Source organism: Aulonocara stuartgranti (assembly GCF_965226115.1).
Source record: "Aulonocara stuartgranti genome assembly, chromosome: 20".
Lineage (NCBI taxonomy): Eukaryota > Metazoa > Chordata > Actinopteri > Cichliformes > Cichlidae > Aulonocara > Aulonocara stuartgranti.
Window position 1 is genome coordinate 17,539,759 of NC_138956.1, and position 111,224 is coordinate 17,650,982.

A 111,224-nucleotide genomic window follows, 5' to 3' on the forward strand; every position below is an offset into this window, starting at 1 on the left:
GAACAGGAGATATTCAAATACAGCTGCTGGTGAGTTCTACAAAAACAAAATACAGTTTATAAAAACACTTGCAGGTGAATCACCACTGATTTATCAGTGACATCCATTTACTCAAAAATTACTGATAAGTGGATAACTGGAATTTATAGTTTATAATTTCAATGTTGTACCGGATAAAATGGAACTAAATATGCCAGACGTGCTGTGATGCTTGTGTGATTTTTAACAGGACCCTACAAAACTTTACGCTACTTGTGCTACTTTACCAAAACGCTTGATCAGAATCAGAATCAGAATCAGAATCAGAATGGGTTTTATTGCCAAATGTTGAGCGGGTTTACAACATTAGGAAATTGCTGCGGTGCTTCAGTGCAAACATACTGTTATAAATACTGTTATAAATTAAGCTTAAATGGACATGAAAATAAAAATGAGAATAAGAATTAAAAGTGCTAAGTAGATAGATAGATATATACATGATATATACATGAGTGCAGGTGGTGATCAGTGCCAAACATGGAATGATGCAGTGAACACAGCGTAGGGTCATGTGTTAGTGGCGGGTACAGTCATATGGTTATTGTTCATGTGTTCAACAGCAGAGGGGAAGAAACTGTTCTTATGGCGAGAGGTTCTGGTGCGAATGGACCGGAGCCTCCTGCCTGAGGGGAGCAGGTCAAACAGACTGTGTCCAGGGTGAGAAGGGTCAGCTGAGATCCGAGCTGCACGCCCCAGTGTCCTGGAGGTGTACAGGTCCTGCAGAGATGGGAGTCTGCAGCCAATCACCTTCTCAGCAGAGCGCACAACACGCTGCAGTCTCTGTTTGTCCCTGATAGTGGCTCCAGCGTACCACACAGTGATGGAGGAGGTGAGGATGGACTCGATCATTGCAGTGTAGAATTGCATCATCGTCCGTGTTGGCAGGTTGAATTTCTTCAGCTGCCTCAGGAAGTACATCCTCTGCTGGGCTTTCTTAATGACGGAGGTGATGGTGGGCTCCCACTTCAGGTCCTGGGTGATGGTGGTACCCAGGAAGCGGAATGAGTCCACAGAGGTGATGGGGGTGTCAGTCAGGATGATGGGGGGGAGTGGGGCTGTGTGCTTCCTGAAGTCCACAATAATCTCCACTGTCTTCTGGGCATTCAGCACCAGGTTGTTGTGGCTGCACCAGGACACCAAACGTTCAACTTCCCTCCTGTAGGCAGACTCATTCCCGTCCGAGATGAGTCCAATAACGGTGGTGTCATCTGTAAACTTGATTAGCTTGACAGACTGGTGGGTGGAGGTGCAGCAGTTAGTATACAGGGAGAAGAGCAGGGGAGAAAGAACACAGCCCTGAGGGGAGCCGGTGCTGATGGTCCGGGAGTCCGAGACATTGTTTCCCAGCCTCACATGCTGCTTCCTGTCCGTCAGGAAGTCAGTGATCCACCGGCAGATGGGATCAGGCACATTCATCTGGGAAAGCTTGTCTCGGAGATGGTCTGGAAGGATGGTATTGAAGGCAGAGTTGAAGTCCACAAACAGGATCCTGGCGTAGGTTCCTGGGGAGTCCAGATGCTGCAGGATGAAGTGTAGGGCCATGTTGATGGCGTCATCTACAGACCTGTTGGCTCTGTATGCAAACTGCAGGGGGTCCAGGAGGGGGGCCGTGAGGGTATATTGATGGCCATATATTGATGGCTGAGTGTGCAGTTCCTGCTGTAAATCGATTCACTCCTAAGATTCAGAAATCTACGTGATAACCGGAAATGTGTGCACTCGTAAATCAATAGTTTCTAAATGCATGCTCAATCAAAATTTGATTCTGTTCATCTGGACGTACCTTTTTAAGTGGGAAAAACATCCATCCACAAAAGGTACATCCAGATGAACAGAATTATCTGTTTGGGGTTAAACCAATAGTGTCACTGCCCTCTGCTAAGACTGGAGATAATATAAGAAATAAAGAAAGTGACAGCTATTGTTTTAATCACCCCATTATGTCCATTTTGTAGCACATAAAAATGTTTAGGTAATATTTGTAGACAGACATGTTTTTCCTGTAACTGCATTTTTACTCCAATCTTTGTTGAAAATGTAATTTTTGTAATGCTGAGCAGATCATTTCTAGTATGTGGGAAATTTTTGTGACCCCGTTGAGCTAATGTGATTAAATTATAACATTATCTTGATTAAAGTATCATATAAGCGCAGTGCTTGTGTGCAGTGGTATTATATAGGGATATTATAAACTGTTATGTTTATATCAAGCTTTTATAGTAATAATAAGCAGAGTCTTTCTTAAAAATTCAGATCCTTAGAGATTATTTGAAAAGTAGATCAACAGCTATCACTAAATGAAACACTCTAAACCTGCATTGGAAAAATATCCCTTATTTCACCTGTGATCACACACTTTGTTTTTGTTTTTTGGTGCAGAGGAATGGCCAACAAAAGGAAAGACTTCACTGAGTGAAAAAGGATGAAGATACAAGATGCTGATGGTGCAGTGCAGCTGGTCTCAGGAGATGAAGAAAAAGCCTGATCACCTTCTCTACAAAAACAAGGTGAGTTTAATGTTGAGATTGATTTATTTTGTGCAGGTTTGTATGTTACTTTAATTATAAACTGCTTATATTGCAACTGTAAGCTGTTATGTGTATTCAACTCTACATGTATTTTAGGAAAATTAATAATGGTAATCCACAGCAGATCTAACCAAAACCAAAACTCTGTTCTTCCTTGCTGGCTTTCAATGGTAGCGTGTACAGATTCATTTTATTTTCAAGTCATTTCCCACTTTACTTTTCTCAATACTAAATTTTGTATTTTTATTCCTTTTATTTTAGCTTAAATGTAAAAAAACAACTCTAAAATGACATCCTGTACTTGTGTACAATTTAGCTTAGAGAATAACTTCACAGGGCAACTATTTAAACACAAGGCTGCTACACAGTGTATAGCTGTTCCACAGCTATAGTATATCATGGGCCGGTGTCTTGCAGGTTTTTGATATTATCAAATTGCATCAAGGACACATCCCAGAGGAACCCACCCGAGGGATTAATAAAGTTCTATCTAATCTAATCTAATCTAAAAATGTACTTTAAAATATGTCTGCAGTATTTAAATAAACCTATAGGCAGTAACTTCTTTCATACAGCACATTCTTGTTACATTTTAATCAAACTTTGGGGTGATTTCATCTCAATGCATCATATTGTGTTAAAACTTGTGAAACTTGATGTTGCGGAGGTGTGGTCCCGGGCGCGGCTGCAGGGGAGGAGTGGTGCAGTGAGCTCAACGGGGCGGTGCTGGAGACGCAGGTGAGAACAGCTGATGGCGTTTGGACTGATGACGGTTTCCTTCCCCTTTTTTAGTGAGACGGGAGAGGAGTGGAGAGGAAGCTGGGAATCAGCTGAGACCGGAGCTATCAGACTGTGGACTGTCATAACAAATGAAAACTAAAAATAAACGTGGCATCTGGCGACAAAGAACTGTACGTGTGTGTACGTGTGTGAAGTGCATTTCACACTTGATAAGAAGTTTGAATCTTAATTTGAATCTTAATTCCCAAACAAAAACCTTGGATCTGCAGAGCAACTTGTAACTATAGCTTAAAAAAACATATTTCCCTCTGCAGTACATGTCAGCTAATCAGGTTTTAAATCACAAAAGTCATTATTTTAATGTTGTAACTGGCTAAGCTGATGCAAAATTAAAAGTAAACAAAATTTAATGTTATTTAATCATCAAATTCTAAGTGCTCATGTACCTTGTTAGTGTTATTAAATTTCAGATTCTTGAATATATATACAATTGCTGTTATATAAATGCAGTGAAGTCATGGAGTTAACAGGGTATTAATTAGTTTGTTAGCTTTTTGTATTTCTCTGTTTGGTTTGAATTAGTACAAATATAACACTTTTAAATATCTTATCATCAGTAAATAGCATATTTTAATATGACATTGACTCTGATTTTAACTGTTAACTCACACCTTGTTCCCAGATAATACTTGTCCTTAGTTTAGTTCTGTATTATATGAGATGTAAGAACGCAGTCTAAAGAGAGCAAAACCTTTTATAATTGTTTGTGCCACAGGATCTTAGACAGACACAGTTTTCCATTCTTCTGAGCAACCACCTCAACCCGTCTGTCTCTAAAATGGATCAGGGAAGAAAACAATTATCTTTTGGAAACAATGCAGTTGAAAGAAGCGCCTTCCACTCCTGAAGATGCGGCAGTTGGCATTCTGGGGCAAACATCCAACCCTCTGCCTCTCCTTTCCCCACTGGGACCTGCCCCCCCCCAGCCAGCATCAGATCCTCAGACTGGAGAATCTGTTAGCCTCATTCCCCCAGAACCAGCTCCTCCTGTGACTCAGCAGCTGGTTCCACTCATGGTCTCAGCGCCAGCTCACCTCTACAGTCAGCCAGGGACAGATAGCCAGGGACAGCTGAGACACCCAGAGGTAGTGACAGGTCTCATTAGAGTTTTATTGATAAAGATGCTTAAAACTGTTGCATCCTTCAGTCCACATGAAAGAAAAAGTTTTATTTCAATTCAATTTTATTTATATAGCGCCAAATCACAACAAAAGTCGCCTCAAGGTGCTTCATAGATACAGAGAAAAACCCAACAATCATATGACCCCCTATGAGCAAGCACTTTGGCGACAGTGGGAAGAAAAAACTCCCTTTTAACAGCAAGAAACCTCCGGCAGAACCAGGCTCAGGGAGGGGCGGCCATCTGCTGTGACCGGTTGGGGTGAGAGAAGGAAGACAGGATAAAAGACATGCTGTGGAAGAGAGACAGAGGTTAATAACAGATATGATTCGATGCAGAGAGGTCTATTAATACATAGTGAGCGAGAAAGGTGACTGGAAAGGAAAAACTCAGTGCATCATGGGAATCCCCGGCAGCCTACATCTATTGCAGCATAACTAAGGGAGGATTCAGGGTCACCTGGTCCAGCCCTAACTATATGCTTTAGCAAAAAGGAAAGTTTTAAGCCTAATCTTAAAAGTAGAGATAGTGTCTGTCTCCCGAATCCATACTGGAAGTTGGTTCCACAGAAGAGGGGCCTGAAAACTGAAGGCTCTGCCTCCCAGCCTACATTTAAATACTCTAGGAACAACAAGTAGGCCTGCAGAGCGAGAGCGAAGTGCTCTAATAGGGTGATATGGTACTACAAGGTCATTAAGATAAGATGGGGCCTGATTATTTAAGACCTTGTCTGTGAGGAGCAGGATTTTGAATTCAATTCTGGATTTAACAGGAAGCCAATGAAGGGAAGCCAAAACAGGAGAAATATGCTCTCTCTTTCTAGTCCCTGTCAGGACTCTTGCTGCAGCATTTTGGATTATCTGAAGGCTTTTCAGCAAGTTTTTTGGACATCCTGATAATAATGAATTGCAGTAGTCCAGCCTGGAAGTTGACTCTAAAATGCTGAACAGTAGACTTAGTCACTGCCAGTGAAACATAATTCCAAAGAATAACGCAGGAGATCAAAGTCCAGCTATGTATGAATGTAGTTTTATGCACGTCTTCTCCTCCTACTGATCACTTCTTCCACTGAACACACCAGTGAACAGCTGCTGAACGTCTGTATCTTCATAAACTCTGTTATCTCGTATCCGTCTCTGCATCTGTGTAGGCATGGTGTTCCAGTCTGGGATTTTGTCCCTCCTGCTCCCCCATCCAACACCTCCACTCCAAAGTAAGTTTCTGTGGTGCTTTGTGTCAGTGATCTGCAGGTATCTGTCTGTCTTTGATCTGCAGATGTTTGTGCGAATTATTGTAATCAGCTTCCTTTAATGGTGCCTCCTTACATTCAGCTTCACAGCTTTACTCATGTTTTTAAACTAGTTTGCTCACAGCTGTACATAAAGCTAGCATGTGCTCTGACTCTGTGTTTTATTCCTGTAGAAAAAGGAAATGTGAAGCCCAACAGGATGAGAAACGGCTGTATATAAAGAAACCACCAAACGCCTTCATGCTTTACCTGAAGGAGCAGAGGCCAAAGGTGACGGCGGAACTGAACATAACTGGCAGTGCAGCCATAAATGCAGTTGTGGGAGAGAGGGTAAGTGTGTAACTCTGCATATATTTATGCATCTGTTAATGTTTTATGCTCATATTTGTGCATGTCAAATCAAATCAAATCAAATCACTTTTATTGTCACATCACATGTGCAGGTACATTGGTACAGCACATGTGAGTGAAATTCTTTTGTGCGAGCTTCACAAGCAACAGAGTTGTGCAAAATACAATAATGTAAACAAGCAAAATACAAGAATGGCTACATCTGAAACTAATAAATATATGTACAATATATAATAGTATATGCATTTCTGGATGTGTATACTAAATATTTTTCTACGTGTGTGTGTGTGTGTGTGTATACACATATTTTACAAATTAAATAGAGTCAATAGAGTTGAGACATGTGCAAAACAGTGGCATTACTGTACAGTATGGAGTGCATAATGTTAAAGTTCCAGTAGTGAAGCTGAGGTGTCTATGACGTGTTCAGCAGTCTGATGGCCTGGTGGAAGAAGCTGTCTCTCAGTCTGCTGGTACGGGACCGGATGCTGCAGAACCTCCTTCCTGATGGAAGTAGTCTGAACAGTTTATGGCTGGGGTGACTGGAGTCCTTGATGATCCTCCCCGCTTTCCTCAGGCACCGCTTCCTGTAGATGTCTTGGAGGGAGGGAAGCTCACCTCCAATTATCCGTTCAGAACACCGCACTACTCGCTGGAGAGCTTTGCAGTTGTAGGCGGTGCTGTTGCCATACCAGGTGGTGATGCATCCAGTGAGGATGCTCTCAATGGCACAGTGATAGAAGGTCCTGAGGATGCGGGGGCTCATGCCGAATCTTTTCAGTCTCCTGAGAAAGAAGACGCGCTGCTGCGCCTTCTTCACTGTTTTGTTTGTGTGTACTGACCACGTAAGATCCTCAGCCAGATGTACACCAAGGAACCGGAAGCTGCTCACTCTCTCCACAGCAGCGCCGTTGATGGTGATGGGGGTGTGTACTTCTCTGCACCTCCGGAAGTCCACTATCAACTCCTTTGTCTTTGCGACGTTGAGGGTGAGATGGTTGTCTTGACACCAGTGGGCCAGGGCGCTGACCTCCTCCCTGTAAGCCGTCTCATCACCATTGGTGATAAGACCCACCACTGTAGTGTCGTCCGCAAACTTCACAATGATGTTGGAGTTGTTAGTGGCTGTGCAGTCGTAGGTGTAGAGTGAGTACAGGAGAGGGCTCAGTACACACCCCTGTGGAGCACCAGTGTTCAGTGTGATGGGGGATGAGGTGATGCTGCCCAGTCTGACCACTTGGCGTCTGTCAGACAGGAAGCTAAGGATCCAGCTGCAGAGGGAGCTGCTCAGTCCTAGATCCTGCAGTTTCCTGTCCAGCTTCGAGGGAACGATGGTATTGAATGCTGAGCTGTAATCTACAAACAGCATTCTCACATACGTGTCTCTCTTCTCCAGGTGTGACAGGGCAGTATGTAGTGTCAGGGCTATGGCATCATCAGTGGACCTGTTGTGGCGGTATGCGAACTGTAGAGGGTCCAGTGAGTCGGGTAGTGCAGAGCAGATGAAGTCCCTGACCAGCTTCTCGAAGCATTTGCTTACGATGGGGGTCAGGGCTACAGGTCGCCGGTCGTTCAATGAGGAGATGGTGGAGGATTTGGGTACAGGGACGATGGTGGCCATTTTGAAGCAGGCTGGGACTACAGACAGAGAGAGGGAAAGGTTGAAGATGTGCGTGAACACTCCAGCCAGCTGAGCCGCGCATGACTTGAGGACGCGGCCGGGAATCCCGTCCGGACCAGTAGCTTTGCTTGCGTTCACCTTCCTGAAGTGTGTGCCAGCTGTTCTGTAGTTATGTGTAGTAACAGTGTAGCTGAGTATTTATCGATGCTGGCAGTGTGTTCTCATGATTGTCTGTCTTCAGTGGGGGTCTCTCTCAAAAGAACAACAAGCAAAATATTTTGATCAGGCTGAAACCGAGAGATGCCGTCACGCCACAGAGCATCCAGACTGGTCCACCAAAGAAAACTACATATGTCCAAAGTGCCAACATGCAGTCCATACATGTGCCCATCACTGCACTGAATTATGAAACAACCAGTGCACAGAGTTTGGATCAACTGATGAAAATTCTCATATTTTTTGTTTTTAGAGCAAAAAGAGGAAGAGAACGCAAAATCGCACCTCGAGCACAGGTGAGAGGAGATTTCTGGGAATTACAACTTTTTTGAAATGGAAAATGTGATGAAAAGAAGATGGAAATCTGTTAACAAAAGAAGACTTACTGTGTTTTTGTTTGTGTTTGTTTGTGCAGCATCTGAACCTAAACAGGAAGCTAAACAGGCCAAGAGACTTTGTGTGACGCCAGCTCAAACAGAGTCATCTTCTTCCTATTCAGTTGCGAAGGAGACGCCAGCTGTTTGAGCAGTCACAGAGACAGCCAGCTGTTACCAACCTGCCTCATCAGCAGTCAGCGTGTGTGCAGCTGCAGAACACACAGACAACAGTTGATGAAACTGTGTTGTCAAGTCCTCCCAGCTTCTCGTATGGATTTCTCCCCATCTGCATCACTGGTCTCCTCTGCTGCACCCGTTCAGCTCCAGAAAGAGGCCACTTTTGTCAGTAACACTGATGAAGCACTGCTGTCAGTGGTGGAACAGCTTGACCCCCTCCTCACTTCTGAGCAGTCTCAGCAGCCCTCCTCTCCACTCACTGGTCATCACCTAAATCAGACCAACCCTGTTTTTCCTGTATATACTTCTCTATCCACATCATTTGCTTCTTCTGCCACATTTTTTCAACACCAAAAAGAGCCTATTGGTTTCGCTGACATTCAGGAAGACATGTGGTCACCTCTTAACCACCTCCCTGCCACTGTGTGTGTGTGTGTGTGTGTGTGTGTGTGTGTGTGTGTGTGTGTGTGTGTGTGTGTGTGTGTGTACAGATAATCCTTGTTTTGGTGTGTAAATAAAGCCTGATCAAAAAGTCTGCTTTTGGATCAACTTCTCGTATGAACCGTCTGGGTTTGTAATGATATCACTCATATAAACCCTTTAAATGGAACCCATAAGGCTGCCATTCCCTGGTGGTATGTGGTCTCACACACTGAGGCAAGGAGAGACCTTTGGTACTTTATGCTAGGAAAATGGCCTCCAAAATCCAGTGGCAGTGTATCTGTTTATGTAAAGCTTTATACCTGGCTGTCAGCAAAGCAGACGAACAGTCTATCAGATAAATGCACATCCTGAATCTGGTTAATGAAGCAGCACATCACAGGACACAGGGACTTCACAGGGCTGCTGCAGTCCATTTGTAAAGGGGCACTGGAAAGAGAAAACACACCTACACTTGCCATTTATAGGCACACACCCCTTGTAAATTAAGCCCTCACAATTTTGATCATTGCCACCATAGCTGGAAGGAAACCTTTAGCTGAGCTGACCTCTCAAGAGGCAAGACAGAGAATGAACACTGAATCATAACAACAGCAGCTTTAACAGGGGATGGGAGCATGTCCCCACCTGCATGTTTATGCAAGAAACCACTATTGTAACACCGGTGCTGACCAGGACATGCTGGACCAGAACAGGACAAAAGTGCTCGAGAGGTATAAAAGCAGGTAGTAGCTCCAAATACATGATGTACATCTTGCACTGGGGCAGTGTTGCCAACTCCTCAGTAAGGAAAATCACTATAGGCTGTTCTAGAAGTCACTAGAAGTCGCTAAGTGACGCCATCGCCTAATTTGCATAATTGGTCATGCTTGTAAACTACGCTGTAGAAGAGAGAAATAATATCGTGGAAAAGACATAAAGTGAGTAAAAACACCCTAAATGCATTTAGAATATATTTAGAACTACAAGTTACATTTATTTTAATTCCAACCCTCCTCCGTTATCTAGGCTTGGGACCAGCAAAAGTGACCCGAAATAGGCACTCTGCCGGAGTTTTTTTTTTTTTTTTTGGGGGGGGGGGGGGGCTTTTTAAGTAGTTTTAAACCGCACAAGACTAAGGGTAAAAGAAGAACATTTTTAACCACAATTTTGTTAACAAACTACATTAGCAATCTAAATGGACCAAAAACAGACAGTAGAAATAAGCAGTGTCAATGTGAAAAAAAAGGATGCTAATTAATCTGGTCCTAATTCAGGCTGATTGTTTTGTTTTGTTTTTTTCAGACATCCCTCCACACACACAGGATGTGCTGGCTCACAGAAAGAGTGGGTCATCCTCATTTTCATCAAGATTCTCAGCACTTGACTTAAATGAGTAAGCAGCTGATGTGCCAAAAAGTTGCAAAACATTATCAGGCAGCTGGTGTTTTTTGTTTGCTTTTTACCACACTCATCTGGCTGAATACTCTCTCAACTTCAGCATTTGAGTGTGGCAAGGACAATACAGACACATCAGCCATGGCAAGTTCTTGAAATGGGTTGATATCAGCTGCATCCCTGTACTTCCAAATCTCACTCCAGAAGTCCATTGTGTTTTTTGTCTCATTCCTTTTACTAAGATGGATAGTACGCCATTGGTGGACAATCTTATCTATCGCTTCATGGGAGAAGCCAAGGAGGTTAGCAATTTTTTCTATTTCTCCAAGGCTCTTGTTGTGCTTTAGAGTTTCCTCCATATTGAAAACTGACATGTACTACAATGCTCCAATGTTTCCAGCAGTCTCACTCTCAACTAGTGAGGGATATGCCCATATGGAAAAGATATATATATAAATCTTATAAAGTTTGTATCTGTCTTGTGAAACTTGTATGAAAAGCATACAAGAGTGAAAACAGATATAAGATCCCTTGAAAAATTATATAAATGAAACTTGTATGTTTTGGATACTTACTATAACAATATATGAAAGTAATGAGAAAGTGGCCACTTTCATGAGTAAATCATATAAGCCTTATATGATTCACTATATGAAGTAAGCCAAATCTTATGCAAGTCTTTTATAAGTTTTTTCTATTTCTTTTCCATATATCCTACATATGGAGTTTGTACACACCGCTTTCTGACATTTTTTTCATCCTCAGGCGCAAGGTGCAACTCAGCTGCTTTCAACTCAAAAATGTAACCAAGGGATGGTTTGGATCTGATGTATCCCTCTATTGGCTCTTTGAGTACATCAACATTTGCCAGTGGATTCAGCACCCTGCTGCTCACAGACTTGATCAGGCTAACCAAGCTGTAAACCCAGAGAACTGCCCAGCCAGGCAATATAAACTTTACTCGTCATGATGAGACTTCTTCCCTGTCTCTGTCAGTCCCTGCATCCTTAATTGTCTCCAGTTGTCTCGAGTTCTCTCTGACTGTCTCCTTGGTGCATTTAAACCCCTGTTCCTCCCCGTCCTCGTCGTCTGTTGTCTTCATCTCCAAATCAGTCATCATAATTTTACAATCTCTGTGCAAGTCTGCAAATTTCTTTATTAAATCATAAGATTTAGATGGTCTAAAAGTTGCCCTACTGTTGAGCTAGTTATTAGGTATGCCTCATTGTCATCTGTTGTGATTTTATTTTGAAAGGATGCTTCCTGTTATGCTGCGGAGTATACGCAAGAGTTCAATAAACAAAGTCACTTTGGTGTGAATGTTCCGGTAAAAGCCGATGCCCCACGTGTGATTATTCCTCCGTCTAGATAATAAGTATCTTCAATATTCACGCAGATTCTGCTGGAAGACCCGTCTCTGCTAACAGGTTATGGGCCCAGGAAAATATTGAAGCTATGCCAGGGGAAAGTTTACCACCAGAAAAGTCGCAAAGTACAGCGTGTTCAGTGAGGACTAGCATGCTAAGTTAGCACCATGAGTAAGCGTGCCGGTGAACCAGTGGCCAATGGGCAAGGTTGGTTTTTGAAGAATTATGAACTGTGGGAGACAAAAATTTTGGGACATCTTAGATTACAAGGTCTAAAAGACACAATATTGAAAAGAGATGACAAAGATGAGGACGATGAAGATAAGAATGCCCAGGCCTATGCAGAGTTAATACAGTTCCTGGATTATAAGAGTTTGTCGCTCGTGATGAGAGAAGCTGCCGACGATGGACGTGAGGCACTGAAAATATTAAGAGACTATTATGCGGGAAAAGGTAAACCAAGAATTATCAGCCTTTATACTGAACTGACTTCTCTGAAGAAAGCAAGCAGTGAGGGCATCACAGAGTACATCATACACGCAGAGACATTTATTACAGCCCTGAGAAATGCTGGAGAGACACTTTGTGATGGTCTGCTTGTAGCAATGGTGTTAAAAGGTCAGAAGCATTTAAACCTTTTTGTGTTCATATAACGCAAAGTGAATCAGAAATCAAGTTTGCGGAATTTAAAACAAAACTCCGCAGTTATGAGGATACTGAGAAAATGCGCTTAGTGGAACAAGAGGATAACATCATGAAGGCGAGAGTGCAACCTAGCGCCGGACCTGCAGCAGCTGCTAGTGACCACAGGCGAGACATGTCAGACATAGTCTGTTTTAAGTGTGGCCAGCGGGGACACGAGGCCGGAGCATGCCGCTACAAACAGTGGTGCAGTCGCTGTAGAAGCAACACCCATCGAGAGTCAACTTGCAGGAGACGACAACGGAATGATGAAGCACGCACAGCCTCGGAGGAGGGCGGCAACGCAGAGAGCGACGGCACCTATGTCTTCCGGATGAGCGATGACTACGCTGAACCTAAACAGCGACAGGACATCAGGACCAAAGGCCTGATGGTGGATACTGGTGCAACATCACACATCCTGAATGATAAAACAGCGTTCAAGAAATTTAATGACGACTTCCAGCCGGGAACACACTGTGTGGAATTAGCTGATGGCACCAGGTAAGGAGTGGCTGAAGGCGGAGGAGATGCAGAGGTGTGCTTGATTGAAAGCAGAGGGAGACAGTGTAAAACAACACTGAAAGACGCTCTATACATTCCCTCATTTCCACAGAATATCTTCTCTGTGAGAGCAGCCACTGCGAATGGAGCTACTATCATCTTTAAGAAAGGAAGGAACGTGTTTTGGAGTTTTTACGTGTTTTGGAGTTTGTACATGCTTCGGGGTTTGTACGTGCTTTGTGTAACATGGTAGACTAATGTGCCTGTGTTAATTCAGCTCCATATTATTGTGTGAAGTTGCACTGGGTTGGGAGTGGTCACAAATCAGTCCAAATGTGTGGTAGTGGGCACATCTGCTATATTGAGATAATCCATCCCACCTCACAGGTGTGCCACATCAGGATGCTGATCTGACATCATGAGTAGTGCACAGGTGTACCTCAGACTGCCCACAACAAAAGGCCACCCTGGAATGTGCAGTTTTGTCTCACAGCAAAATGCCACAGATGCCACAAGCAATGAGGGAGCGTGCAATTGGCATGCTGACAGCAGGAATGTCAACCAGATCTGTCGCCTGTGCATTGAATGTTCATTTCTCAACCATAAGCCGTCTCCACAGGCGTTTCAGAGAATATGGCAGCACATCCAACCGGCCTCACAACCGCAGACCTCGTGTAACCACACCAGCCCAGGACCTCCACATCCAGCAGGTTCACCTCTAAGATCGTCTGAGACCAGCCACCCAGACAGCTGCTGGAACAATTGGTTTGCACAACCAAACAATTTCTGCACAAACTGTCAGAAACCGTCTCAGGGACGCTCAACTGCATGCCCGTCGTCCTCATCGGGGTCTTGACCTGACTCCAGCTCGTCGCTGTAACAGACTTGTGTGGGCAAATGCTCACATTCGATGGCGTCTGGCACGTTGGAGAGGTGTGCGCTTCACGGATGAATCATGGTTCACATTGTTCAGGGCAGATGGCAGCTGAGAATGTCCCAGTTCTTGCATGGCCAGCATACTCACCGGACATGTCACCCATTGAGCATGTTCGGGATGTGCTTGACCGGCGTATACGACAGCGTGCACCAGTTCCCACGAATATCCAACAACCTCGCACAGCCATTGAAGTGGAGTGGACCAACATTCCACAGGCCACAATTGACAATCTGATAGACTCCATGCGACGATGTGTTGCACTGCATGAGGCAAATGGTGGTCACACCAGATACTGACCGGTTCTGGGTCCCCAGACCCCCAATAGCGCAGAAAACTGCACATTCCAGGGTGGCCTTTTGTTGTGGGCAGTCTGAGGTACACCTGTGCACTACTCATGATGTCAGATCAGCATCCTGATGTGGCACACCTGTAAGGTGGGATGGATTATCTCAATATAGCAGATGTGCCCACTACCACACATTTGGACTGATTTGTGACCACTGTTGGGAGGGATGGTTATATTGTGTATCTGGAATGAATTTTAGGTCTCTACGTCCATCCCATGGGGAATGGGAGCAGTAACAAAGGTGTTGCGTTTATATTTTTGTTGAGTGTATATGCCACAGCCTAAAGGCAGCAGAGTTGCAGAGGCTGGAGTGACCACTGGCTATGTGCTTGCTGGGTGGTGGGTCTCAGAGGACAACTTCTAACCCTGTTAAAGGCAACACGTGGAGTGCAACTGGCAGTGTGGCATAGGCCTTGGGACTGTGTGTTTTTATTTGATTCATAAATGGGACACTGGACTGTTTTATCTTTTATCTCTTGATTTTTTTTCAATAAATTATCTTTTAGAATTTTATTGACTGTCATCTTTTTGCCCACGACTGAGACAGTTGGTCAGACCTAGAATCTTTCTTTGGGTGTGTTACACTTTGTCTCTAGGGGCCACCGTAAATATACTTTTATTTATTCACTCCACATAAAATGTAATAAATAAATCATATAATACAAAAACCAACTATTCACATTTCAACTTTTAACTATTTACATTTTCAGCTTTTTCCTTTTAAACAAATTTAAAGTGGAACAACACAAAACACTGCAAACCACAACACAATTAAATATAAATATGAAAAAATATGAAAACAAAAAGAAGATGCACATTCTCTGTCATATGGGCCTGCATGAATAAACTTTCTGAATCCTTTATCATCTGCAACTGAAAATAGTTGTGGATGATTACTATACCTTTCTAATGTGACGTTGTTGTCCCTGGCTTTCTTTCTCCCTCTTTCCCTCCGTCTCTGTTCCTGTGCTACTGCTAGTGTAACTACCGCCCCTCCCCCCTCTTCTCAGTACAAAGCACAAGGCTTGCGTGCGGAATGAAGCGGAAAAAGAGTGCGAGAGAGAGGGTGAGAGAAAGAAAAAAAAAACCACGGCTCCCAACAAGGAGCCAGCTCGCGTCGTTCACTTCAAAGATCCGGCACTAAGAGCCGTTTCGTTCGCGACCGACACATCACTATTATCTAGCTTGTTGTCAGCTGCCCAGAGAGGAAAGGGTGTCATGTCTAATCTGATGACAATGAGTATGAAAGTATTGTGAATAAATAAGCATATATGTCCATGTTTTTGTGTGTTAGAGCCCTGAATTGAGTTCATAATATGAGCCTTGAGGTGAGGAGCTAGAAGATGAGATGAGAATGAGGAAAGAGAGAGCAGTGGTGGTGGAGGAGGCAAAAGCTATAATGAGAAAGAAATGCTGAAAATACAAATATTCAAATTTTGAATGGTCATAAATAGGTAACTTCAGTCTATTAGAATATCTAAATACATAATAATGAGTGTATAGTTATGAGAAGAACATGTTTATTTATATCAAAAACCTCAAGGTGACCATACAATATTAGAAAGAAACCCCAACAATCAGACGACCCTCTAAGAGCAAGCACTTGACGATGGGAGGAAAATCTCCCTTTTAACAGGAAGAAACCTTCAGCAGAACCAGGCTCAAGGGAGACGCAGCCATCCACTGTGACTGGTTGGGGGTGAGGAGATAGAAAGGGAGCAAGAAGAGAAAGGAAAATAAACACACGGTATAAAAGGAATCCCAACTGGTGGCTGGTTCCATAATATAGGACCTGATAGCTGAAAGGTCAAACTACAGGCTCTGTTAGAATAATAAGGTATCAGAAGAAGTGATCAGAATACTTGTCTGAGAGAGTTCAAGCTGTGTTACTGCGTCACTAAACCATGATTTTGTTTGTGACAGTGTCTCATGACAATAATGTATGAGCATGCAACATGCGTTGTAGCAACAGACGTGTGCACATCAACAATGGATAATATGGAGTGCGGGAGAGAGTACGACCATGTAGTGTTTAAAGTTTAGAAGTAGTGACATTACTTTGAGTTTGATTTTGTAAAAAGTGACAAAAACATTTGGGTCCGTTGTATACTTTGCATGGGAAGAAAACTTCTTTCTACAGAGAAAAATTAAACTTTAAATCTGAGCAAGCACCGAGCACGCTGCCATGGGAATGTGAAATTCACAGAAACCCCCGGATCCCCCCACTGACATAAGGGCTGCGACACCGGACAAACCTCCACCTGCCCCACTCCTGCTAAACAGGTGAAAATAGATTAAAGAGCAACAGGACTTAGTGCTGCTGAATCTTTGATTTTATTTATTTATTGCTGTGTTTTACTTGCATCTATTTGAAAGAGTGCGTGTAAACAGAAAAAAATAATTTTATTTTATATTCTGGAATATGCAGAAAATAGGTTTAAATGTAAAATAATTTCTTCAAGTCAAAGACAGTTGCATATGATTTCATTTTTGCTTGACACAATGTGCATTAAGTTAAAAGATTAAAGCTCATAAAACAATTTAAAAAAAAGACTTTTTCATTTGATTCAATTTTATATGATGGATTGTGCAGAAAAAGTAGAAATGGACTGAAAGGTCTATTTCTTTATAACGTAATCAGGTTGTATATTGTATATTGTTTTTTAAAGTAACTAAGTAATAAAGTAACTAATTACTTTTAAAAAATAAGTAGTCAGTAAAGTAACAGGATTACTTTCTTGAAGAAGTAATCAGTAATTAGTAACTACTATTTTCAAGTAACTTGACCAACACTGCTTATAACAGTAACATATTAACAACAATTTCACATTACAGATTTACAATTCTTCAAATTCAACTTCTGAATGTTCTTCTCGGGCACAGCGTTCACTATGCAGCGTTTACACTTTAGTTTTTGTTTTATTGAAGCAATGTAACAGCTTCCATAAACTGTCCTAACTCTGATTCCAAGCCCCATCACTCAATTTCATCACATCACAGCCAGAAGACATGAATGTACGAGGCAGCTCTGCTAACTAATGGTAAATGTCAAAGTAAACAAAAAATAATGTGATGCTTGTTGGAGTCAAATTGTTAAATGTAGTGTTGTGTTTTATTATCCGGTTGTTCAGTGATGACACGACGAATCCTACTTCCTGGCCTAAAGTAGTCTGCGTTTAATATGGCTTTTGTGTTGTTAACATGTTTAATGTTATGTATTTTCTTCTATTTAATCTCAAAAAGCTCCTAAAACAGTCAGTGATCACTGTTGACCTCCCTCGGCTTTTATTACCGCTAATCATTTATTTAAGCTCAGTTTTTAAAACCTTAGGATGTAACTACAGCCCAGCCCATGCAGCAGTATATGAATGACTAACCTCGTATTGTGGATGGATTATCTCAGTTGTTCTCCCGGCTGAAGTTTGGTCCTTTTACAGCATCCTGCGATTACATTTGTTCCTGACCACCGAGAACACTCACGTTAACTTTTATCGAGTGGAAAAAAAGTTAGCTTGTTTATATTATGAACAAGCTAACTTGTTCATAATAGCGCATAGCTGTGTCGCTAGCGGTCACGTAGCACATCATTATATACCAGCTAGCCCAACTTCAGTAACCCTACAAACGTCACTGCTTTTTAGTTTTCTGTCTTCATTTATGCTGGAAGTGATAACAGAGCTGTACGTTTTAATTTGTTTCCAAAACCCCGCAGTCAGGACATGCTATATTGTATTTAGATAGAAGCTAGCAAGCTAACTCCCTGCTAACTTCTAACGCCGTTAAATGTCATAAATTCCGTTTTCATGGATGCCTGGATGTTAAACTTAATTGTTACACCTGGTAGAGCAGAACGCTGATCATTTTATTAAAGATGAAAGACTTTAGACAGTTTTTCAACTCTCAGTAATGCCATAGTGATCGTTTGATATATGGACCTGCAGCGGAGTTTAGACCCAGACACGGCTAGTGACGTCAGACTGAACAACCGGATAGGCACATCCTATGTGAGGGTTCTGTTTTCTTGTTTAGTAAACTTCCTGCCTTTATGACCATTTTGGTGAGCAGGAGGTCACACAAACACACCCCCAAACACAAACACACACACACTCACGTGCACATGAATACACATACACACACACACACTTACAAACACATACACACTCAGTGCCTTAGGGTTTATGATACACCATAGGGGGGGTTACAATGGGTGTTTGTGTAAACTGTGTGTCACAAAATAAAAGGCTGCAGGGGAAGGTGGTTCTTCGAAGAGGTCTGAGACCGAGGACAGAAGGGCTGCTCTGAGATCCTTCCCATGCTAGCATGTAAAAAACCGGTTGAGCTGTTCGTCTTGCTTCGTTAACGGGAATAAGTCTCTAAACCAGCGGGACCTGTGAAGCGCAGACCCAACAATTCTGGTGAAAGTTATGTTATGGCAGCATTTAGTTATACTTTAGTTATACTTTTATCATTACTGTCTACTCCACTCACCACCGTCTTGCTTTTTTTTCTCATCTTCCAATTTTTTCCTCTTTTTTTCACTTGCAGACGGATAAGTCCTCTTTATTTTCAATGACTGGCATCAGTCGTTAAGTTTGTTTAAACATAATGATAAACACTATTTACCAATGGAGTTTGTAAGGTAGGTAGGAGAATTAACAGGGACTTATGAATGACTTATGAATGAATGGGCTCATTGTGGTTTCTGTTCTCTTTATGGTTGCTCTTGCCATGGCATTGCTACAGCAATGCCTTACAGTATTATATAATGTTTAATTAGGTTGCATGTCCATCTCTATATGATAGTGTCACAATCAGAGAGCAGCAATATGACAGCAATAGAGCACAATGGATGTGTTGTTTGATTTGAAGGTGTTGATAGAGAAGTACCTACTCATTCTGACTCATGTCAGAATGAATTGTACTGTGTCTTTGTGAATCTAGATAAAGAATATGATAGTGTGGTAAGAGGGGAACTGTGGTAGTGCATGGGGAAGTCAGGAGCAGCAGAGAAATATGTAAGGGGGTGCAGGACATATATGTGGACAGAGAGACAGTGGTGAGGTGCTGGATAGGAGTGACTGATGGTTCCAAGGTGGGGGTGGGACTGATTAACTGATGAGGTCAGGCAGAAGCTCTGTGGACCATGATGTTTGCAACAGACAATATGATCCGTAGAAAGGAAGGGATGAGATCAAAGCAGCTGTTTTGCTGTTTTGTCCTAGGAACAGCTAAGATACTGCGCAGGACCCTCAAGCTCCCAGGCCTCTGGTAGAGGACCCAAGCTTGAAGGATAGACTGCCTGCAGGGGCGATACATATATATATCTCAAGTTGAACTTAACCTAAAATAAATAAAATGTAAAATGTTATTATAGTTAATAGCTAATAGCTATACAGTTTTCTGTAGTCTGGTGAGGACTATTTAAAATAATATTTTCCTAATTATGTTTACCTAATTATAGCTAAATATTATTTTTAAAGGGGGGATTTTAACTTGTAATGGAGCATTTTTCACTGCACCTCTCATTAAACACAACAGGAAACATGCCAGAGAAAAACCACTTTAGTCTACTTCCGCAACGTCAGTAATGACACGTATTCAAAATGGCGGCCGCGGCTATGGTAAGTGGAAATAAAGCGAACTCTTTTTGCTTTAAACAGTACATTGCTCTTTCTTTCATTCCAAATTATGTCGGACATCGCACTGAAGTCGTGGGAAAGTGTAGGTCTTAAGTAGACCGATCAAGTGCTATTTAATGTTAACTAGACTAAACTTCATTGGAATTCGCTGCTATTTGAATGTTCACGATCCTGCTAAACGAGTTAGCTAGCTACCTAGCCTGGTTGTCAGTAAGCGGTGACTCTTTAAAACAGATTCGTGTCATTTGTGTGGAATATATAAAATTGCCCTGACAGAGTATGAACTGTGAAACGCTGGGCTTTCAGACTGTCATGTGATGCACTGTCAAAATAAACAGGTTTTGCAATCTTTAGGGAAATGTTAGCTGTTAGCGCTGTGTCGGCGTGTGTTACAGTCCTAAAAGAGATGGTAAAATGACCGCTCAGGAACAGCTACAAAGTATAAACTTAACGTAAATCGGGTTGGTAGCGCATGATAACATAAATGCAGTCTTGTTTCAGGATTCGTGGTTGCTAACTTCGATCACTTCTTTATGCTTAATGCTAATACAAATGTTTTTTCAGTGTTGAATCATTTCAGTTCATTTTTTTAACATGTAGTAATAAAACGGGACGTTTTGCCTATCAGAATTAGCGCATGTCCGCAAAATGTCTTCTTAACTACAGTAAGTAAAGGCACTCTTGTCAGCTCAGGCTTCTCTGTTAAAACGTAAAGATCGTATCGAATTTACACATAGTGACAATCTTAAATCTCTGTACAAATTTCAAAACAACTGTTAGAGAACATTGATTTCAGTTGTCCTGCAAACTGGATGGAGGCAAGAAGATTTAAAAGAGTTGATGTCTGCCTTGAGAATATACCTTGAATTAAGTAGTAAGCCGTGTTCCTCACTACTGGGAAGAGAAGTGGAGTCATTTTTGATGTCTGAGACAACACAAGCCTCAGCTTACACTTTCTTAACTTTGTAAAAAAAAAACAACCCAGCGAGTATTAGTATTACTGAATGAGTATTTAATGATGAAATATTACTAATGATGGGGTGGGGGGGGATCTATTCATAGAACTCCTATTTTATTTTGGGTAGTCTCATTTCAGCTCAGTGTTTGAGTTTTTACTGCATTACTGCTAGTTTTGCCTTTGGGCGCTCTCAGTGAGCGCACCTTCTCATGCAAGCACACACACACGCTGCATATAACGTGGAGCAGACAAGTCAGTAAAAATGATCAATTGTGACTGCCACCTAACAAACGAGATGAAGAGGAAGTTGAGAATATGCACGAATAACTTTTGTGCTGTGGCATAATTAATATGCAGCTCAACTGACTGCATTTCTGAAAAAGCTGATTTAATCAAAAAATCTGAACATGTCCCCTCCTGGAGCAGCTTACATGTGAGGAACATGTGGTGGTATAGTCAGGTTAACACTTAGAGTCATGTCATGTGGTCATGTGAGAGAGTTCTCCACTGTAAAGATGCCAGTGCTTGGATCAGCTATGCAACAGTCAGACTGTGTCCCTGCTGAGGAGCACTGAAGTTCCTTTCACAGTTCAGACTGTGATGAATATTCCAGAGGATCTTTGTTGCATAGCTTTGCCAATTTATTCAAACATGCAAGGTAATCGATTATTTTTAAAATATGTAAATGATATTTACTGCTCTGATGGGACCCCCTTCTATTTCTTAATGACGATTAAGATGATGAGATGAAAAAATAAAAGCACTGAGAGGACTTTTGTTTGGTTCACTTACACATGCGCACAGTTGAAGTTGATGAATGATTAAACTGTTGGCAGACCTTTCTCATTATTGTAGTAAAGGTGTATGGAAGGTGTTCTTTGAAATGGAGAAACTCAAATAACTAGAAGCTTTTTTTTTTTTTTTTGCCTCGATACGATTCTGTAGCGCTTAGTTGTCACTGTGTAAAAGTGAGCATGTCACCCACATTTGCAACCAAAAATAGAGTTGCAGCGGCTATAGAGATTGAAAATGTGATGTCACTTAGGGGTAAAACCGCAAAGAATTCTGGGAACTCGTGGCAAGAGATACTAGCGCACGTAGGCTTTCAATTGAAATCAGTTATACAGCGATAAAAAGAAACCCAAAAAATGGCAAGAAGCTGTTGTATTATTAACTGCAGTAGCCGGTCGCATGACAGCCACGGAAAGCCGACGGGTAAAGAGATCTGTTGTTATCGGATTAGGTCGTTGAAGAGAAATTGTTCGAGCCATATTTCCGAAGTAACAAAGAGGCGACTGGATTGCAGCCATTCAAAGAGCAAATATAACGTCCCAGAACACTCCAGCTCACAGGTTAGTCTGCTCCAAGCATTTCTACAAAGGTCAGTCTGCTGTTGTAGTTAATGCGTCATTTTTCTTAACATAATTAGTGATATAGGTTACAAGCACGTCTGTTGCTGAACAGAAATTGTGGCGCTATGCTCCTTTGTTTATTGTGCATAAATAGTGAATTGTCCTGACACAATATTGCGTTTCGCTTCTGTTATTATGGTACACTGACAAAAACATTTACTTTTATTCACAGGATAAAACAGTTGTTTTGTATCACTAATTGCCCAGTACGATTACAGCATACAATATTATTGTCACTGCTACATTTCTGTTACACTACCAGAAATTATTTCCACTACTAATTAATTACCGTTGAGCTCAAAGGTTATATTAATAAACGGTTAACGAATGTGTATTTATGAAGATGATTTGTGAGACTGGTAAACTTATATGTACGATGGTCTTTACTTTCTACACGGTGCATTTCAAGGTCCTGTACCCATCCGTCGGTAAACTGTACCTGGGCTTGTTGCAGTGACCTGAAGTTACTAAACTTCACGAGTGTATGCACTCACTCCAAGAAGCGTATAATTATAAATCTGAGCGTGGTGAAAGTTGGGCAGCACGCTAACGTATTTTGTCCCTCTGTGTGCTCGTAAGGGTCTGACCCTTTCAATTCAATTCAATTCAATTCAATTTTATTTATATAGCGCCAAATCACAACAAAAGTCGCCTCAAGGCGCTTCATAGATACAGAGAAAAACCCAACAATCATATGACCCCCTATGAGCAAGCACTTTGGCGACAGTGGGAAGGAAAAACTCCCTTTTAACAGGAAGAAACCTCCGGCAGAACCAGGCTCAGGGAGGGGCGGCCATCTGCTGCGACCGGTTGGGGTGAGAGAAGGAAGACAGGATAAAGACATGCTGTGGAAGAGAGACAGAGGTTAATAACAGATATGATTCAATGCAGAGAGGTCTATTAATACATAGTGAGTGAGAAAGGTGACTGGAAAGGAAAAACTCAATGCATCATGGGAATCCCCCGGCAGCCTACATCTATTGCAGCATAACAAAGGGAGGATTCAGGGTCACCTGGTCCAGCCCTAACTATATGCTTTAGAAAAAAGGAAAGTTTTAAGCCTAATCTTAAAAGTAGAGATAGTGTCTGTCTCCCGAATCCAAACTGGAAGCTGGTTCCACAGAAGAGGGGCCTGAAAACTGAAGGCTCTCCCTCCCATTCTACTTTTAAATACTCTAGGAACAACAAGTAGGCCTGCAGAGCGAGAGCGGAGCGCTCTAATAGGGTGATATGGTACTACAAGGTCATTAAGATAAGATGGGGCCTGATTATTTAAGACCTTGTATGTGAGGAGCAGGATTTTGAATTCAATTCTGGATTTAACAGGAAGCCAATGAAGGGAAGCCAAAACAGGAGAAATATGCTCTCTCTTTCTAGTCCCTGTCAGGACTCTTGCTGCAGCATTTTGGATTAGCTGAAGGCTTTTCAGTGAGTTTTTTGGACATCCTGATAATAATGAATTACAGTAGTCCAGCCTGGAAGTAATAAATGCATGAACTAGTTTTTCAGCGTCACTCTGAGACAGGATATTTCTAATTTTAGAGATGTTGCGCAAATGGAAGAAAGCAGTCTTACATATTTGTTTAATATGTGCGTTGAAGGACATGTCCTGGTCAAAAATGACTCCAAGGTTCCTCACCGCGTTACTGGAGGCCAAGGTAATGCCATCCAGAGTAAGAATCTGGTTTGATTTTTTTCCTCGTATCTTTTCTTTGACTTTTCATCAAGTCTGTCTTTGTACGGACCGGCATTGTTCTCCTTCGTTTTGTACATACCTTTTTGGGGGGCAAAGAAAAAGCAAGAATTTATTGGAACCGAAGAATGAACGTTTGCATTTGATGCAGGTACTTGGATTGTTTTGCCACGAGTTCCCGGCATGCAATGCGCGAAAGTCACGTGGTCTGTCAATCTCTATTGCTCAGGAGGTAGAGAAGGTTATCTTTTAATTGGAAGGTTTGGCATTTCGATCCCTGGTTGCTCCAATTGCTCTGGCATTCTTGGAACCCCAAGTTGTCCTCAGATGCATCCATCAGAAATAATTTGGGAATGTGTGTAAATGGGTGAATGAGTCATGTTATATAAAGCCCTTTGCTTTAGTAGGGAGTAGAAAAGTGCTGCATAAGAACCACTCTACCTGCTCAGCAAGCTCCACCGCAAACTTGCTGCTCTCAACTACTGCTGTTTGTAAAATATGCAGATGTACTGTTAACTAAGTAGTAGGGCTGCACGATTAATCGTTAGAAAATCGCGATCTCGATTCATACTTATGTGCGATCTCATTTCCAAATAACAACGATTTAAAAAAAAAAAAAAAAAAGACGACGACAATGATTGTACCGCATTTTGATCCGGGACGTAATCTGCATGGAAACAAGCGCTCACTCTTCCTGCTCAACAAATGACAAGGGCGGAGCCTTATACCACGTGATACAGAAGCTGTGCCGTGTGATGCTAAAATTAGCAGGGGAAAAACAACGGAGAGCACGTCAGGGATGAGGAGAAAGTGACGGGAGAAAATCCGTCCCGGTCAACCACGCAAACATCAATAACGGGAACCTTATACAGCGCTTCCCTATACCCGTCGAACTCCTGCAGGCACAAAGAAATTACGGAGGCTATCACTTATCACCTGACCAAAGATATGGCTCCCATCAACACTGTGCAAAACGAGGGATTTAGGAAAACGATCAACACCCTAGACAAACGCTACACAGTGCCGTCCTGCAACTATTTTTCTATTGTTGCACTACCTGCTCTATACACGCAGTGTCGAGCAACGGTGGAGACGGAATTTCAAGCAGTACAACATTTTGCTGCAACAACAAAATGTGAGACATTTGTTGTTTTTATGTTTATTTATTGTTTTTATGTTCAATCTCAACTGTTACGAAGTTGATGTGCAGTTAATAAGTGCAATAAATATTTATACTGGAAAAGAAAATCGTGAGAGAATCGTGATCTCAATTCTAAGCCAAAAAATCGTTATTCTCATTTTATGCAAAATCGTGCAACCCTACAAAGTAGGCATAAAATCTATGTAAAATATTATATTAAATTAAATTAATATTTAAAATATAATTGTCTGCTTTTTGCAGTAGGATACATATCAATGCACAGGCCAAGCCTCAGTTCTGAGAATGTTGATATACTGGCTTTTCTTTATTGTGGATACACATTTACAAAAACTCATGCACCTTATCTACCTCATCCAGGAGATGCAATACTGTCAGAAATTTAAGACAGGCTTCCTAGAAGATAAACTAAACAGTATTTTTAATAATGCCTTAGTTTAGGTGTCATATTGATCAAGAGCTATAAGTAAGAAATAACCAAAGTGATCTGCCATAAAGCCATTTTTTAATCACAACTGAACATAAAAAATAAGTCAGATCTGTGTGTTGAAGAGCAATATTAGCTCATTTTGAATTTGATGACAGCAGCACATCAAAGAAAAGTTGGAACGGGGCCATGTTTACTCCTGTGTAACAGTCTGTAAATGTCTGGAGTTTGAATGTAGGAATTTTGTCCCGTTTTGTCAAATTGTAGCTGCCCAGCAGTCTTGGACTTTTTTGTCATATTGTTTTTGTTTTATAAACAGTTTGTACTGCAGGCAGGCCAGTTCAGCAACTGGAATTTTACTGCAAAGCCGTGCTGTTGTCACTGATACAGCATGATGTGGAATTCAGTTTTAATTTTCAGCCTTGACTCTTGTTCACAGCAATTTCTCCAGATTCGTGGAATCTTTTCATATCATGTAGTGTAGACTATGAGACATTCAAAGTCTTTGTAATTTTACATTGAGCAGCCTTATTATGATATTTGTAGATGTAGATTTTTTGCAGGTTGGTGAACCTCTGCACACCTTCTAAGGGACTATGCCTTACTGAGATGCTCTTTTTATATCCAGTCATCTTTCTGGTTTGTTGCCAGTTAACCTAATACATTCTAAATGTTTCTCCTACTGTTTGTTTTTAGTAACACTTACTTTTCCAGTCTTTCCCAAGTTTGTGACGTGTTGCTCCAGTCAAATTCAAAGAGTTTATATTTTTCTTTAACAGATACGTTTTTTAGAACATTTTATGCATACTGTTTAAAAAAAATAGTTCACGTATTTTTTTTTAAGCAGTGTCTTTTTTTTGGTCACAATTGGGTTTGTAGAAGGTTTCCAAAATCGTGCCCAGAGGCATTATCAAGCTGCCGGAACTTGCTTCTCAACTTTCATTCCACTGTCAGCACACAGTACAACAGAGAAACGCATGGAATTCATTGTCAAATCTAACGTGTGTCCGCTCTGCAGGTGAGGTGGTGGGCCTTTTTGCTGTTGTCCCTGCTGCCTGTGAGCCGGTCCTTCTATGTTCCTGGAGTAGCTCCACGGAATTTCCATGATGGCGACGTTGTAGATATCAAGGTAAGATGAAAATTCACTGCTAAACATATCGGCTGTACTATGAGCACTCAGGGGGGAAAGCTACATTCAACTCATCACAGAGGGAGTTGTCACTCATTTATCACTAGCTGCTTACAAGGGTTTGAAAAGTCCCTAGTTTTAGGCGATAAAGGCGATAATTAGCAATGATGAGGTGAAATGACACAAAATGATCACTGCAGTGAGTGAGCGGAGGGTCAGGTGGACAAGATGACAGGGTGAACTCTTTCGTTTTAAAAATAATTGCATCATCTGGCAACATCACCAGACAGTGTTTTTTGTTTTTTGTTTTTTTTTTGTTTGGTTGGTTGTTTTTTCTTTATCTAAAGAGTAGAAAGTTTGAAGCAACAGAAAGTTAAATATCTTTTGAACTACACAACCTCTGTGTGGGTGCAGTAACTGCACACAGAGAGTGAGCAGTGGGAGAGCAACTGCCACAGGTCTGCTGCAGAACAGTACTGTCTGTAAATTTGTTTTCATTCATTTAAAGGGGTAGACGTGATACTTCTAGATGGCAGAGTTGCTAATAAGTATCTACGACAAGAACTGAAAAAAATATTTTGACTCTATTAAATTAGTGAAAATGGCTACACACCATGGCTTCTAAACATGGCTTTGATTACAGACCCCTTGAAATATTTCACTCTAAAATCTTGTGTTTATTAGATTTTGGGTTCTGTAGCAGGAAATGGGAGGCAGAATATTTGATGTTTGGGAATAATTGTAAGCTTCAGCAAAGTCTGGCTGGTGCGTTTAGCATACTTTGATCAACTGAAGAGTCTTTACTTTGCACAGCTTGCTATCTGAGTGATGTTAAAAATGTGTCTTTTCACTCAAAAATTCACACCATGTGCTTTTCTCCAAGTGAGCACTTTAATCCAGCAAACCTTGCCCTCACAGTTTGAAGATGTGAGATAGTCTGACCATAAGCCATTACTTCTGAGCCAGAGCACCCAGGATGGTTATTAGAGCACTGGTTCTCAAACTCAGTCCCCAGTCTGTGGCTCACTATTGCTTGTGCGGTCATTGGTCTGCCACCAAGCCACAGAGAAGGGTGAAGTTCTAACATACAAAAAGATGAAACTGAGTGTTAAAATCTTTGACATACAGTTCTCCCAGGAATGGGAGAACGGGAGCCAGTTTGGGGTGTTCTCACCCTATTGTACTCTGACAAATTTGCTGATGCTTGTCTCTCTCATCGTCAAAGATAAAACAATGATGGTGCAAACACTGGAAAGAGATCCTTTTGTTTTTCAGGCGGTAAAGCTGACCAGCTCCCGTACCCAGCTTCCTTATGAATACTATTCCCTGCCATTCTGTAAACCAAAAAAGGTCTTCTACAAGGGAGAGAACCTGGGTGAGTGCACTGCTGCTTATGTGATAAGTTTAAAATTGTTTAAATTTTTATCATATATATCTATAAATATATTTGTGATTTTTTTGTTTTGTTTTTTTGGGTTTTTTTTGCGTGTGTGTGTGTGGTTTCCTTGTTGTTTATAGGTGAGGTCTTACGTGGAGACCGTATTGTAAACACCCTTTATAACGTGGAGATGAGTAAAGACAAGAAATGTGAGCTGGTGTGTGAAAAGAGAAAGCTCAACATAGACGAGAGTAAGCTGATGGCTGAGCGAATCCAGGAGGAGTATTATGTTCACCTGTGAGCGTCCCTTCTTACTGCTTTCAGCAGGCTGAATTCATTTAAATGCTTGTCCGGTTTGATAGGCTTTATATCTCTGGGCTGACTTGCTTCTAAAGCATCTATTTTGTTGTTTTTAAATCCCTTCTTTTGTGTGATTGCAGTATTGCAGATAACCTTCCAGTTGCCACCAGGTTAGAGTATCCAAGCAGAGAGGGAGGAGAAGAGGAGGATCAAAAGAAGGACACGATAAAAGATGTCCAGTTTGAACACGGCTACAGATTGGGCTTCTTTGACAAAAACAAGGTACGTACATTACACAGACTCTTCCATTTCTGCTTAAAGGAGAAGAGTGCACGTAACTTAAATTGCTGCTGATCAGTACCAAAGTATTTACAGAATATTTACCATGTTTCCCCACAAATTCATTGGATAGTCTGCCAACAAAAAAGCTGCCAAAATACACTGGAGGACAAACATCAACAGGACAACACAGTGTAAAAATCAAAGAATTCTGAAACTTACTGAAACTTTATCTGTCCTTAACTGGCTTTAGACAGATAAATGTGGCTCCTCCCCCATAAACATGAAGAGGAAGCAGGCAGTGGTCATCAAGGCTCCTCAATTCATTTTTATTTATATAGCGCCAAATCACAGCAACAGTCTCCTCAAAACTCTTTATATTGTAAGGCATATGGCTTACATACCTTACAATACACTGAACAATAACAGAGAGAACCCCAACAATCAGGCTCAAGGAGGAACGGTCAACTACGTGACTATTTAGGGGTGAAGGGTGGAAGATGGGACAAAAGATGCACTGTGAAAGAGCAAGAGCTTAATAATAACTAATGATTACATTCAGTAGTAGTAGTTTAATGTTTTTACTGGCTCCTGAAATTGCCCTTCAGGTTGGAATTTTAAAGAATGATTCAAAATAAAGGGTGATAAAGAATGATTTACTGATCGTCTGTGGCAGCACAAAGCCTTTGCTTTAGAGACATAGTGTCAGTTCTATGACTGAAACCTTTGCACGGGTATTTTTGCAGCTGGCCTTATGGTGTATGTAATTCCAGGAGTTTCCCTTTCAGGAGAAGAATATTTAAATGAATCCCAAAAACATGATTTAAAAACTTTGCAGCATATAATTTTCTGCAAGTTGCACTCAATTTAAGGTTGGATATATACACGAGAGGTCAGCTTTAGTTGGTGATGTAGTCCATATGCAGAGAGTAAAGACATGAATATATGAAGAGTGTTAAATTATTCTCTTTTTTTTTCTCCCTCCCAGTTTTATCTGCACAACCACTTGTCCTTCATCTTGTACTTCCACAAGGAGAAACTGGTGGAGGGGGACCTTCATGACTACAGGGTGGTGCGATTTGAGGTTATACCCCGGAGTGTCAAAGTAGAAGGTTAGTGTCAGCATACTCTTTTTGAATCGCCTGATGTTGCTTTAGGCCTGTAGTGAGTTAAAGGAAAGAGGAAGTAGATTTGTTGACTAAAAAGTTAAGTAAAGATTACCGCTTATACTTAGTATACTCCATCCTGTGTCCTATTATTTTTTCTCCTCAGATCTGAAGCCTGCAGAGGCGCTGAAGACCTGCACCCTACCTGAACCCAGTGGCTCTGCCGCTCAAGACATCGACCCTACCAAGGAGAATGAAGTCCTGTTCACCTACTCTGTACACTGGGAGGTCAGTTAAGGCTGAATGTGTTTTCAAGTCTTGCAACCCAGTAGTCATAAAAATCTGTAGCCCTGAATAATCTGTTCAAATGACTTTGTTTACATAACTGCTTTAACTTGATTACAATCCTCATTAATAAAAGCCTGTTTAAATGTTGCTGAAATGTATACTTTGTTTAATGTTTAGTGTTGCGCACACATATAATGTCAGAGTAGACTGCAGAGTTTACAAACCTTACCAATGTTAGGAGCAGTAGCCTTGGTTCCTTCGTTGCAGGGTTCCTGGTAAAGAACGTGGTTATAGCTGTGTACCTTTGTTATACTCAAGTTTATTATTCTGACATATTCAGTCTAATTAAATAATTTATTAATAATAGTCATAAAAATAATGTGCAACAAACTAATATTTTGGGCACCTACTAGCAAATTTTAAATGTGTGTGTGTGTGTGTGTGTGTGTGTGTGTGTGTGTGTGTGTGTGTGTGTGTGTGTGTGTGTAGGAGAGTGAAGTGAAGTGGGCGTCTCGCTGGGACACATACCTGACCATGAGTGATGTCCAGATCCACTGGTTCTCCATTGTTAACTCTGTGGTGGTCGTCTTTTTCCTCTCAGGTATGTCCAATTCATGTTAGAATTTACCTGTGGCTCATGGCATCTTACTCTTACTATTTCAGATTTATTTTCACCACCAGTTTGCTGTCGGTGCAGTAAAGGCATGAACTAATATAATATTTTTTATATAATATGTACAAAAATGTATAGAAATTTGTAAAATATGTATCAATCTAGTGGATACAATTTGGCAGATTTACAACTGAACTTTAGATTTGAATTTAAGAAGTTTTTGTTTTGTTTTTCTGTGTGACACCCAGGTCCTTTTTCCTGTCCTGTTGTCACTGCATTTGATTTAATTGTTTTGGATAGTCTTTTTAAACACTGTCACTTGTTTATTCAACATGTCATCGTTGATGCAAGTTTGAGCAGCTTTTAAAATGGACGTCAAGAGAACTTGCCTTTGTCAGCATAATACTGTGTATAAAATACTAAAACACCATCATACTATCCATCCTTCATAACAACTCCATAAAATAAGACTACATTCTTTGGCTAACTGAAACATATAAATGAAACTTTATTATATATCGAAGAGATCATTGATGGGTTTATGACAACGTATTAAATATTGCAATTGTATTTTATTCTCTGCCTTTCTCTCTCAGGTATTCTGAGTATGATCATTATCAGGACCTTGAGGAAAGACATTGCTAACTACAACAGAGAGGATGACATAGTAAGAAAATACACAGCATCCAGCCTCTGGATTCTTAATGATCACTACCTGACCACATTTTTCTCCTCTCTAACCAGGAGGACACCATGGAGGAGTCGGGCTGGAAGAATGTCCACGGTGATGTGTTCAGACCACCACAGTATCCCATGATCCTCAGCTCTCTGCTGGGCTCAGGGATCCAGCTGTTTTGCATGATCCTCATTGTAATCTGTGAGTTTCTTATTTCTCTCAACAGTTTTCTGCACATCCTGACATTATTTACATTTGTGCTTAGGCCATGTTGTCCTAGTCCTGTCATTTCTTCACAAAGACAAAACACGAGGAATGCTCTCAAGGTGACAGGGCTCACCTTACATATATGAATCAGCAAAGACAAGAGTGTGAAAATATGAAACTGCTCAGTGTTGCACATTTCTACAAAACAAATGCACGTTCTGTAGCAAATTGTTAATGTTCTGTGTTTCACACTAGGAGTGTGAACAAATACTCAAAGCTGAATTTCTGTCAGTAAAGTAGTTAGACCCTGTGCTGCTGGGGGGTTAATGGTGCAGTATCCACCTGTTATACTGCATACTATGTGGCAAAGGTGCAGCTCTTAATGACCTGAGTTGTGAGTGGTGGATGATTCACATACCATAAACTTCAACTTCATCTTTTAAAGAGGTGCAAGTTTGTTAAATGTAAATGTTGTTAGTCATGACATTTATCCTGTTCTTTTGCCGTATGACTGTTTTTATATCTGTTTAGAACAGTTAACAGTAACATCAGGCTTATTATATTCTTTATCTGCTTTAATAGTTGTAGCTTGTATCTTCAAAAAATATCCAGCAGGGATTATTTCAGGCTTGAAATATTTCAACAGGAACTTTTTTCAGTGATTGTGACAGTGTTTACAGCCTAGCTTTGCAACAAAGACAGTGATTTATACTCAGTCCACTTTGGAAAAACCTTGGATGACAGAATCTGTGGAATCTTAACTATGCTCACTGAATAATGAGTATGGTAGTCATGAAAGCTTCATGCGTTGCGGCTCCCTCGTGGTGTAATCATTTCCCATTTCCTGTTGAGAAAAAGATGGTTGTTCCATGTTTTTCGTTGCGGAGCTGCTCGGGGATTCAGGGGTAGCCTAGCCTATTTGTGAGATGTAGGTATTTACATTTTTTTTTTTTTTACTTGTTTATGTTTAAATAATTTTACTTGTTGTTTGAATCAAAGAGTTAAGCTAAAATCCATAAAATGTGATGTTTTACAAAATGATCTGTTGGTGTTTATTGTAACTGTCACAAATTTTGCCAAATGCCATATTAGTCCAGGGCATAATTGTCTTGTATTCTGATTAACATATGGAAGCTTATTTTATTTAATTGCAGTTTAGAAGAGCTCCTGCTAGCTGAAGCTCTGTGTTTAGCATAGGAGCCCAGGAGTCCTGCAGTCTTCTAATCCAGCTCTCATTTGTGTTTAGTTGTTGCCATGTTGGGCATGCTGTCTCCATCAAGTCGAGGAGCCTTGATGACCACTGCCTGCTTCCTCTTCATGTTTATGGGGTAGGAGCCGCATTCATCTGTCTAAAGCTCATTAAGGAATTGAGAGGCGCCGAGTTTCAGAATTCTTTGATTTTTACACTGTCGATGTTTGTCCTGCAGTGTATTTGGTGGCTACTTTGCTGGCAGACTGTATCGCACACTGAAGGGTCATCGATGGAGGAAAGGAGCATTCTGTGTGAGTTCAGGTTCTTACAGCAGTGTGAAGAAGCGGGGGAGGTGGGGGGTTGTGTGTGTGTGCGTGTGTGCGTGTGTATATATATATATGTTTGTATATGTGTAATGCGTGTATGCGTAAAATGATGTGAGCAGTGAGGCTTAGACTGTTGTTGTTGTATTTGCCATGCAGACAGCAACTTTGTATCCTGCTGTGGTTTTTGGGATCTGCTTCATCCTCAACTGTTTTATCTGGGGAGAACACTCGTCTGGAGCGGTGAGTGCCATGACTTGAAAGTCACACATTCAAAAATGTGTGTGTCAGCTATGCTTTCACATACTTCACATTCTGTTTAAAAGAAGAATCGTTTATCCTTAATTAACTTTTTAACACATTTTACTGGATATGCTATGCTTTTATACTGTTCCAGTTCTAGATGCTCAAAATAACATGGCCAGAGTTTCAGATAATTAAATCAGTGTATGTACAAGTAATCCATGTGAGCCAAAAGATTTAAATCCTCTGTGTCAGGCAGTTTTTTCCTTGCTCTTGGATATTCCTGCTGATCCAAACTTTACTTTTATCGATTATGAGGTGCAGCCAGTTAACAGAAAGCTGTTTTGAGATGAAGAGGATGAACTGAGAGGCTGCACCAAGACCCAGGGTACGGCAGAATAGTCGAAAAAACCTCCTGCCTCCTTTGCCAAATTAAGGCTTGGTGGAAAATGTCATAAGATAAAGGAAAGATGCAACGGCATTTCAACAGAATAGTATCAGCATGCACATTAACAGTGATGGCAGACGTCTTCCAGTACAGTGTTCAGCAGATTGCACATCCTACTTTACCCCATGTGTTGTTACAATGTTATTTCACAGAGGTCATATAAACGAGAACCACCAAGGGGGATTTCTAAAGACAGGAACATATTGCTAAATATGCTTTCCTCCTTCTTTGTTCAGGCCTGTTATGACCCAATCTATCTGAGCTAACCTGAAATAAAAATTATTTTGTGACAATCATCAAGCTGGTAATATGATAGTCATTATTAATACAAACTGGACTATGGAAAACCTCAGATGACCTTTGGGGGGGGGAGCTAAATGAGGGTCATGAAGAGAGATTTAGAATGAAATCACCTTATTACACAAAAAAGTTACATGTTTAAAGTGAGTGTGTTTGTTTTATATCTCAAACAGTCACTTTACTCACTTTTATATTCTTTATCTTCCTGCCACTAACACAGAAAAGTCTAACTTGGGGATGATAGGTGACACCAACATCATTGATTTTCCATCTTTTTTTTTTATTGTAAAATTTGATACTGTGTGTTTATGCCCTTCTGAGATTAACTAAAGCTTTAATTGGAACAACAACTTTTTGTTGAAAGCATCTTTGTGTTGTGTTGGTTATTGTGTTTTGAAGCCATACCACCTCGAGTAAAAATGGAATTGGACCATATTTGCCTGTAATACCAATTTGTACCACCAGATGGTGTAGCAAGTCAATGTAGTGTACAGTCTGGGTCTAATAAGGCACTAATCTGGAAGGACAGGTATTTGAGTGGATGAGACACCAAAGAATGGTTTAATGTGACTCACATCAACTGGAAACCATGATTGGATGCAATGGAAACTAAAGTTGGGTAGAAAAACAATTGCAGGGAATTTTGGCTGGTAAAACTGTTAAAGGAAGCATCCACGGGAGAAGTATACTATCCTATGAAGTGTCTTCTTATTTGTCACAGAATAAAGCATTTGTGCTGTAGGTGTGGTTTAACTTTAAAGATTAACTGAACTCTCACATGGATTCTTAAACATCTTGACATCATCTCTGTATGGTCTGTAGGTCTTTTCCTTACCATATATAAAGCACCTTCAGGCGACCTTTGTTGTGATTTGGCGCTATGTAAATAAAATCGAATTGAATTTCTGAATAATTCTTCTTGTGTTCCTTATGTCTTCTCTCACTTCAGGTCCCATTCACTACAATGTTGGCCCTACTGTGCATGTGGTTTGGCATTTCCATGCCCTTGGTCTATCTTGGCTACTACTTTGGCTTCCGCAAACAGCCGTATGATAACCCTGTACGCACCAACCAGATCCCTCGGCAGGTCCCAGAGCAGCGCTGGTACATGAACAAGTTTGTCGGGTAAGAGTTTAGTCTATCTCGCATTCTTAGGTGCCCCAATGGCTAATGGTTTGCTTAAACGCAAATTATGATTTAATCTTTCCTCTTCTTTCCGTTAGCATCCTGATGGCTGGGATCCTGCCGTTTGGTGCCATGTTCATTGAGCTCTTCTTCATCTTCAGTGTAAGTACATGTGCACCGTTGCATGTCCGAGCTCCTCATCTTTCAATGCTATTACCGTATTTTTCGACCCATAAGGCGCACCGGATTATAAATTGCACTGTCGACAAAGGGGTCTGTTTTCATACATAAGGCGCACCGGATTATAAGGCGTATTAAACGAAACAAAACAGTCAGATAAGTCAAACTTTACTCAACTCATTCCTCTTGCTTCCTCCACTTCCGTACCATTGATTGATTAATGTTGAATTCTCTGGTAGCTGCTCTATAAACACTGGAACAACAGTATATGTTGTTCCAGTGTTTTTCTAATTTTTGCTATGTAACTTTACACTGTCCACTTTCTGCTGTAACAAAACAAATTTCCCACGTGTGGAACTAATAAAGGTTATTTTATCTTACATTAATGACTAACCTCATATTGTGGCTGGATTATCTCAGTTGTTCTCCCCTACTGATGTTGGTCTGTTTACAGCAATTTTCCATGCGATTGCATTTGTCAAAAAAACATCGGGAACTTTTATCAAGTGGAAAAAAGTTGACGCGGACGGAGTTTTGGACCCAGATTACTATGAGTCGCGAGGCTCCTGACTACGGTAGCCATAACGCACAGACAATCCATCAAGCAGTGCGGCTTTGTAGCTTACCAAAGTCCTACTAAAACATTTTTTGACAGATTTTTGAGCGCCGTGTACCACATAAAATCTGTTTGAAGTCAGTAAACACAGCCAGAATTCATAGATAAGGCACACCAGATTATAAAGCGCGCCAGATTATAAGGCGCACTGCCGATTTTTGAGAAGATTTAATGATTTTAAGTGTGCCTTATAGTGCGGAAAATACGGTACACAGTTTTCAGAAATAACACAGTATCTATTTTCTATTTAGAGGATATGTAACTGATGTGTAATCCTCCTCAATAATGCTAGAATCAATGTGTGTATGTGTGTCCATCCACCTCCAGGCCATCTGGGAGAACCAGTTTTATTACCTCTTTGGCTTCCTTTTTCTGGTCTTCATCATTTTGGTGGTGTCCTGCTCTCAGATCAGCATTGTGATGGTTTATTTCCAGCTCTGTGCAGAGGTAAGCTCATTAATTGCATACTATTGTCTCTGGCTGCCAGGCTTTTACTTGACATACACACATATCTCACATATTGTTGGTTATGTTTTTCACCTGTGTGGCACATATCTGTATTATATGAGCAAGAACTTATGCACAGCCTTGTCTCTCTCTTCTTCACTGTCAGGATTACCGGTGGTGGTGGAGAACTTTCCTGGTTTCAGGAGGCTCGGCTTTCTATGTCCTTGTTTACGCCGTTTTCTACTTTGTCAACAAGGTAAAAAGCACAGGGTTGTTTGAGACACTCCCACAATAAACTCTAAAGAAAGCACTGTTCTTAGCCATGCTGTTGTCAATGCCTGAAGAGTCATCAGTGTTGACAAAGCCTGCCTAATACCTGAATTGAAAGATGGCAGAATTAAATTTAATTTTGAAGATTTCCACCATCGACTCACTCATATGTAAAAATGTTATTTTGTTGGACCTAGTTTTTTGTTTTCTTTTAACGTACAGACATGGACTGTATAAACAAACATAAGATTTAGTCTCTGATTGGTTTGTGGATTTCTGTTCTGTAACTTCAAAGATTGATATTTTGGACACTTGAGTTTTGAAAGATAGAAGAACATTTTTGGTTGAGAGGGTTGAGCTGGATCTCACTGAGAACCAGTCACAGTTTATGGTTAAGAGTTTACCAGCTCAGTGGAGCCAGCTGCCCTTATCATAGGAAATGGCAGGTAATCAGCTAGTGCTGGCTAATACTAGCACAAGTCTAACTTCCAGTTAGACTTCTACCACCATCTTTGTTGTTGCAGGTTCTGTGTTTCCTCTATAATACTTCCAACAATGCTGGAAAACAAGATCATGGCCAACAAAATGAACTCTGGAAATGGCAACCTACCATGGGGAGTTCAGAGCATGTTATGGGGTGCTGGAAGGCATATTCAAAAGGGAGCATTGAAGAGGGTTTGGGGAAGGTTCACACAATTTCAACTAAAATCTACAACTACTGCAAAAACAACCTTTCATATGACCTTTCATATCCCAAATCACAACAGCAGTCACCTGTAGGTGCATTATATTGGAATGAGCAAGCACTTGGTGTCAGTGGTAAAGAAAACCTCCCTTTTATCAGGAAGAGACCTCCAGCAGAACCAGGCTCAGGGAGGGGCAGCCATCTGTTACAACCAGTTAGGGGTGAGGGGAGGGAGACAGTCAAACGACACACCTTCATGAAACGATGTCAAATGATAGATGTTTTCTATTTTCTAGGCAAGAATATCTTGTTCCCTGCACTGTAGATACAAGTGATAAATTGCAAGAATATCTCTTTAATAGAAATGGAAATGTGCAGCATGCTTAAACTGCTTCCTTTTGTCTTTCTTCCCTAGCTGGACATTGTGGAGTTCATCCCCTCCCTTCTGTACTTTGGCTACACCGCCCTCATGGTCTTGTCTTTCTGGCTGTTAACGGGCACAATTGGCTTCTATGCCGCCTACATGTTCATCAGGAAAATCTACGCTGCGGTGAAAATCGACTAGTTATTGCTGGTGCTGCTGTTTTTTGTTTATTTTTTTCTTTTCTTTTTTTTTTTGTAACATTCTAAATATATATAAAAATGTTCTTCATGTCCAACAAGCACTGACTTGAGTGCAGAAGGAATGAGAGGGTTGCTTTCTACAGTGCATCAGTCGCAACTGCTGGCCTCACAATAAAGAAAAGCAAGGTGGCAGATCTAAAACGGCTGTCACCTTGCTTCTGCCTCCCTCCTCCTCCTTTCCAGGACATCTAGAGGATCTCTGTTCTGCCGGGACTATTAATGTCCTCTGCTGTTTCACCTTTTTCCACAAAGACAGGGGGCCAAAGCTTGTCAAACAAGGGTTTCTGCACATTTTATCTTTTTTTTGTGTGTGTTTGTGTGTGTTTTTTGATTGTAACTTATCCAGGTTTTTATTTTGTCTTCATGGGATTTATCTGTGTCTTGATTTCTATTGGGCGCCTCTCAGGAGGCTACTTCCTTCTGGTTTCCCCACGTAAATTCTGTTTCTACACTTTCTGCTGTCTCCATTTTCAGACGTGACCTTCTTTTCAGAGACTTTACAGATCAGGAAAGGATTGAGGATCGTTTCTGTGGTTCTGTTTGTTGTGTTGAACTCATGGATGGAAACCACCCTGGGAAGTTCTACATTGTAACACAAATATGGATAAATTAAATCTATTGGGGTTTTTTTTACTTCAGTTTCCATGTCCTGGTGTGACCATGTTAACCACAACTGTAATCCAAATATTAGCTTCTCCCTCCCAAACACTGGGTTTCTTATTCATGTCAAAATATTGCTCCATTTGCGCTAAATGAAGCAGAACTGCTCAGAATGGGACTGAACTTGAATATTTGAACCCAACTACCCATTTTATATTCAAAAGCCTACAACACAAATATGTTTTTCCGCTCGTTAACCATGCCATCAGTGTAGCCTTAGCAGCGCCTGAGCCTGCTGAACTATGCAGTAATGGGGGGGAAAAGGTGCAAATTGCAAAGGTTGTTTCAGAGGACCATTTTTAGTACGAAATGCCTATTTTCTTTCCTTTTTGAGCCTAATGTACCATACGTTTGTTTGTATAACCTGATGTGTTTGGAAAGCCCAGCAAGATCACCTGGCCGGTATCGGAGCTTAGAGGTCCTGGGATGTTTTGAATGTAATTGACAGGGTTCTTATTAGATGTGTACAGTCTGTGTTTTGTGCGCTGCAGATCATGTGTTTACCTTTATTTTCAAATTATATGTATTTTTCAGCTTAAAAAACATGCAGTTTTGGGTGGAACCTGATTTTAAAAAAATGCTTTACCTTCAACTCAAGGGCTTCATCTAGGTAACTATTTTATTTTACAGTAGCAAAATTGCAATATGTAATAATCCAGTTGAGCAAATAGAAATAAACTTATTCGCTTCCGTTAAAAGCTAGGTAAGAAGACTGATACCACTCGCATGACTGTTTGTTAAATATGAGCTAGTGACAGGTTATTTTCAGTAGGCATAAAGAGGAAAGATGACATTCTTGCTATGTCTTAAGGCATATAACCCTGCATCCATGTGTTCCCATTAGTTGGGAAGTAATTTGTCTGACTTTTCATGTTATTTAGTCAAAATATCAACAACGCCATGGACAATACGCGTATGCTGGGGGTTTTATTGACTGCCTTTCTGACAGTTTGAGTCGCCCAATTTTTACTGAATACAAAACCTGAAACAAGTGATGCAGATCTACAGAGTTCTGTAGGACCAAAAGTCTCTTTGCAACAACCGGTGCCTTCAGGTGGTAAATTAGAAAGAATGCGGGTCTAAGATTCTAAAGCACTAGCTTCACTTTTCAGCCTATGGACTAATCTAGGTTACTTTATGCAGAGCAGCTCTAACCAGATACCGTATTTCAGTTGAATGCTAGCCAAATTAAAGGTAAAAGATATGAATTTGCCCCATGAAATTTCTTAAATCTGAATGTTTGTTAAAAGCCATTTTATATTATAAACGGTGTAAAAGGTGGAAGTGGCTACTCTGACATCATCTGTTGGTTTCTAAAGTTGTGTTTTGAAGCCTCGAGTTTGGCGTTTTCATCATTGCCATCTTGGTTTCAAATAACTAGATGTGACAAGGGGGGTATGGCTGACCATGAAACCCCTTGCTCATTGGCTGACAATCCTGTGAGTCTCGAGATTTACAAAATAACTTCATTTTTTAGTCAATATGACTTGAAATGAGCAACTAAGCTACACAGAAACTATGTCCATGTTTTATATCATCTGTGGTTTTTATGTATAACTTCAACAACGTATTCCAGCACCTGTACACAATAAATCAGCCTTTTGCTGGCGAGGAGTAATGACCATCTGTACAGCCAGATTACCTGTTCATCCTTTTTTGCTAAGCTAAGCTACCTGGTCACAAGGGTTAGTTTAATTTAGAGAAAACTAACTGGCTGCTAGCAGTAGATTGCGACAGAAACATTAGTTTTTGGTCTAAGGTAAGCTATCTGGTACCTAGCATAAGCTTTTCTGTTTAATATGGGTATTAATATATGGGTCTTAATGCTAGGCTAAGTTAACCTGCTGCTAGCAGGAACTTTGCTCAGATTGTGATGTCAACAATCCAATGCATTATGGGACTATATAATGATAGGTGTTGCTTTTGAGTTTGAAAGTAAAACTGGGGACATTAGAACACAGATATTAGTGTTTATGGTGTGCTAAGCTAGCCAGCAGATAGCAATACTTTCTTAACTACATAGAGACATAAGTTTTTGTGCTAAATGTCAGTAGATGTGTGGTATCACTCTTCTTAGGAAGACAGCAACAAAAGTGCAGATCAGTATCACTAATACAGTATATCTGAAGCAGTATCCATATCTCAAGTAGAAAACAATGGATGGTGTCTGCAGAATGCCAGGTTATCAGACTGTATGTGGTGTGGTTTTAAAGGAAAATATATTTGCAGTAAATTTCAATTAGGACTGGATGTCTCAGGCCAAGGCCTTTTTTTAATCAAGCAAAACAAAAAGAAGTACCTCGCAGATTTATGAGAAACTCAAACCATAAACTACACAGCATGTAAGGTAATATTTAGTACACACTTGTATTTGTTACACCCTTGACAGATTTAGTAGGGTTATTGAAATGCTTCACTTTTGCACAAAAGTACAGATGAGATATTTGCCTAGATATACCCTGATTCTTCAGGGCAAGAGGAAAGAATGGCTAACTCATCCTCATGGTCTCTCCTTCATTATCATCAGCACTCAAGCTACAGACAAGCTGCTTAAAGAGATCGAGAAGGCAAAATCATTTGAAGTTTCCCCCTGCCACTTGCTATGTGAAACAACTAATCAAAGCCCCAAGGATCCCTCAGTTGAAATGACAGGATCATTACTTTTTATTTTCATCCTTTACTTGCTGAACCACCCTGTGTTGTGTCAGAGTTTCAGAGCTCTGATACCTGACTGCTGTCTAATATAAGGACAGACACTCCTCTCCTGCAAGTGCACACACCAGGGGAGATTTTTTACAGACTTACTTTTAAGAGGCCGAGTCATGCATGTATGATTGAAGGTTTTACAATGTAAATAAAAGAAAACAGCTTTGTATTTGTTGCATTTTTCTGTTTGTGGCGCTCTCTGTAATGATTCCTGTCATCGTTTTAGCCAAAAAGCATGATGCTCTTGATGACTTTTAAAGAAACTTGTTTATTTTTCTCTTTGTTTCTTTTACAGAATGTCCAATTACAAAATGTACCACGACAAAACAATAAAGTGATGGCAAGTTGAATATGAAAGTTAGCTTCCTGTGTTTTTGGAACATGCTTAATGGTGCATTACAATGATTTTACAATGACACATCCTGTCCACAAAGGCAGCACAACTTTATTTCAGGTTGTTCCCTGTCACAAAATATAATTATTATATCTGTTGATAGTTTCTTCCTTTATAACAACTGTGATTATTATAAAACGCTAATATCTTGATACTACAGATAGGTCCTAACACAGGAGGCTTTAGCTAATAAGTGTCTGCTAGTTCTCATTTTCACAAGACAAGGCTTGCTGAACTGAACATTGCTAACTAAGTTAGCTTGCATTACCTATTGTTCACTTAGCACTCTGGTAAACGGTAGCAATGAAAATGCAGTGTCCAGAAATCAGTGGGCAATATCAATCTTTAATGTACAGTCTAGGGCAAAAACCAGCAAAATGATCAATTAAAACTAATTTCCATAAAACTAACACCCAGAGTTTATGCCACACAAAATGAGTACCAGGCAGTTGAAACAAGGCCAAAGAAGTCCTTAATCCATCTGCAGGACTGCTCCGCTCTGCTCCTTTGTGCAGTGGAGAAAGGGAGCACTGCCAAAGTCCTACAACATGACCTCCAGGAGGTCACTGGTGTCACTGTCTGTGACTAAACAATCATAAACAGACTTTGTCATGAAGCTGTCCTAAGGGTCCAACGTTGTCTAATGAGCCCTGTGCTCACTGAGGGCTAAAGGGCTGAGGCCTTGTGGCACTTTAGCCCAATACTGGCACTTGCCACAGAAAATGAGAATTGGCTATGTAAAGCCCTATGTTTTTCATATATTAGAGTACCTTCAGCCTGAGCGCATATGACAGACGTGACAGGGGAACCTCTACAGGCTAGGCAACAGCACCCTGACTGCCATTAGCTATCAGGATGAAATCCTTGGACTTATTGCCAGACCCTCCTCTGGCGCAGGGGGTTCTGGGTTCCTCTGAGTGCAAAGCAATGCCCAGCTCATGTGGTGAGAGTATGCGGGCACTTCCTGGAGGATGATGCAATTGATACCACTAACTGTGCTCGCTTGACCTAAATCCAAGAAAAATCCAACACCACCAGGTTGCATCTTAGACTGTCCAGGACCTCGGTAGTACTTGGTTCCAGATTAGGGAGGGGATCCCCCACGACATTATCATCTCATTATAAGCGTGCGCTGATGCTGTCATTCATGCAAACAAGCACATTTCAGTAAAATGGGCTAACCTGCTATGTCACACCACTGCTCTTTTTTTGATTTGTTTTTGAGCAGTGCATATGAACAAAAGTCCCCCAGTCTAATGATAGTCATGTAAACTGCAATACATGACTTTCAGTGTCTAGGACCGTTGTCTGTCTGCCTGTGTGAGAAAGAGGCTGTCCGGAGTAGCTATCGATAAAAATATCTACGTTTCAACACTCCATCTTCAAAAACACAATCAGGGATGAATAGATTGATTTAGAAGGGCTAAAAATTTGTGGGTTTTCTATTTCAGCCTGGATCATATAATCACATCGAGCCATTATTCTTAGAAAAAAACAAAGCAAAAACAAAACATCTTAAGGATCTACCAATCAGAGAGAGCGAGGAAATTCAAATGCACCAAGCACAGTGGTCAATAAATGCATGCATTCATTTTTTAAATTTAAGAAAATTTCCAGTGTCATTTTGCTTCCTTAAGCATTTACCTTTTTAATTCTTATATGTATATGATTATTGTTATTTCTGTAGTTTTCCCTTCGCTTTTTCCCACTACTTATTTCACTATGTCCTTTGTAAAACATTTCTATCAGTGCACTGTTTCAACTACAAAGTGTTCATCTTCCAGCACTTGGTTTTCCCCACCAATAGAGCAGCACTGTTTCACACTATTGGCCTAATTTTTTGTGAGATGTCTGCTGTGTATGGCTTTTAAGTTGTTAATTCCTGATTTGTCCTTCCATAATTGTTCACTGTGTGGAAACCTGTGGTCACATGACAAAGTTTATGCTGTGGTGTCTCAAATCCTATTTACAAACCCTTCTATGAAACCAGAAGAGTTTCTATTCCTGAATTATGGCACAGTTGGCAGCCCGTGAGTACATGTGTTAGAGTCAGTTCAGTTGATGTAAGTATAGGTTAGCTCCTTGGTACTATAATTAGGATGGTCTTGACACTCAGTTATGCATGCAGGCGCACTTGTATAGCTCTCTAAGACATAATCCAGACTCTGGTACTGTACGAGGTTTCGACTCACTGTGGAACACGCAGCAAGTCATATAGAAAGGAAATACTCTGAGATACTGTTTTAAGCTATTTTGAGCAAAGCAGTAAGTTTCTTACTTAAAAAAATAAAAATTTGCATAAATAAGAGAAATTTGTAATTTACTGTCAATAATCATCACATCTTCGTACTCATGTTCGTAATTTGGTATTCTCTCGTGATAAAAATAAATAAACAACACCCTAACTGTGGTCAAACCTCAACCCATTTCTCATTACAAGAAACAGCATCGGCATGGCTAATAAAGCCTATCCAGCCAGGTTCTCCCTGTTCCACTCCATGCACATCATATTACGAAACAGGAAAACTGTTTCTCTACACTACTTCTCTGCTCTCAAATCTGTTTAAAATTTCTGCTACTAATGATGTGCAATATTACTTATCTTTCAGTCTGATACAGAGTAAAAAAAAATCTTAATGTATGTTGAAAACAGAAATATGATATAAAGAAATAAATATGTTTCAGATTTGAATATATCGCGTAGATCGGGTCAAGCGGTAAAGCATTCTTATTCCTGCCGAGAGAAAATAAACAATAATCGCAAGAATACAGAGTTCAGGAAAAAATATCCTAAATGGAAATGACTTTTAAAAAATGATTTAACAACTTATTCTGTTTTCTGAATGTTAGATTGTGTTGTCCATCATAGGAGAACGATCAAAATCCTCTCTTCTCAAGAAAGTCCCATAATCACCTTAAAACATCTAAGTCAGGGGTGTCCAACTCCAGGCCTCAAGGGCCGGCGTCCTACAGGTTTCAGATATCACCCTGGGTCAACACACCTGAATCACATGATTAGTTCGTTACCAGGCCTCTGAAGAACCTCAAGACATGTTGAGGAGATAATTTAGCCTTTAAATCAGCTGTGTTGGATCAAGGACACATCTAAAACCTGAAGGCCACCAGCCCTCAAGGCCTGGAGTTGGACACCGCTGATTTAAGTTGATATACTAAAAAAAAATTTCCTACACTGCTAAAGAGCCCAGATTCTCAAAAGGTACTGAGATCTTATGATAATATCTTATGTGAATCATTTTGACATGTTTTAGTGTGGTTTAGTGTTTTGCAGATGAAAAAAAAAGAATGCCAAGAGGCTATGAAACCACTGGTTTTTCTTTTAATCATTTCAACATAACACATGACAACTCAAAGATAGACTGTACTGTACAATAAGTCAATAGTTCTGTTGTTGTGTTCATCATCTCTTTGGATCAACCAATATACAAATCTGTCACTTTAACATTGCAGCAACTGATTGCATGTGAGATATGTAACAAAAAAAAAGCAAGACCTCGCATTGTCTGTCTTATCCAAAGCACATCATTAATAGAACTCTCCCTGTAGTTGATGCTATATAATATAGTGTACGTGGATGCAAAAACTCTATTTTAACCTTCTTCTTTTTTTAAAAAAAATCTTGGTTATTTCAGAGGTGGCTGTAATAGCAAGTGATAAAAATAAAATGGGCTATGTCACTAAACAAGATACACAAAGAGGTTGGAATGCAAGACTTCCGTTAAGCTAGAAATATATAAAACTACTTGTGGATGTTGCCTGCATCAGACAGTACCCAGTTTCTCATTAACAGCGAAACAAAAGAGAGGGCAACAAAGAGAGAGCCTCATTAAAAATCTAATCAGTTTTCTCAGATTTAAACTGATATATAAATTCCCTTAAAATGTGTGTGTGCTGCACCTACTAGTTAAGAAGAAAAGATGAGAATAAGTGCATCCCTAGTAGGTGCAGGTCGAGGTAATGGAGCTACAACCAAGAAGAGTAGCAGAACAACACTGCAATTGTTTCAGAATAGGATTGATATGATATGGACATCAGCTCAAATTACAGAAGCTCATTTCTGCCAAAAAAAACAATTGTAAATTGAAATTATGAAATATTGTTTTAATTAAAAATCCCCTTGTAGTTGTGTTATTACAGTCTAAATTAGGAAACGTTAGTCAAAACTTTTATACTTTTCACTTTATGTAAATAATGACAAATGATGATCAAGCAGGACAGAGTTCATAGAGCCTGAAACAAAACTTATTTTAGCAGATGTATTATTTTTGTGCTTTTTTTAAATTACTAAGATTAAATTTCCATTTACAATTGCATTTAAGTAACCAATTATTAGCATGTCAAAATACTTAAAAGTAGAGAAATGTATTGCACTGAAAAAAAGGAGAGATCTTATTTCGTAATCTTTCATATAATTTGAAGTTAAAGATCTCATTGTCCATAGTACTATGGGATCTTATAGTAACAGGGGCGTAATTTCCAGGGGGGTTATGACCCCCCCAATAATCAGACCCAACCAATATAGCCCCCCCAATAAAATTGTGAATTACCTTGCTGTTGATAGGCTGTTGATTTTCTTTACTCATTTCAGGTATTACCAGCAAAATAGTTGCATGTTTAACCATCTGGGAATTTACCCAGATGCATTTATTTATTTAGACAGAGATCATGACAGAGATCAGCACAAAATTACGCCAATGTATAGTAATATGTACATCTACAATAGACTAGAGCATGAAGCGGAACATATAATTAACACAGTTTGAGTTTTGTTCAGATCAGTGACTATTGGCAGTACACAGCAAAATGCAAACAAATACGACCTAAAAACATGGCTCAGTACATATGCTGTACAAAGACTTCCTGTTTCAGTTGAAAATTCACGTTTTTAGTCAACATGACATTGTTCAAAATATTTTGAAAACTCTATGAGCAGCCTGATCATTTTAAATCAAGATGAAATGACCAACATACAGATCTACTTTGGAAACCAGTACAAAAATGGAAACCATGGATAGGTAGGTCTGTTAGGCTATGCTCTGTCTTTAGCCATTTTCAAGTCCTGTTTGCACATTACCCACAAATGTACCATCACTAAACCCCATCCTACTATCACTAAACGTAAGTGACACTGAAAAACAGTTAAATATGTGATTATTCACACACAAGTTCTCTACACATATTTATGGATGTTAAATCATATTTGTATCTGCAGCTTGTCCTGCTGAATGTGTAGGTCTGTTACAGACCAGATCCTGGAACTTTGTAACATTCCTGTGTGGAATGATGATGGAATGATTTTAATAGCTATCTCACTTTATCACACTTAGTATAATATCTTATTTTCACTTGACTAACTGCCTGTATTATTATTAGAATTATTTTAATTATTGGTTCACTTCTTGGCACAAATGAGCTTCCGTACAAATCATGTGGTAAGATAGGCATGAAATCTGAATTTTAACAGCTACAAGTAAGCCCTCATCACATGTCCAGTTTGCTTAAAATATCTAAAAAGAAACAATTATTCTTTTCAGGTGCTTGAAACTGAGTTTAGTAACATTAATTTAAATCCATTTTTGAGAGTCAACTTCACTGCTGCTCACAAAGTTGTTCCTTTTGGCAGAGACAATCAGTCCTGTGACCACAATGGTAAGCTTTAAAATCTATGTTGTGGGGTCGCTCTGGACTTTACTTTTGTTTGGTTACATGGTCGAAAAATGGCAGGTCTCTTACAACAGGCTTTCAGTGGCAGGCTGTGGTTGGTTTGTGGTTGTTGTCTTCAAACACTTGGCTGTAGAGTTTGATTAAAAATCACGTGAGAGAAGGCAAAGCTGGTAACCCAAAACGAACAAAAAAGTAAAAAGGGCAGAGGTCTTTTATGTAGAAGGATATTAGTGAAAGGTATATCAAAAATACTGTTATCCTTTTGGAAAAGAGAAATACACAAGTTGATAAAGTCTACACATCAAACTAATGGCACATACATATACAGGATCAATACAAAATTAAAAACATATGAACACATAAGCTGAAAATCTTAAAGAAAAAAATACTCTTTTTTAAAGGTTGAAAGTGCTAGAATTCAGATTAGCTCACAGAAACCCAGGGAGGACAAACTAAAAGCATGCCAAAAGCTTTTTCAAGACTAAATGACTATTTGTTACAAAAATATATAAATGCTCAATTTGATTGCTACAAGTTTGGCTTAACCCAAAAGGGTTCTTATAAAACCACCTTTTTAGAGATCATAATAAAGACCAGTTTTACCTTTTCTTTAATATGATAAATTCTAAGAAAGATGCTGACAGCTAATGAATTTAAGATCAGACGTCTGATCATTTTGCAAGAGCCATCATCATCATTATCAAAAAATGACTTTCCAATGGGATTCTAATTAAGTGTAAAACCTGCTCCAATTTAGTTTGAAATTTGGATTATACAAAGACAATTTTTAGGGATGAAGTTAAACAGTCAGACTGTGCGGGGACGCTTTTCTACACATTGCAGTGATTCCAAATTTTTCAGCTTCTTATACCTTCTGAAAGGAGGGGTCAGGGTTAACCTGTGTAAATGGAAACTACAGAGTAGAGGTTTCTGGCACAATTTTACCTACTTACCAAGGTGCACAGAGAAGAGCAAAAGTCTAAAGAGGTTGAAGCAATAATGTACGCAACTTTAACGCCTGACCAATGTGTTTCCACCCAAAGGCAGTAAAGTCGCTGGACCTTGAACCCCTCCACCTGTGTAAATAACAGGGTCCATCAGCTGCTCATTGTCAGGCTTTTATATCCTACAGTATTAAACGAAAAGCACTTGTAGCATTCTTCAACAAGCAATTGTGCAAAAACATAGTTTCTTCTCCCGAGGTTTTGGTAAAACAAAAAAAACAAAAACATAAAAATGAGGTGATGTGTTGTGTTGTTTTTTTTTCGAGGTCCTGTTTTATACAAACAGAAAATAATATATCAAATGACAAAAAACAAAACAAATATATGAGCATAAGCGATACCTCGAGTCCTGCAGTCAAACACGTGTCCGCCCTCTTGCTTTGAATGTCAAAGCACAGAGGTTCGGTGACTGCCTTCCTCCAGATAGATCACTATATTTTCAGACCCTTTTCCTTTGACTCTACGAAGCAGCTGAAAGAGGAGGAGGAAAGGAAGGAGTACAGAGGGAGTGGTACTGGGGCCGATGAACACTTTGTCGGTTTGTTTCGTGCACGTTTTCAGCTGGCTGTCCATCTTGCAGATAGAAAAAAAATGAAATGTTCTAGTGGTCTACAGTTGTCATCCATCTGCAACCGTAGCTAAAAGCAGCAATATGTGTTTGACTTTCCATTTTTTATGTGCTATGTTTTTTTCCTTTTTTTTCTGTGTGTTTGGGTTCCCATGTAGCACAGTGACTGCTAAAAAGGCAGAGTTACCAGGTGCGCTTTCGCTGAAATGAGATTCACCAATAAAATGAACTAGCAAAGATATGAACATGCATATTTGTCAGTGTTGGTCAGGCCACAGAAAGACCATTTAACCTTATGAGGTTGTTACCGGTGACGACACTAACCCTAACCCTAACCCTATGCTAAAGGAAATCTAACATTTAAAAGAAAATGTTCTGCCAAGTCTTGCAAATCAAGAGGAGAAAGAAATAATCATGCTAACTGAAACACATCAAAGACTATTTACATTTTTTGAAGAAAAAAAAAAGATTCACCAAAATATAGTGTTAGGGTTCAGTATTAAGGTTGGGCATCGTCACCGATGAGAAGATTAAGAATAATCCCAATTGATCTAAACCTGTATTTCCTATTGATGTGGTCGTTATTGCTGTATGGGTCATGTTAGCAACGAACTTCTGCCTCTTGCTACAATGGAAAGTACAAAATATAACTTTGCATCATTAAATTAGACATTTTTTTAAATTGTTTTTCTGATTGTGTAATGTGGTTTTCGGTCTTTGTAAAAGTTTAGCTAGCAACAGGCCACTCTGACTGACTCCCAGTTTATGGTTGTTGTTCAAATGTCAATAACACTAGTGTTCCTGTGGCTGTGTGACGTATGAGGTAAGTACGGATGATAGATGTGCTTAATTACTGCACATGTGTAAGTCACCCCTCCTAGGACTAAACAATAAATGCTGATGACTCAGTGCTATCAGAAAATGCAACTTTTAATTCTGTTGATTCTAACTGACATACATCAAAAGCCACTAACTTTTTTTAAAAGTATTTTTCTTTGTCTCTGGTTAGGGTTAGTGTTAGGGGTTAGGTTTGGGGTCAACTTAGACCTCAGAGGGATTTTTTTTAGGCTACAAGTGTGCAAAAACTTTTTCCCAAATTCTCACCATTTCTAGAATCTTTACAAAAGAGGGACAGAGTGCAGAGTTAGCATGACCCATCAAGGCACAATAATTACATTAAAGGGAATGACTACAGGTTAAATTAAATGGAAAGATAATGAGCACCTATATGACTTTAAGGTTTAGGTGACCTTTGGGTTTTGGGTTTTTAAGGACTAGTAATTAATGGTTGGAACTTCAAGACATTCAAGATAACTGATCTTGGACTGAAGATTTTATCACAGCAGAGCAGTTTTGCTAGGGGTGTAACAATTCTTTGAGACCACAGATTAGTTCAAACGTCAGTTTTTTGGCCTCAGTTCCTTTTTTCAGGGGATGAAAAACAAAAAGGAAAACATTTTTTAACACAGGCCTATTAACTTTATCATGATTGGATCATGAACAAAGATTTCATTCTATTATTCTAAACAACCTTTAAAACATTACAGCTTTTGTTACTGTAACTATGCATTGCTTTAACTAGGCATTAACAGCTCCTCATGGGTATCACAGCATGGGAAGACTGAGCCAAGATGCAATACTGATATTTGTATTGCAATTTTGGTCTTGGTCACAGAGTTGTTACACCCCATTATAAATGTATGTATACAGTGAGATACACACTCACCGGCTAGTTTCTCAGATACATCTGCTTGTTAACACAAATATCTAATCAGCCAATCAGAAACTTGTGCATTCAGGCACATAGGCATGGTCAAAACAGTCTATCAAACCAAGCATCAGAATGGGGAAGAAAGGTGAATTCTTCCACTTGTTACAATCAAGGTATGCAGAAGAGCATCTCTTAACAAGTCCATCTTCCAAAGGCTGCTTTCACCAGGATAATGTGTCATGTCACAAAGCACCTTTGGGATGTTTTGGAATGGGAGGTTCGTGGATGTGCAGCCAACCAATCTGCAGCAAGTTTACAACAATGTCATGCCAAAAATCTCTGAGAAATGTTTCCAGTACCTGGCGGCGTCTGTGCAACGAATTAAGGCAGTTCTGAAGACAAAGGGGGGTCCGACCCAATGCCAGCAAGGTGTATGTAATTTGAGTTGCCGGTGAGTATATATTCTACTATATACACGTAGCTTCATAGGTCTTCAATATCAGCATCCCTAAATTGTTCAAATCCTAGGTTGTTACTAAATTACTAACAGCGTTCTATATATATTTCCCATCCATAGTTTTGATTCCTCTAAACTAACTCAAGTACATGTAAAGGTAAAGACTGGATATGACAGAGAAAGCTTAAGGGAAAAGGCTAATACTTCATCCATTTGTTTGATCAAAACTGTAAGATACACACACATGTAAACTTGCCAGACATCAAAAACATCATCATTTAGTTGTAATACGTCTACCAAAAATACACCTTACTGAGATAAAAGCCATTATAATAATTTTTGAGATATTTCGTACACTGCAATAACATTCTTCAACACATTTTTCCTCATCTGTCACTGTAACTCTTTTGCTCTTTTTTTTGTCATTCACATATGTCAGGGTTCATCATTACCAAGATGATGCATCTTTTTAAAAGACCGCCTAAAGATGTGGTTGCAGTATATTCAGAAAATAGAGATATTTTTCAGAGATATGCGGCACAGCTAGGAAAAGCTGCAAACAACTATATCACTATCAGGGAAACTTGTAAAGGAAGATAAGTGAAAGACGGCCCTCCTCTAGTCTAGCGAGGAGCTCTCTGTCTCAGTGAAAACCTCTAGTCACGAGGAGGGAGGAGACAAAAGGTGAAGTGCCTTCTGCTAAGAAAAAAAAAAGTGCTTCTCTTGAGAAACACATAAAAAAAAATGAAGCCAACATGTGTCACACATTTCTTTCTCTTTCTTAGCTTTTCTTTAAAAATGTGTGTTTGGCAGCCAACAGATCTCTTATCTATGATTAGAGTCTGTTTTTAACTGAGCTGACTCTAAGAGCACATCAGTTTGTTATTTTTTTCGTTTTGTTATGGATTTTTTGTGGGGTTTTTCTATTTAGTTTTTTTGTTGTTTTTTATGTTGGAAGAGCACTTTTTTTCTTTTTTATTATAGAGGCCAGGTCACTTTTATGGTTCTGTGTAAGCCATCTCTGAACAGAACATAAAGTTTATGCGTTTTCCTTTCAGGGGTCTCTCTTCTCTCCATATCAGTCCTGACAGTTGAAGCTATAATATATATAAGCACGGGTGTTTCAAAAACTCAAGATGAGACGCATTCTACCATGTTCTTACATTTGGTAAAGAAAAATAAGTAAAACAAAATATCCACTTCAAACTATATTTTTTCTGGGTCACAACAAAACAGATAATCTAAAAGTTATCTTTGATTTTTTTTTATAGTATTACTTTAGAAAGTATGCAGTACCATGCCTTTTGGCCCACTGATTCTGCCTTCTATAACACTAAAAAGGGGTGATAAAAAGGGGGGATAAAAATTAATGAAAATGGAAAAAATGAAGAAAAAACCCAAAAAAACAAGGGTTAATACATGGTATAACTACAGGATAAGGGAAAAAAAGCCCAAAATAAAAGCTGCTTCAACTTTTTCCTTTTTGCTTAAAGGGGTTTAAATTCCTTTTAAGGCTCAATCAAAAGCTTTTGTGCGCACTTTCATTTAAGGCTTCTAAATGTTCTTTCATTTTAATTTTCCAACTTTCTGATTAGCCCGAAACATCTGTGCTGAGCTGAGGCTGGTGCGAAGGCCGTTCCTGCTGGGCAAGACGCAAGGTGCCGGCACTCTCACTGGAAGGCCTGGTGGAAGCGAGGCAATGTGGTGGTGCTAAGGCTGGAGCTGAACACTGGTGGGAGGGGGTGCAGAGATCCAAGACCCAGACTCCCGCTGGAGCTCTGCTGCTCCTGAGGTTGCGGTTGCAAAGAGGTAAGAGGTGCTGTGGCGACAGCAGCGGCTGCTGCCGCTGCAACTGCTGCAGCATGGGGCTCAGCAGTGTGCAGAGACGATGAAGAGGAAGAAGAGGAAGTTGAGGAGGTCGCAGATGAGGTGTAACCCATGACTAGCCCTCCAGTGCTCATGGGGGCACTGTAGGGAGGCAGGTTGATGGGCAGGAAACCCAGCAGGTGGGAGAAGTCCATGTTAGCAGCACACAGAGACTCAGCGATCACTGCAGGGCTCTTAGACAGAAGGGGATCCCCGCAGAGCTCATCCGCCAGGCCCGTGGCGGGCTCCAGTCCATCCTTGGGGGGTGAAGCAGCAGCGTGGGGCTCTGCAGAGGGAACTGGGCCTGGCAAGCCACTCTGCAGATCCATGAGGAAGCTCTCCATCTCCACTTTCAAGGGCTTGTCCAGCAGGTATGAGGTAGATCCCAGCTGGTACTTGGGCGCTGGCTGGGGCTGGTGCTGCTGCTGGGGAGCCGGAGGTTGATGGTGGGGGGGCAGTGGAGGGGAATGGTGGTGATGGTGATGGTGGTGGTGATGGTGATGATGATGGGAGTGTGGGTGAAGAGATGCAGGAGATTCCATATGACAACCCATGCCCATAGCGGCAGACAAGGAGCTTGGCATCAGAGATGGGTGTGGGTGACCCACCCCAGAATTTGACATGGCCTGGAGATGGTGGGGGTTGTACATGCCCATTGGAAAAGGTGCCCCACTAGGGAACGGTTTACCCATCATGGGGTCTTTGTTGGGCCCCATGCCGCACATCATGGGGCTGAGCTCCTCCTTCACTGAGCAGGGCGGAGAGCCCGTAGCTAAGAGACCTAGCATATCGGGAGGCTCTGTCTTAATCTTCAGCAGCTCCTGCGAGTGGCTCTTCTTCACATGGCGCGTCAGATGGTCCTTCCTGCCAAAACGCTGGGCACAGTACTGGCATAGGAAGTCCTTTCGGCCTGTGTGGACCACCATATGTCTTCTCACATCCTTCCGTGTGTAGAAACGCCGGTCACAGTGGTCACATGGGTGTTTTTTCTCCTTAGTACCGGCTGAGGACTTCCCAGAGTGGCTCTTAAGGTGCTCCAGGAGAACAGGTGTGCTCTCGTAACTCTGCATGCACACTTTACAGGTGAGATCCCCCGCCGTGGCGGAGTGCATGGCCACATGGCGCTTGTATCCCAGCTTGGTGTTGTAGTGCTTCCCACATTCCTCACACTTGAAGGCCTCTTTGTTGGGGTCATGGGTCTGCAGGTGGTTCTTCAGGTGGTCTTTGCGGTGGAACATTTTCTCACAGAATGAGCACTGGTGGGTCTTCTGCGGAGAGTGTGTGGCCATATGCCTGTGAAAAGTAGAGATTGTGAATGGAAGGGGAAATTACACGTCTGACTGTCATGTTTGTTAGTGAAGCATGCATTCTTTCAGTCAAATCCTTTGTAACTACAAATACATACACGAGTCACAGTGGCTTCCAGGCAGGACCAGAATGGGTTTTGGAACCAGTTGCTCTGATACACCAGACACACTGACACGGTGGTGAATTTAGTCACTTAAAAATGAATTTCTGGCCACGTGAGGCTGGAAACAAGTTCACCACCTTATAAAGCTCACATAGATATATAAAGATGCTGAGGCTGGGCTTGTGAAATGTGCAAATGTGCCAAAACTAAGCAACAGGTACAACAGGTTTGCGGTATTTTATATATATGGAGATCATGTCAATCTTTCAAGGTGACATTATGATTTTTTGACTGTCCTGCTACGAAATTAGGCTAGTGCAAGCTTATTTTGGGTTTGGAATGTTATATCTTCTGAAAACCACCCTAACCTTTAGTCAGAACTCTGATCACCAGATAAGTGGAAAGTGTCTGTATCTGTCTAAGAGCAAGGGGCATGTCCAGATCTACATATCTATGTACCAAACTTGGTACATTTACTCAAATACCTAAATGAAACAGACATGTTTACAAATGCTTTATATACTTATTTATATACATATATATATTTAATGGTTTATACCTTGTGTTGTGGGGGGTGGGGGGGGGGGTGGGGGGGGGGGGGGGAGTTGTGTGTGTGTTTCTTGTTTCTTGTCTTGTTTTTATGGACATGAAGTCTGCCAATAAAGATTGAATTGAATTGAATTGAATGTGTTGCACTGTATTCAAAAGGATGTAAACTGAACTATGTAAATCAAGGCTCTGTACCTGAAGAGTTTGTATTTGGAGCTGAAGGCCTTGGGACAGTGTGGATGTGAGCAGTGGAAGGGTTTCTCTCCTGTGTGACTCAAGGCGTGGAGCCGGAGCTTCTCTGGTGAGGTGAACAGAGCCCCACACACCAAACACTCGTTCCCACTTGCTCTCCCCACCTCTTCTCCTCCTTCCTCCCTCTTTCTCTCTTTCTCCCTGTCTCGCTCTCTCTCTCTTTCTGTCAGGGGCAGTGGGGCGGCGCTCCCAAACAGCTTGGCAGCAGTCCGTCGTCCCTCTTCCTCCGGCGTCAGTGCGGTAATACGGTGTGAGGCATCGGCGGCAGCAGCTGCCATGGCAGCCCTAGAGTGCCGCTGCCATGAAAATTCACTTGTAGCTCCCCTGCCTCCCAGGCTCAACTTGGGAAGTTGCAGGTCAGGGGTTGTTGAAAAAGAAGACAACACAGATCTGATCACAGAAAGAGCCAATGAGCCACAGGAAACATCGAGGTAAACCAAAATCTGGGGTGAGACAGAACATACAAGCTTTGAAACCAGCTGCCTCGAAGCTTGTGGAAACACTGCACACACTTCTTATAAACCCTCATTTTACCTGTTAGTGAAAATCTTTCTTGCCTCTTCTTTAGATGCTCCTCTCCTTCACTCTGGTGCTCACCCAGTCCCAACAGCTATGGTTGGTGGTGAGTGGGAAATACTGCTTCGCATCTTTACTGTGCTGTGGAAGAGAAAGCAAAAAAAAAAAGAGAAATTAATAAATAAGACAGTCAATGCAGTATCATAGTCACATAACAAACCAAACACCACCCAGTCAAGCTGAACTTGAAACATTACTCAGCTCACTAGTCAACAGCTTTGACTTGAGTCATAATGTAATTTGCAAACTCCACTTTGAAAGCAAGCTTCCTCTGAGCTCACTAGGGGGAGCTGAATGATAAGACTGATCAGCAGAAAAGCTGTTTTGTAAATGATGATTCCTGTTACAGCCACAGGACCTTTGTTTGTGCACCCATTAGTGAAGGCCAAATGCAATTACATAGCTTCATTCCTCATCATGTGTGTCTGCAGATGACAGATCAGGGCACAAAGCCAGCTTTGTGCGTGCACTTGTACATGTGTGTACTTAAAGCTCTCGTAAGCTTTTGGAAAGCACACAACACTGAAGCAGCACTGGGGTAAAGAAAGAGAGCACTGGTATGGGTGGTAAAGCGTCTGGGGGTGGCTTGTGTTTACAGCAACTGAAAACCTGCACTACCTGTCACCCTGATAATGACAATGATGATGAATGACCATGAACTATGAAGTCAATCCTAATGAAAACCAGCACCAAAATCCTGGTGTCCATGAACTTGTGTTTCCGAGAGACCGTATGCACTTTTTTTTACTCACGCTCATCTTTGCATTCCCTTGTTTACCCTCAGTGGCCTCTGTGATCAACCTGTGCAAGCTAGCATACCAGCCAAGTCCAAGGTTGAGCATTCCCAATACTGATCTCAATGCCAGGCATGCTCTGTGCTTCAGTCATGTGAACAGAGAGTGTATCTGAGTGTGGTCTGCATGTACAGACCTCTGTGCAAAGATGCACAGAGGTCTGTACATGCATGCAGAACTCCAAATGTACCGGTATCTGCATTGATGAGCTAATGAAGCTAATATGCTGGAATTTACTTTGAGCATGTTAACATTTGCTTTTATGAGAATTTGCGCTAAACACATGACACAAAAAGGCTTTCACAAATTTATTTTGGCACAAATACTTTTGATGTTAACTGAACTGTTAAAAAAACATGTTCTTTCCACCTTAAACTGGACAAAACTATTGCAACAAATCAAATCTTTCAAAGTTTTTCTTTGGCTCCTTTATCATTCATTTATAGTCAAGTCCTTACCTGACTGTTCATAGAACAGACAACTTATCAGCGGATCATTTTTATAAAGCGACAAAACCATGAATCACTCAAGCACAGAAATAGCACCTAACCCAACCCGTAATGAACCAGTGCTATATCATCACAGAACAGACAACTGAGCATTTAACCAATTTGAAATTGTTTAGGCACTTTTTTACTAGACAATAGACAAAAAGTAGAAAAACATACAATGGAACACTATTGGTCATGGTTTAGCCTCTCCAGAGCCCAGACCTCAGCACAACTGAAGCAGTGTGGGAAGATCTTCATAATGGAACTAATGAAAATTCCTGAAGACTACTTACAAGAAAGCTTTGTTAAAAAAGCACAGACTGTGTTGAAGAATAAAGGTGATCATATTGACTTTCAAACTTGTTAGAATTGTACAAACACAGTACTGAACTGTGTGCGTGTGTCTGTAGTCATGTATGTGTGCTGTGTCTGTAATTTCTTATCTATAACACACCTTTAACACGTCTGTGTGCTCCCGTATGTTCTAGTGTGTACATGTGCATTGATGTGCCCTCATAATACATGTGTTTACAGCAGTGGTTAAGAGGAGCTGACAGCTACAGCGTTATGTGGTGCTCATCACCCAGCAGGGGGTAAAACCCATCCCATTGACCACCCCCAGGGAGCCAGGTTCTATTGTACAGCCTACACACACACACACACACACACACACACACACACACACACACACACACACACACACACACACACACACACCGCACATTCCTGGCCTGAACCATGCCGTGTTGCCCTACCGTACCTCTCTACTCTGCACACAGCACCATGCACAAACACACAAACAAAAGCATGCACAAAGATGGTGTACGATCCACCAAGATTCCTGGCTGCACACAAAAGTCAAGAAATGTGGGGAGGGTGCAGCTTGAGGGTGGTTATGAAGATTTGGACTTTCCAATATTCCCAAGTTTTTGGGGGAAATTGAATAGTATATTGGATAGTACAGTAAGGAGGGGAGAAACCCCACACACCAGGTCTCACGTACATCAGAATTTATGAGTGATGCTAGAGGCTTTTCATCTTTAGCCTGTGTTGATAATTGGCATGTCACCAGTACAAATACTTAACACAACAAACTTGGCAAAGCATCTTAAAGACTGACACCCCGACCTTTAGAAAATGTTTTTTGGGGCTCAGTGAAGTTCCTGTTCCAACAACATTGAATTATTAAACAGTCATCATGAATGTTAACACACATTGACATAGCAATTAACCACTTACTGGCAGTCCTGTTCTATTAAATTCTTTTTTTTAGTTCATTTATTAAACACTGCAAACGTACTCCCATGCAGTCCTCTAAAATTCAAACTGCACGAAGTGGATGACATATGTGTTTGCTGAATGCTGAATGGTTGAATAGTAATAAGTGGGCCAGAATAGGGAACGGAGCGACAGCAGAGTTCACCGACACAGGGACAAAAAAAAACTTAAAAAAAAAAAAAAAAAACAGCATGAAAAGCACACTTCAACTTTCACTTCAGCTCTCTGGATGTTATAACTTTACTCTTCTCTGAGCCTGGATGATGGACCAACAACAGCACAAGCAAGAGCGACCCACAGAGTGGTTGTACCACATACTTTGTGCAATGCCTCCATTTGACATCAGAGCTCAGTGCAGGCAGACAGGCCAGTGGACTGCAAACATGCTCTCCCTGCTGAACCTTCACACACTCTCCTACATCCATTAAGTAAACACCGGTCTAATACACTTTCATTTGCATGGTTCACATTATGTTAATTACATTGTGCAAAAAGTTGGAGCTACGACTAAATTCTTTATATTTTGCTAGAAAAATAAGTGAAGCTATTAATTGAAAGAGGCAGAGAAAAACATGTTAATACAGTTTATAATGTTAATGTTAGCTTGAAAGTAATATTTATTATGACCACCTTCATTCTTTAACATAGCCTGAACTCTCTTAGCCAAGCCAAGTCTTCGGGAACAGTTTTCCAGACGTCTTGAAGACCACTCAAAGCTCTTCTTTGGGTGTTGCCTGCCTTTTGCTCTGATGCTCCCACAGTGAATCAATAATGTTCAGGTCTGGGCTCTGTGGAGGCCAGTCCATGAGTGATGGTACTCCATTGTGTGTTTTTCCTGCTGTTTGTTTTTCACACTGCCAATGCTATTATTGAACTGGGAGTGCAGTTTGTATCATTGCCATGCTGGAAAATTAAACTGTTGACAATCAGACTCTTTCCAGATAGTTTTGCATTGTGGATTAAAATCTGATGGCACTTTTCTACATTTTGACGAAATTCCCAACACCACTGGCTGAACTGTCCCAAACCATGATAGAGCTTGCACTAGTTTTTAAATATATCGATATGTTTTTATAAGAGATATGAGATGTGACAATATTGTTTATATCGATATAGTCTAGGTTACGTTATAATTCAATTCACCGTAATATTACCGTATTGTGTGTGTGTGTGTGTGTGTGTGTGTGTGTGTGTGTGTGTGTGTGAGTGTGTGTGTATAGGGACCACAAGTGGGATCTGTTAAGGGACAGGTTGCAAAGTGGATTTCAAACAAGGCTGTCAGTCACGCAGTAGAACCTGGGAACACAGCAGCTGCAAAATCTGTCCTTGTTATTATGCTCAGCGTCTTTTAGTTTACATTTTGAATGCACAATTGTGAGCTTTTTGTTATGCACAAAAACAACATTGTTTTATTTTATTCATGGAGCATTATTATTTAATAAATGTTGCTAATTTATTTCTGAGTAATTTTTTCATGTACATCTACGCTGTATGTTAATAAAAGTGCCTGTGTGACATCTGGGACACAGCTTTGACTAAGAGCACTTTTTTTGTTCTTACTTTATGGCTTTAAAAAAAATATCGCGATATACATTGTATATTGCCATCCAGCTAAAGAAAATCGAGATATGAATTTTGGGCCATATCACCCAGCCCTAGCTTGCACCATTTTTTTTGGCTGTAGACACTCACTGTTAGGCCTCATTTCTAACCTCTACCATATATAAAACAGCGATTTCAATCAGAAATTTAGACATTTGTATTTATCACTCCATAAGACCTGTTGTTAGGTACTTTTTAAGGAATAATAGTTTAGCATATGGATTAAACAAAAAAAAACAACCTTCTTCTGAAGATCTTGATGTACAAAGACTGGACTGAAAAGTATTTAAAAAGCAGCCAATGTCCAATGAACAACTATTAAAGCCTGGAGAGCACTCAAAAACAACATTACAGCAGGTGAAAGAAAAAAAGATGGTGGCTCAAGACATTTGGCCAATATCAAGTTTTAAAAAAATTACAGGGTAAATCAAAAATGAACTTTTCAGAACTGAGCAAGTGTTAACCAATCAAAAAATATATTAAAAAATTTAGTTCCACGAGTCTCTTGGATACATTGGATTTTGGCAATTTACAGTGGAAAATGTGTGAAAGGTCTGACTAAAATTTGATGTATTTTCCATTTTCAAAGAATGCTTATTCCAACATGAAATACTATCAAAACATTTGTAAACTAAAGAAGTCAAACTTTTTGTGAAGAAAGTGCCATCTCTTGGTGGCACTGGAATTGAGCGAAAGGGGTGTGTTCACAGTCGATAGCAGATACGCCCCAAGAGAAGGCATAGGTACCGTACTCAAAGTGGGGGGTGGCTGTATCTGTAGATGGGTGTCAAAAAAAGTTTCAGCACTAGAAAGGTGAAAATCTGTCCATCAAGTGTTTACTGGTAAAGGGTATAGTCATGATAGAGGAAGCACATTCTCCTCAACACAGTGCTTTTTGTTACTTTTCTCAGAAAAAAAGATTGAAAATAAAAGAAAAGTAAGAGAATTTATAGGACAAAATGTAAAAAACAAAACGCAAACCCCCAAAACAAAACAGAAAAACAGAAAGAAGTTACATTATTTGACAGCTTAGGGTTACAGCTGGTATTCTCTCATCCTAAGCGAACACAAGAGCTAACAACCAACTATTTATCTTCCCACTGTAAAAGTGCCAGAGATAGTCATGGCAATGAATCTGAACCACTTTGCTCTCAGCAACACAACTCAGCTTGTCCACAGTTTAAATTTCTGGCTTTTAAAAAGCTCTGCAATACAAAATGATTGTTTTTAACCATAAAATATTCTATGGCATTATTTGTATATTCAGGTGTATACAATAATAGACTGCACAGCAGAGCTAAGCAACAAATTGTGTGACATGTAACTAAATGAAACAACAAACTATTTTTTCATTTATTTACTTTCATTTACACTTAAAATTAAATTTCCAGCCTACAACAAATCAATTTCCCACTAAAATATGAAACGATAAACCTAAACAGACTGATTACTGACTAGTACGCATTAATAGGGATGCACTGAAGGATACTGGAACTACCAAATTCCGACTAGTAGATGAGCTTCCCCGAGGACCTTCATTTTTAATAAATGTTTGATTTTGTGGGAGGAAGCCGGAGTACCCGGAGGGAACCCACGCAAACACGGGGAGAACATGCAAACTCCACACAGAAAGACCCCGGCCTGATGGTGGAATTGAACTCAGGACCTTCTTGCTGTGCGGCAACAGTGCTAACCACCGTGCCACCGTGCTGCCTGTCTGTCCCTGTGTGTTGGCCCTGCGACAGACTGGCGACCTGTCCAGGGTGTACCCTGCCTCTTGCCCTATGACAGCTGGGATAGGCTCCAGCGCCCCCCGCGACCCTGAAAAGGATAAGCGGAAGCGAATGGATGGATGGATGGTTTGATTTTGTTTGATGACAGCGTCTTTTCTGTGCAACTCTTGCGTTTTATAATGCGTCAACACTAATATGCCAATGGAAAACAACACGATACATTCTGTGTTGTATTATCTGTGTATCTATGTTTTTGTGATTCCATTCCTTCTGGTCAATCGTTAAGTAACTTAAAACAGATTCACCTGTAAAAGAAAAACAAACTTTTCCTGAAATTTTGTAATATACCAAAACTAGGTGTTTTAGCATCTGAAGTGTGACTTTTTTGTCTCATACGGCAGTAAACGGCATATTGTTGGATTCTGGATGAAAGACAACTTTTAGAGGCACTTTGAGAAATTTGCATGGACACTTTCCACTATTTTGTGACATTTAAGAACCAAACATTTAAGTCAAGATGTGAATTCAGTTATTAATTAATAATGAGAAATAACTGGTGATTCCATCCCCAAATGTCAGTAAAGGATAAGGACCATCTTGTTTTTTGCATAACTACAAAAACTTAAATCGGTGAGATCACACAGCAATTCATCACCAGGGCTTTCCACCAGCATGAACAGAACTGCAACCTATTCCAACCACTAATCTTACTTCAGCGTGATTGCAAAGTAACAAACGCACTGCTGTAGGATGGAAATTCACTCCCCAAAATAGCAGATGCCGTAGCAGCAAACACTACACAGCACATTCACATGGAGCCTTGCTTACTTCCCCTAATCAAAAATGTTGAAAGCAGAATTGAACCGCCTCTTTCCAACCGCCTGGGTGTCTTTGGTTTCTGTCCTGGATGAAAGAGCTTCCACATTCCTTTCCTGAGGGGTCAGAGGTCAGCCTCTGCACTGCCTGCCTGCCCGCCCGCCCGCCCTAGCTCCCGCATGCTGAGTGACTGGTATTAACCCCTTCGCTGCATGCCTCAGCCATATTGAGTAACAGGGGCTGTCAGCTTCTTTACGGTCCTGGTAGCACGATGCCAAGCCAGGCCAGGAGCCTCTGCAGAATGGAGATCTGCAAAGTAGGACACTGTGGGTGCAGAAGCGGCTTTACCATACAGGCAAACTAATTATAGAAAGTGAGTTCAGCGTCCGGAGCTAAGGTGACAACAGCCGCACTCATGGGGAGAGGAGGAGAGGGGGCAGGGGGGTGGGTGAAGTGCTCTGTTGCACAAACATTTCAGCTAATGTACAGAAAATAGTTCTTGTTGACCCAAGAAAGGGCATCCAGTGCAGCAAAAGCAGGCACAAGCAGCAAAAACAAGGTGTTTTTACAAAGTAAAAGCCTCTAAATTCTATTTAAGAACAACAGGGTGCACCAATCAAAGCATGCTGAACATAAAACCAAAGAACAGGCGCATTTGAGTCTGACCTGCAAAGGGAGTGTGCAAAAAAAACGTTTTCCAAAGGTAATACAAAGTGATAAAAAAAATCCTAGGTATGGACTAAGAAACTGTGGTTAAACGTCAGTGTGAGGAACAGTTCAGTAAACAAAGGGAAAGATAAGAGGAGGGGGCTACAGAGGAGAGAGGTAAGTAAAAGAGGGACAAAGGGATGGTGAAAAAGAGAGGGAAAACTGGAGTCATTTTCAGCGGTGTAGTCAGGGGTCTTTGCATCAGTCAAGTGACTCCTGAGAGAGAGCCAGACAGAGAACGAGAAAGGCAGAGAGAGACGAAACCTGGTGTGTAGGGGGTGGTGTCAGAGGACCAGACCAGGTCATGGTTTACTGACCACATTGACTAGGTATAGAAGCCAGGGAGGCTTAGGGTTAGTGAAGGCAGCATGCCCACCGTCAGCTGACGCACTGCACAGTCACAAACCAGGGGCTCAGAGGAAAGCACTCCAAGGGATCATTAACACCGCCCAAAAGATCACTGGCTGCCCTCTCCCCACACTGGAAGTTCTACACAATGCCCACTGTTTTAAAAAGGCCCAAAACATCATAAAAGACACCTCACATCCTGGCCACTCCCTGTTCGAACTGTTGCCCTCAGGCAGACGGTACAGGGCAATCAGAGCAAGGACTAATAGACTCAAACACAGCTGTTATCCAACTGCAATAACACATCTGAATACTACAAAAAAATGTCCATCACGCCACTCTTGTGTTAATCTATGCACGGTCTGAAGCATGTGTGTGGGAATGTATGTGAATGTTTTACTGTTATATCTTATTAGTATTTTAAGTATTCTATCTATTTTATTTATTGAATTTTATTGTTTTATTTATATTTTGATATTGCTAGGGATGATGCAATGATCGGGGACCATTCTTAATTTCGTTGTTCTCATGACAATGACAATAAAGTTTCTGATTCTGATTCTGATTCTGATTCAATTCCAGTTCAACAACAGAAATCTGGAAGGTAAGACAGATAAAGGTACCATAGAAGTATATTGGGTGGAGTTATGGGTTTAAGCCTAATACATGGTTTCTGCATCCATCTAAACTTGTGAGACTTTTACAATCTTCAGACATGTTCCACACATGAGCATCAAAAAATTTCAATATCCCTTCAACAGCAAGAAGAGCAGTTTTGGTTATTGTGTTCTGTCTTAAGTCAAAAAGTTATGTTGTGTTCAACTGGTCAGTAAGAAATGTGAAAAGCAGAGTAAATACAGGCGTAAACAGCACGTGTTTAAAAAAACAGTTCATGAAAGGTTTCTGTGAGCCCCGGTGTCAGCGTCACATGGCAGAACAATTATAGCAAAAATCACAATCACTTTGGTCAACACTCTAACTCATTCATTAATATGACAAACCATCATGGAGTTACTGAACTTTAACATGTTTTTACTCAACATTTCCCTGCACAGTAAAGATTGTTCAAATGACAAATTACTAAGTTAAGTAAAATAAAGAGGTGATGGGAGACACATGGGAATCTGGTTGGTAGTTAGACCCACAGTAGGGGCTTTTCCTGGTAAAGCTTGTTTTGCAAGGACAACCAACGTCCACCACATGGTTTCTGGAGGTGCTGATAAAAGTAAAGAGAGCTCTGGACAGCAGAAAATCTGAGTTTGGTGGAGAAACTCTGAGCAGAGAAAGTCATCTACAGGCAACCTTCCACAGGTCCAACATATGGAAACCTTCTGAATTTTGGATGCTTTTTTTATACATAACAATATGTGTTAAGGTCTTATGAGCCTGCTGTTATTAGATAATTTTACACATAAAAAAACGACAAAGAAGTAATAATAATATGTTTCAACTACCTGCCCACTTATGTCCAGTAATTACTGATTATAGTAAGCTAGATCATTCTTTGCCGTATGTGAACAAAGTTAAATCAAACAAATTGTAGTGCTTAACAAATGTATTAGACCACCTGTTTTTGAACTAGGAAAACATGCAGCAGCTGCAGACTTCTGAAAGCTATGAAAACAGTAATACCACACGGTAGGAATAATGGATCGTCATTATCATGTAACCTTCAGAAGGGGCATTTTAAAATGACTTGACAGGGAATTCTCTTTGAACCTGGTGAGGCAACAAATGTAAAAGCACACTAAGAGCTGCTCAAACCCTTCATCTCTCTCTCTCTCTCTCTCCATCCTTCCTCCCACCTCCTCCCCCCAGTTTCAGTTCCTCCCCTGTTTGACTTTTTTGAGGCTATAGACAGGGAGGGTTGGGGTGAGATGAGGAAGAGGAAGAGTTTCTGCCATGCCAAACCCTCACTTGTCCCGGCAGTTAGCGCAGGCCACATTGGGTCGGGATGTGGCCATAAACCCAGCACCCATGCCCCGGTGTCCTGGCTAAAGATAGCTGTGGTCTAACTTGGGGGGAGGTGGAGAAGGCAGGGCTCATCTAACTGCCACCAGGCAACACCTTCACTGCTGCACTGTCTCATTCTGTTACCAACGAGAGAAAAAGAACTTAATTTCCTTTAACTGTCACCAATTTTATGGCACCACAATGTTTGTCTACTGAAATGGAAAATTTCCTGCTGATAACAGAAGTGAACCTCTAACCAGCTCAGGAACTGAATAGGAGTTGCCTGAACAGCAGCTAACTAAAACATATTTGACTGGGATATTTTGCACCCCCTGAACCGCTATTATAAACTATCTTGGCCAATCCTGATTAACAAATGTAACCCTAACCCTGAAAAGTTCGAGGAGAATTTGAAAAAAATGCAAGACTTGGGAGGAACAATTCAAAGCCCTTAATGAAACATTTACATCCTCTTTCAGGATGACAAGGTTTCATCCACTGGACCTGGATGGGAACTAAATTTGGTGAAATTTTTGCTGAATTTTGAAATTATGGGCTTTCATGGGTTTACTCCAAGGACACTCGCAGACTGGCATCCAGAATTCTAAGCAAAGTGTCTGCAGCCATCTTGAAATATCTCAACTAACTTATTTGGGCAGTTATTTTTAAGCATTATCTAAATTCAACAAGTGCATGTATAGAATCGCCCATGAAATCTGATACAAACTGTTTTACCCTGTCAGGTCAGTTTTTGTTTTCTTTTTTAGACAAAGCTATCAGAGGACAAAAATACACATTCTAACTGTTCAAGGACAGTTTACCTCCAGGCATGCTGGAGATTATCTGGACTGTTTCTCTTTTGGTAAACAAACACAGGGTTTGCATTTTCTTAGATGCATTCTGCAGTCCTGATCAAATCAGTGAAACAACTAACAAAAATCACCGTCCCAAGGAACCACATATTAGAGCCCCATATTCTTGTGGTAAATTGTATTTCTATAGCTGTGTACAATTATCTCTTTGACTACTGTGATGGTATTTTTTAATGGTTAAAGTGCATGTTTTCTAGACGCCTATATGAACATAAGGACAGTTTGGGTAGTTGACGAGAAAAAGCAGCTGAACAACAAAAAAATATAACAAACGCCATTGCCCCTAACACCAGTTGCAGTGTTAAGGGTTTTGGTTTATTTCAGCCAAAAAGTCAGAATTTCAGAAACTAAAAGATGCTACATTTGAAATGATGCCTCATAGTTTTTTTAATCAACATGAAGCTATAAATGTGTTTGCAGCACAACTGAGAAACACAAAAATGATGCAGATATGACCAAAGTATTGGCCATGACATTACTAGTTAAATTTAGCCCGACACCCAAACGTTTGTAGTGTTAGACACCAAACCACAGTGTGACTGGAGCAGAACTTTTAACTTTGCAGCTTTACAGATGCACAAGTTATGCTTACAATTTGCTCCTGGTTATTAACCGTATACTGATAACATACAGATTCAATATTGGTTGTCAGCCTTACCACAGATTTAGCCTGATTCTGTGGCTGTATTATTATTATTATTATTATTATTATTATTATTATTATTATTAATAATAATAATAATAATAATTGCCAAATTCTCTGCAATTCTACTTTGACACAGGGTTGCTCAACCATCTACCCACTCAATCCTTCACTGAGTGGACCTTATCCAGGCTTTTTGATGACTCATCTTCTTTGGACACTGAGTCATTTTTATATCTAGTCATATTACTTAGTAATCATTTTAGTTGTGATATTTCCCAACATGTCAGCCTTTTCATATTATTTTAAAACCATTTTCACTTAAACACAGAGTTTGTGTTTTGTTTGATTTATGCAGTGTTTGAACCTTTGTCTGAGAAAACTATTTGACATATTAGCTGCAATTTCTTATTAAACTTTGACTAAAATATACAATGTGCATCTCTGTGTGTACACATGTTATGTGTGTTTTCTGTTGAGCCACTGAGGGGGATGCGGGGGTCAGCCAGGTTGCTGGGGGTGACACTGAGTCCACACTGACTATTTGACACTGGGAATGTGTCAGTTAGTGATACTGCAGGTCACACACTCTCAGACACACAAACACATGTATAAATACACATACATAAATCTTTTCCAACACTTCCAATTTAACCATACAAGCACACAGTGGACAACTTCCAACGCATGAGGTCATTGTTTTCTAGCCAACTAAGCTACATATTAATACTTTGAGAATTAGAGAGGCCTCCCCCTATATGTTGTTATGGAGAGCATTTATAAACTCACCAGTTAGAATCAGTAAATCAGTGTGACAGTTATTAGCCCTCTGAGGTCTCGGTCAGTGACAACCCCTACCCTGGTTTGGAATCTAATGCTAACCTTATGTTTTGGAGAAAAAACTAAAGGGAATAAAAAAAAAACTGCCAAGACATAGAAGAACAATTAAAAAAATAAAAATAGATATTGTGATAGCATATGGTTAGGGGTAGGGTTAGCATGAATGATTTTCAACTATGTTGTCTGGTATTAGATACTACTTATTCCTGTCCCCACAATGGGCTTAACGTCTTCTAAGTAATTATTTAAGTACACAAATTACAGATATGTAATAAAATCATTTACTTCTCAAGTACAACTACAAACAGCTGAAATCAAACTAATTCCACTCCTGTTGATGTTTGAGCTTCACTGGCTAACACAACAGCAGGCTAAAGGTTCTCAAGGTTACTCTACAACAATAAGATGACCGCCTATGATTCACTTGGTGATAGTCAGAAGGAAAAACTCCCTTTTAACAGGAAGAAACCTCCAGTAAAACCAGGCTCAATGAGGGGCGGCCATCTGCCAAAACTTTGTGTAAAGGGAGAGAGACAGAACAATGACATGCTGTGGAAAAGAGCCAGAGATGGATAATAACAACTAATGATTAAATGCAGAGGGCTGTATAAAAACATAGTGAGTATAAAAATGCGAGTGAAGAAGAAACACTCGATGCATTATGCGAAGCCCACAGCAGCCTAGCCCTATTGGAGCATAACTCTGAGCACAAATCCGATTTTTTTGACCCTATGCGACCCATATCCGATCATGGTATGACAGTGTGAACGGTACAAATCCGATATTTTCAAATCCGATCTGGGTCACTTACGTATGTGGTACTGAATCCGATACATATCCGATGTTTTAGAAAGCGACTGCTGTTTGAATGGTCATGTCGCATTAAATCCGTCTTTTACGTCACTGATACAAGACAGACGCCAATTATCAGCACCGGAGAAGAGCCCGAGAAGACATCACGAAGGCTTCCTGGCCATCCAGTGTAGATGTCAGTGAAACTGTTGGGAAGACAACGTGTACATTTTATTTGTACTGTATAATCTGCAGATTCTGACAGAAATCTGCAACTATCCTTTGAAGCACTGCTCCTCTCTAAAACAGCAATAAGGATAATTATTAGATTATTTACATTGTTATGTAAATAACAAAATAAATTAAAGCAAAAATTGGGAAACGTAAAGTCCGAAGTCTTTATATTAAGAGCCATTAGTCAAACAATATTGTTTGCTCTGGGTCTAAACAGAGCGCGTTGTGTGTGACGTCTTCTTTTGTGCATGCGGGCCGCTTTGAGCGTTCACACTAGAGCGCGTTTGCTGTCACATTTTATTTGTAGTGTGAACAAGCAGACAAAAAAAATGGATTTGATCAAAAAATTGGAATTGCGCATTAAGACCTGCAGTGTGAACGTAGCCTAAGGGAGGATTCAGGGTCATCTGATCCAGTCCTAACTACATGCTTTATCAAAAAGAAAAGTTTTAAGTCTAATCCTAAAAGTGGAACAGGCACCTGTCTCCCAAATCTAAACTGGAAGCTGTCCACAGAGGAGCGGTCTGAAAGCTGTTAGTAAGTGATGGCCCAAGTTCCTTGGATAGACAAGAGCAAAGTGGAGCTGTCTGGCCATAACGCACAGCACCATGTTTGGTGAGAACCTCAGTACAAATGCCTCACCAATTGTTTGGGCTCATTTTACAGCGAAAGGATCTGAGCATCAGTCACTGAAATTGGGTCATGCAACATGACAATGATACAAAGTACAGCAGTAAATCTACCACAGAATGGCTGTCAAGTGAAGGAATTAAATGGAACAAAGTGCAGACCTCCACCTGAGTGAAATCCTGTGGTCATAACGCCGCAGTTTAACAGTGCATTGAAGTTTGCAGGTGAACCTCAATGAGCTGCAACAACATTGTAAAGAAGACTGGGAAAATAAATCACAGGGTGTAATTAGTTATTCACATGACTGCATAGTCATTTGGAAACATATGCATTATACTGACTATGTACTGGATATTTAACAGTGTATTATATTAATATTTCAAATGCAAGTTAAGATCAAGTAGAATAGTAAAATCTCTGACCCAAAAGATAAGCCAAAAGATAAAGTTGAACATCATGAACATCTATATTATGATTATTTATACCAGATGAACCACAAAGAAGAAACAAGCAAACAAAAAAAAAAAACTGCAGAGTCAGCGTATTAGTATTCAGGATACAGTGTTTCCGTTGCAGAGCTTTATCAAAATGTTGACATTAAAGACACGGGCAGCATGACTAAATGTAAGGCATGTGTGTCTGTGTTTTCAGCGTGTAAAGGAGTCTGTGTGTGTGGGTGTGTGTGTGTGTGTGCAGAGGTGATTCTGGGGAAAGCCCTTCTGGCAGGGAGTCCTGGCCATGACATGAAGCTCCACAGCAGCCAGAGAAGTGGGCACAGTTCCAGTGGGCGTCACGCCAAATGCCCTCACCCTCTCTCATGTTTAAAGAGCAGAACATCTACGTACTGCAAACTGTCACACTTATACCTCCTCAACTGCACACCTCACATGTATTTTTACTATATTAAATATGCACTTTTGAGCCCAAATAAAAATATCTTTTTAGCAACAAATTTTAACACAAAAATGGACAACAAATGATAATATATCATAATTTGTAGAATTTAGTAATATTGATAAAAAAGATCTGATATTATCTATTATGTTGGCTGTTATATAGCCAACATAATACCACCAACCTCAAAATTTGTGTTTTAGCCACTGCTCCATATGGATAAAAGATTCACCGACCAAACACTTGTGGTTGTGAATGAGACACCAGGCTGCTTTCTAATTCATTCTAATGTGGGCATTTTAACATGGGGGTCAGCCTCAAGTGGCCGTTGGAGGAACTGCAGCTTTTAGCTTTTCTGTGTCAGCTCTATTTTCCAGCCCCAGAAATGAGATGATCTTTTCTGACAAATCTTATAATAACATCCTTGGTCAGAAATACTGAAAAAGACATTGTACAGTCAGATAAAATACTGAACTTTAAACAATGCAAACATGAGAACACTAATGTCAAACCCACACACGGAGTCATTATGTAGCTGCTCTGACACATATAGCTTGTCCGTCTGAGCCAGTCCGTCCAGCCGCTGGGACTCGGTCACTTTTGTTTTCCATGCTGCTGCTGGCTCTCTCTGATTCAGATGGGGTCAGCAACAAACAATCTCTAAGTTTGGCAACGTCAGCTCAGCTTAAAACAACAGGCATTGTTCAACAGCCTTTTGTTTACAGAAATCTACAGGTTTCAATGAACTCATAGCCTTTTTTTTAATCTTTCCTTGCCACTCTTGTCCTACAGCTAATTTTCTTCTGTTTTGTCACTAGTTTACTGAATGCACACACACTTGGTCTTTAAAGGATGTTCACGGTAATGGAACCATGGAAAGAGGAAAGTGGTGTGTAGAAGGGGGAGGGGGTTAAAGGTAGAGACTTGTAAAAAATAACATTCTTGCATAAACAGGACCTTGAAGAATTGGGCAGTGGGCAGATTGCATTCTTTGAATTTTTTTTGAAACTCGATCACGTTTAGTGGAAGTGTTGGCTGTAGGCACCTTCGGGCGGATGACAGCAACAGGCAGAAGAGAAGGAGAGAGAGAGAACATAACACAAAAAGAATGAGATGAAAAGAGTAAGCAGCCATCTGACAGGAGCAGAGCACACGGCAAAACAGAAAAAATAAGGGCAGATAACACAGATGTTCAATGCGGGGGTATTTCAGTTCAAACCAGCAGCGTGACAGTACTGTAATCATTCAGTTATATGTTAGAATCCTTCATCCAGCTCACTTCTTATATGTGACACAAAGATGCAATATAAATTGGGATACAATAATAATACTTAAAACTAATTGAGGTTATGGTGAGAAAAAACAACTCTGTTTTTACATACAGTTGAAAGCACCAAAGTACAGTGGCTTCATATAGCCAGCCACAAACTGTCCTGTTGTTGTTATTGCACGATGGGCAGATAGAAATGGGTAGTGTTAACAAACAACTGGCAGACTATTGTGAAACCTGGCCATGAATGAGCTCCAAACCTGAGATTTTCCACAACAAAAAGCAATTCAACACTACGACAGGCCTCAAAAACAGAAAGGCCTAGAGTGCAAATCAGTACTTGTCGTAACCTCTATGATTATGGACATAGCATCAGACGATAAGATCAGATCAGCCAGTAGGTGATGGGGAGATGAAAGTGCAGAGGAAAATGTCAGCATACCATCTGTCAAACATGGGGAATTTTAGCTTTTGTATTTGATTATGACACTGCAGATAGCAAAAACATGCCCAGTGTTAACGTACATACACTGCTCTGCATTGCGACCACTTTGGTCCAAGCTGAGAAATGACAACAGCTGTGGACTCTATAGAGATTATGCAGTACAGGAAGTTACACACAGCTAAAGAGAAAGCCCCGTTATTCTAGTCTCCTTATCAGACCAATTTCATAATATTTTTGCTAAAAACAAATTGTGTGCTATTATCCAAATATTGCCGCAAAAACTATGGCCTTTTGGCCATTTTAATCACTTGATGTGTGGTATAGACCAAGATGTTTGTGCTGCAGTTTGGGCAAGTGAAATCCCAGCACTTTTTTAGTCTGTTTCTTACCTCTGATTAGTGAATATCAATCTCTAAAGATTATGGATACATCTTCTTAATCAAAATAGTCTGGAAATTGGCCCAGAACTCCACCCTCCTGTCCAAATGTGAACCAAAACCAACAGGTGGTCATGGTGGCTACATCCATCTTCTATAATGTAATCTAGTTACGGTTTCAGACAGTAGTGATTAAGTGAGAGGCTGCAACAAGACACCGTTTAAGATAAAAAAGGAAGATTTTTAACTGTTCATCATGCAACGATACTCTAGAGCAGGGGTAGGCAACTCCAGACCTCGAGTGCCGGTGTCCTGGAGGTTTTAGATGTGCCCATGATCCATCACAGCTGATTTAAAGGGCTAAATGACTCCTCAGCATTTCTTGAAGTTCTCCAGAGGCCTGGTAATGAACTAATCATTTGATTCAGGTGTGTTAACCCAGGGTGCGATCTAAAACCTGCAGGACACCGGCACTCGGGGCCTGGAGTTGCCTACCCCTGCTCTAGAGTCTAAGAAGAAAAGTAATTAACTGGAAAATAAACCCAGTATTGCATATTTAAAAGTAACACTGAGGTTTTGAAATAGTAGTGGTTTTAGCATTGCACTAAGTACCATTAGCTACAGTGTAAAGCTTTAATTGGAAATTACAACCATTTGTTCTACAAAGTTAGCATTGTAGAAAACTTACCATACTTACCAAACTTATCATTTTGCTGAGCCGTTATGCTTATATATGAGATATTTCCACAAAATTATAAGAACTTCAAATATCTCTTTGAAAGTGAACACTACAATCATACTTTTTTAAAACACTTCAGACCTACAAGTCTTTGGCTATGTCTACACTAATCCGGATGAATTTGAAAATGGCGTTTTCGTCTAAAAATGCTCCGTGTCCACACTATCGTTTTCAAGTGTTTCCGACCAGTTGTTCATCGACACCGAAATGATTGAAAACGCTATGTTCCTGTGTTGCGCATGGGTGAAACGTAAGATGATTCGACCGGCGCTATTTCTGTCTGCCGTTTATTTACTTTCCAGCTCTTTGAAACGTCACAGCCAAATGTAAAGGAAAAGCACCATGTTTTTAAATGGACTAACAATGAGGTGGGGTTGTTGCTGCGAGTAACACAAAAGTACAAAGTTGCAAAAGCGAGTGAGAAAGCTATCTGGAGCATGTACCAAATTATATTAATCTTTAATAGGGCTGTCAAAACTGAGAGCAAACAAAACAACTGCTGTATAATGACATATGACTAAAATGCATCATCGTTTTTAAAAGTCTCCGTTTATGCAGTCTACACTGCACCACAAAAACAGCGTTTTCAAATGTATCCGCTTTGCAGAGCGTTTTCAAAAAGCTCCATTTTCCTTGACCAAAAACACCATCTCAGTGTGGACGGAAGGCCAAAGCGGAGAGAAAAAGATGCGTTTTCAAAACGAAAATGTATTAGTGTGGACATGGCCTTTGGCTCACTAGAAAAAGCAAAACGTAAGTAAGGGGAAATCTGGAGACAAGTGTAGAAAGTTTCACTGTGAGTGAGTGAGTGAGTGAGTGAGGAAGACTTGTTCAGAGCCTGTGCAGAAAGAGTGCTGAGTTCAGGAGTTATTCATTAACACATTTTTACACAGCTCTTTCCTTCTCCTTTCTTCCAGCCCCCAGAGATAAAAACACACCTTCATTTGCATGACTGGGATGCCAGAGGGTGGTCTTCCACCTCACTACCTCTCCAACACTTTAAATGTGTGTGTACGTAGCAAGGGTGTACATGGGTGGGGGATGTAAGGAATTCTGTTTGAAGCTCTGTCCTTCTCTGGGAAAGGTTTAAATTTCAGTCGGAGAGTAAAATAGTTAACAGACTGCCCTGCATCCATACCACAGCTCTTTATTTCATGCTTACCCCTGCATGAGACCTACGAAATCAACTCCTGCTTCTGCAGGAAGTATTCACCTGTATTCCACTTCAGTACTAAATGGTGAATTAACCTGTGATAAATCTACATATTCATTGGCATCTAGTAGCCGTGCTGCCATCTAGCATACATTAATATAAAAAGATAAATGTACTTCCTGAGGAAGGCTTGTTTTAACCAAGGTTTTTGCCAGTGTATTACAACCCAGGCAGCCTTCTATGGCCTAAAGCACCAACTATAATTTTGTGTTTGTTGACCACGGGTGCTGTTTAAAGTTTCACAGAACATTTTTCAATTGAATTACATTGAATCCCACCAAATCACAACAGTCACTTCAAGGTGCTTTATACTGTAAGGTAGAGAAAAGAAAAGACCTTAAAATAATAGAGTAAAAACCACAACAATCTGAAGACCTCATTTGGCAACAGTGGCAAGGAAAAACTCCCTTTTAATAGGAAGAAACCTCTGGCAAAACCAGGCTCAGGGAGGGGCGGCCATCTGCTATAACCAGCTCAGGGTGAGGGGAGGGAGCAGAACAAAAGATGGAAGAGACGATATGATAAGAGGTGTGTGAAGAAGAGATGCTCGGTGCATCATGGGAAGTCCCCAGCAGCTTAGGGTTATTGCAGCACAACTCAGAAAGGATTCGGAGTCACCTGTTGTAGCCATAACGGTAAGATTTATCAAAAAAGTTTTAAATCCAAAGTGGGAGCTGGTTCCCACTTTGGATGGGCCTGAAAGCTAAAGGCTCTGCCTCCCATTCTACTTTTAAATTTCCTAGGAGCCACAAGTATGCCTGCTGTTACGAACTTGTATGTCCGTGTGTTTGTTTGTGCAGGTGCTGTGTTTTTGTCTATGTTAATTTAGCTGTGCCAGGGCCCTGTTCCGATTGGTGCGTGGACTTACTGCCCCGGCGTGATTGGATCCAGCTGGAGGACCCGCCCAATAAAAGGAGGCTGGAGTGCTACAGCGGGAGAGGTCCTCGCATTTCTCTTCATCACCCAGCAGTAGTCCTGTGGTAGCCGCTGGCTGCAGTATACGTGCGAAAATTGTGGAAGTGGAGTGGGTAGGGGTGAGCTGCCGTTTATTTTGATCACCCGTTTTCTCCTGTTTTTGAGTTGGTTAAGGAGGTCAGACTCTGTTTTTATTTTGACTTTATTTTGGTGAGGTCAGGGGTGCGGGATTTGTGTAGGTTTGTTTTGTTTATTGTTTTGGCCTTGGCTCACCCTGAAGTGTTGACACTCCCGTTTTGGTTCTCTTTATTCACCTTGTAAATAAATCACTTCACATCTAACGGATTTGTTGCGTGTTGCGTGTGACTGCTTGGGTCTTGGGGAGGGAAGCGAGTGCCTCGCTCATGTTATGGCCTGGCCCTAGACGGGTCGTAACATGAATTGGGGGCTCGTCCTCTGCCTTTTTCTGTGGGTTTTTGCGTGTGTTTGGTCTGTTGGCGGTTTTCTTGGGTGTGGGGGTGGTAGGTGTGTGGAGTTATGGAGTTTTCTTTGGATGATTTTGTTACTTCGCCTTCGTGGGATAGAATTGTGAAGTGCAGGAAAGCGGATTTGCTTATCATTGCTAGTTGTTATGATGTTCAAGTGTCCTATGGTGCCCGCAAAGCGGTGGTTAGGGACGCTTTGTGTGCAGAGTTGGTGGAGCGAGGCGTTCTTCCTGCCCCGCAGGCAGCTGTAGAGCAGCCTGATGGCGGGGGTGTGAAGGTGGCTCCGGAGGCTGAGCCGGGGTCGGATGCCAAAGGGCCTGTTAACGTGCTACCAGCCGAGGCGGACTCTGATGCGGCTGAGGCGGGCTCTGACACAGCCGAGGCGGACCCTGATGCTGCTGGGGCGAAGCCTGAAGCAGCTGAGTCTGGTACGGCCGGGGAACCCCTGGCGGGGCGGTCTACGGAAGATCTCCGTTTGACCCTCCGTATTAGGGAGGTGGAAGCCCGTGCTAAAGAGCTTGAGGTACAAGCAATGCACCTCCGTGTCAGAGCTTTGGAGCTGGAGCGAAAGCCCTCCACATCTGCCTCTAGTCATCCTAGTACGTCCACCGCGGTCCCGACAGGTTTTGACATCACCAAACACATTAAACTGGTTCCCCCGTTTCGTGAGGCCGAAGTGGATTCCTATTTTAACGCTTTTGAGCGTATAGCGGCCGCGTTAAGTTGGCCGAAGGAATTTTGGCCGCTGCTGTTACAATGCAAATTGGTTGGCAAAGCCCAGGAGGTGTGTACCAGTTTATCAATTGAAGATAGCCTGGATTATGACGTCATGAAGAAGACTGTGTTGCAGGCATATGAGCTCGTCCCAGAAGCCTACCGTCAAAAATTTAGGAAGTGTGAAAAAACCGCCAATCAGACATTTGTGGAGTTTGCCCGTGAAAAAAGTCGCCTGTTTGAACGATGGTTGCAGGCCAGTAAAGCACAGGATTTCGAGGGGCTGAAAGAGCTTCTTTTGTTAGAGGAATTCAAAAAATGTTTGCCGGACCAAGTAGTTATTTATCTGAATGAGCAAAAGGTGACCTCACTTGCTAAAGCGGCAGTGATGGCTGATGAGTTTACTCTCACCCACAAAACTATATTTTCAGCCGCTGTCTCACAGAATATTAGGGTGGGACAGGAAAGGAAGATAAAGTCACCAAAGATAGGACTGAAAGATAGACAGGAGGATGGTGTTAATCGCGACTGTTTTTATTGTCGCGAACCCGGACATCTAATCGCTGTCTGTCCTGCGCTCCGGAGGAAAGAGCAGCGCAAAGGCTCTAGAAATCCAGCGGGCGTAGGTCTCATCAAAGTTGTCCCTTTGCCTAAATCGCATTCCACTCTCACCCGTGATTTGCACCATGTGGATGCAGAAATAGAGCCACGTTTTAAACCGTTCATCACGAAAGGCTTTGTTTCTGTGACGGGAGAAGAGGGGGACAAAGTGCCTGTTACTATTCTTCGGGACACAGGTGCGCATCAGTCGTTTATGTTGGATAGTGTACTACCATTGTCAGATAAAACTGCTTGTGATTCGGATGTGTTGGTTTGGGGAATTAAGATGAGCGTTCTTCGGGCGCCGTTACACAAAGTCCATTTACATTCGCCCGTGAAAACGGGGCATGTCAAAGTTGCGGTGAGTTCCCAGTTGCCGATTAAAGGGGTTTCGTTTATTTTAGGAAATGACTTGGCTGGTGGGACAGTTTTCCCACCGCCTGAAGTGGTGGAAACGCCTATTTCTTCTGTCACTGAGGTTGCCGCCCCTTTGTTAAATGTGTTTCCTGTTTGTGCAATCACTCGTGCGCAGTCACGCAAATTTGATGACGTTATGGATGTTGCTGACACGTTTATGGCGACGCCAGACGAGAGAATATCTCCCAGCCGTGAGAGTGACAGAACAAAAAGCGATGTGATGAAACTGATGCCAGAGCTGGATGAGAAATTGAATAGGGATGCATTGATAACCGCTCAGCAGAATGACTCATCACTGGCTCCCTGTTTTCTATCTGCAGCTAAGAGTGCAGGAAGTGAATCACCCACTTCTTATTTTTTGCAAGATGGAGTTCTTATGAGGAGGTGGTCCTCTGACCGGTGTGGTTTGCCTGGTGCTACGCAGGTGGTGGTGCCGAAGCCACATCGAGGGCAGGTGCTTAGCTTAGCGCATGATGCCAGCATGGCTGGACATCTTGGGGTGAACAAAACATATCATCGGGTGTTGCGCAACTTCTTTTGGCCAGGGTTGAAAGCTGATGTGGTGGCATATTGCCGTACCTGTACCACATGTCAGATAGCGGGGAAACCTAACAGACCCATTCCACCTGCTCCGTTACATCCTATTCCAGTAATAGGTGAGCCGTTTGAAAAAGTAATATTGGATTGTGTGGGTCCCCTGCCAAAAACCAAATCCGGACACCAATACATACTTACAATAATGTGTTCAGCAACAAGGTACCCAGAGGCAATTCCACTACGCACGCTGAAAGCAAAACCGGTGCTAAAAGCACTACTTAAATTTTTCTCTACTTTCGGGCTTCCAAAGGTTGTTCAAACAGACCAAGGAACGAATTTCACCTCAAAAATGTTTGCACAGGTCGTGGAGGAGTTGCACATAAAACATGTAAAATCCAGTCCATACCACCCGGAAAGTCAAGGTGCTCTGGAAAGATTCCATCAAACCCTCAAAGCTATGCTGCGCAAGTTCTGCGCGGGGTCGGATAGAGAATGGGATGAGGGTCTGCCGTTATTGTTGTTTGCAGTCAGAGAAACCACTCAGGAATCCTTGGGATTCAGTCCGATGGATCTGGTGTTTGGACACGTGGTCCGCGGTCCCCTCCGCCTTCTGAAGGAGAGGTGGTTGTCAGAATCTTCTGAAACTCAGTATAATGTTCTGGATTATGTTAGCGGACTTCGGGAAAAGCTTCACCTTGCATGTCAGTTAGCTCGAGAGAATCTGTCACATACGCAAGCTAAAATGAAAACTCGCTATGATAAAAAAGCTGTTTGCAGAAGTTTTCAGCCGGGAGAGAAAGTGTTGGTGTTGTTGCCTGTGGTAGGGTCCAGCTTATCAGCTCAGTTCGCTGGCCCATATGTGGTGGAACAAAAACTCAGTGACAACAACTATGTGATCCAGACCCCAGACCGCCGGAGAAAGTCTAGGGTTTGTCATATTAATCTGTTAAAATCGTTTCACTCGAGGAGTCCTTCGGGTGCGCCGTCTCCAGTGTGCGCCGCTAGTACTGTTTCTCCCTATGAACCCTCTGATGACGGGCTACTCCAGAAAAGTGAAGCGCTGGGTAGCGGGATTGCCTTCGCTGGAGGGTCCGAGGGACCGCTCCAGCATTCGTCGTCTGCTGGAGGGTCCGTGGGACCGCCCCAGCCTTTGTCGTCGCTGGAGGGTCCGTGGGACCGCTCCAGCCTTCATCCGCCTTCGCTGGAGGGTCGGTGGGACCGCTCCAGCCTTCATCCGCCTTCGCTGGATGGTCCGTGGGACCGCTCCAGCCTCCGTCGTCTGCTGGAGGGTCAGTGGGGCCGCTCCAGCCTTCATTCGCCTTCGCTGAAGGGTCCGAGGGACCACTCCAGCCTTCATCCGCCTTCGCTGGATGGTCCGTGGGACCGCTCCAGCCTTCGTCGTCTGCTGGAGGGTCGGTGGGGCCGCTCCAGCCGTCATCAGCTTCGTCTGCCTTCGCTGAGGGGAGGGTCCGTGGGACCGCCCCAGCCTTTGTCGTCGCTGGAGGGTCCGTGGGACCGCTCCAGCCTTCATCCGCCTTCGCTGGAGGGTCCGTGGGACCGCTCCAGCCTTCGTCGTCTGCTGGAGGGTCAGTGGGACCGCTCCAGCCTTCATCGGCTTCGTCTGTCTGGATCAAACTTTTCACTTGGTGTTAAATGTTTGATTTTTGGGTGGGGGGAACTGTTACGTTTCGGTGTTGTCAGTGTGTTCTTTTTGGCATGACTGTTATGTGTTTCCTGTTTTACTTTGAAAGTCTGTGTTATCTTAGTCTTTTTAGTTTACGTTTCCCTGTCTCGTCAGTTCTGAGTTGCCCCAGCTGTGTTTCCCTCTTGTTGTCCATTTTCCTGATTGCTCCCTCTAGGTATTTAAACCCTGTGTTTCAGAGTGTCATGTTCGCGATCGTCCCCGTGTTGTAAATAGTTTGGTGTTTTGTTGTAAATAAATAGTTTGTTGTAAATAGCTGTAAATAGATTTGTCGATACTTTCGTTTTGGGATTTTTGTGGAGAGCCTTAGTGGTTGTTTTTGGTGTGTTTTTTTTTCCTTATTTTTATTTTCCACCATCACATATCTGGGAAAACAGGTGGGTCAGGGACAGATACTGCCGGTGACCGCGAAAATACAGGCGATCGTTGAGTTTCCAGTCCCACAAACGAGAAGGGCGCTGCGCCGATTTCTGGGAATGTGTGGTTATTATAGAGGGTTTTGTAAGAACTTTGCCACTGTCGTCGTTCCTCTCACCGATTTGATCAGTCCGATGAAGCCTTTTGTGTGGACGCCTGTTTGTCAGACTGCTTTCGAGTCTGCGAAAGCATTACTGTGCAGTTCCCCTGTTCTTACGGCCCCGAATTTCATGTCCCCTTTCAAGCTCGAGGTTGACGCTAGTGCGGTTGGTGCAGGAGCTGTCCTTATGCAGGAAGACCATTGCGGCGTGGATCGCCCAATTTGTTACTTCTCAAAAAAATTCAACAAACATCAGATGAACCTAGCCAAATTCACATTTGGCTAGGTTCAACGTAAGCGAGGCCTCCTGAAAACGGCTGAAAACGAGAGAGAGTGTTTGTAAGTGGTCAGACCAGGTGGATGAGTAAATGACAACATCATCCAGGTATGCATCGCAGTTATTCACGCCCGCCAGTACTTTGGCCATAAGGCGCTGGAAAGTAGCGGGTGCATTACGCAACCCAAACGGCATAACCGTATACTGGAGAAAATGGTCCGGTGTAACAAAAGCAGATATTTCAGAGGCTCGGGGAGTTAAAGGTACTTGCCAGTAACCTTTTAACAAATCAAGTTTGGTTACAAACGATGCCGATCCCACTCTATCAATACAATCCTCCATTCTAGGAAGAGGAAATGAATCAGGTTTGGTAACAGCGTTAACTTTCCTGTAATCATTACAAAACCGAGGAGTGTTGTCGGATTTTGGTACTAGCACACACGGCGAACTCCATGCGCTGGCGCTCGGAAAGGCTAAACCGTGTTCTAAGAGATAGTCAACTTCCTTCTGCATTATCGCCCTTTTCCTGGGTTCACTGGCTTATGCGTTGGTCCCTTCTCTTGCAAGACTTCAACCTGCAGATTAGGCATAAGAAAGGGACGGAAAATGTCATCGCGGACGCCCTGTCGAGAGCAATTTTGTAGTCTAGGATTAAACACTAGAAGGATTGTTTAATTCTTATGGAAGGGGGTGTTACGAACTTGTATGTCCGTGTGTTTGTTTGTGCAGGTGCTGTGTTTTTGTCTATGTTAATTTAGCTGTGCCAGGGCCCTGTTCCGATTGGTGCGTGGACTTACTGCCCCGGCGTGATTGGATCCAGCTGGAGGACCCGCCCAATAAAAGGAGGCTGGAGTGCTACAGCGGGAGAGGTCCTCGCATTTCTCTTCATCACCCAGCAGTAGTCCTGTGGTAGCCGCTGGCTGCAGTATACGTGCGAAAATTGTGGAAGTGGAGTGGGTAGGGGTGAGCTGCCGTTTATTTTGATCACCCGTTTTCTCCTGTTTTTGAGTTGGTTAAGGAGGTCAGACTCTGTTTTTATTTTGACTTTATTTTGGTGAGGTCAGGGGTGCGGGATTTGTGTAGGTTTGTTTTGTTTATTGTTTTGGCCTTGGCTCACCCTGAAGTGTTGACACTCCCGTTTTGGTTCTCTTTATTCACCTTGTAAATAAATCACTTCACATCTAACGGATTTGTTGCGTGTTGCGTGTGACTGCTTGGGTCTTGGGGAGGGAAGCGAGTGCCTCGCTCATGTTATGGCCTGGCCCTAGACGGGTCGTAACACTGCAGAAAGTGAAATGCTCAGTTAGGGTGGTTTGTTAAGATAAGATGGAGCCTGATTATTCAAGACCTTGTATGTCAAGATAGGGATTTTAAATTAAATTCTGGAATTAACAGGGAGCCAGTGAAGTGAAGCCAATATGGGAGAAATGTGCTCTCTCTTTCTAGTCCCTGTCTGTAGTCTTGCTTCACCATTCTGGATCAACTGAAACCTTTTCAGGGAATTTTTAAGTTTAGTTCTGCTTAGGAATAATAAATACATGAGCTAATTTTTCTGAGAATTTTTTTTTTTCATTTTAGAGATTCTGCAAATGCGAGAGAACAGTCCTGTGTATTTCTTTAATGTGCACACTGAAGTCATAATACCAATTAAAACTGAGTCCAAGTTCATTACAGTGTTACTGGAGGCCAAAGTAATTCCATCCAGAGTAAGTAATCTGGTTAGACACCCTGTTTCTAAGATTTAATAGCTGAGTATAAAGCCTCAGTTTTATCTGAACTTAGAAGCAGGGAATTAGAGGTTATTCAGCCCTGTGGGAAAACCTGCAGGTTACCTAATTGGTGTGTGTCATCTGGCTTCATGGATAAAGCTCAGTATCATCTGCATAGAAATGAAAATGCAAGCCTTCTAATAATACTGCCTAAGGGAAGCATTTATAATGCCTGTATAATGCAAGCAAAGTAAGCAGTGGTTGTCAAATCTAAAAACAGACATACATTTTTTTTAAAAACTAACTAAAGGAATTTCTTCCATTATAGTCATAAAGCTTTTTGCCTGTTTGCATTAATTAATCTTTTAAATTACTGTCATGTATTATTATTCTTTTCATAGTTTTTGTTGCTTTCTTTCCCAAAGGAATGGTTTGAAAAAATTCCTCCCTGGACTAATAATAAATATTTTTTGGTGCTATATTAGATATATATGTAATCATATTTATAGTAATAGTTTGCGAAGGTGAAAACAGGAAGCGCAAATGGTGTTTTTTTTTTTTTTAATGTGATCCAATTTATCCCGTTAAATTGTTAACTGAAGTCCTTGTTTGTGCTCCCAAAAAATTGGTACCTTTGGTTATGGAAAACTTAGGCCCTCTCGCTACCTTTGCCAAACCTTCTATCAGGAACTTTGGTGTAAATTTTGACTCAGCTCTGACTTTGGTCTCATTTCATTTGGATTATTGCAATTCTTTGTTCACTTGTAAAGCTTCTGTGGATCATTTGCAAGCTGTTCAGAACACTGCCGCAAAGCTTCTGACCAAATCTTCTAAATTCTCAGTTGCACTGGCTCCCCACAAAATTCAGAACCCACTTCAAGATTTTGACTTTGACATTCAGGGCTCTGCCTGGTCAAGCACCAACCTATATCAGAGATCTTTTACATCAGTACATCCTAGGGCTGCACGATTAATCGTTAGAAAATCGCGATCTCCATTCATACTTATGTGCGATCTCATTTCCAAATGACAACGATTTAAAAAAAAAAAAAAAAAAAAGATGACGACGATTGTACCGCATTTTGATCCGGGACGTAATCTGCATGGAAACAAGCGCTCACTCTTCCTGCTCAACAAATGGCAAGGGCGGAGCCTTATACCACGTGATACAGAAGCTGTGCCGTGTGATGCTAAAATTAGCAGGGAAAAAACAACGGAGAGCACGTCAGGGATGAGGAGAAAGTGACGGGAGAAAATCCGTCCCGGTCAACCACCCAAACATCAATAACAGGAACCTTATACAACGCTTCACATCGAACCTCCGCAGGCACAAAGAAATTACGGAGGCTATCACTTATCACCTGACCAAAGATATGGCTCCCATCAACACTGTGAAAAAAGAGGGATTTAGGAAAATGATCAACACCCTAGACATATGCTACACAGTGCCGTCCTGCAACTATTTTTCTATTGTTGCACTACCTGCTCTATACACGCAGTGTCGAGCAACGGTGGAGACGGAATTACAAGCAGTACAACATTTTGCGGCAACAACAAAATGTGAGACATTTATTGTTTTTATGTTCAGTCTCAACTGTTACGAAGTTGATGTGCAGTTAATAAGTGCAATAAATATTTATACTGGAAAAGAAAATCGTGAGAGAATCGTGATCTCAATTCTAAGCCAAAAAATCGTGATTCTCATTTTATGCAAAATCGTGCAACCCTAGTACATCCCCAGCAGATCCCTGAGGTCATGTGATCAGGGCTTGCTGGTCGTCCAACATACGAGGCTGAAAACGAAAGGCGATAGAGCGTTTGTAACTGTGGCCCCCAGACTCTGGAACTCCCTTCCTTTAAGCCTGAGATCTGTGGACTCAGTGGTTTCATTTAAAACAGCTAAAAAACCATCTTTTTTAACTTGCTTTTGGTTGATTTCTGTTTTTATGTTTTAGCTTTTCTGTGAAGCACTTTCTGATTTCTGTCTTGAAAGGTGCTAAACAAATAAAATTTTACTTTCTTACTTTACTTAAGTAGTTGAGGCATGTTGATATTTGATGTTTTGTTTGTAAATGTGAAGTAAAAGTAAAAGTGGCTTTTACAGAAAGTAAAAGTCAATGCACATTACTGATTAATTAATGCACAAATATAAATTGAACTGGTCCCAGCAGAGAACCCTGAGGAACTCCATAATCAAATTTTACATCTGTTACATACCCATAATCTTTCACTCTACTTTTGTTATTGTTTTATTGTATTGGCTATAGTTACGCTGTCTCGAGACTATTGATTACAAGAAATTCCAAATAAAGAGAGTAGAAATAAAACGAATAAAACTGTTTTGTTTTTTTTGTTTTTTTTAAAGACCTACAGGAAATGTGATTACTTGAAATCATTTTAGTTGCTAACTCTCCTATTATAATGATTACTACAGCCCATTCACTGCTTTGTGTGAATAGAGTTAACTGTGATTCAGTGCTCTCTGGCCTTTACCTTATCCAGATAAATAAACTGCCCAGTGTCTCATTTTCTCTCTCACACTATCTTTGTGCATGTGCAGCTACAATTCTCATGCACCTGTTTATTACATTAATTATATTAATCAAGTAAATCCTTATGCCCCTAGGTGATGACTTTGATTTGACTGAAGAGAAAATGAAACAAAAATATATTCCTTCAGCAAGAGTAGAGCTTCATAAGAGGTCAAATACATGCTAAATCAAAGATATAGGGATGTGGAAAAATCATAACTAAAACAGAAAGCTTTGCCTCATTTTGTAGCCAAGATATGAAGTACCATAAAACGGTTTTTTTTAAAAAGATGAAAACAGTGGGGCATTGCAGCTAACTTGGAAATTTATTTACACTTTCATCTCACTTTCTGTAACCAACTGTGCCATTCCTGTTCATCCTTATGACTATGTTAAACTCAAGTTAGAAGTCTGTTTTCTAAGTAGAACAGACAGTCTGCTAATAATTCCACAAACTTTCTAAACAAACTAATGACCACCAGCGTTGTCACCAGAGAGGGGCATTGGTAGGCACAGCCAATGAATGAAAATATTGTATTTTGTACTGCATACCATTTATTATAAAGGTTTATTTACTAAACTTATAATATCTCCATATTACTGCCAGTATATTTTAAATCTTATTCTACAATTAAAAGACAAAAAAATGTGTGTGTCTGTGACCAGACCAGTCTCACTGTGATTCTGTTCACAGAGTTTGCTCTGATATGAAAAAATGCTCACTGAAAACAAATACAATCACACCATAATAACATTAACTATGATCTCAGTACAGTGTCAATATAATTCTGATTGCCAGACAGCTATAGAAGAAGGCATAATACTTTCTTCCAAATACAAGGTGATCACCCATCAAGCGTATGTCAATCAATCCACTTACTGCAACACAATCTCACATCATCTGTAGACAGGAAGTCAAAGAGAAAATGATAAAGCTGGAACAGTTCTTTAACCTCCTAGGACCTGTCCACATATGTGGACATCAGATTTTGGGTTATTTAGACCAAAATACTCATTTTTTTCTCTACAAGGGCCTGATGTGGCTCTCATTTTTCTTAGAAACAAAAAAATAAATAAAATCTGGTAATCCTTTGTTTTTACATTCATGGGGTCCCAATCAGCCCAAATATCAAAGAGAAATTAAAAATGCATGCCGTGGAAGAGTTTGGGTCTTAGGAGGATTTTTTTAGTTTCCCGAAATACAAACTGCATGAGACCAAATAGGATTTTACTTTTAGCTGTAGTGAATTTAATCCCATTTTTTTAAGGTTATTAGGTAAATATTCATCACTTTTAAATGAGTATTATTAATAGTTGTATAAAAGTCTTAGCAGTTTTAGAGCTGATAGTCATACCATCATACTGCACGGAAATTAACTGCAATTCAGGCAAACGTGCCGAAAGAAGCTTTTTCCACAAAGTTTGCAATGAGTTGGAGTGAACGAAGCTAAAGGACTAAAACAATTATTTACATCTGCTTACAGACAATAGAAGCCCAACTATTTTACTTTAGTTTCATAAATACACGTAAGTAATCTGGAATGAAACAAAACAACAACCATGATTATTTTAGCCATCAGCTATATCTAAATTTTTTCACTTAGTTAGCAAACATGTAATTATTGAATTTGCAAACATTGAAAATATGTATTTCAAAAGTGATTGCCTTGAAATTAAAATACATAAATTTATGGAAAAAAGAGGTGGCTGGGTCTCTTATACAAGAATCAGGCCCAGAGTAACAGGTGGTTTGTTTGCTTTTTTTTTTATATTGGCCATCTTGCATGGGTATCTGCCAGTCACTTCTAGTCTTGAGCCTTGACTACATGAAATCTGTGAATGGAGACAGGAGCAGTAAGCAATGGATCAAGCACCTGCAACTGGCAGGTCAATCAAGAGTCGAGTCAATCAAAACCAAAAGTGGCACTTGAAGGCAACCAAGGGTCTTTCCATAGGTCCACATACTGAAAATGTTTATGTCTTCCTCTAGACAGATCTTGATGATCAAAGGTCACCTTTCTGCCATCTCGGCCTTTTGGCAACAGTTGAAATTTCACCACTTAAATGAACTTATTCATAACAGAACACAAAACAAGCACTTCATGGCAAAAATTAATCCCAAAAAAATAGCAGATGTAGTATAAGACACTAATGCATGCTGGCTAGTCAGTTAAGGATTTATGACAAACTCTTACATAGACAGAAGCATAGTCAGACCACAAGTGAAACTTTAATGTGTGTATAAAAAGTGGTTGGTTGTGGTGACTGTAAATGACCCAGATTATTTGTTTATTTGATATTTTTTCAAACACTTAAATCCCTGAACAAATTATACCTTATAATATAGATTAGACTCTTATTTTGAAATTCGGAACGGGCAACTTCCGGGAAGGAAGATCGAACTGCTACTGCTTGCCACAGAAAAGGTTAATGAGAAACTTATTGTTTTCCATCCATCTTTAAATTAGCATCTAGCTGGAAGGCGAACAGGTATGTTTGTGTATTGTACTTGTTGTTTAAATTTCGGACAATTTGTAAATGTATTACTTGATTGTTAACAAGTTTCTGAGTGATCTAGCAGGCTGATCCTGTGCCTTTTCTGTGAATTATGGTCCATCCGTAATGATCATTGAGTGCATCGTCTGAATAAAGTCTGGCTGGAATGCTACAGTGACTGAAGGCTATTGATATCAAGAGGCTGTGCAAGAAATTCTGTAGAAAAGTTGTTCATAATGAATTTCTTACAGTCATACAAAAGTTGAAACAAAAAAAAGTAAATGCAGATAGCTAGCTAAATAGATACACAGATGTCCTTTCTATCGAAATAGAAGCTGGTGCCAGTGTCACTGCACATCATTCTCTCTCAATGAAATTGTGAGCATCCACTTTTAAGCTGCCCAAGTCAACCCATATGGAGAAGAAATAGAAAAAAACTTATAAAAGACTTGCATAAGATTTGGCTTACTTCATATAGTGAATCATATAAGGCTTATATGATTTACTCATGAAAGTTGGCACTTTCTCATTACTTTCATATATTGTTTTAATAAGTATCCAAAACATACAAGTTTCATTTATATAATTTTTCAAGGGATTTTATATCTGTTTTCACTCTTGTATGCTTTTCAAACAAGTTCCACACAAGACAGATACAAACTTTATAAGATTTATATCTTTTCCATATGGGAAGTGACTTGGCATTCTTGAATATTCAGAAGTCTTTGGGCAGCATTCTCAAATTTGTTATATGTCTTTATAAATATCCAAACTTTTTGGCAACCCTAAAACTGTCAAACACTCTGTGGTTGAAAGGTTTCAACTTAGATCAATAAGATGAGTCACTTTGAAATCTAGTGCTTGCTTTCACTTCTGTTTTGTCATAGAGTTTTTCTATATCACCCTGGTAACCTGACAGCAGTGGATGGATGCACAGGCCTGAGGACATTTTGAGTTAATAGATACGTACAGTATACACACACACACACACACACACACACACACACACACACACACACACACACACACACACACACAAAGAGATTCACTCGCTGGTAAAATGAGACCATCCAACCAAACCAGCAGGGTGAAGAAGAGGCCGATGATGTGACCGGATTGGCCAGGCCACACTGGAACAGGGAGGAGATGAGATTTTGGGGGGGGGGGGGGGGACAAAAAGGGAGGAGGGGGTGAGTAGCAGGGAGCAAGGCAGTATCACGTGACCGAGTCCAGCAGAGAGTATTATAATAGGCCCCCTCTCGGAGCAGAGAGGCAGAGGCTGGATGTGAACCAAAATCCCTCTACCACACACAGGCTGGCCATTGTTGGCTATTCAGTGGACTCCATCTCGGGGCACTTTATCATTCAATTAGGACAGCTTTCACACTGCACACCACAGAAAAGAGGCCTTCAATCAAACTGAAAACTTCACACTGGCCCTGGAGGGGAGGCAGAAAGGGGACTCGCAGTTGTCACCCCACTTTCATTTTTCCAACTTGTTGTTGTCGTCGTTCACCAAGGCCTTGAGAGGAGAGAGAGAGAGCAAGAGAGAGAGAATAGATGGAGAGATGTGAGGAAAAGAGGAGGACAGCAGAGGAAGTACCATTACATGTTTGGTACCACGTGTGTGTTTATGAAGCTGATGGAATGCATCTAAGTGGGTGAGGGGTTAAATTTGGTAAGTGGTCGTGGAGGAGGGGGAGAGACAGCGAAAGAGTGAACAGAGAGGGGGAAAATTCAAAGCTCGGCAAAGAGAATGGCACAAAAGAGTATACTTGAAGGAAATAATGGGAAGTATGTTTGGGGGGGGGGGGGGGTAGGAGCTCACCAACTGATCAAAACACAGCGTGAAGAGCGAGAGGTACGAGGGGAGAGGAAGGGAGTAAGCAGACTGATAAACAAGTTAGTGAGGGAAGCAGAAAAGCTACCAGGCGATGAAGACTGGAGGAAGGACACATCTGCACCGTAATACACCAAATGACAATAACTGTTTGGCTTAATATCTAAAGTCTAAACTTAAACATTTTCCTTCGGCATACCCAAGTGACATATTATTATAGACGATCTTAGTTCCCTCAATTTTTATTAAGACATGACTCAAAATAATGTAACTCAACTATCACTATTTATTTTATGAGGTAACAGGTTGTCTTAAGGCACACTGTAAACCTAAGCGCTAAAATAATGTGCAATTGCATTATCGCGTTTGCCTAAAGTAATTAAATTAAATATAATCTATTATTTATTATTATTGGTATTACTATTATTATTATTATTATCCTTAATAATTTTTATAGGTATTTCAACTATAACTAAAATATTACAAATATTACATAACAGGTAATTAAATATTTGAATTCTCTAAGCTTTTGACTTTTGAATTTGTTGCTCTAATTTTTGAGTTCTTTTCCAGCTCAAATAATTTAGCCAAAAAGTGTTTCACTATTAGGTGAGCATACTGTCCACAAGGCTTACCTGCGTATTACTTTGCGTGACAACATTCTACAGCTACTGGTCCAATAACAAAGGTTTATCTCAACCTCCTCCTAATTACATCTTTCCCTCACGCCCAACCGGTCGCGGCAGATGCCCGCCCCTCCCTGAGCCTGGTTCTGCTGGAGATTTCTTCCTGTTCAAAGGAAGTTTTTCCTTCCCACTGTCCCCAAATGCTTGCTCAAAGAAGGTCATCTGATTGTTGGGGTTTTCTTTGTATTATTGTAGGGTTACAATATACAATATAAAGTGCCTTGAGGTGACTCTTGTTGTGATTTGGTGCTATATAAATAAAAGCAAAATTGAACTGAATTACTTACAGTTATCTCCTCACACTTATATACCACTCTTCTAGTCTTACTAACCACTTAAAGCATTTTAGATAATAAATCACATATAACCATAAATTCATACAGCATTTTATCCTGTAAACTGTAAGCACTTTATCTGTCACATCCACACCCACTGTAGATTCACTAGTGACCCAACATGCATGTCTCTGGACTATAAGATGCCACCAATCAATAAGTTACAAATCAATGTTATATATCAATCAAGATCTTAATATGCATTGTTTACTGTGCGCTTGCAATGTGGCAGCACAATTAGAACTGGTGCTCTCCTTTAATAGTACTTCATTAATACAGTCTACTTTAAAAGTCTTAATCTACAAGTCTACAAATGTTAATTGTTCTTAATTACACATATGTCCCCTCTAAAGTGAAGCCTTGCTCATAACTTATTCATAGTAGTTTGACACTTAATAACATGCCCAGGTTCCTTAAAGCAGCCTTTTAGATCCATTGTAGTACACAGAGCCTGCAGTCACGAGACCCTATTTCTAATGAGCGACCTTAAAAAAAATGGACATGTATTGAGACACAACAGATTTTTATCCCATCTAGTAAAACACAAAGATTTTCAACCATACAGCTAGATAGTTGTTATTTTAATAAAAGGGAGTGATGTATTTTAACTACATTACAAAGGTCAGAAAAGAGCTTCATGTGTTGCTCCTTTCAAGCAGTATAGAGTTAATTAGTGTTACAACTGATTGAGCCAAACTTTATGAAGTATAAAAATTGTTTTTATAAATAGCTAGGGTAGCTTAGCAGAGTAGCCTTTGGTCTCATGTGGTTTAAGTTCACATGGTTAAATCACACGTTTTGTTTTATTAAAAATTAATCCATGGTACTGATAGCAACACATTAGATGCAGATTCTGTATTTTTTCCTTGCGTTCTTTTAAAAATAGAGAGCATTATCTTGCTAATCAGGTTTTCAGCTATTTTTAATATTATTCATATTAACATTAATAACAGGACTACTATTATTAAAAAACATTAAACAAGTTTAATTTTAGGGTTTTACAGAGCATATATTTACTTAACGTTTTCAAAAAGTGAAGTAATAATTTACTCTACTGAACAAACGATGAAGTAAATAAATGCAAATACAAGGGCATTTTATAGCATTATATTTGTAGTATTTTATTATCACTGTCTTACTGAAACAGAGTTGGCCCAAAATGAGTTCCTGCCCCAGAGCAAAATGTTTATCTGGCCATGCTTAAACTTGATCTATTCAGATTATTTTGAGCATTATATTTTTTATTCTTGGACTCTACAAGAATAGCTTTGCATGATTCACAGTTTAAAATAGTACCTATTTATCTTGTACTGGGCCTTGGTGCTGTTCATTCAACTCAGTGAAAAGTGCTGTTTTATCTTATCTGTTGTATATAAAACTAATACTAATAGAGAAATAACAGTTTCCACCTCCCCCTTTACCAAACCTTTTTTTAATGGTGCAATGTAATGATGATAACATGATGTAATGATATACTTACTCAAAGATACCTTAAAGATATTTCCCCTGCAGTATCTCTATATATTGATGCTACTGCGTCCTTTTATGTACAGCTTATAAACAAATACATTTATATTTCAGTGACACCGCCACATACTTTTCAACTTTGTGCGTACTTTGCTTTATACATCACAGCAGTTTTACACTGTGGTGATGCACATTTTTGAATAAGAAATGCAAGTATTTTGTCCACCAATGAATTCACTACAGAGAATCTGTTGGTTAAGTAGTTACTGTAAAATGAAAGCAACCACATTGTAGAGGCACAGATAAACATTGAGTACTTGCAGGCAGAAAGTAAGTCCTACATGAGTCATGTTCCCAGTGTTTAAAATCAGAAGTGCATAGGTACGAGCTGATGATGCGCCTCTTTTTCTCCATGCTCAAAGTCATCACTCACTTCAGCTGGCACAAGCAGCAGAGAAACTTACTTCTACTGAGGGAGCTGAAGGTTTTGCCTGGCAATACTTAGCAAGCACTGGATTGTTGAGTAGGGTGGGTGGCACAGGCCACCATTATTAAAAAAAACATTATTAAAATCACTTCAGAGAAAAGAAGAAGCACTGTGTCATCAGACAGTGTGGCTACATTCCTCTTTTTCCTGAGGATGACTCAGGAGCGGCGCACTCATGTATCAGTACTACTGTAGCCGAATGTGTGTGCGAAAGAGAAAGGGGAGGGCGTGTGTGAGTCAGGAGTGTGTGTGTGACTGCATTTCATTCGACATCAGGTCCATATTCCAGATATTACTGTAAAATACACATACGCATAATTCTGTTCTGAGTCACGTGTTGATCCTAAACAACTCTCTGACATACTTCAGTGAGCGTGCGCGCGCTAGATGGTCCGGTACTGGAGCAGCCCTCGGCTACAGCTCACCACAGCAGCGCACCACAATACTTCCACTTTTGGCTCAGATTGAAAACTTTGCACGTGAACAGATGATATTAGGAATGCCGATGATCACGAACACATCACATTATTGGCACATTCACGGAAAAAAATATTGAAATTTAACAAAATCTGGATAGAATTATAGTGAAGAGAAAAGAATAAAAACACTTCAAAGGTTCTACGTTCCCTGTTGTTGGACAACATTCTTCTTTTTAGAAAACCTGTTCCCGATTACAATTATTAGACAATACAAAAATTAGAGAAAAGGGCTACAATTTTCACATGCAAAAATTAAAATTCCAAAAATTTTAATATTTAGAGTTGAAACTATTTATATTGTAACTTTTTATGATCTCAACGTGCCATTTTAAACATGTTTTGAGGACTGACAAAGTCATTAATCAACTATTTGTAGCCCTAAAAATAATTAAATATGTTTGGCTGTAAAAGTTTGTTCCATCAAACTTTTAATAATAATTCAATCACCAGACAACCAGCCTGTAACAGATTGCAGAATTGTTTGTATTTTGTATTGACAGATTTGAAAAATAATAATAATATAATTAAAAATCACTAGTTGTAGCTTCTCTTATGTAAATATTTGTTATGTGCCAGTGCACTGAATGAATCTGGGTTCTGCACTGCTGGTACAAACAAAAACGTTTTCTTCGTTGTTTTAAACAAGAACTGAAAATAATCCCCATCTGCAGCCTAAACCTCTAGCAAGAAACCTATATAAATGCCAATCAGACATCAGGCATTTCATTAAAAGGAAAAACACCCAAAATGCTCTTTTACAATGACAAGTGTGCGTGAAGTGAATTAAAAGAGTTAATGCTCAAACAGAAAAGTCATTAATAAAATATAAATAACTATTAAGAAAAAAAACACACAAAAACTTGTGTTTTAAACAGTCGTAACATGTTATGAACTGAACTATTATTCACTTGCTTGAAAGAATGAATTTCAGTGATAATGAAAATAAAAATTATGATTTCAATGAATTCATAGACACCAAAAACATAAAAAGAGTGTATTCTGTTTTGGGGGGGTTTTTCATGGCAGAAATGCACAACTGAGGTCATCTTTGAAACTAGCTGCAAGGATAATGTCAGCTAAAATCAACAGCAATTTGTTTTTTGTCTTGTTTTCTTTCTTCTTCTTCTTTTTTTTTAAAAAAAAGTGCTGCTCTGAAGGACAGTCAGTTTATGCAGATGCTTCTAAAATATTTTATCTTCCCTAAATTGGACCTGATTTTTTTTTTTGCTTCCTATGGTACCTCCTAAGGTAAAAAACAAAAAAAGAAATGCCAAAAGGTTAATAGCTACATGTATAGTCATAAAAAATAAGCAATTGTATTTTGTTTTTAAAAAAAGAAGACAAAAACTCACCAAATAACAACTGTTCAAGTATATCTTAGCAAAACCTAAAAAAGCTTGACAGGCCTTTGAAGCTCTACTTGTACTAAGAGTCGTATATATATAAAATATATTCAAATATATGTATATAAAAATAAAGGCTTTTTTTAGATTTTACAAAGCTCAAAGTGAATCTCACAGAATCATTTACATAAACTGTAAATGTAGCATACCCAGTTAACTACAATTTACAACAGCAAACCAAATTGTATGTCCTGACCATATTATTCAAAGGGAGATGGGTTTAATTATAATAATTTTCTAGTAATAGATTTGAATCCACCCTGGGTGTCATTTTTTCAGCAACTCCAATTGAAGTTACTGCTCACCTATTACAGAAACTTTCTTCAGTAATGTAAATCATGACTGGCACAAATTCCTGCTATTTTAAGAACAGTGCCTGGCTTTTAGTTTTCTGGTTTAGCGTATTTGCTTTCTTTTTTTCATGTTATTTTTAAAACTAGTTTCAAATGTATGAAACTAGTAAGGCACCCGTGGATAAATCATAAGAATGTCAAAGTCTCTTTTTGTTATACTTCAGCATAAATTTATGAGTTTGTAGCAGAGGTCTAATCCTACCCCTTCTCTGTTACATTTAGGGTAGTTTAAAAAGCCGTAATGTAATACTGGAACTTAGCAGTTCAGTGCAATACAAGAAAAATGCAATTTCCTTACTATCATGCCTTTTAATGGCTCCGTAGCTGGTAAGAATGCTGATGTTTACCTTACCAGATAAGCAATACAAATAATAAAAGATTACCAGGAAAGTTGAGTTAATTTAGAAATGTACCAATACACTGGACGACCATTAGTATAAGTAGAAACTCACCTTCCAAAGTTCAGATCACCTGACTTGAATTCAACCAATGGCAATCACTAATGTTTATCCATTGTAGAAATTTAGCACTGGCCAAAAAGAAAAATCCCTATCACAAACGGGAAACTTTAAAAAGTACATTAAAAAACAATATTGCTGTCTGCATCAGCTATAAGACAACCAACAGATTGATAGTTAACAAAATAGCTACCATCAATCCATCCATTTTACTCTGTGTGTGCTAAATGGACTATTTAGCACACACTATATAAGCTATATAAGCGCTTTTGTATTTTTTTTTCTATCCTTAAGTACCTTTCTAGCTAACATTCACACACATTCAGACATGTAGACCCTGCTTCACCTCCTACACTACAGCCACCCCGTATCGAATTAATGCCGCATCTCGCAGCCCTTGAGCTGTCATGGGGTTAAAAGCAATGTACACCCTGAATAGGTCGCCAGCAACGACAGCTAAAATCTGTTAGGTATATCAATGGTTGTTTTTGTAAGAAATGAGAGTCCCAACTTTGTATACTACTAACTATGATCAAAAAAAATGCAAAAACGTTTGTTAGTCCTGTCCTTTTAAAAACAAATCTCTCCATTCAGTATCTATCTTTTAATTTGTCACACCATTTATTTGATAATATCACCTAACAGTCAAGATGTTTGCTAACTCATTGAAACAGTAAAAGCCAGGTTATAGCATCATGCTCACATGATTATCTGAGTAGACTGTTCTTTTACATTTCACATCCTCTCCCCTAATCTCTAATCTCTAGGTTCTCTTTACTTTTTTATGTTACTAACACAAAAACGATTTAAAAAAAAACAAAAAAAAACAGCTCCTTTCTTGGTGTCAAGAGGTCAGCATCAAGTTTTCTAGGTAGGAATGTGTCCATGAACCCCCAGTGGTATATGCACAGAAGCTTGTTCAAGTCTGTTTTGAGTTTACAGAAACCATGAATTGACCTTAACTAAAGGGGGTTTGGGCATAGTGAATGATCAGTTAAGATGGACCAACTGTTTCCAACAATATTTAACATAAGTCCATGACAAATGGGAAATCTCCATCTGTTGTTGTCATGTGGTGGCATAAATCAATAGTAGATGAACAGGGTGAGGTGTGAGCTGTATTGCCTGTAGTAAAATCACATGACATTTTTTACATTTCATCCCCCTTCTGCTCCTTTGTCCTTTCACCTACCAAACTCCACCTGACCAGATGTAAATTTTTCAGTCTTTCACTGCAAACTATTTCATACTTGTGTTTATTTCCAACTGTTCCCCTCTTTTACTTGGTCTGCAGTGGATCATCCTTGGAACCAACAGGCCTTCTACTATTCTCGAGTCGGTCAGTGCCTAAGGTTAAGTACAAGTCTATCAGTGCCTGAGAGACGACCCCCTAAACCAATGCTGTGTTTACTGGAGAGAGACGAGCCTATTAATAAATCTGTTGCAGACAGCCTGGCGGAAGTGGCCTGGGGCTGTAAACTCAGTCTGTGAGAGAAGGATGGATGAAGGGCAAAAGAGAGGGGGAAAAGGTGGACAAACTCTTTGAAAAAAAGAAAAGCAAGAACAATAAAAAGCAAAAGAGAGAGGATGGAAAGAAATGAGGATGTATGGAATTGGAGAAAGGGGGAAGGACTAGAGGTAAATGAGGGAGAGGAAAGAGGGTGTGTATGTGTGTGTTTTGTGTGGTGTAAACCATGGGTGCTTTTTGATGGATGAATCTAGGTTCTGAAAAGCCACAGCTGCCCTGTTCTTCCTAGAAAAAGATCCATGAGGAAAAGTGGCAGTATGTGGTTCAAGCATCTCGCATCCTCATACTATTTCTGACTAGCATACTGCAGCACCCATCAGAATGTGCCTGGGTCTGAAAAACCTCTGCAAGAGTGAGTAAATGAGAGCATGTGTGCCTGTATTATTAACTTTGTGCCTATGCATAGTAAAAATGACAATGTGAGGGTTCTTTTGTTGTTGTTGGGTTTTGGGTTTGTTTGTTTTTTACTTTAATTAGTCTTGTAAATATCTGTGCATATGTGAGACTTTATGTGCCTATGTAAGCTCCTCCACTCATTTGTATGCCTGTTTTCAATCAGTGTATTATACAGCAAAACATCTTTTTCTCTCTGTCATAGCTGCCAGGCTAAATGTTGTAAATGTACATAGAGTTGTATTTAGTAAAAATTGGGATAAAGATTGCTGTTTGGGACATATTTATGCACCCAGCAATATTAGTCCCCAATGCCTAAACCTACTAGCTTACTTCTTAGCCTTTAACATCATGTGAACTTAGTAAAAACCATCTAAATTATATATGACTTCAACATGGGTTCTGTCCATATACATGGTGTTAAGAATATCTGGTCAAATTAATTAATTAATAATCTTCCACACTAAAAAGTCATAAACTCAGCATACAGACTTAATAGTAAGGTCAGTCAACTTTAGCTAATATTACCCACCAGTTACCAGCCACATTTAGCTAAAGCAGCAGTTCCACTGGTATTGTTATTATAACGATAATGTTATGATTATGATGCACACGAACAAAAAGTCAGCAAAAAGTTTCAGTAATATTTTCCTTGTTCTATGTATTCAAACTTTGGTAATGTTACCTGACATTAGCATTGGTATACATTAGCTATGGTATTAGCTATGGTAGGCTAGCCATCACATTGCTATCTATACAGCAAAACTAAAGCAAAACAATTCCATCCAACAAACCTCTGATTTGTAATTTTATATATTTTATTTATTGTTTACTCTATTTAATTTGTAAAATATGTGTACACACACACACACACACACACACACGTAGAAAAATATTTAGTATACACATCCAGAAATGCATATACTATTATATATTGTACATATATTTATTAGTTTCAGATGTAGCCATTCTTGTATTTTGCTTGTTTACATTATTGTATTTTGCACAACTCTGTTGCTTGTGAAGCTCGCACACAAGAATTTCACTCACATGTGCTGTACCAATGTACCTGCACATGTGATGTGACAATAAAAGTGATTTGATTTGATTTGATTTAATGCTATGTTTAATTGCCCACAAACTTAACATTTGAAAAAGGAAGGATATCCAAGTCTGTTTTTATCCTATTTTAATTGAGTATGTAATACTTGGACTTCAGACTACAAGTTAGACTTGATTGTCAGGCTTCATGGGACAATAAAGCTAAACTTTTTGGATTCTACAAAGCTGCTTTTATTAATTTAGCAAAAAAAATTACTAATTTCATAATAACGGTAATAAAGAAGTTGCACACCCAATTTTCCTAAATAAAATAAATACAGTCTAATACTGGAAAAAATTGTGATTAAAACCAGTGAAAATCATCAAGAATAAAATTAAGCTTTTGAAAATATTCACTTATTTTAATCAAAGTATTAGCCAGTATTTTTTCCAGTCTTGACATTTATAAGTATTTCATAACATTTAGTAGTATGGCAGTTTGTAGCTCTTGGTAGGAAAAACAAATTACTGCTGATTTTTTTTTTTCTTTGACCACATTACCACTCAATATCAGACCCACATTCTGAGCTACAGATTTATCCTTTTGCTTTTCTATTTCTTGCTCCCTTGTTCAGTCTTTCTCAGAATTCATAACTTCTTTCTGCTTTCACACCCAACATACAGCTCTCAGCCCTCTCTCACACAATAGCCTGAAAGCCGAGCAGCTAATGTGTGAAGCCTCACATATTGCAAATAAATTAAATGCAATATCTGTTTACCTGCTAGTCCCATGCAGTGTTCAGTGTAATGTGTTTCTGTAATCACATTAAATTTTTCAGTAACACAGTGACATGTTAGTTACAATTATGTTGTGACATTGTTTTACAAAGATTCTTTAGTTGTTTGCACACCAGGCAGACAGAAAGAAAAAAGCATCAAGTTAACATGTTTTCTTTTTTCCTGTGCACTTGCCCTACTATTAGCTGATTTCTGTCTATATGAAGAAAAGAGGAAAAATGTGGTGTGGAGCTTTTAGGCAGTAGAAATATGGACATTAATTTTACTTTTATTCCATAAAAGGACAAAAGCACGATGGTGAAATGCAAACTGTATCAAGACAAATACAACCGCACTGTGCTAACACAAGGTGGACTCTTTGCAAACATCTGCACAGACAGCATACTAACAGAAAGCTAGCCAAGAGCCCAGAATTATTTTAAAGCTGAGGGCTTGCTGACTCTAGTCCTGCAGCCAGAGCTTGATTTTCAACAGGTAACAAAAACAGTGATGAGCAGTCAGGCTTGCACCATTGTAGCCTTCATTTCTACCTGTTCGTGTTTCTGCAGTTGCATCACTGTGAAGCCTCTTTGATCTCAATTTTAAAACTAAAAGATATGGATTATAATAATAGCCTATGGTTTATATAGATAATTATACGATAATGTGTTTAAGGTCATTTTACAGAGTAACACAAAAGTAATGTATCAAATAGGGTAACGAATTACATTCTCCGGCAGGTCATTAAGAAACAAATTGCATTACTTTTAGGAAAAGTATCAAATAATGTGTAAAGTATTACTTGTTTTCAGTAAAAACCTGTACATTGATCCCATGACACCAAATGTACTTACGTCCACACACTCTTGTACGGACGCTGGCCAGTGTTTACACATGCACACACTTAACAGCTCTGGCAATGCCCTGTATTCTGTTGCAGTTCTCAGGTTCCCAGTGCCACTCCTGAGAAAGTAACACATAGTACAGTTTTCCTACAGCCTGTCAGCAAGCAGCATCCATTCTACCATGAACCCAGTGTCCCTTTCTCCCTCACCCACCCCCTCCAACCCCATCCCATCCGTGCCTCTAGAAGGTGAAAAAGTACAAAGCAAGGGATCAGAGCTTTTCCGATTCTTCCCTGGTTATTAACTACCATTTGTCCCCTCAGAGGGCTGTCCCTCCCATTAACCCAACTGATGCTCTTTTCTCATGGTAATCAGCCTGCTGTTGCTGCTGCTGCCACCGCCGTCGCTGCCGCCACCACCGCTGCTGCCACCACCGCTGCTGCCCGAAGAGGTGCAAGGAATTGTGAGGGGGATTTTCAGAAGAGAAGACCTCCCTTGGACTCAAAAAACAGCAATCTCTCACTCACACACACTAAAATGGAGCGCAGACACACACTTGCACACACACACATCTTCCAAACAGGCAAGTGTGTGTGCTCTCACAGGCACCCACGTTCGCTCAATCATAAAGGCAAACATGAAACGTGCTGCCTCTCGACCACAGGGCATGGAAGTAATGTAAGGCAATGCATGGAAGTTAATGAGAAGAAGCTGGCTCAGTGGACTCAAGCAAAGACTGTGCTCAACTGAACAGAGCAGATCTGAAAGCTCAGGCAGCAGAATAACATGAATCATTAGATGGTTATGTCTGAGGAAAAAATATAAAGTAGGAGTACTGGAGTCTTGGAGTTTCTTGAGGGTTTTTTGTGCTTTAGAGTACACATAATCATTCTGAAAACACACATACTGATGGGAATTAGCGTGAGCTTCTGTGAATTTGTGGGGGAAAATACTATTATATTCAAATACCTTTGTTTTCATATATCATGTCACTGCATGTAAAAAAATAAAGCAGTCATCTTCTTCAACGCTCCACGTGTGAGAATTGAAATCTGGCTAATGCTCCATGGGGCGGATCCATCGTCAGCCGAACGCTTGTAGTGAGAGAGCAGCAAACATCAACACATGGGTCTCAACTTGCAGAGCGACCAGCAAAGGCATTGTCTCGTGACAACCTCACTTCCATTTCCTTATTATGTAGCTGGAGGCCTTGATGGTACATGCTTGGCTCAGACATGTAGGCGTGAAGTTGAAGGGAAAAACCTACCTAAAGTTCATTACATGCTGATCTGAATTTAGCCTTTTTAGCTACCTTTTATACCTGAAACGTGAGTATGACTTTTCTGACTGGTAGTCCAGCTATATCACATTATTCATATGAACTATAACAAAATGTTTGACTTGATTTATAGCTGCATGCACTGAAATTGTGTTTGTGGATTTAGTAGCAAGCAAAATATGAATTTGACCTTGAACCATTAGGCAGAAGTTATCTTCAGTTCGAAAACTTTATTGATCCCAGTAAAATAAATGAATTGACATCTTACTAAGTGACTCATCACATCATTTTCTACACAAATCAGCAGGATAACAAGGCAAGATTTATCGATATCAGTCGCTGATATTTATCTTTAATTGCACATCATTTTTGTACTCACTAGATGCACAAATATTGTGTAATAAAAAGCTGAAAGACTAACAGAGATTAGCTTTGTTTTCAAACAAGATTACTTTGTGTCGCAAAAATAACAACAGAAACAAAATAAAAATACTGAAAAAATATCAGCTATCAATCGAATTGCTAATTTAAACATCAGCATCAGTCTAGAGTTTCACAACCTATGCATGTCTAATATGTAGTGTATGTATTTTCTTAATAACTCGCAAAATGGCTAATAGCTTCTAAAAACGAATGTGACACGTCATGTGGTATTTATCCTACATTAACTGAAAAATCAATCAATCATTTTTGAGCCTTTATGTTTGTGGAAGTAAGTTGATCTTTTGGTTGTTGTTTTTTTGCTTTTAGGTTACATTGATCATCAATGTCTGGAATGATTTCTATGTTTAAAATAAATATCTAGCCAACAGCAGATGCTGACACAAATGTCCACATTTCTGTTCTTGTTAACTGTCCTAAAGTACTTTCCTTTCCTCACAGTATCTTTGAACATTTCCACGCTGCTACAAATGATGGAAAACAACAACAATACACAGATATATCAACAGCTGATACTTATGTTGGCCGATGTACTTCCATATTGTCATTTTTAGTGTGCTCAAATGACGATGGATAACTTGGTAATGGAAAACCGTGTATGCGTGTAGTGGAATCTCCCACTGTGGATGTGCACTTTCCTGTACAATCACAGGATGTCTGCTTATAGTTTATAAGTGATGTCATGAAAACAACTTAAATATCCCAAAGTTCAGCCAGAGTTCATGCTTTATGCAGAACAGGGAAAAAGTTTGCTAATCTTGAAATGTAATATTGCTGCAATAACAATATGAAATGCAAATGAAAAACACCAGAATGCAACAATCTCCCAATAGGAGAAACAGCTTTCTGTTCAGTCCTCTGCAAAGCTGACTACTTTAGGGTTACTTCCACCGTTGTTTGTGCTCATTTCCTCCCTCCTGAATGACAGTAAATACGTAAAAAGCGTGCAGCCAAATCAGAAACAAGTGCACAAACTGAACCCCCACACTGTGACCCCAACCACCCCGGCTCTTTGGCAGGGTCTTGGTTGTTATTTACCCCCCTCTTTCAAGGAAAAGCGCACACTCTCCCAGCAAAACATCCGAACTGTGACATAAACCACAACCTAGTGGACGGCTCGATTCAGACAGCAACAATGGCTTCAAGGTTCAAGGAGGGCGACTGAATATCGGTCGCAAAACTTATTTAAAGAATCTGTGATGGGCATAAACATCCGTGCACGTTTCAGCAAATTTGTTTTTTCCCCTCTGGTCAACAAACACACGCAACAGGACGTTCTCTCGACCTCCCTCTCCCGTGCAGCGGCACTGCACACTTGATGAATGTTCGAAAATTGCTTAAAAATCACAAGATCGCCGAAAACTTGCAAAACTACATCAAACGTCAACAGCGAGGGGCCGCTGCACAAAGTGCGCCGTGTGGAACAACTTTACAGATTGCGTTTGCAACATAATCATCGAGCAAAAACAAGAAAACGTTTAAAAAAAACTGAGGAAGAAGACGAGGCAGAAGAGACGATCGCGTAATTATAAATTAAATACCCAGGCTTCTTACACGGTGCCACTAAAGAAAAAATAGCGCAAAGTCCGATCGTGCGACGGTAACAACACGTTCACAACAATTCAAGTGTCACTTAGAGACAACTGAGGGCTGATACGAGGCTCGGAAAGTTGTAGCAAAGGCACACATGCAGACGGGAGGACGTGAAGCCACAATATGAGCGCTTAGAGGAAAAAAACGAGCAGTTTACCCACCAGAAAGTTTCCAGCATCGCATTAGTCAATTTCACAAGGACTCCCGGTAGCCTCCCATCCCGGACCGGACCAAAAACCCGCTGTGGGAGAGCCCACGCCACCGCTCCACGCTCTTTTCTCCTCCCGATCTGTTGCTTGGATATTTTTTCCGATTTTTCCCAATAATTTTTCTATATTCGGGGCCTGAGAGTGTGTCTGGCTCTCCTCAGGCTGCAGCGGAGTTATGGGGCGGTAAGCATTATGGGAGTGTGACGTCAGGCCACTTTCACAAACTTTTTTTTTCTAACCAGCGACAGCTTTACTGGTTTTTCAGCAGCTTGCAGCCAGTCCTCCCAGTTAGCAGTACTAGTTTCAGTTATAACACCTGCAGCTTATCTTCACTCTGCGCATTGATTTTAAACAAGAAAACCTTTAAAACAATTAGAAAGATGTTTGAAAACAGACGCTTCTACAATGTCTAAAATGCAGGCTGTGCCCAGACTTGAGTAAAGAGGGGAGGGCTTAGTTGTTAAGCTATGAATGCACTTGTTCGATGCTTTGCTTTTTCTTATTTTTATTTATCTTGTTTTTTTTAAGAAGCTCAACAATAATGAGGAAACCACTGATAATTTAAAAAAAAAAAGAATTTTCTGTTTATTAAATGTAGTATTTGTTTATTTCAGCCTTTTTGCTGGAATAACTACGTCAATATTTAGCTACAATGGGAGTCTGCGTTTTAAGAACCATCAAGAACATAAGATTTCTCATAACGCCACTTCATCATCATTTCGCTATTGTTATTTATAATTGGGGGGGGGGGGGTGGATTCAACTTGAAAAACATTTTTACCCTTAAATGCGTTATAAAAAAATACAAAACCACTTTATTGAAATTAATGTGCTGGTATAATTAAGGTGCTTTTTAAAGGTATCAGAAAGTGAAAACATGGCGCCAGATAACGAGTAGGAGTTCCAGCCCACAAGCTGGAATGTGGATGATCACCCCGGGTCCCCACGTGCTGAAGGCTACCGGTGGTTGGTGGTGGTGGTGGTGGTCCCGTTGCTCTCTCTCCCATCTTGTGTGTCCTTTGGGGAAGGGGGAGGGGAGAAGGGTGAAAGAATTACTTCCAGGGCACATCAACTCGTTTCCTCATCACCCTAACTGCCTCTCCGGCACCACTTCCCAGCCCCTCCACAGGCTGCCAACGGTCCCACCGCCGAGCCCGCAGGGTGAACGTGTTTGTGCACAGCGCCGGAGTGAGTGAAATGAGAAGGGGTGTCTTCAATAATGCGGCATTTAAGTTCTTATGTTCTATTTTCATACAAAAAATAAAATACTGTTTTTAAAGATCAATACATATATTTGTGTAATTTTTGAATTGCATAAATGATTCAACTTATTCCGAAGCCTTTGCATCATGTTGAAGTGCAAAATGCTTTCATTAAACAGAAACACATGATTCAAAATCTTGCATTTAGGTGCTGACTGGCCAGTGAACAATTAAAATAAAAAATACATCACCATGCAGAATGCACTTATCCTGTTATTCGGATTTTCATGGGCAATTGGTCTAAATTGAAAAATTTCCGACAGAACATGAAAGCATCAAAAGCCTTTCGGCTTGTTCAATAAAGGGGAGCGGGGCAGAAAGTGTTTGTTGTTCGGGGCTGCTGTGCTGCACAACTACAATAGACGTACCTACTACAACGGTGTGCTGGAAAGAGCTTGCGGAAATGATGATGACGATGATGATGCTTTTTGTTTCCCGAACCACTTTTTTTTCCCGTTTTTTAAAGAAGAAGCTGCTTATAATAAGCCTATATTGTAAGTTGTTGTCTCGGACCTAAATGTTACTCCACTGGATCGGACCGGATATCTGTACCTGACGTCGCAGACTCGTTTATGTAAAACAGACAGGCTAAAAACCTCTTTAAACACGAATAGTGTTGAGATGTTTTGTTTTCTGTTCGTTTGTTTGTTTTGCTTTTTGTTTTTCAAAGTTTACTTTAAAAAGTCAGGTCGGTTTTTTGTATTCAAGCAGACTTTTATTTGCGGGGGGGGGGGGGGGGGGGGGCAGTTAAATATTTAACTGTTAGACAAATAAAAGCAGGTCTGTCAACACAAGATCTGTAGGAATTAAAATTTCTCACAACAATTAATAGAACAAACGCATATTCAATAAAACCACATTTGTATAATTATTTTAAAGATTTTTTCATTATTAAAACAATTAAGCAACTGATACTAATAAAATATTCAGACAAACATAGAAAGCTCAGATTTAAAAATAGACAAATAAGGAAGTTATAAATAACATAAGGAAGGAAATAATTGCATTTTTATACCCATTTTTTTCTATTCATATTGGACATTTTTATTCTTAAATTAAGCCTAGACGTTCCATGAATTAATCTCTGAATACCAAGTGTAACAATTTGAAACTGTCCAAAAGCAATGACAAGTATGTACTTTGGATGAAATTATGTACTTTCTTTTGAATGCCAAAAGAAAGTACATAATTCTTCATTAAAGTTTGTTTAATGAAGAATTCTCTTTAACCTGATGCTACAGTTGTAGAAATTATCTGTGGATATAATAATGGTTTTAATGCTTTGAATGTAAAAAACTAGGAAAATCTTCCATTTTTGGACAATTTAAACCCTCAAAGGCCAAGGGCCGCTGGTCATGAGGTAGGGAAGTTGTGAGAATTTTTTATCTCCCAAAAACTACAAATACTACACTCTAGGTAATATTCTCAGAATATTCAAGGATTTTCCAACCAGGCTGTTAATTAAAATTGCCTTAGTCTGATAAATATTTGTGGGAATTAGGCACTTCAGCTGGAGTTCAAGCACTTGTGACTTAAAACTAATTAGTGCCATTTTAAGAGGGCCCTATTTTCTTTACTTTAACCACTTAAGGAGCAGGTGTCTTAAAAAATTGATCTGTTTAAAAATGTAAATAAACATTAAATCAAACTGAATCTTTAAATATATAAAATTTAGGAAAAAATGTTAATTTTGGATTTAATTCCAGCAAAAAGGATTTTAAAAAAGGTGGTGAAAACCCAGGAAAACTGATGCTTTAAAGATCACTTCAAGAACCTATATGTTACTTAATAACCACTAGGATATTCAAACAGGTTATTAACATGTGATTTGGTAGAAAAAGAATGTCCTAAAGAGGTTGGGTCTTCTTTAAGTTAAAAGTAGCAAAGGTTCATTACACAAAAAAATCTCATAAGCAAATAGTTTAACAATTAAAGAACAACATCTCGATGTAAAACATGAACAGCTGGTAGACTTCACCATGTGTAGTAACATTAAAAGACCCCAGAAAAACCCTAACAAAGTAATGCACTTGTATTTTTTAGTACATTTGCAGTCTTACTGAGCAAAACGCTTCAGATGACATTTTAACTAAACACACATATAAGCATTTTCTCAGCTTCACATTCACGGCCAATTCAGAATCAGCAACGTCTCTAACGAGCATGTGTCAGACTAACAGGAGGAAACCTCATGTAGGCACAGGGAGCGCCTGCACTCATAAGAGCACCAACAAGGGTTTGAATCAGGAACCATCTTGTTGTCAGGTGACAGCACACCACTGTATTGAAACAAAAAGACAACCCAAAAACAAAAATGAGGCAACACACCATGCCACTGTTGTAGCTTTTTCTGAAATGTGTTTCTGGTATCAAAATAAAAAAGGATATTTCTCATAAGCAGTTTGCACATTTATTTTCATTATATACAAAATTAACAGATTAACTGCATTCTGTGTTTGTGAACTTTTTGCAGACTGGGCTGTAGGACTTTCTTTGACATCAGCTGTATATTTTGCTACCATCAGTTGTACTTTCACAAAGATTATACATTACAGATTTTACCTGTGGTACGACTAATGTATGACTAAATTCAGCTGACCACGCTGCCTTTGGTGGGATCTGATGTAACCGCTTTGGTTGTTTTTCCCCCTGCAGCTTCTTCTGTTAGGATCCTATAAAGCAAACAGAAACTGGACAAGAATAGATGATAGAGAAACAGAAGGTCTGAAGATGGATGAGGTGAGGCAGTTTCCTGGCATAAACAGTGAGATTTCTTTCATTATGCCTTTGTTTGTTTATTTGGATTACAGTGTGGTTTGCTGCAACCGCAGTCAGGTTGATTGCAGTTGTTGCGTGGTGGGCTGTTATTTACATCTGTGGAGCAATTTTTACTAACCTATGAAATGCCACAACATGACATCCTCTGATTCCTCTGTCTTTTTCTCAGCCCTGTAGACCATGCAGGAAAAGCCCTCACATGCACAGCAGCAGCCACCACTCCCCTGCATGTTTCTGGCTACCACACACCTAATCAGTCCTGATTAGATGCACTGTGAGGGACGAGGAAGCCAGAAGTTTCCTTTGAGAAGTTCTGATGACAGGACAGAAGAAAGCAATGGGCTCCCTTAAATAAAGCCTTCATCAGGCTCTGGGAAGAAACATGTGGCTCTGTTTATGGCAGGGTATACCAGTGTTCTGTTCTCCAACTGATCTTGCAGTGTCATCTTGATTTACCTCCTTCCTTTAGCACGCTTTACTTCACAGCTATTACTTTAACACCGTCAGCTTCATATAGACGCACGCTCAAGCTCCTCTGTAAGTACACATGCACCTCTAAACTTAACGTATTGTGGCAAGCACTCACACACCCATCTACACAAACCAAAGAGATCCAAAATCAGCATCAGCAAGCACAATAGCAATTAGTAAGGGGGACAATTTGTTCACATCTGGAGTGGATTTGCTTGCCACCAGAATACCCAGCAATCTCTTCTTTCAGGGTCTGGCACAGTGGGAAATGACTATGTGTGTTTTTATGTGTTTTGTTTAAAACAGATGGGCGGTTTACATTAGTGGGGATGGGTGATAAACAGCTTAGGAGGGATGGTGGGGAACCACCAGGACATCATTGTCCCGTCCAGCTACACAGAAATGGCTGAGCATTCGACTGAAAGCTAGACAGAGACGATACATCTGCATGATGTAACCACTGAGCATTTGGTGTGTGATAATTTCTGGGCAGAAGTTCTCTGCGATGAGGTGGGGTGTCAAGTCACAGAGAGCAAACATCAGAGTTCTGCAGGAGGTTGATAAGGTAGATGGGTGGAGCTGCAGAGCTGTCCAGTTACACAGTCATCAGTTACATCATGAAGGCACTCTGCCCCAAAAATTATTTTAAAAAAGAGTTTTAAATTAATAGTTAATGAAAATACTCAGTCATGAAATGATTTATTTTTTTTTGCTTTATATGCAAAAACAGGACAAAAACAACACTTATTGAACAGAATAAGTGTATCTGTTAATGTGCTTCAGGGAGTGTTTGTAGGTGTGCACAGTTTTAGTAAGCCCAGAGGTAAAAATTTGTGAAAGAGAATGAAAAAATAAGAAAGGCAAGATGAATAACTATATAAATAAAGCCAATAATAATGAAATAAGAAGAAATGAATAGTAGAAAGATACTGTCAAGTTCTGTCTGTCTTCCAAGTCACTGCACTTATAAATAAAAGTCTGTTTCACATAGTAACATGTTGAAATAAGCACTGTGAGAAACTCTGAGGGAAAGTGTTTATATTTACTACACTGTTAAAAATGAAGTAATGTAAATAATGTTATATTTATGTGATAATTATTGTATGAATTAAATATTGTCACTTCTGGCGTACCCTGTACATTTGTCAGTATTCTTGGCAATACTGAGAATCAAGTAGTTTTGGTGCATAACTTAATCAAACAGGAAGTGAAAGGAACATACTGCATATCCAGGTTCAAAGGCTTGCAAGTCAGAGCACCTGCCTACACATTTGCTGTTTAAAAGCACAGTAATGTGAGTATCAGTTATAAGTTTACAAAACCGGTACAAAAAACATTCTGAACCATTTAAAAGGTTTTAGAATCACTTGTAGCTTTATCCAGATGTTCAGATGGCTTAGCTTAATTAGTTTAATTATCTACTTACCTTTCATTAATGTCCGTTATTGTGGGAACAACCAAAGTCTTATGTTACAGTCTTCATGTATGCCACTCAGACACACTAGGGCAAATGGGATATTTGTGTTTAAACAGAAAAATAAAGTTTGTTAATCTATCTATCTATCTATCTATATATATATATATATATATATATATATATATATATATATATATATGCTACTGTGCTGCTATAACTACTAATAGTAGCGCAGTACTATTACCCTATTACTACTTTTTTAGTGTTTTAGTGTTTTAGTCCAGCTTCATTTGAAGAGGGGCTTTTAGCATTTACAGTTTTAAAGGTTTAAAATATATTGTTTCAAATGTTGATTTTTGTTTAGTTGTTATTAGTTTCATGATTAACAGTCTCAGCGCTTGTTATGACAGTAGTGGTATTTTTAAGCCTTTATGACGTACAGACATGTCTCAAACATGCACTAAAGTCTTCTGTTGTGTTAACAAATTCAATCAAACTGACAAAGATATTTCTCATGTGTTTTAATTTTACTTTAGTTTGTTTTCAAATCTAACCTTTTCACTAGTCTAAACCTTTCTAGTGCATTCAGTTTTTATCCATGTCAGTAAATTATTATTAGCATGTATTACTAACATTTTCTAGAGGTAGATATTGCATTTTTGTTTGTTTTGGCATGTCCACGTTTAAATTTAAATAAATCTGTCAAGTGAGAAATATTTCTTATCATTAATAGCTTTAATGCTGCAAACTTTAGAATAGACTTTAAAGAGATAGTTTGGCTTTTTCCAATTTCATTAATAAGATAAATCTCCTAACATCAGTTTTGATACTTTGTGTGTTGCTTTTTGTTACATTCAGTCTACGTGTAGCTACAGCAGATTACTGAGAGGAACCAACAGACCAAAATAAAATAAGATAAAACACACACAAAGCTTAACATCCCTAAATACAAGAAAACCTTGAAGGTGAAACAGGTTTCTCTTAATTTTTCTCTATATCACTAAAGCAAACTGCTTCTAATAGATGGACCTACAGCAGCTGGAAACTAAAGAAAATCAACAGTAAACAGTTATTAAATTTGACCCATTTTCTACTACTTTTAAATTTAAATAAATCTTGAAAACCAGAATGAAATTGTAGGTGAAGTCAAAAGTAAAACTAAATATGAAAATCTGGTTAAAATGCAGGTAAATTAAGTTTTAAAAAAAAATGTTTTTTTTAAATCAGAGGTTTGGAGCAATCTTTAATACTTGAAATGACACTTAAAAGTTAAATCTTTATAATCAAAATTACTTTAAAATTACTTTAAAAATACTTGGTTTCCAGAACTTGTCAGGCTTGCCGTTTTCACAGCAGACAAGTCCTCTTACAGCATGGATTTCATTGGTTTTTCCAAGTAATTTTTCTTGTCTTGAGCAACATTGGAGTAGTCCATCACAGTAAAATTTCTCTCAGCTTGCTGATACTAAGCTCTCTTGTAGCATCACCTGCAGGATTTCCATTTCCTCTATAATAGTTCCACTGGGTAGGTTCAGTTAAACTCTTTTCCACATCCCCTGTTTAGTCGAACTCTATATCTTCTCCAAAGTTTAACTTGGCTCTCTTCTATGTCAAGGTGTGTCAAGATATATTTACTATGTCTAGCTACAATAAGAGCACCTAGCCATTCCAGGCTGAGTAGGGTAAAGTTTTTTAGGTGCATCTGTTGTTTTAAATGTTTTCCAAGTTCATTACCAGTTTTACTTAATGCCTTTATCACAGAGGAATGGGTTGGAAAAACTCTTTCTCAGGTTTAGGCATTAACTTTTGCATCTTAAAACTCACTGAAGAAAGAAAATAGGAGGACTGTTTCTATTCTGTTTGTTCACAGAGTATTCACCCGGACAAAAAACATACCTCAGATAGTTCATGGACAACTGGTGTGTGTAACGCGATGCCTTTGAAGAGGTGTGTTTTTTTCTTCACCTCCATAGTTACAACATGGAGTTTTATTATATTTAAAAACACATAAACAAACAAAAAAGCTTTTATTATTGACACTCTTTTCTTCTACGTGGACAAATTTGTCAGAAAAACCTGTTTAACATGTGACAGCTCTGCATGCTAGATCTGTAAAATGACAGCACACCATACAGATTTCAGCTGAACTGAAAGCTGGGTTGTCAGGAACAACACATAAAGGTCAACAGGAGGAGGGTTGTTTTGAGGTTGACTACCTTATTTCCCTCTTGTGAAAGGCCACAAACAGTGTAGAATATGAAAGAAGTTAAAAACATAGCAGACAAATGGGGAAACATAAGTGGCATGTATGCATGTGTAGATGTTCTAATACTGAATACTACTAACTGAAAGCTTCTTCCTCTGCAGCTTGAAGAGTCGAAAAAGGAAATGAAACTGATAAAACCTTGGATAGTGAGGAAGAGCTG

At 40.1% G+C, this 111,224-nt stretch overlaps 2 protein-coding genes and 1 long non-coding RNA gene across 4 annotated transcripts; 2 read left to right on the forward strand and 1 right to left on the reverse strand.

The window, feature by feature from the left end:
- The first annotated feature begins 19,664 nt into the window (after window positions 1–19,664).
- On the forward strand, window positions 19,665–39,717 carry tm9sf4 (transmembrane 9 superfamily protein member 4). 2 transcript variants are annotated; one of them, XM_082518748.1, is made up of 18 exons: window positions 19,665–19,753; window positions 26,439–26,549; window positions 27,825–27,924; window positions 28,068–28,224; window positions 28,368–28,509; window positions 29,495–29,618; window positions 29,779–29,900; window positions 30,390–30,501; window positions 31,110–31,180; window positions 31,258–31,390; window positions 32,643–32,724; window positions 32,824–32,899; window positions 33,071–33,154; window positions 34,852–35,027; window positions 35,126–35,189; window positions 36,151–36,270; window positions 36,437–36,526; window positions 37,641–39,717. In XM_082518748.1, the coding sequence occupies exons 1-18, from the start codon at window positions 19,736–19,738 to the stop codon at window positions 37,788–37,790; spliced, it is 1,932 nt and encodes a 643-aa protein (XP_082374874.1). In that variant the 5' UTR covers window positions 19,665–19,735; the 3' UTR covers window positions 37,791–39,717. The 2 variants fall into 2 exon arrangements, with proteins under 2 accessions (XP_082374874.1, XP_082374873.1); XM_082518747.1 differs by lacking the exon at window positions 19,665–19,753 and adding an exon at window positions 19,806–19,853.
- Window positions 39,718–44,924: 5,207 nt separating this feature from the next.
- Window positions 44,925–103,308, reverse strand: plagl2 (pleiomorphic adenoma gene-like 2). The gene is made up of 4 exons (XM_082519347.1): window positions 102,824–103,308; window positions 55,644–55,766; window positions 55,053–55,499; window positions 44,925–54,190 (listed from the first exon to the last, which is right to left on the reverse strand). The coding sequence occupies exons 3-4, from the start codon at window positions 55,385–55,387 to the stop codon at window positions 52,702–52,704; spliced, it is 1,824 nt and encodes a 607-aa protein (XP_082375473.1). The 5' UTR covers window positions 55,388–55,499; window positions 55,644–55,766; window positions 102,824–103,308; the 3' UTR covers window positions 44,925–52,701.
- A 1,000-nt stretch (window positions 103,309–104,308) lies between these two features.
- LOC309697460 lies at window positions 104,309–108,756 on the forward strand. Its single transcript, XR_014273833.1, has 3 exons — window positions 104,309–104,626; window positions 106,788–106,871; window positions 107,080–108,756. It is a non-coding gene; the product is annotated as an uncharacterized lncRNA (long non-coding RNA).
- The last annotated feature ends 2,468 nt before the right edge of the window (window positions 108,757–111,224 follow it).

Coding starts and splice junctions, on each gene's coding strand:
- tm9sf4 (XM_082518747.1), top strand. CDS start 19,821: ATGTCGGACATCGCACTGAAGTCGTGGGAAAGT. Junction 19,854..26,438: donor CACTGAAGTCGTGGGAAAGT/GTAGGTCTTAAG, acceptor TCCGCTCTGCAG/GTGAGGTGGTGGGCCTTTTT. Junction 26,550..27,824: donor GCGACGTTGTAGATATCAAG/GTAAGATGAAAA, acceptor TTTGTTTTTCAG/GCGGTAAAGCTGACCAGCTC.
- plagl2 (XM_082519347.1), bottom strand. CDS start 55,387: ATGGCAGCTGCTGCCGCCGATGCCTCACACCGTATTACCGCACTGACG. Junction 54,191..55,052: donor TCCAAATACAAACTCTTCAG/GTACAGAGCCTT, acceptor TACTTTTCACAG/GCATATGGCCACACACTCTC.